General features: G+C 46.8%; 11 protein-coding genes across 13 annotated transcripts; 5 read left to right on the forward strand and 6 right to left on the reverse strand.

The window, feature by feature from the left end:
- Positions 1 to 442: 442 nt before the first annotated feature.
- Positions 443 to 1988, forward strand: LOC131293043 (uncharacterized). The gene is made up of 2 exons (XM_058321123.1): positions 443 to 1720; positions 1794 to 1988. The coding sequence occupies exons 1-2, from the start codon at positions 443 to 445 to the stop codon at positions 1986 to 1988; spliced, it is 1473 nt and encodes a 490-aa protein (XP_058177106.1).
- Positions 1989 to 3517: 1529 nt separating this feature from the next.
- LOC131293044 (mucin-12) lies at positions 3518 to 19925 on the forward strand. The gene is made up of 11 exons (XM_058321124.1): positions 3518 to 3703; positions 8198 to 8536; positions 9469 to 9692; positions 12626 to 12793; positions 13836 to 15610; positions 16321 to 17346; positions 17571 to 17702; positions 17772 to 18601; positions 18694 to 18910; positions 18992 to 19465; positions 19537 to 19925. Exons 1-11 carry the CDS (start codon positions 3518 to 3520, stop codon positions 19923 to 19925), a joined length of 5760 nt encoding a protein of 1919 aa, XP_058177107.1.
- Positions 19926 to 22435: 2510 nt separating this feature from the next.
- LOC131281456 (carotenoid isomerooxygenase) lies at positions 22436 to 25634 on the reverse strand. Of its 2 annotated transcripts, XM_058310789.1 has the most exons (5): positions 25194 to 25634; positions 24924 to 25051; positions 24651 to 24848; positions 24432 to 24578; positions 22436 to 23813 (listed from the first exon to the last, which is right to left on the reverse strand). In XM_058310789.1, exons 1-5 carry the CDS (start codon positions 25632 to 25634, stop codon positions 22436 to 22438), a joined length of 2292 nt encoding a protein of 763 aa, XP_058166772.1. The 2 variants fall into 2 exon arrangements, with proteins under 2 accessions (XP_058166772.1, XP_058166771.1); XM_058310788.1 differs by having other exon boundaries at positions 24651 to 25051.
- A 3806-nt stretch (positions 25635 to 29440) lies between these two features.
- LOC131293045 (argininosuccinate lyase) lies at positions 29441 to 30965 on the reverse strand. The gene is made up of 2 exons (XM_058321125.1): positions 29802 to 30965; positions 29441 to 29731 (listed from the first exon to the last, which is right to left on the reverse strand). Exons 1-2 carry the CDS (start codon positions 30963 to 30965, stop codon positions 29441 to 29443), a joined length of 1455 nt encoding a protein of 484 aa, XP_058177108.1.
- A 6512-nt stretch (positions 30966 to 37477) lies between these two features.
- LOC131293046 (uncharacterized) lies at positions 37478 to 39175 on the forward strand. The gene is made up of 3 exons (XM_058321126.1): positions 37478 to 37522; positions 37615 to 38886; positions 38975 to 39175. The coding sequence occupies exons 1-3, from the start codon at positions 37478 to 37480 to the stop codon at positions 39173 to 39175; spliced, it is 1518 nt and encodes a 505-aa protein (XP_058177109.1).
- A 15162-nt stretch (positions 39176 to 54337) lies between these two features.
- On the forward strand, positions 54338 to 55900 carry LOC131293047 (uncharacterized; the record flags this gene model as incomplete). Its single annotated transcript, XM_058321127.1, has 2 exons — positions 54338 to 55612; positions 55700 to 55900. Coding segments are annotated over 2 exons (1476 nt in total), but the record flags the coding sequence as incomplete, so codon positions are not given.
- Positions 55901 to 65274: 9374 nt separating this feature from the next.
- On the reverse strand, positions 65275 to 98959 carry LOC131293048 (NPC intracellular cholesterol transporter 1). Its single transcript, XM_058321128.1, has 11 exons — positions 98810 to 98959; positions 81005 to 81223; positions 77987 to 78511; positions 77696 to 77909; positions 75458 to 75598; positions 74350 to 74535; positions 72432 to 74279; positions 71482 to 72357; positions 69865 to 69947; positions 67874 to 67928; positions 65275 to 66349 (listed from the first exon to the last, which is right to left on the reverse strand). The coding sequence occupies exons 1-11, from the start codon at positions 98957 to 98959 to the stop codon at positions 65382 to 65384; spliced, it is 5265 nt and encodes a 1754-aa protein (XP_058177111.1). The 3' UTR covers positions 65275 to 65381.
- Positions 98960 to 100669: 1710 nt separating this feature from the next.
- On the reverse strand, positions 100670 to 103052 carry LOC131282963 (peptidyl-prolyl cis-trans isomerase sig-7). The gene has a single exon (XM_058312518.1). The coding sequence runs from the start codon at positions 102905 to 102907 to the stop codon at positions 100814 to 100816; it is 2094 nt and encodes a 697-aa protein (XP_058168501.1). The 5' UTR covers positions 102908 to 103052; the 3' UTR covers positions 100670 to 100813.
- A 388-nt stretch (positions 103053 to 103440) lies between these two features.
- Positions 103441 to 105293, forward strand: LOC131292424 (RB-associated KRAB zinc finger protein-like). 2 transcript variants are annotated; one of them, XM_058320824.1, is made up of 2 exons: positions 103441 to 103493; positions 103561 to 105293. In XM_058320824.1, exon 2 carries the CDS (start codon positions 103591 to 103593, stop codon positions 105184 to 105186), a length of 1596 nt encoding a protein of 531 aa, XP_058176807.1. In that variant the 5' UTR covers positions 103441 to 103493; positions 103561 to 103590; the 3' UTR covers positions 105187 to 105293. The 2 variants fall into 2 exon arrangements, with proteins under 2 accessions (XP_058176807.1, XP_058176808.1); XM_058320825.1 differs by having other exon boundaries at positions 103441 to 103487.
- A 397-nt stretch (positions 105294 to 105690) lies between these two features.
- On the reverse strand, positions 105691 to 107744 carry LOC131281208 (ras-interacting protein RIP3-like). The gene is made up of 2 exons (XM_058310472.1): positions 107486 to 107744; positions 105691 to 107411 (listed from the first exon to the last, which is right to left on the reverse strand). Exons 1-2 carry the CDS (start codon positions 107683 to 107685, stop codon positions 105887 to 105889), a joined length of 1725 nt encoding a protein of 574 aa, XP_058166455.1. The 5' UTR covers positions 107686 to 107744; the 3' UTR covers positions 105691 to 105886.
- Positions 107745 to 119681: 11937 nt separating this feature from the next.
- Positions 119682 to 120914, reverse strand: LOC131281407 (clavesin-2-like). The gene is made up of 2 exons (XM_058310736.1): positions 120315 to 120914; positions 119682 to 120215 (listed from the first exon to the last, which is right to left on the reverse strand). The coding sequence occupies exons 1-2, from the start codon at positions 120912 to 120914 to the stop codon at positions 119682 to 119684; spliced, it is 1134 nt and encodes a 377-aa protein (XP_058166719.1).
- Positions 120915 to 121896: the final 982 nt, after the last annotated feature.

The following is a 121896-nucleotide window of genomic DNA, read 5'->3' on the forward strand; positions in this document are numbered from 1 at the left end:
ATGAATTCTGGTGCGTGAAGATTTAAATTTTGTTCTTTCTCTCGATGGCTTCAGGCGTTTGGAGTTTTGGTATCTTAATTTGGTGGTCCCCTTACATTGCCCGGTACCTGTTATTCTGGTCGCGCTGTGTCTTGGACACTCTCCGCCAAAGAACGGCCCCGAGGTGAAAGTCATGTTCAGCACCTCGCTGCGCGTGCCGTTTTTCGCTTCCTGCCTCGATCTTCTCACGCCATCAGGCGCTGGGATATATGCATGATGATGATGATGATGGCCTGCGGCAATGTACCGTTCGATTTCGACTCGCTGGAGAGAGCGAACGAGATTGGAAGAGAAAACACCGGGCAGGCCAAAGACCGACTGACCTAGGGGACGTTCTGGAGCTCGGTGGACGTTCAGTCGGTAGTACTTTTCGGTGCGTGATAGTTGGGACCTTTCTTGGGGAATGTTTAGCTGTTGGAGTTGTTTTGTGGTAGCTCTGGTGTTCGCAGTGCTGGACGGACGGAACGTGGCGGCCGGTGACTTTGGGTTGGGCTACACCGTCCCAGGATTCGATGCGAACTTCCGCAGTGGTATCGGAGCGGGCGTCGTGGGACTCGTGAAGGCGAACGCCAGTCTGACCAAGTACGAGCTGAGTGCGGATCGTAGCGGTGCCACCAGGGTGTTGCACGAGGTGGCCAACAATGTTACCGCACCGCTGAACCAACTGTTGGGCCACGTGGCGGCATCTTTCGGTGCGAATGGAACCGAGTCGTTGAAAGCGTTGGCGACGGAGCTGGAATCTCTGGCGAAACCGACAGCGGCCTCTCTGGAGGTAGCTCTAGCCTCAGCGCACACCCTCGAAGGAAAGATCCGGCCAGGGTTGGTGGAAACGCTGGTAGCCAACGTGACGACGATCGCGACGGAGGTGGGAACGCTCACGCAAGACTGGTCAACATTTGCGGAGGCTCTGCTGAAAGCGGGAGCACCCGACTCCGGTATCGGTGCGTCTAACGTGGCGACACTGGTTACTCCGGAGCTGGTAGAGTCCGTGACATCGCCGGTGCGGCTCATTAACGCCGCCCTCGGGGACATTGCGAACGCTTTCAGTAGCGCAGGGAAAGAGCGCACGGCAGCGATTGGCCACGAAGCGTCCACCAATGTGAGCATTCAAAACGCCCGACAGGATCTCGAGAACCAACTCAGTATCGTCAACCGTACGCTCGCCGATGCCGCCCGCCAGATGGAGCAACAGTCCAACTCGACGGTGCGTCAAATACGCGATGGCCACAACGCTATCCTCTCCAGGCTGTCCAACGATCTGCCCAACGTCGAGCTGATACGCACATACCTGGCGGAAGTGGAAGCGCAAGGTGACAGACATAACCGACGTACCGAGGGTCTCTGGCGCGATCTGTCCGCCAACCATACCCGCACAGTGCAGACCACTGCGGAGAGCATTGCGTCGGGAGTAGTGTCCGCTACCGCTACCCTAACCGACACCGCATCCCTCAGTGACAGTGGCTACGCCGAACGTTGCCTGCAGCGGCACGTTCCGGAGTTACGTCAGGCGCCGTACGCCGTGACGCGGCTATCGATCTGCTACCAGGTGGACGGCCGAACACTGAGCTACTTCACGGCCGCCCATACCAGCTTTCTCGACCAACTGCGCAACGGTGCCGTCTACCCTGCCATCCAAGCCCAGTCGGTGTGCGGCCAGGGTGCGTCAAACTGCACCTCGACGGTAGGTTTCCGAGAAACTAAAATCCAACCATATACTGTACCCCTCACCATAACCATTTCTATGTATTTTCCAGTACCTTCAAGCCCTCACCGGTGTGGGCGGCCAGAGCCAGGTGCGCTTCGACGCGTTCGACACCTTTCTGGCGGAGGAAATGGCCACACTGAGCGTGCGCTACAATATCTGCGCCCGGGCGATCGCCGCCGACATTGAGGGGTTGATCGAGCTGACGGTGCAAAAGTTCAGTAACTGTCTTGTGAGCGGAAGATGAGCATCGTATGCAATAAAACACTAGAGAAAAGTTTTTGTGTCTAACTTTTGGTATTTCGTCATGGGGAATTTACTGAGAAGTTGGGGAAACTGTGGCGCTGCAATGTGGATAAACAACATACCATGTGGTATAAGAATATGATGTATTCCGTAATGCATACACTGTTAATTGTACTCGTAGCTTTTCCTGATCTATTTAACAACATAAATTTAACAATATGGAACATCGACAGCAAAGTGTAACAGAATTTTAATGAAACCTTTGATTAAACCAAACGAAAAATAAATTCTATTACTATAACTGTTTAAGGTTCGATGTTTAAATTTAAATCGAAATATTTTGGTTTTTGATGCTCTACAAATCTTCATAGACGTATGAATCCCTTATAGATTCAGATATTCACTCAACGATGGAAATTCATTCATTCAACGCAAAGAGTAAATCAGATCTGAATCTGGACCACCTTACTACAGTTTACCTTAACTAAGTATATAACGTTTGTTTGATGCGTACCCAAAACTGTCCCAGTCTACAAGCAGGTGGAGCGAAATTGTATCAGTTGCCTTTCTCCACCGCATGATGCCCAAAAGTAAAACAATGAATCACTTCCTGCAGGGAAAAGATGCCGATGAATGAAGTGTTGATAACGAGATGGAGGAAATGCGGTTAAGTTAATCTTAAGATAAGTTAGTTAACTTCTGTATAACAATGGAAACAATCACAGAAATGGCGGGTTTCCCCTGGGAGGTTGTGTTATTTTCTTTTCGTATTTGTGAATACAATGCACCCGAAGAAATGCCTAAATCTCTTCCTGCCATTTGAAAGCCTCCAGGGCGTCCTAGCTTTGGAGAACTGATGACAGCGGTAGCGTTGCAGGGTTTGCGACGATGGCAATGAACTTGTGCCGAGCGCCTGCCGCCACCAGCCAGCCCGTTCCATATGGGAAAGCGTGCGCGACCACCACCTTCTTCCTCGAACGATACGAAAGACATCGTTCGGGCGACCAAGCGAGGAACCCGTTTTATACCAGTGCCTTATTTTCCTTGCGAGTTCTTGCGCCTAACACTGGCGGCTCCCTTTTATGGCGATTGCCATGCTGCGGGCGATGGATTTCGATTGATCCGATGTGCTCGCTTTGGGTGCACCGGTTGGTTGTGACGGGAAAACGATGAAAATGTGCCATGTCGCATCTCTTCTTTGTCGCTCTGTGCTGGCTTTTCCCGGTGTGACACGTTTCGGCGACCGTCTGCGGCTTCCGTCGGTACACCGGGTATTTTATTTGCCGTCCGTGTACCGTTGATGAGCCCGGCCTTATTTATTGCATGACCCAAAACATACGCCACTCTGCTGGCGGAATTTCCAACAGAACATAAATTCACCGTTCTTCTTCGTTCTTTCCTTTTACAGACTGTGTTAGTCGCTGCCAGATCGGAACGGATCCTCGGGACGTCAGCGTAAATTGGAACGAAAAAGGTGCATTAAAAAAAAAGAAGCCATCCAGATCTCATCACCCCAGCCAGCCGACGGACATGGAAGTGGCTGCCCTGTCGGCCCCGGTGGGCTCGAGCGCGGGAGCGGTCGGAGTGGCGCGCGGTGGTCCGTTCCAGCGCGAGGTGCGCGAGTGGCAGCATGTCGATCCAAATACGGGCGCCCTGTTGACGGGCCGGCTCGAGGCGGACCGGTGGGTGAACGGACCGCTCAACAGCTACGGCAAGGTAGGAGGAGCAGCAAAAAGTTATTTTTTCAAAACCACAACATTGAAACATTTTCTTACTGGTGTTGAATTTAAAATAGTTCAGAAAAATTCTGTTTTAAGATGTTCTTCTGTAACACTATCGCTTGTTATTGTCATGTGTGTACTTGGCAGCATTATCATTTTTCTTCGTCAGTCACTTGAACCATGGTCCTATACACATTTAAAACATAGGCTTGTCTAGTAAATAAGTGCATTACTCTTGTTATTATCTGAACTGAGTTTAAAATCGTTACTTGTTTTATAAAAAAACAACATAAAAAGAAGAAGTATAAAAAAAACCCGGTAAAATGCACACCATCAATCAGTGCCTACTAAAACGAGCTGTCAGGAAGAAAGTACGAGTGGAAAACAACATGAGAAAAAAAATCAGCCAGCAACAAAAGACCAGACTACCAAACCGCCTGGGGAAGAAAAAAAAAGTGCTTCACGCCAATTATGGTGCAAATGTTCATTTCAACGCCACACTGCACCGGAACAATTGGCCACCATCTCGCCCTTCCTCACCCCCTTCCCTCCCGTAGGTGTAGGGTCCGTAATGCGGACGAAAGAGAAAGTCTTCCCTCCGGCAAACGGTGCAAAGCGGCCCAAAAGTGGCGGAAAATGGCAATTCAAATCGCAGTGTGGAGCAGAAACAACATGGAAGAAAAATGCTGCCAAGTTGGCAACAAGATGTTCTGCAATTTCTTTCCTGCAGGGAAGTGGGAAGGGGGCAAAAAAAAATGCACGGTGAAAATAAGACAGAAAAATATGTTGCCAATGTTTAGCGGTCAAAACCCGCGGCCTCCATTCTGGGAAGTACCCGACGGAACGGAAAAAAAACCCCGATAAACTGTACAGTGAACTCAACAATTTGCGATGAAGCACTGTGCCCGGAGGGTTGAGGGATCGGGAAGGGGAGAGTTTGTAATGAACTTGCCCTTTTTCGCCAGAACAATGGACTTGGAGTAGTTGGAGTGTGCTTCCCTCCTCCACGGCTCGGTCCGTTTTTGGCAGTTTGGAGGTTGCATCTTGATACAGATATTAGCGCTCATCCGTTGCTTGCGGGTCTCACCAGACGGCGGTGTTCCCATTTTTAGCCGCCACCCGGCCGGGTTCTATTGTGTGTGTTCCTTTTCTCCAGCCCTCCGATCGTACCGACGGCGATCGGTCGCTCATTTGCCTACAATAGAATCGCGAGTTTGTTTCGAGTGTCTGCAGGGATGCAGCGCGCTTGTCCGTGGCATGTGTCGAGGATGGGAAAATTATCGATCGAACGATAGCCCCGGTTTTTGGCTGAGGAAACGCTGAACGTGCAGCATAGGGGGGAGGGTCGATGGTAGCCCTGACCCGCGGGGACAATGGCTGCTGCGGTCGGTTCTTCCACGGGACGATTGATTCGCAGCAGACGACAACGAAACGGCCCATGGTTGAATCAGCCGTGAAGCAGTGACACCACGCGGAAGCACGCACGGCATGGGAAGTGATGACAGTGGAGGAATTTATTACGACAAGTACAGCCGGTTAAGCGTACGGCAAATGAACCATTAAGGTCGTCGCGTCGGGCAGACGCGGGCCCGAGACCAGACGCATCTCGCGACGAAAGGCTGAGGAAGAAAAGATTCTCGAAGAGAGCAGAGTGGATTGGAAAAAAAAACCTCGCAAATCAATACAATGTACATCACCACCTCGTTGGGGTGGTGAAAAGGGGGATGCGAGTTCGGGTTGCAGATCCGAGCGCTGTTTATCGAGGTTTTTTCCCAGGATGCACAGTTTAATGATGATGTCAAAAGGCAAAGTATCAACACTTGGCAATTGGTATACCTTGTATTATTTAATGTTAATTTGAATGCCCCAAGTATGGAGTAAAACTCCAAAAAAATTGACTTTGTGAAGTTATTATTATAAGAGGTCAAAATTATCTTCCATTAAGGTACAATCGGGATCATTTCTACATTAACAACACCGTTTTCAACATGGCGTGTTGAAATTACAAAACAAAAAACAAACAAGCACTCAGAACGCTTCACATTTTGTTGCATGTAAAATAGTGTAACTCAGATTCAAACTAATGCGTCTGAACGATTCTTTCAACAACATCTATGAATCTGAATTAATGAGATCTGTATTATTTTACGTGTTATATGCTGTCGAATTACTTGTGTTTAAACCTTGCATTGTGTAAAAAAAATCATATTTCATGGTTCACCCTGAAGATGAATCGAATATGTTATCTGCACCCACATTATGTTAGTATTATTAAGAATGTATTCCCTTGTGCTATTTTCAATTGAGTAACTCAAAGAATTACAAATCCCAAAATCAATTGGCGCAGGAAAGCCGCTGATAGAGTTTTGAGTAGTTCATGAGATTCATTAACTCATTCACGCTGGTGATTGGAGAATCGCTTCAAATCTATAAAGATTCATCACTCACAGAGAAAAAAAGCTTTCTTAACACAACTGTTTTCGGTAGTGTCGCTCGTCGACAAGTTTCTGGAGACGGCCGTCCTCTTTTTTGGTTTTTTTCAATATGTTTGTTTGTTATGTTTTGCATAGGATTTTGATGAGCTGTGTCGAAAAAGATGTCGTTATTTCCGAAAGACCCGAAATGTCTGTTTCATTAAACATTCTCTTACTGAAATGGGTAACTTCTCGTTACTTCTATTTGTTCACTCTAACGAATCCAAGTAAATTTTCCGGAATGTTCTACAGGGGGTTTAAAAACTTCCCTGGTATAGCTCCTCCAACCCGTCAAATTCGTTGCTTTAACAATGCCGACCAGTCTTAAGAACTACGGTTCTTCTGCATTGTACACTTAATTTGCAGGAAGGGTTCACTGATTGCTACAGGAAAAGCACACAGCCTGGGTCGGAGGAAGGGAAAACGAAACCGATCCTCCCCGGAAGCATGCACCACCGTACAGCTCATAATGAGTGGTTATGTTCAGCGCACGTCGTAACGTATTTACACGCGTGTAGTAAGCCTTTTATGGTGGTGAGTTAGTTTTGCCGTTCTTTTTTGCACCCCCCTCCCCTTCGCCCCTGTTCAGGAGCCTGTTATCCAACAACCATTGCCAGGTGCGTGTTGTTGGAGTGATGTAAATATCACATGAGGAAGTAGTCATCCTTCCATCGGCCTATCAGGTGGCTCTTTCCTGGGTGGAATGCTCTTCGGTGGTTTCGTCGAACTACGGGGGCAGTGCTAGCCAACGTGTTCCATGTTGGATGTTCTTCGGAAACAATGTTTACCATTCAACCGGCGACAATGTTGGAGATTCGAAATTAACAATGTATCAATTCTGCATCGATTTGACACACCGATTAGAGTAGCGTTCGGTCGAAGGACGACGTGGAGGGAATCTATTTAAAGCATCACCTGGCCCTACGTGATCGTGTTGCGAGAACTCGCGCCAATGTGTCCGATCGTCGGAACGTGCCCGGCGATTCCTAAGCCTATAGGCCTACGTCTAAGTCTAGCTAGACGCGCGAATTGAGTGCGGGTTTCGAAGGTGCGGCAAAAGGTGTAATTTCACACGAACGCACGCACGCACGCACGCGCCGGACCAGTAATTAATTAAACGTGGCGTGCGGCTACTGGCAATTAATGGTAAATCACCCGGGCGATCAATGGACGCTGGAGTTGGTATTTGTCAACTGTCTCCAAAGCTTCACGGGCCATTTCACTAAACGCTACTTTCCGGGACGCCGTCTCTCGGTGGACAATTTCTTCCAAAGCATATACATTACCCTCCCGGTTGGCCTCCTGCTGCCAGCCCGAAGGTGCCAATTTGATACGGTAAGGAGAGCGTGAAGAGTGTGTCCATGGATTTAATTTGCGTGATTGAGATAATACGCGCGACGCCAACGACATCTCATTTCGCTGGTGGATAATTATCCTCACTTTCTTATGATTGCTATTGAACAAAGGGTGATGGAACTGATTTCTACAGAGGAGAACAAATGTGAAGCTGTAACAAATCGTGAATAGATCGATTGGAGAAGGAGTTTCATTTTAAGAAATCGCTTAAGATTTGCACTCGTACCGCAACGCAACATTGGGAGGTCAAGCGGATTTCCGTCGATCAATTCTCGTGTCGAAGCAAACAACCCGTTGAAAAGGAAATCCTTTCCCAAACGCAGGGTGGGTTCGGTTCTGTGAGGCAATGCAGTTAACCCGTTCTCGAGTGTCGCCATCTGGATGTCAACGATGGAAGGTAGAGGAGAACGCTTTGAACGGCTTACTGGCGCTCCCAGAGCGGAGGACGATGACAGGTCCGTTTAGTTCTCGCTATTGAGATTCCGGATGACCTTCGGGCGCTACAGATATGGTCGTCGGCCGAAAACCCGGATCGTGGCGCATTTCCTTTTTTTCCACGCATGCCACCGTGGCGCTTATTCTGCACGATCGATGTGTTGTGTTCGTGTTTTTCAGCAGCATTTTACCGTCCCTTCTCTGTCTCTCCCCCCTACCCACAGATGGTCTCACAGAACATGTCCACACCGGACGGCACGCAGCACACGCAGCGGAAGCAGATGGAAATTCTGCAGGCTCGCACGTCCGCCGGCTCGCTGCAAGTGGTCCGAGCGCAGACCGTCCAAACGACCTCCTCCCGCTGGTCCTCGTCGATGCTGCACTCGGAGCACTCGAGCAGTGTTGGCGCCATCGGCAGTACTGCAATGCCTCCACACCCGATCAGCGCCTTCTCGCCGAGCAACGGCTTCTCTGGACATGGGCCTCAGCTGCAGTCCCAGTCGCCGTTCCAACGATCTCTGGCTCCGGGTTCTAGCGGCGTCGGCAGCAATAACAGGCTACTGGTAAGAGTACGTCGAGTGCTCGTTCGAGTGCGCCGTGCACTTGGTGGAAGCGTTTGTGGGTTCATTCATGCGCGCACCGGTCGACGGTCAGAGAACGGGATGGGCATCGACTTGAGTGTGGGTAAATATTTTCCCGTCATCGAGATGCCACACGAGATGGGCGTAAGGAATTCTCACATGCCTCCGCACAACCAGGAAGTTAATCTGCTTTCAGCGGAATGTAAACCTCATGAATGGATCGAGATTTTCATCTACGTTTCACTATAAACGGTTTCTTGCTTGCCCTGTTTACAAATTATTGCTTAGTTCCGTCCAACTGTAGGTTGGTGTTAACTAGTCCAACACATCCCCTGTATTTTTCCCCCATTTTTTAAAGCTCAAGCCCGCTGATAGCTTTCCGTTGTTATTTATTACTTTTGATGCCCGCCACGCCACGAAGAAGAAAAAATCCGATGCGAAAAGAAAATAACCTACAGACTCGAAGCGGCGTTGTGACATTGACATTTGTCCCAAACATGGGCCGACTTGGTGCCAAACTTGCACACTGGTCATTCTTGTGGCATCCGGTGCCGCGTGCCTAACATTTAGCACCATTTACAAACGCCTACACAGACACACAAACACACGCGCCCGCAACCATGAGGAGCGGAATGGGGCATGCAAATAATATTTTCATTGCATGGTCCAATTGCGTCCCAATTTTGCACCCATCACATGCACATCTCCCCCCGCTGCTAATGGTCCCACTCACCTTGAACACCTTTAGCTTTGGTCAAGGCGCCATTTCGGACCAACCAAAAATTCCCTCGAGCGAGCGATCACCCGTTTTGGACAGGGAATAGATCGAGATCACCGTGCGACGACGATTCCGCAAAGCATTCATAAAGCGACGTGGTTTCTCATCCGATTCTTTTTTTTTTTCTATAACGCAGAGCGCCACCGATCCGACGTCAGGAGCTGCGAAGTCCTTTGCCCGCTTTACCAGTCCAACGACGGTAACGACCAGCTGCACCACCACCACATCGCCGGGCTCCAGCTTCAGCCCGCTGCGGTACGGTTCCCGGTTACTCTCGAACGGTGCTCGCGGCTCGGAAACCCACGATGACCGGACATACCTGCACCATCCAGCGCAATCCGTTGCAGCCGAACAGGAATGGTGAGTCGGATGACGATGAAGATCAGCTCGAACGACATGTGGGATGGAAAGCGCGTTTCTCTTTTAACAACACGAGCCTCCAAAAGTTTAGTCAGTGGTTCCACACATTTCTCTCTTTCTCTCTGTGGCATGGATCTTGGTGGATGTGTTTATTGGTTTACGATCGATCCCGGAACATGTTCGATGGATCATTAGCGAATTTCGCCGATGGATTGAACCGTTTGGCAACCGGATCAGTGGAGGACTTGTAACGCTTAGAGCAGAATATACAAAAATGACTTTTGATGATTTGTTTGTAGTATTCCAAGTCTAACAATATAAATAACATCCAAATTTGCCATTAATACGCCATCAAAACTATATTCGATCCGTAATTGTAATACTTTACCCTCGTAGTATTTGGGACGATCAAAATGAATAATTGCCCTCAGGAACATAGTTGCGTTACGATTAGAGCAGCATTCTTGTCTCTCGCTAATATTTGTTCTATCTGAAATCTAGAATTATAAGCAACTCCTAGCACCATAAATCAGCTACCATACAAAAGTCAGCGTCCTCTATGACGGGTTCGACGTACATATTCTTCACCCACAGAAACAACCGTCTTGTGGCCAGGGGGGAGAAGAAAAAACCAGCTTACCGATAGGACTAGAAGCCGGTAGAAATCGCTGAAACTGTAGGCGATAGGATATGCTCTTTCCATTTCGGTGGTAATGCCAACCCGAACACCAACACCCCGGATTCACCGCGGACCCGATCCGATTCTTGCTCTCCGATCCTTCCGACAGGAATGTCCGCCGCTTTCGGGCTTTCTCGGTTTCCAGTTTGATACAGTTCGTTATGTCATCGCGGGCATACGCCTACGGAATTTCTTTCGCCTCGGTCCATAAAAATCCGCACGCTTCCAACACGATCATTGCTGCAATTAGAGTCGGCAAGCGTTTGTGGTGGGAAAGAAGTGAGGCAAATAAAAATATAAGCAGAAAGAACGTTAAAATAAAAAACACAAAAAGTGTGTGAAAGCTGGTAAAGGAGTCCATTAAAGTTCATTATTTCAGCAGCAGGGGTTGCGGAGAAGTGAAGAAGACGGGGACGGGGAGGGACTATGAAATCCCCTTCAAAGTCGTGCGTCGGCGCGATCGTTACGGCAGCGAAACGCCACGAAACACCGAAATCGAACAAACTTCGTTACACTTCATTAAAATACAATAAGCGTACTCGAGATGGAGCGGTTACGCCCGGTTGACACTTTCGGGCGGCGGCAAGATTGGCCTCCCCCCTTCTTTTTTTTGTCACCATTTCCGATTCCGGACTTGTGCCGGTGTTTGTGGGGTGCATTATGCTACCGAGTTTGGTTAATGAAGTTCAGCGTGGCGTACTGTTTTGCCTTCCGGCGGGATGGTTCCAAATGCATGCAGGCTGGAGATGGAAATCCCTAAGTTTATTGTGGTGGGGCCGCCCACGAGACCACCCCACACCGCGTGTCGCAGATATCGCACCGTGCCAGACACGGTGGCGTGCCGTCTTGAGACCGTGATGGATGTTTGAATATTCAACCACGGCCGTTTCACGAGCCTAATGCCAATTGCCAAATGGCTGATGAAATCGAAAGAAAGAGGACAGTCGGGTGGTAGTATTTTTTCTTTACCAAAGTGCACACAGATTGTTGTTCGATTGTTAATCATGTTTTTTTTAATATCAATGTTGCTACTAATGTTGAAGCACTAATTTAGCAACGTGTTAAATTAAATGGTTAGAAACTTTTATTACGAAAAGGAAGACGGATAGGAGAGGTTTGAATAGGAAAGTTTGATTGTGTTTTCCAAGATAGGTTGAGATAAAACTTTCATTTTCCTTCCAAAATGTAATGAAAGAAATATCCAGTCAGGATCTGCAAAGAGTTACCAACTCTTCGTTGCCAACCTGCTGCCGAGTAGAGCAGCTTTCTTGGTATATAACCTACCGCTCTATGATTCACCGTGATCGAACTTGCCACCAGCTTCATACGCGATCGTCAACAACCGGCGGGGCTTGCCGTGTGTGTCATTGGCACGGCGTTGGTGCGCCGGTTCGAACGTGGGTTTTTGAAGAACCGATCACGTCAGACACGCACACAACGGGGAAGGGTTTCACCCCCGGCGGTCACACGACCGAAAACGCACGTCCGAATCTTCTGTGTGGCTCATTCTGCCACCATCGATCGTAAGATCAACATGGAGTGAGGTGTTAAGGCACGTTGGATCGAACGAAGGATTTTTGTGGATCAAACGAAAGTGACCGTGATAATAGTAGTGCATCCGGTTCTAGTGAACGTCAGTTTTGAATTGACAGTCGAAAGAGCGTTAAACAGTTGAGAAAGTCTGGTTCAGGCATCCCGTTGTAGGTACGCAGGCAGAGAGTGGATGCTGGACCGGGTGCTGCGGCAGGTTGGGAAAATTTCGTTAAACAATCGTAAATCTGCTCTGCGCTCGCGTGTGTAGGCGCATTGTGCACGGACATTGTACCGCACGGTGATGATCATATCGCAAAACTGCGCGCGCGCGCGTACGTGTGTGTGTGTGTGTGGGCACTCGTCGATCGAAGTGCATTTTTCGCCTACACCCGTGCGCCCCGACACGCCTGGCGGTCGAAATGTTGTGAGGTGTTCGATCAAGGTTCGATTGGGATCGGGCCGAATCTACTCGAGTCTTGCAACTCGATGTGTTCTGTGACAAAGTCTTGCAGCCGGGTTGCGTGGGGTAAAGGACTGTCCCAAAAAGCGAGCAAGCAATAGGACGGGTTGAATTCATGTATCCGGGCCATTTGTTTTGACTACAAGCATATATCAATCATCTGTACTGCCATTTCCTGCCACTAATTACCTTCTTTTCTTCGTTTTTTCCCAATTCAAATGCACTTCCGGTTCTGTCACCATCCTCGTTCATCATGCACAGCATCATCGGCGGCAACATTCCGCTGGCCCGCGGTAAAAGCATCTCCATCGAGGACCTTTCGACCGAGCGCGACGAGACCAACTTCGATGACGACGTCGAGCCCACGCAGTGGAAGCGAGTGAGCAAAATACGGCGATCATTACAATTCCCAAGGAAAACCAGCCCGAGGTAAGAGTCGGCGACGGAGCTGCTAGGGTGCGGGGGGAGGTAGAGAGAGCTCGGGAGACCGGTCGGGTTGCTGCGGAGCCGATGATGTTAAAGGCTGTCGGTTCGCACGCGTGTCTTTGGAATTGCTCTGATTTGTGATCTGCGGGGTTTATTGAAATCCGAAGCTCCTTATACCTGCCTCTGGGTTTGAGGGACAGTTTTGTAAAAGGATTTTGTTTTCTTCTATCTTCATCGAACCGGATTTTACCAAAATCATGGAGATTGACTCACCTAGAGATGATTTACGATCCGATTTGCGCTCCGCTCCTCTTTCCTTCTCGCCTGCACTGAGCAATGTTTGTTTCGGTGGCGAATTAGTTTCCTTATTTGGCAGGCAAGATAATTACTGGCCTGTGCAGTGGAAAGTGCACACGTACACGGCGAGGGGGTTGCACTCAGCAGCGCTCAGTAGTTCAAGTGATCCCCATCCCTGCTGGAAACTAAAAATACGTTATGACGATGATTAATCTACTTGAAATTCAAATCAGCCAGAACGGAACCGGGCAGTATCGCGTTGGGGGGGTCTCGGGGCAGGACTGGAACGTGTGCCACTCGATTGACGATGTATGGCCAGAATTCGGAATTGCGTGCGTGTGAGTTTTTTGTTTGCTTACTTGCTCGCTTGCTTATAGTAAGTGAACCTGGGACACATCGTTTGTGCACATCGTTTAATGAAGCAGGTTATGCCGGGCAACAGCAGGAGCAGCAGCAGCGGTGTGTGTAGTTCGATCAAGGCCTACCGAGATGTAGAGATTGGTAGGGAATCAAAACTGCGTGGGATGATCAGTGTGTAGCTTTGGCTGTGAGTCGCTAGCGTCACCGCCAACTAAGTGAACGGTTTTGTGTGAGAAGTGTTGCAATTTTCTAGTTGAATTGAAATGCTACAAAAGTGTCTGGTGAAAATGAACAGGTCTGGTCTGGGTTTTGGGCTTCAGATTTATGCTTCATAGAACCATTCGTACTGTGTTACCGTTTTTCATTTGGTTTGTTTGTTTTATTTTAGAACAAGCACCCGCCCGATCGATCTGCCGGAAAATTCGGTCAGCGTATCGCGCATCTGCCAGGAGCTGGAAAACGGCCGCCGATTGAACACGGCCATGCGCAACAATCACATCGACTTCGTGGCCCTCGACAACATCCTCAAGAGTGTCACTGAACAGCCCGCGGCAACGGGTAGTTTGCCACCGCTGAAACCGGAATCGTCACCACCTCCGAAATCTGCATCCCCCTCGAAGACATCCTTCCTCACGGCCGAATCGCTGCGTGAAATCCGTGGTCGTTTACGGCGACTTAGCAACGAATCGCTTTACCGTGACGACATGAGCCCGGCGGAGGATACGAACCAGCGGCAACATCAGCACGACGGAGGTAGCGACGATGGGGTCACCATCACCGAGGTTGAGACACGGTTTGGGCAGCTCGAAACGAGCAGCTCATCGGATTCGGCCAACTACAGTAACAACAACAAGAGTAACTTGACGAGCCTACAGTCGAGCAAGAAGCCACCCGACTCGGAAACGGTGCTTGCGCCGGACGACTGGCATTCGCGCCGGAAGTCGTACGGGTTCGAGCGCATGAGCCAGCAACCACTCGGTGGCAGCTTCGCCATGGCCAAGATGGACTCATCTACTGATAGTGGTATTGGGCGCTCGTCGGACCTCAGCTCGAGCTGGTCGAGTGCGGCCACCAATGAAGGGGGCGGCACGTACCACCAGCGTGCTACGATCGTAACGTTGGGCGAACGGAACAAACCGACGTCGACAGTGACTACCGGTGGCAGCACAAATCCGGCGATGGTGATAAAGATCACTAACAAACCGGTGGAAAGTGCCGGTGGTGACGTGCTGGCGGTACCGCCCTCTGAGCCGGATGACGAGCCGAAGCGCCACTCGATTGCCGTCGACGAGACGAGCTACGTGCGGGATAGTCTGCGGAACATTTTCGAGCGTAAGTCGTCGGTGCACGTGAACGGTTTCAGCCAAACGTTTATCGACGATCTTGGACGCAACAAGAAGCGGGTGGAGTTCTGCAAGACCGAGGTGCACTTCACCGCCGACTCGGGCCGGGTGAACATTGTCGAGACGGACGAGAAGCCTCCACCAACCAACAACTTCCGCCGCCGGCGACGTTCCTCTGGGGGTTCGCTTGGTCCTAGCAGCCCAGCAACGACGGCTCCCTCCACTTCCATCTCCACCTCGTCGTCCTCTTCCACCTCGTCGTCCTACCTGGTGAGCTACGAGGACGAATCGGAGGGAGTGGAATCGCAGGGCACCGGAAAAGAACACGATCCTTCGGTCGTAAGCGATGCAATAATCGAGCACGAACTACCACCGCTCGTTACGACCACCATCGGTGTCAACAGACCGGCACCGGAACCAACACCGCGAAAGTTCCTCCCGGCCAACGCCATCACAGCGGCGACGACCATCTCGGACGAGAGCGATGGTCATTCGGCGGACGAAATTTCGCTCCGTGGCATCCTCAAGAACAAACCCGTCAAACCGAAGCCGTACGTGCTCGGGGAGAATCTGGACACCAGCGAAAGCCTCTGGGGCGTTAAGCTACGTCCGGTTGCGTCCTTGACGGAGAAAGCTTCGTTACCGGTGGAACCATCGGGTGCGCGTTTGACCGTCGACGTAGGCAATGGATCGTCGAACGGTGCGTCACCGGTTTCGTCCGGTAGCTACTCCACCAAGGTCAACCTGATGCAGTCTTCTACGCCGAGTGGGACGAGCACGTCGGGTGCAGGCTTGTGGAGCAGCGGCATCAATACCACAGGTATGTGTTTGCGGGAAGCGCATTAACGTGGGAAAGGAAAGCGTGCGTGCAGCTTGCGAGTGAAGTGTTTCTGTGTGGCACTTATTTACATAGCTTTTAAACCTTAACAATCGTACTTCATCTTAATAGTTGAACGCGTAACACCCGCGTCCGATTAATGTACAGTTTCGCGTTCTGTAATTTGGTTTTCTCCAAGATATTCTTGATACATGAGGTCCAAAAATCGAGTACCGTAATTTTGAGGTGGCAGTTCGCACTATTGGCAGGTGACACAAACATTTGTAATCCAAATAACGACGAAAAAGATTCATACAATCCAGTGTCTTCCAGTACATTTTTGGATTTTACTTAAAGATGATTAGATTATTTGAAAATTCGTGCGTACTTAAGCAATGAAAAATACGGTACCTTAGTTTAGCCTAGCGTTGATTGGCAAGTAAACTTGAGGGAAGAATGCATTTGTAAAATGATCACGAATTTGTTGAGCTAGTCATCTTAGCCCTATCTTCCATTTTCTTCTTTCTTCCCATTTTCCCCCCCGGCGCGCGCGTGCGTAACTATCTCACCCTTCCACACACACACACAACACACTGTACATTATCACACAAACAACAAACTTCTCTCCTAACACCCCTGCGCTGCACCAACCCACTCTCCAAACACACCACCATTAATGCACCACCGCAATCATCAACACCGCCCGAAAGTAGTGGATAAACTGGCGCACCACTTGGGCACCGATTCGAACGCATCAAAGTCGACGACGAAGATTCTGATCGATATGACGTCTGCGGGAAAGAACTCATCGGCCACCGCCACCGGCGATGAGTTGAAGTCTACCTCGCTGATCATGCGCACGATGCGATCGGCTATGCAGTTCGACGAGGCGCTGAAAAGTCTACAGGCTATTCGACGGGATTCCCTAGAAGAGGCGACCCCGACGACAGCGGTACATCAAGTCCAACAGCAGCAGCAGTACAAGCATCAGTCCTATACGAGCCCAACGGTGGATACTTCAAAGCCGCGACGGCATTCGGCGTTCCAGCTGATCGGCAGTAGTACGAGCAGTAGCATTAGCAGCAGTCAGTCGATTGCCAAGTCCAGCAGCGCTAGCAGTATCTACGCGGATTACCCCAAGCTGACGACCGTGGTCGGCAAGTACGCATCGTCGCTCGACGGAGACTCGACGGCGGACCAGAGTGGTGATACGCGCTACGGCGGAAGCACGCGGTACGGTGGACTGATGTCGACGAGCACGATTGCCTCCCGGCGCAGCCTAACCAGCGAGTCACGGTTGTCCGACTTCGAGGCTTACATCAGCAAGAACACCGCAGTCCGACGCTCGAGCACAGCGGACGACATCGGTTCCGTCGGAGGGGAGCAGCGGTTGGTTGGAAAACCGATCGCGGCACCACGACTGAAAAAGCTCGGCTCGACCGTGCTCAGTCAGCAGCTGTCCCAGCTAAGACGGCTGTACGATGCGGCCGAAGTGTACGACAGTGACAGCGATAGCGCGAAGGCAGACGAAGAGGTGAAGCGTTACCTGGGAAATGTGGGTGACGGCTCGTCGCAATCTTCATCGCCGTTCGTCGAGGAAAAGCTGGCCACCGAAGTGTCCGGTAGCTGGAGCCGCCTCAAGGCTAGGCGTAACATACAGAAGTTGAACACCAACACCACCAACATAACGGCGCCGGCGGTGGCCAAGGATGCGTCGTTTTCGGTGAACTCGTCGGCAGGTAAGCGAACGGTCACTTGACACTAACTTGGCACTTGCAAGCACTCTGCTATGCCTCCACCCTTTTTTAACCCTTTGCACCCTATTTCAAAACTAACCCCACGCCAGGATATGAGACGCTCGTACGAAACAGAAGGGCTTTTGACGAGGGGTTATTTTATTTAATGGGTATACATGTTTTTATTTGATAAATAAATTATTGATGTTTCTTTCTTCTTGTTGCAGAATTTGAAATACTGAGACCCTCGGCATTGGTCAGCCGTCAAGCGATCAAACCATCCGCAGTAATGTCGATCGAGTTAAAGAGCCCAACAGCAGCGAAGACATTGATGACCTCTTCACACACTTCTAGTCCAGGTGGGTATTCGTTGTAAGAAGAACCGATTGGAACCCTGTATGCTTAACCTTTCCCATTTACCTGCACAGATATTCCGGCTGCAACAAGAGTGATAACGACAACGAATGATGAATCGACAACGGCCCGCCAGCAGCAGCAGCAACCGAAGCCAGACTCACCTAAATTTCGAAGACACATTCCGACAACCGCCCCTGCTTCGTCAGGAGTCGCCCGAAACGAAGAGCGTGCCTCGCTCCGGCTGTCATCCGGTGCGCGGCAACTGCGGGACCATGAACTGTCGTTCTTCGGCGTGAACCCGAACAAACAACAGTCGCCCGGATCGGCGGTCCGAACCGGTAAACCGCAAACGACCATGGCAATTAGCGCCCCGACGCCGATGACGACGACCACGGCAACATCTGGCTTTCAGCGATCGGCCACCCTTACCTCGTCGTTCATTAGACGCTCCGGTACGTCCGGGAGCGATTCGACGGCGAGCACAAAGTCGCCCTCGATCTGGCAGCTGACCAACGACAAACCGGATCTACTCCGCCACAGTCAGTTGGAGCCGGAAAGCAACCGTACGGTAGCTTCCAAAGGGAGCAAGGATAATCATCTGTCCGTCAGTGTCAACAGCAGTAGTAGCAGTGTAACTACCTCCACGCTATCATCTGGCGATGGACCGCACTACGAAAATTTGGCTCACATTGCTGCTAAAGCGAAGCCCTTGCCACGAGGCACCTTTTTCGAATCGTCACCACAACAACAACAGGCAACGGTGGGTGGTAACGACAAACAGCCAACGGCAACTCAATCGCTTACGGCGACAACCACGCAACCGTACGATCGGAAGAAAGATCTGGAGCGAGACGAACGCATTCTGGAGGAATTGACTCGGGCGGCAGATGAAATATTGAATGTATGTGGAAAGCGAGAACTTATTTTGTTTGTTGCTAAATCGTTGCTACTTAAGGTTAATAGCATTAACACTCCATTTCTATACGAAAACAGGTTGTCAACAACATGTCGAACGGGGAAAGTGTCGAGAGCATTTTGAGCGAGTTGAACGAAGGTGAAAATGGTCACCGACGGCTGTCGAACGGTGGTTGCACCCTTGGTACGATCCGGGAGTGTTCGACTACTAACAAGATTATGAAATCGCGTGGGGTGCAGGTGTCGAAGAACTTTGACGACAGCCTCAAACGTCACTACCAGCGCCAAGCGGCCAGTCGAGGAGGTACCTACCTACACAAGCGCCGTGTTAAACTATTGTGCCGAACCGTTTCATCATTTTCGCGATTATTTTTAGTTTCATCAGCATCATCGAACGAAAGCATCGGTGGGCGGCGCCCGGAGGGAAGCTTTACTCGAAGCGTGTCGCTGCGTGGTCCATCGTCGAAAGACACTGCAACGGGGGCTGGTCTGGATGGTCTTTCGCGGAGTTCAATATCGAGCCGTCGCAGTCGGGCACCACAAGTCTCATCGGCAGCCGAAACGCGCCGGTTGGTGCGGATGTGCAGCAAAGAGAAGTTGCAATCGAACGCCAGCTCCTCGGAGGATCTTCCAAACAGTGCCACCGTGGAGCCACCACGGCGCCCACGTCGCACCCGCTATCACTCGAAGGACTCCAAAGACCCGGTCCAGGGACGTGATGCGGATCGTGCAAGCAACGGCAGCGGTAACGGTTTGGGAACGCGTGTCGACCGTGCCCAGGGATCATCGTCGCGGTCGCACCGGAGTGAGCGCTCGAGTGGCTCGACGAGGACCGCAAGTTCCAAGCATGGTACGCGAGTGGAAAAATTGTGCTCGCTAATAGGACCATCGACTTACGCAGTTTCTTCTCTTTCTTCGCAGGACTCAGCGCCTCCAACGGCACGGGAAGTGTATCGAGCCACCACCACGCGCTGCATTCCTCCACGTGTCCTTCGTCGCGCGCCGCTAAACTCGCGTTATCCTCTGCCAACGGACACCAGCATCATTATCAGCAGCAGCTGGCCGGGTCCATGGTGACGAACGCCAACAACACTACCACCCACAGCACAACAACGTACGTATTGCAATCGTTTACGATGGTACCTCCGCCGCGGCGCAAGCGACGCCAGCAGCTCCAGCAGCACCAAACGAAGGTGGCCAAGGTTGTGCGACGGCAATCGTCGCACATATCGCGCCACTCGCGAGATCAAAAGCGGCGCCCAGTGCGCAAACGACACCGCCGTCGGCTTGAGCAGTGCATATGCTCTTAGAACAGCCAACAACAATACCATCAAAACACAAACAAAAACCAGCTATAGCTGGTCGCTTTTGATACTAGCGCGCATCCCATCGAATGCTTCGCCGGTGCTAAAGGCTGCGGCTTTAAATTGTGATAAACGACCCACCCGTGCAAGCAAGCTTTCTCTCTGGTTTGGCCGATTGTATGTTGTTTGTTGTGTATGTTGTGTGTTATGCATAACAGCGCGGGGTCAGTCCTTCCCCATAGGTGAATTTGCCATTTTTTTCATCCCTTCGTTTACCTGTCCCACCCCCGCCGTAATAACAAACGATAACCATTGCTCCTGTTACTACTACCGATCAAATGCCATGGGTCTTACCTTGCTTGAAGGATCTGCTGTAACTGTTTCGATAATGGACGGATACTGTTTAACTGCTCCTTAAACGATTAACCTACCAAGAGTAACATACGGGACTGCAAGCTGTTTTTTTCTAGAAGAAAATGGACATTTTATATGCAAATATATGCTGATAGTAACTCAAAAACGTCTACCTCACATATGTTAACTCCAACTAAACATGTAAATAGGGATCCACCCCCGACCTTTGGATGGCCCTCCCTTGCGCTAGGCTGAAAATTATGCAGCCAAACCCATCCCCTTGGTGCAGTCTCTTGGTGGTACCAAAGGAACTTGAGAGTTTTCTATTCACCTTCACCTAACAAGTGACGTTGGACATGGTCATTGTTACAAGTCTAGTTTAGCTGGAATTCCAAATGAGCTCATGGCTTGATACAGTTTTACCCTGGCTATGGTAGCTTATGTGGTTTTAAAGCTAATAAAGCGATGGACAGCATTTTGTTCGAACTCTGCCATCTTCTCCAGAACTTGCCGCATGACGAAGATCTGTTGAGTGGTTGATCTCCTAACCGGAGCAACCTATGGAACGGAATAAGCCGAGGTACATATACTTGTTTCATTCTCTCAATCGTTTAGTGGACCTGTGAAGAGCCTTCTACCAAACATCTCAATATCATCAGAATTTGCTAGGCACAGGATTCAAAAGTAACAGATGTATTTAGGTTATATAACAGTTCCAATTAATACTATTTGTTTTAATCGCAAAGTATTCCGCTTAAGCTTATGAAACAACTGCCCTTCCGATAATGCACCGTCTACCAACGGTTGTCGAACGGAACAGATTGTCTGAGGAAACGTGTGAAAGTTCACCGTCGTTCGGTGGGCGCCTTGAACCAACATTACCATCTATCCCGTGCGGTTTCGCAGAACAGTTGATGTGGCTTATCAATGGTTTCAACGCTCGTTCGATGGACAGCTGGCGCCTTCGCCGGGACAGACTGGAACGGATGGTAACAAATTGATTTTGAACCAGACCGCTTCCACTTCCTCGAACGCTACGAGTGTCAATTGCTCGGAACGGTACGCATCATGCACCCAATGCGGACACTAGCAGAACACGCGGGTTGAGAGTGACCCTGCCGTGCGATTCGCATTGTGTTCAAAGGTTTTGCGGTCAGAAATGCACCCCATCCTCCCCGGGGCCGCAGTCCGGGACAAGTTGATAGCACGATGCGTAACGTCGTAGGGAAACCCCACGGTTAACTCCCAAGCGCAGATGGTGGAATAGAATTTCTGTTCTAGAACCACACTATCATGACCGCGGTTATCAGGGCTTCTTCGTTTTTATTTTGCTGAAAACGCGTTTGTTTCATCGTTCGATCGTCTCGAACGATTCGATCGCGATCGTCTCGAACGATTCGATCGCGATCGTTGTCGATGCAGCGAATGCTACAATGTAGTTGCGAGCGAATAAGGAAGAGGCGGAAGACGGTCACTTCCAGACCAACTACCTTGACCTCCCTGACAACCCCGTTGTCCATGCGCACAAACGAGCCTATGCAAGTTTTCAAACAGCCGAGTAGATTAGTGTATATTTTAAATAGACATGGTTGTAGCTTTTGGTAAACATTTCATAACAGTAGCAGGTAGCACAGCGCTTATATACTCCATTTACGTGGGTATGTGTGTAGGGGTGTTAGTATAGGTGTGTATGAAGCAAACAAATCCTTCATTAATTAAGGTAATTCACGTCTAGTGACCTACCCAAAAGGTTTGAGGCTCATTGTCTGGCGGAGACATCAAGAGATCAAGAAAATACTATATAGTTGGAGCTTACAGATAATGGGAATGACGTTGGAAATTTCTATGGCAAATCTCAGTTAGCTTTGGGCTCAGTTCACAATCTTTTTTTGAGCAGCGAATGATTTCTCTTGTTGATGGATTCATTCCTACAATCTTCTGACAAGAGTCGTTCATACCTATAGGTTTTGCTTTGGAACTTATAGCGCTTCGATTCTAATTTTGGTAATCTAGAATGTCTGTTCGTAGTCCGTTGCACTTAAGGTGTAACCCACGCTTAATTGGAAAATGTTGACCGCCAACTTGGATCGTGCAACTTTGTTTTCATAGCATTGTTTAATGGTAAAATTCATATCGTGTGAAAGCTCCAAATCAGTGGTCCACTACTTCGTCGACGACTGGAACCACCCATGCAGACACTTTGGCACCGGACCGGGCGTGGTGAACTCGCAGCGTCCAAGCTCGGTAAACGTTTTCGCGTCGAGTACGAGCAACCCGACACGATTCTGCTCCTCTCGGCCCCACACCATAGCCGCCAGCACAACGCCATCGTCCTCGGACTGCGGATCTGGCGCCGGGACGAAGATCGGCTCACTCGGGTACACGTTTTCCTCGCACCAGGTGCGCCGACTCTTGTCCACCACGTCCACCTTGATCAGCGTGCCCGGATTGCTGGCGTCCACATCGGAGCTGATGGCGTAGAAGTACCGATAGGGGCGCCCCAGGTGGCACTCGTAGTAGATTCGTGGCGTTTCGCAGCCCAAATCGCACAGCAGCTCCGGTCGGCAGAAGATCGTACGGTTCGGCATGACGTACGCCGTCGCCTTGGTGCCGGCCAGCTGGACCAGATTCTGCAGCACCAGCCCATGGTCGGTGGTATGCGTCGATGGTGCCTTGCGGTGTCCCAGTGCGTCACCGTCGTCGTCGGGGCCCAGGTGTTGCCACATATCCGCCCACGAGGTGGTCGGATCATCCGAGCCGGATCGTTTGTTGCCGGAACGCTTCTGGCCATCGCCATAGTTGAGTGGAAGCACGAAACGCAACGGACGGCCACGGAACATCGTGGCGTAGTCCGGATTGTTCTGCATGTTGCGCATCGTATCGACGTACATGCAGTTCAGCATCGCCGGATCCTTGTAGCAGCAGATGTCCAGCACGACGTGCCCCTCCTGCTCGTACTGGTTGATGATGTGTAGGTAGAAGAACGCATCTGAGTGGTACGTGTGGCGCAATTCGCCTGTGTCCCGATCGAGCAGGTAGATGTACGTCTGCTGACTTTCGAACCACTTCAGGGCGGCCGCCATCGGGCGATTGCGCAGCTGGCTGACGACCATCGTCGGAACCGACACCGACAGCGGCTGCTCCACGATCACGAAGTAGTTCTCCGTGATGCCGAATGTGTGCATGTAGCCCGGATGGAACTTCCAGCGAGCCGGCACGGATGCGACGATGCGCGCGTTCTCGAACATGCCCGGTCCGTGCGGGAAGCAGATGATGGTATAAGCCGGCCCGGTCCGTGTGACCGAGCAGCCGAGATTGTACACCGTACCGTCGGACATGACGTGCGGGTGCGACGTGTGGTTCACGATGCCCACGTAATCGGACACGTTCAGCTTCGCCTCGGTGTCAAGCGTTTCCGGGTCGATCCGGTGGATGATGGGGCTCTCTGTGAACGCGAAGAACTCATCCCCGAACGGGTAGATTGAGATCATCGCATTGTCGGAATTGTTAACGCCCGGTTTGTTAAATACGGCCGCAATTCTATCAATTGAAAACAAAGTAACCGTAACATCCTCTGCTCGCAGCATCCTTTTAAGCACATTTGAAACGATAGCAACGTTTACTTAACGCTATTTGTCAAACGCCTCATGACCACCACAAACTAGCATATGTAAAATTAAAATTACCATGGCAACAATTGAAACATTTCACGTTGACATGGGCAATTGAGTGAAGAAATGATAGTTTAGAGTTCAGAAGGCGTTGAATGGAAGTTGCTATCTTTTAAAACTAGATCGGTGAAAAGAGAAGTTGCAGCGTACTTTGCAAGCAGCGAGAAATCATGGGAATATGTCTATTGGTTCCTTGATTTCGATCATACCATAGTGACTAACAGGGTCCATGTACCATGTGAGGCACAACTGGAGCAGCAAGTAGCTTCGCACTGACCTCTCTTTTTACCGATCTTATTTTAAATCGTTGGCGTAGCATACATTGGAACTGTTCAATTCATTCTGTTCCAAGAAAATATCAAAACTATTATGTTTGAGAAAACCGAGCGGAGGAAGTGTTGTTCCCGTTCAACTGTTTCTAGTGAATGAATTGCACAGTACGTATTCTTTGAAAAGAACAGCTACCTCTTATCGAGTATGTTCTTACTTCTGAAAAATGGTCTGACAAGGATCTGGCACGGCACTGGTGCCAAACTCCGTCACCACGATGCGCCTTGCCGCGTTGTTCTTCTTGTACGCATCCGATTTCAGAAAACGACACTGGTACGTGATCTTTCCGTTGTCGATGTTAAACCTATTCGTGGAGAGAAATAAGATCAACACTATCAGACCACGTCCCAAGCCAAGGTGAGGGGAACACTCATACCTGTGTAGCAGCGCCGAGCTGTCGAACAGATGGTTGAACATCATGTCGCCCACCTTCAAGCTACCCGGGCCATTGCGCAGAAGGCTTCCGTTAAGCCACTCCGGTACCGTTCCCTGGACCGTGCCTTCGATCGGGTCGACGATCTCCTGCTCGCACGAACGCAGCCAAACGTTAACGTCACAGTTTGGGTACATTTCCGGCGCTTCCCAGGACTCTCCGGGAATGGTCGGACCCGTCTTTCTGGTTGAATCCTTCGTCTTTTTCTTCAGCCCCTCCAATTCGGTGTCTCCTTCGGGCTCCTCATCTACCGGTTCCTCTTCCTCTTCCAGCTCCAGATCTTCCGAGTCGGAAACGCTCGATACCTCGGACACGCTCGACTCGGTGACGACCTCTTGCTCGAGCTGTCGGAAGGACCAGAGCGTAACATTGTTAGTCCTTTTAGAAGGAGAATCGGATTAACGGAATGAGAGTGTAGGACACAACGTCACAAGGGAGAAGGGCGCACAAAACACATTGGACAAACATTGGATGTTGGATGGCTACCTGTGAGAACACTATCTGCTGGTTTTTCTCGTTCATCGAGTAGATCACGTTGCTAGCGGTCGGAACCGGGTTCCAGGTGAACACGGGCGTCGCGCGTCCACTGAGCACAAACTTGGTCGCCTCGGTTGGCAGGTTCGGCAGGGACCACTTGCGCATTCGCTCGCCACCGTTCGCTCCATCCACCGTAAGATACCCGTCGGCCGTGCCACTACCACCGTCACCGTCATCTGCACCACCATCATCCTCTTCCGGCGGGACGGGAGTCGTCGCTAAGCTGCACGTTCGCGTCGAACAACCGGACGGTGGTGCGGAGTGGGGCGTAAAGCGGCCACTGATCTGCAAGAAGCCAACGTTCAGCAGCTTCGCCGGATCGAATGGACTCGGGCAGGGCGAGTCGGCAAAGTTGGTTTCCTCGCAGAAGTCCTCCACCGTGACGTCCATCGTTTTTGGGGTCTCGAACCGTCCGATTCACAATCTCTACTTGCTGTGGCCTGTCGGTGAACGGTTTTATACACCCAGCCTCTAGTACAATGTTCGAGCTGTTATCATTGGCAAACCTATTGGGACTGATGAAGGAACCCACGCACCGTGAACCCTTGGGAGTAAGGCAAAGCACGAACACCACTCTCCCGTCCAGAACACGGTCTGCTTTGAACATGCGCCCTTCCATCGGGAACAACTTGTATGGCTTCTTTTACGGGGGTTCTTGCAAGAACAACAACAACAACAACAACGTACCTTCTGCCGTTCTTCGGTGTGTCGTGGCCAACTTTCGGCGGTGGTTAATTTAACCAAGAACGAACGCAATCTCGCTACCCGATTGCGTCACACGTCTGCCACGGAAGCCGCTACGGTGAAAGTAATCCACTCAACACCGTCGAGCAATTCCCTGGCGAGTACGACATTTAGGGTCCTCTTTCCCCGACCATCGGGATCGTACACTACTTGCGACGTGGTGGCAAACACGTACCAAACTGAAACCGACCGCTGTGTGGGATGCTACGTTTGATACTCTCCGTCATTGCTGAAGTGCCACGTGTAGAGTGAACCGAGACAAACATTATAGTGTACCGCCATATCACCGCTAAACCGGGAGGATTGAGGCAATTTGTTCTCCCCTGAGCCAACGGTCCTGTAGAACAAAAAAAAAAATGAGCCCCAATCACGGGCAAATCGCCGACTCGTTGACTTTCATTCGAGCTAGAGCGGATTCTAAGTTCAGGTCAATGGTACCCGTGTGGATGAAACCAAGGGCGAGCAACTAACTCCCTGTTGGTGTGTTGTTCATATGTTGTTGTTGTTGTTTTTTTACACTCCCAACGCTGCACTTGACATTGTACGTGCTGCCCTTCTCGATGCAGATGAATCAACTATTTTTTTAACACCCCGGCTTACAGTTGGAAGCCATTTGCCGGATTTGGAGCAACAGCGTCCGGTTGATGATGATGTAACGATAATGTACCCTCAAAAATGTACGCCTTTGAAAAACACGAGAAACGTAGATGTTTCCATTTGGACCAGGTTGATGTCTGAAAGTTCAAAAACATACAGAGTGCTGTGTTGACCTTCTACCTATTTGATAACGCCAAAAAATGTCATATTGTACATGTCTTCGTAAACACAATCAATGTGGACATGGGTGTTAAATAGTAATAAATATACCATTAAAACTAGAATTCTGTGACTAAGTTTTATATTTTCACGAAGCTGAACGAATTTTACATTAAATGATTTAATCAGAATCATTTTATAAAAGATTCATGAATCTACTACGATTCATCAAGATCAGTTAATCAAAAAAGCTTCATGATTCGTAGCAGCGTCCTTGAATCAATTTGAATTAATCTCCCATTGTGAATTCATATGAATGTATTTAGGGGAAAGTATATTACAGCACAAACCTAGTTAAAACTAAGCGATTAAAAAAATCATAAAGTTTGCAAAAGATGTTTCTTTCATGTCCAAAGTTTTTTCGGCATATCTTTTGAAATGTCTGACGATGTCGTTGTAGCCTTTTACTCACCAACCTGCAAATGCATCAGTGTACTTGGATCGTAACGATCCAGTGCCTACTGTGAAGCACTTAATCGTAAAACTTACACGCTTGCAACACCAAACAGTCAAAGCAGACAATTCGTAGCTTTCAGGTTTGGCGATTCAATGTGCAGTGCTTTGCAGTAGGCTCGCATCGTTTGACGATCCAAGTACGCTGGTGGATATCCCGGCTGGTGAGTAAAAGACTGTACCGAAGGTTGTTTAAATAGCTACAACTCTCGATAGCAACAGCGTTTGTTCTTTGTTTGGAACAGTGTAATGACCATCTTCGGTTATGCTTTCCCCAAAAGCTTCCTTTCCTGGGAGGATTAAGAATCAAACTTACACCAACAAGCGCTCATGTACCGTGTTCTAATCGATCTCCCACTTGCTATTGACGCTTAAAACTCACTACTAACTTCTAACAGAAACTAATCTGAACTTTGGCAGCTTTAGTTGGGTAAGCATATTAACCCTACGTCACCACGACGCGATTGACGCCAACAGCAGCGCCAAGCAAAAAGTCCAAGGTATATTCTACGTAGTAGCGGCTCATGCATCCACCCTTTTTTCGTTATCTCCACCAGCGCAGATGACTTTCACTAGATTATCAGCGCCAGTACAGTACGCTCCATCTGTGAGGTTTCGACTATGCTGATGTGTCCAATTTCCGTTTGCGCAATACCGTGTGTCCTTAAGTGCGCATTTATTGTTATCAGGGTTTAGCGTCGAGTCGAGTCGTCGCAATCGGTCGATCTTACCAGGGTGCAGTAAGGTTTGCCACGTGATCGTAGTTCGGGGCAATTCAGATCAGTGCAAAGGTTTTAGTAAAGAAATCGTTACGTACAGCTGGCGCTGCAGTGATAAGGGATCAGCAGCGATGCACTGATCCCACCGATAAGAGTGCACCAGGAAACGTGTAGTTTAAACCGGTACGGAGCGGTTGCTCGATTGTCTAAATGCATTAATCGATTCTAATGATCCGTAGATTATCATAACAGTTATGGGTGTCCGCTTTACCTTCTCGTTATAAATGCTCACCAGTGCGGCATGAGTCACCTTCAGATTCTAAAGTATTTATTTACCTCCCTTTTTCTATTTGTAGATCATCGAGAAAACACCATCGTTAAATAGCTGGTTTACTATAAGCGTGGTAGTCCGAATGCCGCCGAAATATATCGAAAGCCTGGATCGGTGAATTTCCAGCAGCCCAACGATATCGCCATCGAACTTCGGGAGGGTTTCGTCGTCATCAACATTTCGTGGAGGGAAATAGTCACCAACTCCACTCGGGACACGCAACTCGGGTGTCATTGACGCACAAACAAATGCTCAGACAAGAAACAAACAAAAAACAGTCCAATATTCTAGAATCTGCACATGCCTCAAAAATAAGTTGCGTGGTTGGATGGAACCTAAAGATGGAGATGAACCAAGGCATGATCCCCCACCCCGTCGGATGCGTGACCGGTATCAGCAGACGGTCCCAATAGATTAGCGAAAAGCACGAACGAACAAACGATCGACGAACGAAAGGAAAGGAAAAGCGAACAGAACCGAGGCGCAAGGATGAGCGGAGCGCAGCCGGTTGAATGGAGCGATAACAAAACAGTTGTAAGGCAACGACAGTTGGACTAGAGATTGAGTCAAAATAACACATTAAAAGGGAAAGTACACAACGAAACCAGAAACGTGAAAGTTGAAAAGTGAGAAAAAAGAAACATTCGAACAAGAGTAATGTTTTGCGATTTATAATATGTATTTCATACGAACTTGCAGAAAGACACAGCTGCTGTGATTAAAAAAAAATAAGAGAAAGGAAAAACAAACAATCTAGCCACCGCCACTAACAAACGCACGCATAGTGATAGTATTCTTTCTTTGCAAAGCACAGGTTAAGATACACAGCTGGGTGCTGTGCGTAATCACTAAGTTAATCCGCTTCACCGTCGCAGTGAGCTTTGCGGTCAGCGCTCGCAGCCTACTGGATTTATAAAATCGGTAGCGCTCTATAGGTTCGTCGCGTCAAAACTGTCTAATAAGTGTAAGCACACTGCGACACACAACACATTCACTCAAACGTTCACACACACACACACATACACACACTCATACACATACACAAACACAAAAAGTATGCAATAAATGTCTCTAAACTAGTTGTAACATAATAAAATCACTTGAAATTTGAAACCCGTGTCGGGTCGGGTGGATCATTCTTGCATGATCAGCTTGCTTTGACCGTCGAGGAAGTCCCGCAGCACACGAATCTGCTCCTGCACCGAAATGCGGGACGTACCGCCGATGACGGTGTACTGCTCGACGCTGTTCTCGTAGTTCCAGATGCGGCTAATCGTCTCGTCGAAGTGCGGGCTAATTTCCTGCAGGTCCTCCAGTGTGAGCTTGTTGATCGGAATCTTGACCTTCTCCGAGTGGGCGACCACCTCGCCGGAGATGTGATGCGCCTCTCGGAATGGGATGCCACGGCGCACCAGGTAGTAGGCCTGCGGAAAGGAAGAAACCATTGGGGTTGAAACACGGATCGGAGGTGGAAAGGGGTTTTACGGTGCTTACCATATCGGTGGCAAGCATTTCGTATCCGAGCGAACCGAGACAGCGGTCCTCGTCGACGCGTATCGTTTTGATTATGCCACCCATCAACTCCAGGCACATCTGTAGCTGATCGTATACACTGAACATGCCGCTTTTGTCACACTGCAGATCCTTGTTGTAGGTGGACGGGAGCCCCTTGAGAGTCATCAGGATCGCACAGTGCTGACCGAACACGGGCCCGGTGATGCCGCGGATGAGCTCCAGACTGTCCGGGTTGCGCTTCTGCGGCATCAGGCTGCTGCCGGTCGTGTACTCCTCCGACAGCTCGACGAAGTTGTACTCCTTGGTCGAGTACAGGATCAGGTCTTCGGCCAGCCGGCTCATGTGGACGGCGACGAGCGTGCAGAGGAAGTTAAACTCGGCCACAAAGTCCCGATCGCTCACCACGTTCATGCTGTTGTACGATACGCCGTCGAACCCGAGATCGACCGCCAGTTTCTGGCGGTTGATGTTGAACGGGTTGCCGGCCAGCGCACCGCTACCGAGCGGCAGCACGTTGATACGCTTGCCAAACTCGGCGAACCGATCGTAATCCTCCTTGAAGTAGAACGCGTAGCTGAGCAGCCAGTGGCTGAAGCGTACCGGTTGCGCACGCTGCATATGCGTGTAGCCCGGCATCAGCACGTCGATGTTGCGCTCGGACACACCGCTGATACCCTGCACGAGATCGAGCAGCAGCTGCTGCAGGCTACGGATCGCATCCCGCATCCATAGCTTCATGTCCACCACGACCTGCTCGTTGCGGCTGCGGCCCGTGTGCAGCTTGCCCGCAATCTGCGGCCCAATGATCTCGAACAGCCGCCGCTCGTTGACCGTATGCACGTCCTCGTCCCGCGGTAGCAGCTTGATCGTACCGTTGATCCAGTCCATCCGGATCTCCTCCAACCCGTACACGATCACTTTGAACTCGCTCGCCGTCAACAGGCCGGCCTCCTCGAGACTCTTGGCGTACGCAATGCTCCCGTCGATGTCCTCCGCGAACAGACGCTTGTCGACGGTCAGCGAGTTGTTCACCTTCGACAGGACGTGATCGGTGGATTTCGAGTAGCGGCCACCCCAAAGCTTGAACGGCACCTGCACCTGCTCACCGCCGGAGTTAGGACGATTGCTACGATGGTTGCTCATTTTTCTTCCACTGATCGCACTTCTGCAGACGGACTTCACTCTACGATTCACTTACTCGCTCGATCGGGAGTCCCCAACAACCGCTTGCAGGGCACTAGGAACTTTGGGATTCTAAAACGTTGATGAGCTCGCGAACGGACTTAAATACGTCCCCGCGCAATGTTCCACTCTCACTCGCACTCCTAGTCGGACCCGGTCACTATCTCTGTTGCGCCTATAGCGTGCCGAGCCAGCTTCCAGTAATCGTTGGATCACCCCCAAGGGAACCAGAGGTTATCAGTTCACCTCATCCTCACCAAGTGCCTCATCTGCGAGGGGCTCCTTCCCGTGAACAAGTGGGCTGTTTTCGGGAGCACAGCCAGCTGACGGGGGAATTTTTATATTTACTTACTTTTTTTCCACGTCACTGTAAATTTGACTCTGTTTTTGAATCGCGTGTTCGCCACAGAGAACAACGTTTTAGGATTTCTACATGTAAAATATATTTTGGCGCGTGTTGCATACTCCGGTGCACTCCTACTGGGTGAGTTCTTTGCCCTGGTCTATGGGGCATAAAAAAAACGGGTAGGTGAACAGTTCCCGTTGTTTGCCTTTCCGCCTCGTCGTATCAGGAAGTGGTGCGTTTATCAGCAGCGGCAGCAGCTTCTTCTACCCGCGTCTCATGTTTAGGTTAAGTCGCAAAAGTCGCCGGTGTCTTGTTTCACCGTCTGAAAAGAAGCACCATCGATAACGAACCTCTCAGAAGATGGTACACTAGCTACAGAATGTTGTACAAAATATGAGATGGATTTTATTTTTTCTTACTTTCATTTGCAAAGCGATAAGCTTCAATTCAGCGACTGCATATGCAACACTGGTGAACGAGGGAGCGCTGTTTAATCGCTGAGTGTTGCGTAATATGGAGCGCTCAAGACATGCCTAGGAGCCCGTCTCGTCTTCATGGGTAGAGCTTCTTCTGGCCAGTATTAGTCGCTTTTTAGAGTTTAGATTACAGACCATTCTTATGCTGCTTATTGTTCCTGTGATTTTAACTTTACAATCACTCACTGTAACCTCGTTGAAGTATCTGGTTCCATGCTAATTTCCGATATGCACTGGTGCAAGCTAAGTTCATGAGGTAAAAACTGCTATGATGGGTTAAAACTGAAATATTTATTGAAAAATAGAACTCTGGCGTATGAGACCGCGTTGCTTGGATCCATTCCCTTATTGTGTTTAGTATTCCAACTCTGTGGCCATGGAAACCGGCGGATGAGTTTTGGACCAATCACAATAGATGCTGTAGTGCAAACTGCTAAGGTGTTTAACAAACCAAGAATCTTCTGTTTAAACAGTTGGTTCGACACAAAGTTACTGCCATGTTGACGGGATTGAACGCAGATCTTCCGCTATTTTTCAAAGACGAAAATCGTCATAACTGAAAAACAACACGTAACACACGTGATGTGGAACATCGCAAAGACTAGTAGTTATAAGTAGCCAGCGTAGCCCGTAAAATGTATAATAACTCTAGACCTTGACCTTGAAGGTCAAACTGTTGCAGCGTTGCCTAGAATGCCAAGCCTGTTGTTTATCTTTACTTCCGAAGTCACACCAGCTGGTTTGCTTTGCCTTGGTTAGTGCTTTTGGAAGATCGTTCCCAAACTATTATCGCTTGTTGATCAACTTTACGTTATATTTCATATATACAAAACTGATTTGTTTCAAAATCAGAGTGTTGAGGGGGGGAAATTTCACGAATTTTTTGTGCACACTGATTGTCCTATCCTAGTTGCTCGGATGTTGGTTTGTAGTTGTTATGGCGACAGCGGAAGATTCACTAGGATTCGTCAGATCGAAATGTATTGCCTGTTCCGCACTACTTAGTGCCTAATGTGTGCACAGATGAAACGGTACGGTCTCGCCATCCAGTCAGACCGACGACACACGGTTGGCGTGGCAAGTCTGGCGGAATAACCTTCGGGAAAATAACCATGAACCATACGCGCAAAGTTTTCGTTGTACCCCACCGACTTGCTAGGCTTCAAATATAAATAGAACCATCGGTATCAACAGCCAAGCAAAAGTAGGCACATTCTGCACCATGAAGGTGTTCTGTTTCTCTCTCACGGTCCTCGGTCTGGTACAGGTATGTTAGTTTTCGACCGCAGTGCGACTCTGTTATTACCGAAAGACGATTCCTTTTTCACCCATCCAGACCATTTTGGCCCTCCCGCGACCAGACTTCGGTATCAACGGTGATGTCCCGAGCTCGGACAAAACGGCAACGGCGGCGGACGGGTTAAAAGCTGAGTTTATTTTAACCGGACAAAAGGACATCACACTTACAGCCGGCTACAACATGCTGGGAATAATGAGAACTAAGCTGATCGCCATCGGAGATGCCATTGAAACGAAAGGCACGGCTCTGGCGACCCAGGTCAAGACGCTGTCGTTGGACGATGTCGGTCCATACACACCAGCCTTTGGGTTGGTCGAAACCAAGCTTACCGAGCTAGAGACGCTATTCAGAACTGGACTTGCCGCAGATATTGAGGCCATTAAGACGGAAATAGACAATGATGCAATTAAGATTCAGTTCCATGATGCTTTTGCTGATGTGTTAACAACGATCGGGACGCTCAGAACCGCACTGGGAACACTGAAAACGGATGTGGGTAAGGCGCAAAGAGCCGCCGGAACGTCGCCCACTGTCTCGACAGCCATTATCAAGAAGAACATCGCTGCCAAATCGGTGACCGATGTCACCACTGTCCTTCGTACGCTCCGTGCGAACGTTCAGCTGGTTACCTTCGTCGTCAATAGTGCGCTGGAGAACGTTGACTTGGCCGACGAGTTCGTCGTGGATATAGTAGCGGCGAGTCAACACACAGCTTCTGAGTTCTACACCGCCGTCAGTGCCTACCAGCACCTTCTGGACGGGCAGAGCTCGAAAATAACGGGAATTATCTCTGATGATGTAGGAGATGATGTGGACACACGCCTCGGCGCTATCCTGCCCGACCTGCAAGCGAACGGCGATTATGCGAATTCTGGCCTCGCTGCCACGCTCGCCACTCTGAACACCAAATTGACAACCGGCACAGCGGTGCCACGTGCCGACATCGTTACCTCGTTTGACAACTACAAGGGCGCCGTACCAACTGTGATTGACGATCTGAATGCCGAACTGGGCAGCAAGCTGTGTACTACAGTCGAGAAAGTTGTGCTGGCGCTCGTATCCAACGCACCATACTCCGACTTTTGCTTCAGCAAGTTCTCGGCACGGGCGTACTCGCTGCTACCCATCACCCTCGACAACTACCAGTTGTGCTTTGAGCAGGAGCTTAACCGGCTATTCACGCTAGTTACAATTGTTGAGCGTATCGTCGCACAGATTGTGTTCAATGTGGAAGAGCTTGAACCCAACTTGGATGTGTGCCTTACTGCTGTAGGTGGTGAAAACGTGTGCTTTTTGGGGGTGAGTTAATGGTTTCGTCTGTAGCCCTTGTGTGGCCATTCCGGGTGTATAATTTTTCTTCATTTCCCTTCGTTTCAGATCGAACCGTACTATGGAGCGCTCGCTTCCCAGATTGAAGAACACTTCTCGACTCTTGCGGACCTCGTGGATGCAGAAACCTTGGCCAGTGCGAGCAGGCTCGGCGCGTGCATCATCACCACAATCTATCCTATCGTGGTCGATAGCCTGGAAATTAACGACCTTCTGGACACCTGTATGCTGGAAGGTCCTCGTACTACGTAAAACTATGGTATCATTTATGAACTTTTGGTTCGCAATCCGCCGAATGAGAAAAGACGTGACCATCGATTGGAGTTTTGCCTTTAGCTGCACTATCGGAGAGGAATATTTTTGTTTGTCGACAATATAGTTGCCCATTTCGAAATGCAGGATACCCCATTCAAACAGCACACAAAAAACTAGTCGCATTTTGAAAGCTAAAACCATCAGCCGTAGCATCCGAAAGAAACATTTGGGAAAAAAAACTTGGCATGATGGATGAACCGCGAAACTCTATGAACTGTTCATACTAATGTTAAGTCTTTATCAAGTAACGTTGAGCAGTTCCACACAAGCCAAGAACTGAAAAACATCTTAAAAGATGTTGATTGATTGCGGATAAACAAGCAGCTGCTCACGAATTGCTTTCCAAAGCACGTAACATTATCACGTTCATTGTTGCGAAACAAATATTCGCACAGTACTGTACCATTAGATAATAAATTTTAATAAGCCAAAACCTTATTTCACAAAAACCACATAAACCGCTTTTTTCGGAATGGATTGGTTAAACAAACGTCACACTGCTGACCTATATTGTTGACCTACAACTACAAATATTAATGCTATCTTTCCTTTTTTGTTTTTAGTATCTATTCCAACCAACATCGGTCCGATAAATCCACAACCATCATAGCAAAATGTCAATTGACTACATACCGGGAAAGAGAAAGGAATTATTTAGCATTTTCGTGGCGAATAGACGCATAGAATATGCAACACTCTGAACAACGAAAGTGTAAGTGTATTAAATTCGTCAATGTTTGGTGGTTGGAAAATTGATAAAAGGTACAATCCTGCTGAAACGGCAAAACGCTGACAGAATGAATACCTCCAAAGACTACGTTTTTTTCGGAAGAGGTACGGTAAACTCTGAATTGGATTGTCTGCGTTCGTTCCAGGTTACTTAGATCCTGCTTCTACTGCAGGGGGATCATTTAGCAGCTCGGATGGGAGGAAAATCAAGCACCGCAACAGCTACTTGCTGACTGTGATATTACTTCCCAGATCCGGCACTGTTGGCCAATGTTTGCATCGGATACAACATTTGATCTCCTTACTTCCAGGAATGTCTTTGAATAAATTACCATCTCATCAGTACACGATTTTTATTTTCAGCGAATTACCCCGATCTGCCCACCCCCGATGGCTACGACTTCGCCACGTGTTTTGACGGGGGGTTGCTATCACGGCGTCCATCTAGGCAGCTGATGAAGAAAATGTAACTCATCTGCTGAGGAGAGATAGGCGTGTAGAGATTTGTGCGGGTCGACACACCTAATGGGACAATTCCAATCGGCCAAAGTGGAGGAAACATCTGGTTAAAACCGCTACGGATCGGTTAAGCACGTTGCCGATGTGAAGTGTTCGAATTGGTTAAGATTACTCAATACGCACGATTCGTAGGAAACAATTCCTTGAATCATTTGACTGTAGGAAGCATTTGTGTTTCCGTTGGTATAGTGCACGTGACTTAAATTTTGTGATGCTGTGTTTCTTTCTGTACTTGTATATAGTTTGAGTTTATACTTGTAGTACTCGTTTGTGTACTAATGCACAATGTATCAACAGCTTGTGTTTCGTAATTATCGATCCATTCGCTCTCTTAAAAGCCGCCCGAACTGATAGAGTTAACTATGCTTGTGACGCTTCTCGCAGTGCAAAAAACATCCATTTCAACAAAAGTTCCATTCTAGATTCAGCGTAAAGCGGTAGGGCAAATTGGACCACGCAACAGCGGAAGGATCAAAACAAGTACCTGAGATCTTGTTGCGGCTTCATATTTACACACGTGTTTGGGCGTCGATGGCGGGGCTGAGGAGTGTCGCGGCAAATTGCATATAGCCACGCCGATACGCAAACGATCGTACGTACGTATACATTCTTCCATCGAACGATCGAACGATGGTTAGAATGTTCATGATTGCTCTAATTCAACCCCAATACTGCTGCAGACAGCCAGTTCCGGTGCATCCAGTTGGATTTTTATTTAAGTTGAAAAACATGCATTCGTTCCACCAATTTGACCCCCTAAAAATAACACTGAGGCAAACACGTTCCTTTCAGCTGCTGGTTTACAAATTTGTGAATAGTTCAAGATTACATTTCTTCACACATTGAAGCAAAAGCGATATGTTAGTCGCACAAAAAGGAGAGTCCGGAAAACAGGTTGTCAACTTGGGGGAAGGTCCTTTAGATTGGTTTACAAATTGTTCGGCTTTGCTTTGCAACACAATGGCGGTACGGAATCCCACAGACACACTGTCCCTGTGTCCCAGCGGAAACAGCCATCCAATAAGCGACGTGGTCGCGAGGAAAAAAGGGGTTGGTTGTTGGAGGGGGAGGGGAGAGGGGAGGGGGACTTCCATTCTAGTCTGCTGTTGGGGAAAAACATTTTTCAGAAACAGAACGAAGCCAAGAACAGCCTCGAAAAAACCCATGCCCACGTCGCACTGGGACGCTATTTGGACAGCTGCATTTTCGCGTATGCGTGTCCGTGATGGGCGGAGCGCGCGCCATCACCACCACCAATGCTCCCAAGAAGCCGAGTGCATTGCAAGGCGCAGTGGGACGTTAACGTGCAGGCGAATAACCTTCACGAAATGGTTGCTGCCAAACGCACACGACGATGGCCGGAGCGGCCCGGCCAGGAGGATCGTTCGGCAAATGGCACGCTACTATAAATGGAGCCATCGGAGCCAGGGGGCGACCAAAAGCAGCAGTATTCTGCAACATGAAGGCGTTCTGCTTCTCTTTGGCGTTCCTCTGCCTGGTCCAGGTAAGTCTCTTGCAACCACTCCAATCGGCAGACTTGCCGATCGCGAACGGGAATTGTACCGCACGCTTGAAGTTGATACCCTTTTTTTACAGACCATTCTGGCCCTCCCGCGACCAGACTTCGGTATCAATGGTGATGTCGCGAACTCGGACAAAACGGCAGTGGCGGCGGACGGGTTAAAAGCTGAGTTTATTTTAACCGGACTAAAGGACATCACACTTACAGCCGGCTACACCATGCTGGGAACGATGAGAACTAAGCTGATCGCCATCGGAGATGCCATTGAAACGAAAGGCACGGCTCTGGCGACCCAGCTCAAGACGCTGTCGTTGGACGATGTCGGTCCATACACACCAGCCTTTGGGTTGGTCGAAACCAAGCTTACCGAGCTAGAGACACTATTTAGAACTGGACTTGCCACATTAATATCGGAACTTAAGACTGCCATACGAGAGAATAATGCAATTAAGATTCAGTTCGATGATGCTTTTGGTGATGTGTTAGCAACGATCGGAACGTTCAGAACCGCACTGGGAACACTGAAAACGGATGTGGGTAAGGCGCAAAGAGCCGCCGGAACGTCGTCCACTGTCTCGACAACCATTATCAAGAAGAACATCGCTGCCAAATCGGTGACCGACGTAATTACTAACACACGCACGCTCCGTGCGAACGTTCAGCTGGTTAACTACATCATCAACAGTTCGCTGGAGAACCTGGATCTGGCCGACGAGTTTATTGTGGAAATAACGGGAGATGCAGAAGATCATGTCGGTTTCTATGCTACCTCAGTATCGGACTTCCAAGATTACCTAACAATTGAAGAGACCGCAACCCTCTCCGCGGAAGTCGATGACAACGAGCCGGACACAGTAAGCGTTTTGCTTGCCGAAATCGATGCAGCGTTAACAGCAGCTACTGGGTACACGTCTTCGACACTCAAATCTGAGGTGGAAGGTTTAGGTGACGCTTTGTTTAATGGTTTGGAGGCCGCAAAAACAGCGTTTGGCACGTCCTTAAGCGAGTACAGCGCAATTGTTCCCGATTACTTCGAGGATTTGAACGTTGATCTGGGCAATGCCCTTTGCCTCCCAATCGAGACGGTATCGGAGGCGCTCGCCGCCAACGCGCCCAACTCGGACTTCTGCTTCAGCAAATATTCGCCACGAGTGGTCGCACTGCTCAGTCTCACCATCAGCGCCTTTGATATGTGCTTCCAGCGCGAAGTGGACAAATTTGTAACGCTGGAAGAGGTCGTCGCTGCTATCGTCGTTCAGATCGGATACAACTTGGAAGATCTGTACGGCAATCTGGCTACGTGTCTGCTCTTGGACGATCCTGACCTAACTTCATGCTTTACCACTGTGAGCATTTGTTTCTACCATAAGCAGCGTGCGACAATCGCAAGTGGTTTGTGCTCATCCGTCTCCATGTTGTTCACTTCCGTTTCAGATTCAACCATACTATACTGCGCTCGCGACCCAGGTCACGGAGCACACCACTACCCTGTCGGACCTAGTGGACGCCGAAGCCCAAGCCAGCGAAAATCGTCTTGGTGCGTGCCTTATTTCCTCTCTGTACGTGACTATCTTCCAGGGTATGGAGATCAGCGATGACACTGGCTCTTGCATGCTCAATGGCCCCCAGGCATAAAACTAGGCTGCTACGTTCAGTTGTAGCGTACATCGTCTAGCTAGCGATGGTTCAATCAGTGAAAATATATATTTGAAAAATATCGTGCAACATAAATAAACCGAGTTACGGCGCATTATTCATCCTTGCTGCTAGGCACTGCTCAACTTTAAACATTGGTTCATCCTTTTGTTCATAAGTTCGTTCCAATGACATATTACAACGGGCAAAGTATGAAATGCCCACGCTTAAATGCGAAAATAGTGTACAATATCACAGGCAAGCCTCAACTCTGCTGTTCTAAAAATGTCTCAACCATGCTATAGAGGCTAACATTTGGTCTATTTATTGGCAGTTTCATTAAGTTGCATCACATAAAACTGGGGACTGCTGACATTTTTCCAATTCTACTGCTACATCGGCTTGGTTCACCTACCTGGTTACCTGGGTTCGTTGTTTGGTGCATTGACTGGCTTTTTAAATCCGCCACGCGCGTCAACAGATCAGCTTCGGTTGGACGTTATCGTTACCATTCCGAATCCATCTTGTTGACGACAAAGGGGATTTATATGAAATCCCCCACCTCCCCCGTCTCTGTTTTCAAGGTTAAACCGGCCGGTAGCAAGAAGTTCTGCACAGGGCAACGCGAAACCTACCATCCTAGCCCGAAGCTTTGCGTGGCTGGTGTTCGGCCAGAGAAAACAAACAGTCTGACTTCCCTGCGACGGATGTACACCAACGGCAACAACACGCCGTTTTGAACACGATGCAAAACGGTGGCCCCGAACCGAGGAGTTGTTCGAACCAAGTGCCCCAAGACACGTTGTGTTTGCACAGCTTGGAGACGGTGTGAGACGCCGTTTTCAAAATGGCATCGGAACCCCGTCACCGACACCTACGTCGGGGACACGTAGCCTGTTTACGGCAAACTGGTGACTGCTAGGATTGGCCGTAGGTACTTTGGCACACGCGTATTATTTCGCATGGCGAATGTAAGATGTTCGATTTGTATTGACTTCCACTGGATGGTCGTGGAAATGGGCATATAAAGCCATGCCGTGCGCTATGTGCTAATGGATGATATGTATTTTTATATTTTTGACCCAAACCTCAGTTCCGGACGGGCGTACGCACAAACATCGTACCAAAACTCGCTCATACCTACGACTAGGTGATGACGTATCGCAATCCTTTTCCCGGCCGATGTACGGAAAGTACACGTCGACGAGTTCGTGCAGCTTTTGCACACGTTGCTCACCTATTGCCGGCAAATACGTCGACACGGTAACAAAACGGCAATAGGCGGGTACGTCGCCGTTTCGATTGCGTTTGTTTGCACAGATTGCCCCGAGCCAGACGAGCGGTTCACGCAACGGGACGGCCACGTTCGCACCGCAATGGCGGCCAGCAAGCAACGGCATCGCAAAGCGTGTAGCCCTCGCGACAAATACTATCATCGATTTAGATATAAATTCTCACAGGATTCCACTATGCTCCATTAACAGTCCGCAAGGCGTACCAGTAACAATGAGAACGTTTGGGTTTGCCGTCGCGACGGTGCTCTGCGCCATACAGGTAAGTGTTCCGAACTCCAGCCCGATGTTGCTCGTGTGACTTAAGCCATTATTCTTTTCTATCCGACCCCTTTCCTTCTGCCAGCTCACCACTGCACTCCCACGCCCGGACTTTGGTTTAAGCATTGACGTGTTCAGTGCTGACAAAACTTCAGCTGTTGCCAGTACCGCTAGCACCGATGTGGACGCGCTATGGAGCACCGATGCTATCACTCTGACCTCCGGTTATGCGACTTTGAGTGATATCCTGACCGAAATCACGGCCATCGGCACCGACTCGTTAGCGTTAATAAAAGCAGTTTTGGACGCCATCGTCGCCCTTGCTGATGCGACCACTGACCCGACCGGTGTCTTTGAGTCTGCAACAGACGCTATCGCAGAGCTGCAGACTTACATCAATTCCGTGTCCGACGGTCTATCGATCAACTACGGTAATCTGGATGACGCTTTGTCAACGAACCAAATCGTTCTCCAGCTGGAGGATGCCTTCGGTGAGCTTGATTCCAAGTTGTCAGAGCTTGACGGCACGCTGACCGGGCTACAGCATCAAGTAGAAGCTGCAGTTACGCAGGCCGGTTTGGGCTCGGTAACGAAGGCTATCCTGCGCCAAAATGTGAACGTCTACGTTACGGGCGCACTTACCGCATCTACGCTGGAAGTGGGCGCCACCCTGCAGCTGATATTCTTCATACTCGCCCAATCCAAGGAGTTCCTCCAGTTGGCCGACGCCTACATCAATGACTCCGGTATCGCAGGCCAGGAGGCCGTGAGCTATATCGACGAGCAACTACAGGCCCTTGTGGATGAAGTAGGCCTATACCATGATGCTGCCGCTGACATCAAAACCTTAATCCAGGAAACGTTCAACGCGGATACTGATTTGGCTAGTTACGATTTTACCACCATCTCAGGTATCGGAGACGAAGCGGATCAGATGGTAATTGTCTACGGAGACGAGCTTACTTCGACCATAACATCTATTGAGGGTACCTACACCACGTATCAAAGCAATATCCCCGACGTATCTACTGGATATGATGATTTCATCATCAACCACGGTTGCAGTCATATTTACGAGCTTGTCACAGTGCTTATCGACCAAGGACCGTACGCCGAGTACTGCTACGAGAAGTATGGTGACGCGGCCATTGCACTCTTCGAAATAAACGCTCGCACGGCTGGACAGTGCGTTGATCTGGAAATTACGCGCTTGCTCACGCTGCAGGACGTGCTGATAAGCATTGCCGAGCAGATTGCGTTCAGCGCCGAGGACCTGATAGATACATTGGATACCTGCCTGGATTACCCCACGGAGTGCAACGATAGCGTAAGTATTATAAAAAAGAAAAATGGCTTCATATATTCTCCGTTCAAACAATAATTGTCCATGCTATTTCTATTTTAAAACAGGGCATTGAAGACTACCTGCATAATCTGCATAGCGAAATCGACGACTCTCATTTGACGGTGCTGACAGATCTTGTGGAGGCCGAAACCGACGCCGGACTGGCCCGCCTGGAAGCATGCTTTGTAGCAGCCAAGTACGATTTGGTTGCGGAAGTCGCCTCACTGGAGGCGGATATCACTGCGTGTGAAGATGACGGACCGAACTAAGCGACATAATGTCCAAAGCAAAAATATTGAAGCATGTCACGAAACGACCCAAGCTAAACTTATCCTACCAATTGGTTCGCATAATTATTCATTCTAGAAGAAGCGCCATAGAAATAGTAAATAAAATTATTCAACGCTGCCCGTAAACAGTCTGGTGAATGATTATTTTTTTATGAGAAAGTGGATCAATATAATGAAACAAGCGAGCATAAGAAAGAGCCGAACAAAATTGTCCTATAAGAAAGTTAGTTTTGCGGTATAGCAACGAGCGCCAGGGTCCCTGGTGGCGTGGAGTTGAGCTCAGGCCAATCTCGAGCAACTTTACACGAGAGAACTCTTGCCAACATATTTGCATTTCACGGCTCTGTTTCGGCACTAAACGCTAGAATGATCATACATTATTCTACGCTAACTACAGTCAGCCACAACATTTAGCATACAACCAAACGAGCACTGGATTTTCATCCAAAACGCGCGCAAACATTGCCCTAATTTATTTTTTAAAATTTAGTTTGATAGCAAATTTATCAGACAACACAAATATATTATTTTTTTAAATTTAGTTTGATAGCAAATTTATCAGACAACACAAATATATACAGACAAGATAAATATCTTTTTACATAACTAGTCTGTATTTTTAATGGTAACATAATAAGTGGAAAGAGGTCCTTTTTTATCAACGCAAAATTACAGATCTTCTTCTTCTTCTTGGAGTAACGACCATGGTGGTTAAGGGCTTAACGAGACTTTTTTTCCCCTTTTGTACGTTGATAGTCAGTCCTCTCATACAGAGGAGGTGGTGAGCACTTGCGCTCATAGGCCGATTTTCTAACCGGCGCTACCGCTCGGCTGTCGTGGACCTCCGGCGTACAGATCTATTATTATTATTATTATTATTATGTGGCACGATATCCCCTTGTGGGATCAGGCCTCTCTCAAAAGAGAGTTTCAGTGACCGAAAGACAGTACAGTTGGACCCCGCAGTACGCTATACTCGAGATACGCGAATTCGCAATACGCGATTTTTTACAACTGACAGCTCATAGCGTTGCTTGAGTTCTGATTAGTCAAATTTACTTTGTTTTGGTAAAATGAAGTTTTTAATATGCACTTTTTAACAGAGATATAATGATACAATAGAAGAAATGAAAACACTTATTAGTGATTTGGATAGAAGATTTGTTAAAAAAGTGGTTCCCTCTCAGTGTCAACTCTTCAATATGAGGCATCAAACGATATGGCAGAGGAAATCCGCAATACGCGAAAATTCGATATACGCTATTGCGTTCGGTCCCAAACATTCGCGTACTGCCGGGACCAACTGTATATTATAGATCGGTAGACGGACGGCTGTCCGTAATACCGGAGGGTGCCAGACTCAAGATTCGATCCCACACCTGTGGTGTCGATTCCACTAAATGTGCCATGGGATTGAGGTCCATTGATCTAGGGAAGTGTTTTGAGTGACTTAAGCACATTTTACGATGCCAGTACCACACGACGTGTTTGTAGGTTAGGTTTGTATCGTTGTCCTACTGGAGACAGTAGTCACAAAGTAAGATAATTTTTTAACGACAGGTTATTGGTCATGTTTAAAATTGTTCAAATAACCCATTTTGACCATAATGGTTTTGTTAAACTATATACTTTAAGTTCTTCCAGCTGGCATTGAACATTAAGCACAACGCTCCCTTCAGCGTGTTTGATGGTGAAGGCCAAATGCTAAATCTCTGGCATCGAATCAGATTGCTACCACGTCATCTGCCTATTTTATGACTCGAATAGATCGGCTAATCGACGAACAAGACATTTTATATGAACTCTTTTGACGTCACAGTAAGCTTCATTTCCAAATCACAGTTCCATCATCATGTACACCTTTTGAAAGACAGGCTTTTTTGAAGTAATTCAACCCAGCAAAGTGTTCCTGTGAGCGATTCCCCAGTTGATGTTAGCACTGGCGTACCTTCTAAGAGTGTCAAGTAATTTCTAGACCTGCTTTGGAATTCTCTATAAGGATTCATTCTTAGTCTTCTAGTCTTCTCGTTCGTCGATTGTTATAAAAATCAATTTCTTCCTCTGGTGGTAACGTTTTTAAGTGTCCCTTTATTTTTCACTTTTAGGGGTCCGCGACAGCCGAGCGGTAGGGCCGGTTAGAAAATCGGCCTATGAGCGCCGTGGCTCACCACCTCGACGGCGTGGGTTCGAATCCCACCCGGTCCCAGACTGGACCCCCTCCCCTGTACGAGAGGACTGACTATCCACGTACACATAGGGTCAAAAGTCTCGTAAGCCCTTAACGGGGGCAGGCCAACAAGGTCGTTACGCCAAGAAGAAGTTATTTTTCGCTTGTCCACCTCTGTCAGTATTGTAGATCGTGACCATTTGACCGCTAGTTGTAGTCCCCGTAAGAACTTTGTGTGCAAAACATATCTATATCCATGGTACAAGTGGCAATAGCCGTTCAGATCCCATTTGGGTAAAAAAAACTTGCCAAAGTGCTAAATTCCTAGGCTCTGTTCAGGCTCATAGATGGTCAAACTACTAAAGAAACTTTGCTTGAAACATACTAAAGTTCCCGAAGTAAAGTTACGCTTAGTAAAGACGAAGGTGTATGGTCGATTTTGCGTTGCTAAAACCTGCCTGTTTTCAGAAATTATCTCTTCTTCTTCCACTCCATATCTATAAAAATGAATGTTTGTATGTTCGTGATGGTAAAACTCAAAATCGGCTGGACAAATCTTGATGACGTCTTCGTATGATTTGTTCCTTTTTACCTTTCCTTCCGTTTTTAAGGAAGGTTTAGGAAAAAAGAGAATTTGACACTTCCCAAGGAAAGGCCGGTAAAATTCGGTAAAAATATATAAAAAAATAAAATTTACCTTTTCTAACGTAAACGCTTGGACTTATCTCAACAATGTCTTCTGATGATTTGTTTCTTTTGGTCCAATAAAAACAATGCAAGTTAGAAAAATCCTTAGAAAAAGCCAGAAACCCAGAAAACTCGATAAATGCTTTTTTCCATAAAAAACATTGAAACTTATTAAAATAAGTGTTTGTTTGTTTTAAACCAAACCTGAGCCAATCTTGACGATGTAATCAGATTATTTGTTCGTTTTTATTAATAGAAAGTTTAAAGAAAAGACAACTTTAATATTCTTTAAGGAAAAGCCGGAAAATGAAAAGATTTGTAAAGATTGCATTTTTCATACAATCAAATCAAATATACGATGTATAACTAAACTAAGAAACCGCTTGGACGATCTTAACGAAGTTTTGGGATGATTTTTTTCCTTGCAAACCGATTAAATTTGTGACAAGTCATGAGTCCGAATTCCCAGATCATCGAATAATTTCATCTCGGTTAATCAACCAGCGATCACCTAGATCACGTATATTTGGTTCTGATAGGCGTTGAATGAATTTTGTTGAGTGGCAGAATAGAGCTTTGTTGCTAAACAAATATGAATGATGAGTAAGTTCAGGGAAATCTATCAAACAAGTTTGCAGTACGTCGCCTGAAGGGATATGACGTTTTTTGGCATTGAAGGAGATGAGATAAGTATCAAACGAACCGATACGTTGTTGTGCATTCCACAGTTTTTGTTTTTTATTTCAATGTTTAGTTTATCTGAAGAATGGTTAAAGAATTCACCAAGAACTTTTGAGTCAGGAGTACAGCAAGCAAAAAAAAAAACACATGAAACGAGATTCCAACTTGCAGCAGCGATTCTAATCCGAGATTATTGCTTGATTCGGAGTAACTTCGCATATAAATTAAATGCATCGGAGAAATGAGTATGCAAAAGCAAAGGTGCCCGGTACATGGACACAGAGGGGTGTTTTCATTTTGCGCGAACACAGTTACAAATACAGTGTGAAAGTGTCTATACTCAATATAAAGATTATTTCGATGAAGCCATAAAAAGTCCCGTTGATTGTGAGATACGTATAAAAATGACATCGCCGAAGATATTTCACATCACCTTTGAAAGGGAAATTTTGAACAAAAAAATTAATGTTCTAATGAAGCATTGGTGTTGATTGAAATTGTGAGTTTTTTATGAGTAGCATTCTATTGACTGAAATTCAAATGCCAGCACCAATCGTCGAATTAAAAATGTTCTACAGTATGTCCCATAAAAAAATGCGAAAATTTTCAATGCTTATTTTTGGATAACTTGAAACATAATTTATACCGTGACACATGACGTGTGTGTAATCATCTGGTAGTATACTATGAGAAGATGTAATCAAAGGAGTGATTTTCGAGTAATAAAGTTGAGAAAAATGCACGTTAATACATTGTGATTAGTTTACTGCTCGCCCAAAAGCCCGTAAAACAAATTGTATCGATCGCGGGATGCCACCTGGCTACTGTTTACCGTATCCAACGATCACTCCTTGATGGACCACATCCCATGAAGTCAGGGTCAGCCGTCATCGTATTCTCTGGTGAAAAAATATTCATCGACCATCCCGTGTCTAACACACGTACAGACAGATTTATATCGCCTAAGAAGATTGAGGATGTTCCAGAGAACCTGAAAATGAAGTTTACAGCCAAACATTTGGCCGGAGTCATAGATTTTGAGACCGTTTCGCCCAATAGCTTTAAAATGCCTTCTGCATTTATCAAAGCTGAATTAAATTTTAATACCAAGGTTAATATGAACATTTTGTAGGACCACGTTCTGCCATGGATAAAAGCCATCTTTGGAGCACAAAAACACGTCATTTTCCAATAGAATGGAGCCCCGTGACGTACCTCAAAAAGGACTCAACCGTGGCTGAAGAAAAACATGACGTTTTTGGCAATTACATTAGACCTCCCACCAGCCGGGCTTGAACCCTTTGGATTAAACAACATGGGCACATGTTCAGGTTATGGGCTGTGAACGTTTTAGCACCACCGTTGGATTGCTGACAGCTTCAAGCTCAATGAATCCAGCTGGACCATTGCGCTCATATCAATTGATTAATCGTATTGACAATGAAAACGAAGCCGTGAATCGTTCACTGGAATTTTAAAACATTCTTTGGATTTGTCTGATTTGCGCGACTTAAAGATGGATTTGTTATTGTTATGTGTCGACATCTTCATGAACCGAATCTATGGGGCTTCCCTTGAGTTTCAATAATTTGTTACTCCAATATTAGCGTATTGTTAATATGGGACGAGGCGAAGTTCGTTGGATCAGCTTGTTTTATATAAACAAAAACAGGAAGAAGTAGTAAACATGCAGTTTGTACTTTTCATTTGAACAATAAACAAGCTACAAAAGTAAATTTATAACAGAAAAAGTTATGTAGTTATGAGTTGTATGCTCAATTTTGCGGCCGATTATATGTAGCGCAAACCACATCTGTTAAAAGAAAAATATGCAAAGCCAGCATAGGTAACGGTTCAGGGACTGTGGCCAAAATAATGACAAACAGGAATGGCTTTAGGTGCAATTCTCTCCGGCGAGGATCTTCAGTGTTGACGTTCTGTTTGAACAGATTGTAGCTCTGTCTCACGGAGCGTGACATCGTTCGCAAACGGTAACCTAAAAAGCAATGCATCCACTTCGCGTGTTCGTATCGCAAGGCCTCCCGAAGGAACGCTAGCTTGCACCGAGAGCAATATAAACGTCCATGGAATTCTGCAAAGCTCCATAAACAGTCCGCAAGGCGTACCAGTAGCAATGAGAACGTTTGGGTTTGCCGTCGCGACGGTGCTCTGCGCCATACAGGTAAGTGTTCCGAACTCCAGCGCGATGTTGCTCGTGTGACTTAAGCCATTATTCCGACCCCTTTCCTTCTGCCAGCTCACCACTGCACTCCCACGCCCGGACTTTGGTTTAAGCATTGACGTGTTCAGTGCTGATAAAACTTCAGCTGCTGCCAGTACCGCTAGCAGCGATGTGGACACGCTATGGAGCACCGATGCTATCACTCTGACCTCCGATTATACGACTTTGAGTGATATCCTGGACGAAATCACGGCCATCGGCACCGACTCGTTAGCGTTAATAAAAGCAGTTTTGGACGCCATCGTCGCCCTTGCTGATGCGACCACTGACCCAACCGATGTCTTTGGGTCTGCATTAGACGCTATTGGAGAGCTGAACGATTACATCACTTCCACGACCACGGGTCTATCGATCAACTACGGCAATCTAGACAACGCCTTGGACACCAACCAAATCGTTCTCCAGCTGGAGGATGCCTTCGGTGAACTGAACGACAAGTTGAATGACCTTAGCGATGCGGTAGGAACCCTACAGGACGAAGTGAATGATGCAGTTGCGCAGGCCGGTTTGGGCACGGTAACGAAGGCTATCCTGCGCCAAAATGTGAACGTCTACAATACGGCCGCAGTTACCGTAGCTACGCTGGAAGTGGGCGCCACCCTGCAGCTGATATTCTTCATACTCGGGCAATCCAAGGAGTTCCTCCAGTTGGCCGACGCCTATATCAATGACGCCGCTAGCGCGGCTGGTGATGCCCTGGTTTATATCGACGATCAACTACAGGCACTTGTGGATGAAGTAGGCCTATACCATGATGCTGCCGCTGACATCAAAACCTTAATCCAGGAAACGTTCGACGCGGATACTGCTTTGGCTAGTTACGATTTTACTACCATCTCAGGTATCGGAGACGAAGCGGATCAGATGGTATCTGTCTACGGAGACTATCTTACTTCGGCCATAACATCTATTGAGGGTACCTACACCACGTATCAAACCAATATCCCCGACGTATCTACTGGATATGATGCGTTCTACGGCACTGAAGCAGCCGATCACATATACAATGTCGTCACAGTGCTTATCGACCAAGGACCGTACGCCGAGTACTGCTACGAGAAGTATGGTGACGCGGCCATTGCACTCTTCGAAATAAACGCTCGCACGGCTGGACAGTGCGTTGATCTGGAAATTACGCGCTTGCTCACGCTGCAGGACGTGCTGATAAGCATTGCCGAGCAGATTGCGTTCAGCGCCGAGGACCTGATAGATACATTGGATACCTGCCTGGATTACGCCACGGAGTGCAACGATAGCGTAAGTATTAGAGAAAAGAAAAATGGCTTCAAATATCCTCCGTTCAAACAATAATTGTCCATGCTATTTCTATTTTAAAACAGGGCATTGAAGACTACCTGCATAATCTGCATAGCGAAATCGACGACTCTCATTTGACGGTGCTGACAGATCTTGTGGAGGCCGAAACCGACGCCGGACTGGCCCGCCTGGAAGCATGCTTTGTAGCAGCCAAGTACGATATGCTTGCACGAATTGCCGATATGAATACGGATATCAGTGCATGTGAAGATGACGGACCGAACTAAGCGACATAATGTCCAATGCTAAAATATTGAAGCATGTCGAGAAACGACCCAAGCTAAACTTAGACTACTTGTTGGATTGCATAATTATTCATTCTAGAAGAAGCGCCATAAAATATTAAATAAAATGATTTAATGCTGCCCGTAAACAGTCTGGCGAGTGTTTTCCGCTTTATGAAAATATGAGAAAATGGTTCAATATGGTAATAGAACTAGTTGAGTCACAGGCAAACACAGCTGTGTAATAACAAAGTTAAATAATGCTTGTTATGTGTCTGATGCATGGACTACAGGTGGTGTATATTGAAAAGAACGCGCTACTTGAACTTCGGAGGATATTATTAAAAGTTTGACAGAAAACCACCCGAAAAGAATACCAAAAACCTAAAGAAAAAAAATTTAGTTTAATATATTTTGATTAAATCCACGAACAACCCACGGAACAAGAATAAGAAAAATTGCATTCAGAAAATCCTTCGATTTGAACGAGACAAAAGATGGGTTAAAATGATGATGAAGCGAGTTTAAAGATAAAACACAAGGTAGAGTGCTTGATTGTATGGTGAGGTGAAACATTTTCGCTCCACGGTTGATCCTGCAGAAGTGCCGAGAGCACCAGATCCCGACGTACTACCTTTTCATCGACTTCAAGGCGGCCTTCCACCCCGTAGATAGGAAGGAGATATGGAATACCATGCGACAGTACAGCTTCCCTGAGAAGTTGGTATGGCTGCTAGAGGCCACAATTCGCGAACATGCTGTCGGATCCGTTCGAATCTCACCGGGATCTGGGGCAAAGTTATGTGCTTTCCTGCCTTCTATTCAACATCACTCTTGACGGTGTCTTGAGAAGCGCGGTCTTAGACAACTGTGGCACGATTTTCGCGGATGACAGCGACATTACTTTACTGAGAAGACCGGTCGTTCTGTCTGGCCATGATTCATGAACTCTGCTTATGGCGGACTCCAACGCCATTGCTCCCGTCCATCTTTGGTGGCGTATATAAGCAGGGCGCGTGGAGAAGGAGAATGAACCACGAGCTAGTAGAGCTGTATATCCCGATGGTGAGCCGGATATCCCGACGGTGCCGAAGGCTCTCAGGATCCGTTGGTTAGCGCGTCCCATGTCCCACCAGCGGCACGCACGGCACAGTGGCATCCGATGCACCCGGGGATGGAGAGCTGAAGCCATGGACCGAGATGCCTGGCGAACGATTGATGTACAGGCCATCTCAGCACGACGTGCTCAACTATGAGCGTGCCAACTATGAGTTATGCAACTGCATAACTTACTATACGATGTCCTACATGACAGTTTACAGTGTTTAGGTCTTTCTACCTAAAAGCATATTGGAAATCTTACTCGTAAATAATGACCTTAACCAGTTTAAATGATAGATAGAGCTGTTGGAATTCAGTCATTTTTTTCAAAAGTATAATCAAATCACTATGTTTATAATACATCGTAATTATATACAACGACTCACTTGGAAGTCACGCCAGATAGCAATGGAACCCGACACCAATTGGGCCGCAACTGTCCTAGGCTGTCAAATTAAAAACTTCATCAACACTACCTGACCGTGTCGCATCTTTAAGATTGCACACTTTCTGACGAGACAAACATAGTTCTTGATACTCATCTATTGAGAACGAGTCAATTTTTCATTTCCCGAAGAGGGAAAACAAAGTACACCCCTATTGTCGCCGTACGGGTGGGATGAGGAATGAAGCTGTTTCCCAAATTCAAAGACATTCTAAGCTAGATGTAGTGCAAGGGAAGTGATTTGGAAACGGCCAGCACCTGGCATGCGACAAATGGTGCGCATTGGGTAACAGAACGCTGCGCCCGGCATATCGACACACTTTTCTGTTAGCTTTTCTATAATGTAATGTTTTCCACCGTTGCACCGAGAGCTGTTGATATAGTTGGGCTGGTGATGCAGTGCACCGCAGTGATGCAAGTAAGGCTTGGGGTAAGATTTCGTGTATATAAACGCGTCCGTTGCCCGGTTCGACGGTGATAGTGTTTCGGTGGATACGTCTGATCGAAAGTAAGCTGCACAGAGATCGCACGGAATAGAACGATGGGAGGACCAGGCCACCAACTAACGGCAGTCGTTGCTAGCGTCGCGCTGCTTTTCCAGCTGCAGGTACTCGGTGGTGTCAATTCCCTGGCAAAATTAATAAGATCAGACTGACGTTTCCAACATCAGCTCACCATAGTAACGTGTGCTCGGTTACTATAGTTATCCGATATTGGAACGCCAGTCTCATCGTTAAATGCTGTAGAGATTGTAACGCAGCGCTCTTTGATGCCTGAATGTTAACGTTCCATTTCCACCACAAACCAGGCCAGCTGGGCTATGCCAAATCCGGACTTTGGCATCAACGCCAACCTGAACGTCCGGAGTGATGTAGTGAGCGAGGCGTCGCGTTTGAACAACGCCTTCACGGAAATCAACAGCGTTACGGTAGAGCTCACGAGTGGCTACACGTTGCTGGACACTGTGCAGAGTACGATTGTCGACATTGGAACCATGGTCCAGGACGCTGGTACAACACTGGCTCAGCAATTGCATTCTCTTGCAACAACCAACGGACCGAACAATATCGCCACCGCCTTTGGTTCCGTTGATGCTGCCATCGACAGTCTGAAGGTTTTAATGGACACGGGGCTCAACTCTCAGCTGGATTTGCTACTCGGCCTTACCGGCCCGTTCATCAAGGGGAGATTTCTGGATGCATTTGAATCCATGCGAAAGGGCCTGCTCCAGCTATCGGAAAAGCTGCGGACACTGCAGGATAGCGTGACGGCAGCAAAGGCGGCATACAGCGGAATGGGCCAAATCCCGTCAAGCATCGTCCGCTCGAAGGTGTCGGCCAGGGTGCAGAACGCCGCTTTAGCCGCGATTGTGGATGTCCGCGCGAGAATCGGCGCTATCCGATATATGGTGCAAAGCACACTGTTTGATTTAGAGCAGGCCGACGAATTCTTGATAGATGTCACCAGTGAGGCGATCGGTGAAGTCGAAGAGATGCTCGAATATACGCTTCAAGAGTTTGCCGAGGTCACTAGCGACCTGCAGGGTGACGTTCTCTCGTACGTCCTGAATTCGGTTCAATGCGTTCTATTCCCACAGCTACCCGTGATAGACAGTTTGGTAGATCAGATTTCGTCGGTTTCCTCGTACGCGACAAGTTTGGAGCCTTCGCTGCAATCGCTGCTAGAACGATTTACGGAGTCCTCCCTGGCAGATGATGTGTCTCAGTACGAGAACTTCTACAATGAGTACATTTCAGACGCACTCGCTCTGCAGAATGACCTCGAGGAGTTCTTACAGGACGAAACTTGCGCTGCGATCCAAGAAACCATCAGGGTGCTCGTTTCCGGCGGACCATACAACAGATACTGTTTCTACAAGTACAGCGACCGGGTGTATAACCTGTACGAGTTGCACATTCTCGCAGCCAGCAAGTGCTACGAGGTCGAATACAACCGCCTCCGGACGCTGGAAGATTTGCTGGTGGATTGGATCGATCTTATACTGTACGATGTAGAAGATCTCGCCTACCGGCTGGCAGTATGCGTCGATCTACCGAGCAACCAAGACTTCTGTCTGACTACGGTAAGCACTTGCGTGGTCGTCGTAATTTTCTTTTACTAACTAAACCCTTTTTAATTGTTGCTCTAGTACGGCTATCTCCTCAACCAGCTCGGTGAAGGATTACTGGCAAAGGTTGTCCTCTGGCTAGGCCTCGTCGAGACAGAGCTGGATGCCAACTACACTCGGTTAGCGGCATGCGTAAAGTCCGCCAGATACACGACAGTGCACTCCGTCAAGGCGATTTTGTTCCATCTGGATCGGTGCGTCGAATGCGGACCACGACCGGACGAATCCTCCAATTCCAGCGAATCAAACGAAACGAGCGAAGCGATGCTCATGTCGACGTAATGTCAGTGGCTTTGCGCCTTTCTTTATCTTCCCTCCTAGCATAGCCCCCAATTTTTCTAAGCCAAATCCTTCATTGAAATAAATAAACAAGTTTTTAGCAAAAGTAATTTCCCGAACGTATTAGTAACTTTGTCTCTTTTCTCCCCAGACCATCTGTACGTAATCACCATTCGACTAAATACTTTCTTCGAGGTCACAGTGTTATGCCGATAGTGGTCGTCTCTATGGTCGCTAGTCCATCCGAAATTTTACAAAACCTCAAAACCAGACAGCCACCTACCGGCCCAATCTACCACAAATAAACGAAAGTAGAGACAAACAGGTACGCCTCCATGTCGCAAACGAACGCCGAAGCAGGTTGTCAGTATCGGTTGTTTTCAAGAGCCGCGCTAGAGGATTTGAGGACAAACATGCCACCGTCTGACGCAAACGGCCTCGGGCCACGGTTTGTTTGCACAGCCGCAAAAGAGGCGACGCCGACGTGTACGGAAAATCTGTGCACGCTCGTATAGGGACGAGAACAACGCGGCTCGAGTCGAACGGTTGATCGACCCACATCAGTACCGTTGACGGTCTTCCAGAGAATTAATGATGAAATTTGTTTACGGTTGGCTTGTGCTGGGCCTGCTGTACCGGGTGAGTAGTGGCTCCTGTGTGCCAGTTCCATGATACGAACTGACCATGTTTTGACTATGTCGCTTTTGTGCTACAGGGTGCGCTTGGAGACCCTCGGCCAGACTTCGGCATCGATGGAAGCGTGGCGGGTGCAGTGAAGGTGCTTACTGTTGCCAGCGATGCCGCGGTCGAGTTTGACGCGATCGACGAAAAGACTATTTCGCTGGAGTCGCACTACACTCGCCTGTACAATCTGCAGACTGCACTTACGACGATCGCCACCAACATTGCTACCACGGGCCAGGAGTTAACCGACAAGCTGGAAACGCTTGCCCCAAGCACCGGTCCTCTGCCGGACGTTTTTACCGACGCGACGAGCGCGCTCACCAGCCTGCGCACATTACTGGAAACGGGGCTGAGTGACCAAACCGATGACATTCAAACGATGGTTGGCGACTACATCACCGATATGCTTACCGATGCCAGCGACGAGCTGCTCGACGCACTATCGCGGCTCGAAACGCAGCTCGGGCTAATGCAGACAGGTATCGAAGCTGCGACCACGGCCTACGGCGCACCGGACGTACCGGCCAGCTTCATCCGGCGGTATGTCTCACCGAAGGTGATCTACGAGCTGCAGCGCGCCATACACGACCTCAAATCCGACCTGCCCCTGGTGACGTACATCATTGGGCTGACGCTGGGACATCTGGAGAACGCCGACATTTACCTAGCGACCGTTATGGAGCAGGCGAATAGTGCAGTAATCGAAGTAATCCGACAGTACGACGGCTTTAAGCAGGAGCTCCTGGACAACACGTACCTAGTGTCGGACGGCATCGCTACTCCGTTCCGGCTTACCTACACTGCTCAAGTCGACGGGCTGAGATTTGCCATGACCGAACTGGAGCAGCTGGGCTCTTACTCGGATTTCCTCGAGCCAGTGCTGACCGCGTACACAAATGCACTCGAAGAGGCCAATCGGAACACCATTGCCTTCGCCGCCGAGGACACGTTAAACAGCTATCTTGTTCGGGTCGTCACACTTGATGACTATCTGGACCGGTTCTACGATGAAAAGCTGTGCACGCCTGTGCAAGCCATTATGCAGGTGTTGATCGCCTCTGGACCGTGGGCCGACTACTGCTTCAGCAAGTACTCGCCCCGCCTACCCGAGCTGGTGTCGATCAACGCGAACCGATTCCAGCTATGCTACGAGCTCGAGGCAGTTCGACTGGAGAAACTGTACGAGATCGTCGATCGGCTGGTCCAACAGATCCTGTACGACGTGGAGAATCTCGCCGAAGACATCCTGACCTGCCTCTACCGTTGGGAGAATGGCTCAGATTGTATTGCCCTGGTAGGTCGTGGTGTTTTCCAACACTCAGCTAAGTTTCTCAGTCTGCATGTTTTAATTCATCACACGCTTTTCCACCTCCCTTCTCAGATCGGTCCGTACTACCTTGAGCTCGCCCAAGTGATAGTGAATAAGCAGGAGGACCTATCCGCCATCCTCGAGCACGAAACGGACGCTAGCTACAACCGCATGGCGGCCTGCGTTAACGGCGGCAAGTGTGGACTCCTCGCGTCCGCAGAAGATCTCGTGGCGGATATACAAGCTTGCGAGCTCGATGGACCCAACGCCTAACGCGGTGTACGGGCTGCCCTGTGCACTGGGTTTTACAAAAAAGATGGGTAGTAAATATTGGAAACTCTGTTTTTGTTTGGGAACCAATTAAAAGCAGATAATAAAAAAGTTAAGATTTTGGGTTAAAAGATATTTTCCTCTCAAACGTCCTTCGTACGAAGAAACATAAGCCTGTTGAAGTTGGCTCCATATGCTGGGAGAAACGATACGAGTCGCGAAAAATATCACACTTCGATAAGTATTCAGCTGAAATTCTAAGTCACTTCACGTGCTCCCTTGCTCGTATGTTGAGGTTAGGTGCACGTCCATAAGCAGTGGAGCAAGTAGAAAATTGTGGACAGCTTCTGTTCAGTACAGATTGCAAATTGGATTTAAAAATAAAGTTGTGTACCGATGTTGACGAACCTACAGCACTACAATGTATAGTTTCAAAAAAAAAGAGCAGATCTTATTATACCTTCGTAACATTTCATCGAATTCGCAATCTCATTCCATGGCTTTTTTCAAGGTTACTTCAAGGTGAAACATCCAGCAAGTTTCTCGACATTCACGACGAGCGCAGTGCCCTCTTGCGAACGGTACGACGGTGGCACAAGTTTGTACAGCTGCATACCGAGCTGGCCAAATTTGGTGAGACGGAATACTACTTCTCCCGCCCGTTTCGTTTGTTGTTCTTGCCTTAGAAACGTCGCGCTTCTTTTTTGTTGCTGTGTCCGATACCGTCGCGGTGCGGTGCGGTGCTATCAGCAAAACATTTGCACAGGAAGGAAGTAACCGTCTTTCCCGGTTCAGAAGTGCACGGCGTCCAGCCGGACAGTGATAAACGAACGGAGTAGCGCTCAGTTGCGCGGTTGCTATAATCGATTGGTGCAAAGCAATGGGAGGATCGAGACATTTCTGGACCGCCGCTTGTTGGCTGGTCAGCGCAGTGCTGCTGCTCTGTTGCCTGGTAACGACGAACGATCACGTGGCGTTAGAGTATGGACAATGATGATGATGAAGATAATTTGTTTTCTCTCCTCCGTTTTGTCTCGCGAACCTTTTCGACGATGTGACGTTTTGATAGGGAGGCGGAGAAGCATTACCGTTTCCGGATTTCGGCATTCCTGGACCGGTGTCCAATAGTGCCAAGGTGCAGACGATCGCTAACAACATTCAGGCGGACTTCTCCAACGTGGACGAGTACGGTATCGACGTGGAATCTAACTTCCAGGATCTAGCCACTATTCGGGACATCCTATACTCGATCAGCCAGGATGTGGCGACGGCCGGCGAAGCCATTGGGACAGCCTTTGCCACCCTCGCCACCAACACCGGTCCCTCCATTGATACGGTGTTCAATGCGGCTACCAACGCCATCACCAGCATGGAGACACTGCTGTCGCAAGGTTTTAGCGACGAGTTCACCACCCTCGAGGACATCATCGGTACGTACGTTACGACCGAGTTCAGGGACAGCTTCGGAGAAATGGGTACCGCGCTGGCTAATCTGCGGCTAGCGCTCGGCCGGCTGAAGCCGGGAATCGAGCAGGCAAAGGCGGCGAGCAAGAACTCAGCCACCATTCCGGCGGCGCTCATCAATAAATATGTTACGCCAAAGATGATGCAGGACGTGCAGGATACACTGTATCGGACCCGTTCGAACATACAGGTGATCACGTACACCGTGACGAACACGCTCGACAAGCTCGAGGTGGCGGACGCTTTCATCATCGACATTACGGACAAAGTGATGACGGATATCACCGAGGTAGAGACCGAGTTCGATAATTACTCAACGGCGACCCTCACCATGGCTGGAGAAAGCTCGGACGGGATTGCCGCGGCACTGCAGGCAGGATACGAAACCGAAACGGATGCGATTGCACTCATCCAGGACGAGCTGGACGCTAGCACCGATTTTACCGACAACTTCGCACCGGAACTGACCAAAGTCGACGACATTCTCGGCACGCAGGCGCTCGCTTCCTTGACACTCGACATCACCGACGGTGTCGCCGCCTACCTGGATCTCGTGGGTGCCGTTGACGACGACGTGACGGAGTTCTTCAGCGAGGAAGGCTGCCTGCCCTTGCTTGCGGTGGTGCACGTGCTGATCGACAATGGTTACTACGCGACGTTCTGTTTCGAGAAGTACTCCTCATTGGCGTACAACATGTTCGCGAACTTCGTGGACATGGTGGGCGACTGCTACGCAAACGAGAACGTAAAATTCGATTACCTCTACGAGGCCACTGAGCCGCTGGTACAGCTCATCCTGTTCGACGTGGAGGATCTGTCCGAAGCGCTCACCACCTGCATCTCATTCCCGGACAATACGCACTGCTTCTCGATGGTAACCTTTAGCTGCATTCGGTTCTTACGTCGTCGGTCATTGGTATCCAACTTTATGTCTCTTTAACCTGTTTGTTTCTCCTTCCACGCTCAGATCGCTCCCCTCTACGACACGCTGTTGGGATTGACCACGGCCAAGCGCGACTACCTCAAGGAGCTGTTCACGCACGAAACGGATTCCAGCGTGCAGCGTTTCTCAGCCTGCTACCACGCACAAAAGTTCGCAATTCGGCAGGTAATGAATGAACTCCAGGCGAACGTCGACGCTTGCGAAACGGATGGGTCAATGGCGTAGTAAAGCTCCCCTGCACCCACCGTTTACCGACTAGTGAAGTAAATGTATTGCTTAAAACTGTTTTGTATGTGTGTGTGTTTTTGTTTTTCGTTGGTTTGACCAAATAAATTCTATTAAATTACATTATAAATCACTTAAAAATAAATCGGTTCAAATATCGGCCAATAACTGATCGAATATTTGAATTTTCATTCATTTTACTGGTCTGGACCATGCTCCAACGTTGCCTTGCTCATCCGTAGAAGTAATCCATACTAGCCGGCTTCGTTTGAACCTGCCGACACTGAATGACTTATTGAATACGAAAATCCAATTAAAACTGCTCATGGTTGCTATGAAAATAGTTCTATCTCATAATTGGTTGCCTAAGATTGATCTCCTGATTGGCTTTACCCAGTGTTGGTCCTCCCATTGGGGACAGCATAAGCTCTTCGTCTTTTTGGCGTAACAACAAGCTTTTTTGGTCATGCCTGCCCATGAAAAGCTTACTAGACCTTTTCCCTTTTGTACGTTGATAGTCAGTCCTCTCATACAGAGGAGGAGGGTCCGGTTTCGGTTGGGATTCGAACCCACGCCGGCGAGGTGGTGGGCCTCGGCGCTCATGGGCCGATTTTCTAACTGGCGCTACCACTGTATTTGTTGTACCCACCCTCATCTTGGGTTATTATTGAACTGTATATGCCATTCGTAGTAATATAAAGCAATTGCATATACAAACAGCTTAAAGAAGAACAATGTGAAAATTTCAAATACGGAAACATTTCTAACCTTACTTAGAGAATCTTTTGATTAAGCTGTTAAGTACATTTTACAAACTAACAATTGTAGATAAAAATATTTTTTCGAGAATGAAGAATTAAAAAAACATAAATACTTCCATTTAACCACCTACTATAATAACATAGGATATCGTTTCGTCATGATCAAATACTACTGTATGCGAAAAGTTTCTAGAAGAATTTTAAAAATATTGCAAACCTTTCATACAAATAAACCTATCATAATAATTCCCTACGGGAGAGTTGCGATAATTGTTACAACGTTTCAGACAAAAAAAAAACGAACGACTTGAACAGCTCCACGCGATACTTTGTACAGCTGCAAGTGCCAGCCTTGCTACTAGCTGAACAAATCAACCAAGTTGAATAACAACACGTTGTCTCTACGACAGAGGATAAAGAACAACAAGGGGGGGAAAAATCTAAAAATTCGTGCGCACCGTTGCAGATTTCCGACGCAGCATGAAGACACGCCGTGAAGTATTCCTACTCAGTTGGTTCGCTTGCGTAGAACCCCCATAACGCACCGTCTGTACCAGCAACGGGCACAGCCTGGAAGACAAACAAACGCGCGGGTCATAGGTCAAAAACTCACCGTACCAGTTCGTGAGTGTTTGTGAGTGAATGTGTGCATACTCCTCCTGGGGCACGATGAAGATGAACTGGGGATGCAATGTCCTGCCGCTGCTGGCACTGGTGGTTTTTCTGGGAACGACCCTGCAGGTGAGGATGAAACACGACACGTCATCAAATCGCTCCAATTGCGTTCGGCTGTTACGTCACGCTAACTACGATATACTCACACCGGTTTTTTTTTATTTGGCTTCATTATTTAGCATGCCAGGGCCGAGCCACGGCCAGATTTTGCCATCAAGGCCACTCTTACCGGAACCCCGAAAGTGATCACCCTGTCCACCACACTGATTAGCACGTTTGACAGAGTTGACAATACGGACCTGCCGCTCACGTCCGGCTACAACTTGCTAAATAATATGAAGACTGCCCTTATGCAAATCGGCTCCAAAATTACCACCAAGGGTACGGCAATTGCGACCGCCCTCGGCACCCTTGCAGCGGACAAATCAAACGTGAATGTGACTCCGCTCTTTCAGGCCGTCAGCACGGCCATCAGCCAGCTGAGCCAGCTCGTCCAGAGCGGCTTAACTGCGGAGATGGCCGTCCTGAAGCAGCTGAACAGCAACAGCAACATCGCGGCAGGCCTCAATAACGGTTATCTAACAACCGTGGAAAGGCTGAACACGCTCTCCGGCGCACTGGATCGCCTCAAGGCGGGCGTTATCGCGGCACGCGACGCACCAGGCAACACACCCACCGCCATATCGGCCGCCAATCTGCGCAAGTACATCACAATCAATATGGTGCCGGACGTGCAGGATGCGCTGATCAAGCTGAACTCGGACGTTCCCATTTTCAAGTATGTCATCGAGTCGGGTCAACAGATGCTCGTCGTGGCGGATGCGTTCATCAGCGACATCAAGGACGAAGCGAGAGAGAACGTTGGCTTTGTACAGGATGATCTTCAACAACTGCAGAACAAGGCCACCGACATTGGTGACAACATTTCTACCGGATTTGACGACCTTATCACGCCCGTGTACAATGCACAGCTGACGGCACTCAGTGCTGTGCAGAGTACGATAGAGAGCATCTCCACCTATGCGGACGATCTGCAACCAGCGCTTTCAAGCCTGGATCTGCTACTGAACGCGGACTCCTTAAGCACCTTGACCACCAACCTTGAGGGCGAGTTCACTGCCTACAATGCGGCCCTTGACAGCTCGATCGCTAGTGACAGTGCGATCGAAAGTTTCTTTGTCGCTGAAGCTTGCGGAGTGGTTAAAGCCCTTGTCAACTCGCTCGTTGCCGCCGGTGATTACGCTGAGTACTGTTTCGTCAAATACTCGAGCAGAGCGTTTAGCCAGTTCGGGATTGCATACTACCTCCTGTCACAATGTTTCCAGATCGAGCAGATACGGTTGGAGCGGCTGCAAGACTTGACGGCAACGATCACCCAAATGATCATCTACGACATCGAGGATCTAGGTGAAGCGATCGCCTCTTGTGCGCCGCTCAACGACGGTGCACCGTGTCTGACTTTGGTACGGGCGAGTAGTTTTAACTAAATTGTAGTACATACATTTCATTACTTATCGTTTTGATCTCCTTCTAAGCTAACTGTCCTGCTTGCATAACCATTGTAGTAACTACTAGTTTTCTAGCCTTGATATTTTTCATAGTGAACCAAGCTGATGTAAGCTACGGTGTGAATAATCGTTCATTTTCCAGCTAAAAAAATCATGTTTCGATTGCAATAGAATTGTCGATATAATAATTATCTCAGCTCACAGAATGCGTTTTCATGCTACCTTCTCTTTTTCCAACTTCAGATCGGACCGCACTACGAAGTTCTAGCCACCACCATCGATGACAAACTAACCTATCTGCTTAACTACGTCGATAAAGAACTAAAGCTTAGCCTGCAGCGCGTATTTGCGTGTGTAACTGTATCCAAGTACTCGATGGTTGTCGCCCTGCAGCCCATTCCTGTGAATCTAGCTACGTGCGACCGCAACGGATACGCCCAATAGACTGGGCTGAATAAAATTCAGCCTGCTTTGCGTGAAGTAAACCTACGAAAAAAGAAAATGGCATAATAAGTACACAAATAAATGATTACAGTCAACGGATACCAATGAATGGATTCTACATTTTCGGTACGAAAGAAATCCAAATATCTTACGTATTTATGCAACTTTTGTTCGCAACGTGGGACTGTACATCCGTTATTATTTCTTTCATCGTAAACTACCAGGCGTCTCCATGGCAACTCTACTAACCACTCTCATCACTAGGCGGGGCACTTTTTTAAACTGTATTTTTATTCTCAGTAATTCATTTCTTTCTTCTATATAGTTTACATTTTCTTTTATCACCCACCCAAGCTTTAGAATGTCTAGGATTTTATAAATTTATTTCCTTCTTCCCCTTTTTCTCCTACTGGCAAACAATCCGTAATTTGAACGAAACAGCAGCTTCACTATCGCGAGAGAATATGGAACATTTGGATTTGGTTTGAAGGTGGTTACAACTTGTTTTCAATATGAATAAAACAAAAACCATGCACGTTTAGTGTTGCGTATTACCGATTGTTTGTGGTTTCAGATATTATCGCATGTAAAATATAACCTTCACTGGCTCCACAAAATTGAATAAAATCATCATCGCGAATAGAAGCGACAATCGTGAATAAAAAAAACGAAAATTACAATTTACCAATAATATATCCTAATCCCAGTGATGGTTACTGCTTCGATCAAGCGAACCGAGAAACGGATCGCACATTACACAGAGCGCAACTGTGACAAAGGATAATCTGTTGTCACATTTGTTCCCTATCTTTCCGTTGGTTCGTTGCCCTACAATTCACCAAATTTGGTCTAACTATTTTACATTTCCCGATCGATCCACTTACGAACGTTCTTTCTCTCCTCACCCGCTTGATCAACTCTATACATTATATACTATCTCTTGGCATATAGCCCTTCTCACGTTCAAACTTTGCTTCCACCGAAGCTTTGACATTCATACAAGCCGATACACTCAACGAATACCGTGTGCCGACTGTGTTGGAAATTTTGTTTGAAATGAAAATGTAAACCTAAAGACTAATTCTAAACAGAGCGACAATATAAGTATTAGTTTGAGACGTACATAACGTTTTTCGTCTACAACGCTACTGCTTCTGAGGATCTGGTACTGAAACGAAGTAAGCAATAGGCAAATTATTGTTAGCGTTTGATTTGATTTATAAACATTGCTTTTGCATTCTTTCCTCTACCGGAATAACATAAACGTTTACCTACACACAGGCTTTTCTCACAGTGGTATACGCGTTTACGTTTGTTTTACCTTCCACTATTACTATAAAGGATGGATGGTGCACTTATACAACAAATAGGAAGAAGCACTGTTGCAAACATACGCACACGAAACACAAACTCGAAGTTTGTGGTTTGCGTTCGTTGTTTGTATGGAAATGTTATGCGGCGCGCTCCTTCCATCTTTTGAATACTTTTCAGTAAATAGGAAAAACAAATTGGAATCACAAGTAGCTGGTAAGAGAAGCTCCCGCGAGAACCGGATGATGTCTGCCTGTACTACGCGTGCACACCTGTAATGGACCTACGAGTTTTTCTATAGTTTTCCAACGATATAAAAATAAGCCATACGACCATACGAAGAGCAAGGCACTGGGAGGCCAAGAAGCCTCGTGCAACGCTGTTTCAAGTCCCAAAGATATGACAGGGAAGGATTGGTAGCATGCGTCCTGCCAATGGTCCATTTGTCCCAAAGAACGCACGCGAACCCTGAAATTCTATCTAATCGTAATCGAACTTTGACTACTGCAAAGGCGGCATATATGACGTAAGCTTATTTTTTTTTTTAAATAATAACTCCATAGAAGACATAATGAACAAACGAATCACAGTCACATTCGTTCGATACGACGATCTCTTCCAGCCGTAACAAATATCAACAATTACCCTCACACCTCAGAAATAGAACTTTTAAACAAAACACACTGTTTAGCGGATTTTTGCAGCAGAGCTTACTGTTAGGGAGCCGCATACACTTTCACTGTTTTCTTTTTCCATTTCGCATTTCCATCACATCATGTAACGCATCCTGATTTTTACACCATGTGCATTTATAATCTATCTGTCCAGTTTATGGGCAGTTGTAGACATCAAATTTTATGCATAATTTTCTTAACCCCTAAGAATCGCCTGTGTTGCATTCTACCCTTTATATACTGTGTCTAGGCGAAGTGCGTACATTGGAACGGGCAGAAATAGGAAACACACAACCCCACCCCCAGCAGGAACTGGCATTCAACCGTGGATTATTATGCTCATATTCGTTACTCGAACCTGATTTTGCCCCCCGTTTTTGCTTCGCATAACACAACTATCCTTTCTTTACTCTCTCGCATACAAATACATACATACATATCCATCCATGTTTGATTCGATAAGAACCATTTCCTATTACAAAACTCTGTTTTCATTCTATAACAACCAACAAATAAGCAATCACAACGAACCCTTTCCAACTAGTTTCGCACACCCTGCCATATTTTTCATATTTTGCTTGCAAAAACTTCCATCATTATCACTTTCTTGTCCCATTTCTTTACATTTTTTTTGTTGTGATAGTAGCAAAACCGCACGAACATATGACCATGACTTTCTTCCACGACTTTACTTGCTTTGTTTTTACAATCCCTATACCAAATTTCCTACTGTCAGCTGAGATTTCCAGCATCGTAGCGTGCCACGATAAAATGTATGTTAATTTCAATATGTCTATCCATCCGGAGACAAATGTATACCAAGCCACACACGCACACACAAGACAAGAGCTGGAGTTTACGCAAGTTATTTGATTTTCCTTCCAAGTATCTCTTCCGTTTTCTACTACCTGTACATTGCCGCAGGATAAAGCTTACCCTGTGCGTTCCGTGTTCCATGCGAAAGATTCCTATCACTAAAGGAAAGGCCCATGAGTCGATTTCTCGAAATTTCGATGTCTCTTCTAATGATTAGGTTTGTATTCCCCTTTCAATTGTTGCTTTGCATCACAACGACGCCAATCTCATAGAGTCGGCAGTAGTCAGGAACGGAAAACCGGTCCACTAGTGGTAGCTCTTAGAAAGAATTGTGTTGAATCACTCGCTAGCTCTAGCCTTTTTATTTTGCTGTGCAATTTTGATGGAAATGTAAGACCCTACATTTGATCTTCGTAAACGATAGGTCGCGTATGAGCCACTGTGTGTGTGTGTGTGTGTGTGGGTGTATATTTTACGGTCTCCGAACATCTAAACTTCTTCTCCGATCAACGGACCATCATGACTAAAAATATAAATATGCATATATAGGTATGTATATATATATAACGATCTGTTGTTCATCCACTCCCGATCACCATGCTCCCCTGTACTCTCCTCGGCAATGATTTGTCTGCACGCGCAAAAAGCAATGTTTCAAGCTCTTCATTGCTTCCACCTGTTGGTTTCTTCCCGCTCGCGATTGGAAGCCGAAGCCGTACTCCATGACGTCGAATGCAAGGTACTTCGAATGCTATTATCGTCCGCCCCGTGGTCTCTCTCCCCGTCATCGGCGGTGATATAACTGGGACTCCATCGATTCGACGATGTGGTTTCCTTATCTTCTTTCTTCTCCTCCACACCCTCCTCCTCGTCGTCCAAGTCTTCGGAATCTTCCGCTACTACTAGCGGGGCCTTCGGGTGCTCGATCTCCGTCTGCGCGTCCTTCGATCTGCTCTTGCGCAATCGATTCCGGCTGGCTGCAGATGCTTTGGATGTTTTCGATGCCTTCGACGATAGAGACGACGAGGAATTGGAGGAAGTTGGCGAGAGCTTCGGTGCGCTGGCGCCACCGGAGGCTGCAGGCAGCTCAACGTTTGACTGATGGTGGTGTACCGGTTCCACGATCGTGCTCCCTCCTTTCGGCTGGCTTTCCCTCTTTATAGGTCCGTGCGGGGCGCCCTGCTTGCTGGAGGATGCTTGTTGCAGAAGAGGCTCGGTAAGCCCCTCGGTATCCTGACTTGTAGGAACGGCGTGTCGGACGTGGATGTCGAGGATTGTCCGATGTTGTTGGTGGTTGTGGTGCTTCGGGGGCGACTGATGGCCTCGGTGGCGTGCTGCGGCGATTCCACTAATCCTTCTTGCTGCGTGTTCGGTTTTTTCCTGCTCCTGCTGAACCTTAGTGTAATGCGATTGGTGTGGTCGCTGCTGGTGGTTATCGTCGCCGTCGTCGTGCTGGATGATGTCGTCGTGGTCGTATTCATAGTCGGCGGATTGTCGTTTTTGTCGGCCCTCGTCGTAGTACGCTGCAGACTGCTCCGGATTCTGCTCCTCATCGATCTCAGCAGGATTGGGGTGGTGTTGGGTATTGGCGACGTTGTCGCTGGAACGTCTTCTTCGGCGATGCATCACGCCTGCGTTACGACGACGATGCGTCCAAAAAGGGCAAGTAAACAAAACACAAGAAATCAGTGATCCGAAAACGGTTCCACAAAACCACGCGTACGGATAGGGGGAGAAGGAAGATAGCGAAGAAAATACATCACGAATAGCAGAACTGTACATGACATAACTATGAGAAGCACTCTACGATGATACGGTAACATATTCCGACTAATAAATAAAGCCAACATAAATAAACAGTTAGCGGAAACACAATACGTACTATAACTAAACTAAACAAAAAATGCAAATTCAACAACCTCGAAACATAAATTAATCAAATAGATATCGTGAGCTATCAAGCGATTTAGTTTGATCAAAATATTCACAATCTTAAAGAATTCAAAATGTATATAGGCCTTTATACAGAAGACTTTGCAAAATACACCTTACATCCAAAGCAACTATGAATGTGATTGCCCTTCACATATTCCCTGCCGTGCCCTGGTATGCCATTTATATACCACGACCGTGAAAAATGCTACATACTCCCAGCGGAAAGGTTAATGGCGCAAAAGAAAACGTTGTTAAAAGCTTTAAGCTAAAATCGTACCAACTATCCCTCAGCCACGACCGGGATAACGCTGTTATGTGGATGTACACAATGTGTGGAATGTGACTTAGTATTCAAAGTTGTGAATATAGGGTTATAGGCGCACGTGCGCAAGTGTTCATTGCTTGACACTCCTTGGGCAGGTGGTTTCTGTCTAGTTGTGTATATTGCCGCTACGAAACCCTAGAAAGCAGCATACATCTATTGATAGAGCGCTATGCACTAGGAGTACCACAGTTGATGCCGACCGGGATCGGCAAAATACGCACCTTTCCTCAACATGATTAAGAACAATGTCTAAAAAGGCACTGGCGACCATTGTCGGGCGTCGATTGTCGGAAAATTTTCCGCGTTGCGCACCCCATGGTTGGTAAACATATCCGAAGGTGGACTAGAACCTCCAATAATGCCACTTTTGCGCAAAATAATATTAAAATATCAAAACGAAAAAAGGCTCCACCAAACATTATCAACCACTGTGTAGATTGAACAAAAAAATTACTAATTCAAAAAAATACGATCAATTTCAACACATAAACATTGAAAGCTCATTTGGAATGTCTGTTTCATGGTATAAGCCATAAGAGACTGGTGCAACAGATGTGAAAATGATAGTGCAAAACGATCGAAGTACCACATGGGGAAAACAATAAACGGTAAAGGCCAAACCAAAGGAACACGACGTTTGCAAACATACTAAAACATATGAGCTGCACATTTATCGATGAGCATTTGGCAAGATACGGTGAACAGTATCCTTCCAATACAATATCTGTACCATAGCATATAGAGAGAAAGGCACGCACAGAAAGAAGATTGATCAAATGAGTTCTATATTCTTGGTTGACAAACAAAAACAATAACGAAAAGAAAGACTCTAGGAAAATCAAAGAAACTGAAACGAATGTAGAAAAGCACAATCATCGACGGAATACTTAGTAACCGTGTATATCGGCCTCGATCCGTTCAAACATAAATATTCTTTCATCCCGGTGCAGCTGCAGCGACAACATTTCGTACGCAACAAACGGACGAGTACAACACACGGGCGTATCAGGATCGAGAAGGGCAGAAGTACAATAGCAAGATGAACGGGGTGAGAAACGCCGTCAAGAAAAACACGGATATGGAAAAAGAAAAAAGGGAAACGAAACAACAATGGTACGATTAGAATTTTTGCTGCTACTTTGCCTTAGCTCCCCTTCCCCCCCGCAATCGATTGATGATGATATGCGTTCAATTGCTAGTGCGCTCTAAGTTGATTCACAGAACAGAAAGTAAAGTTAAACAATAAACGGATAAAAGGAAGGAACAGCACATCGGGTCAAACAATCAACATCCTTCGATGGATAGATTCTTTAGGAAAAATAAAACAACATCCCTTTCACACGCACAACGATTGACATTTGCTACCATGGGTTAGCAAAAAGCTTTCTTCATGTTTGCAAAATGGATAAAAGACGGAAGAACGGATGTAAATCCTGTTGAATAGGATCGATTCGTGTGGATTTCATGCATACACAATTAAAGATGAAAGTTGTTAACCAAACCTAATTGTGTACACCTGCATGATAGAAAGAATGCCAAATTTGCTATGAACGTGGACAGTTCTCACGGCTCATGTTTAGAAAATTTTAAATTCATATTCGGAGAATGATAGAAGCGGTTTGACAACTTACTAAAAAAAATGACGATGCTGTAAAAGAGTGGGTGTCAAAGGGATGCACTATTTTCTATTAATAATTCTCTTGTAAAATGTTGAAATCTAATTAGCAATGGACGAATACAACATTGGTGGTTACTATTCATCTCCAATGGACGATGATGACACACAACATACGAACGAAAAATACCAAAGAAGTGCTTGTGGAACCAGTGAAAGTTAAATAGACTTTCGTAAGTATCGGCGTGTACTGTGGAGTGCCTCAAACAGTCTAGTTAAACAGGCTACAACAGATTGTAAACAAACCAAACGTGGCCCTCCTCCAGACGGTGTACTCGGTCGAAGTGTATCTAACAAATTCATACCGACACCAAGATACACTAAATTGGTAGGTTGCGTAATAAATGATACATACTTTAAAATGAGGGATGCTAGTGGAGTTGCAGTAAACACCAAGCGAAGCCAGGTCAAATGGAGTTGAATGATGGGCGCAAATTTTACATGTTTTTCGATTCCATCCCACCAGTGGTTGTGGGTAGAAAACAAGGATCGTGATTGCCCACGATGGTGGCCACGTCATTCATCGGTAGAGTGACATTGAAGCAATATTCCGTGTTCGAATAGTACGTGCTTTCGTTCGGCTGCCTGACGGACGAACGGAAGCAACAGAACTTCGAGGGTGGATGCCGGTGGTCCCGCCCAAGCTTCCACCGATGATCGACGCAACTACCGCAATCGTTGGCTCCAGTCAACCCCCTGCGCTCTGCAGCATCTGGTGCCCTCATTTGTTCCGGCTGAAACCGGGTTGTTTCCGCCGGAGAAGGGTGGTTCGGTGGAGTGGAAACGTGCTTAAAACTGCTGGATTTACTCCAAACAGCGTGATTAGAACAGCGGCAACAGCCACCTGCTGCGCCGCTACTGCAAGACCGAGTTTGGCAGGGATAGGATCGTTTCTTAGAACTACTAGAACACAAAACCATGCGAAAGCAGTGCATAAGGGGTGCTAATGATGAGAAGGATGATGGTGGGACGGTGCGTGATGATGATGATGACGACGATGGTTGTGATAATGGGGATGATGATGTCGGTGGTGGTGACACTACGCTAGTACAACAACAACAACCACTAAAACAGCCTCCGAGACCACCAGGATCATCAAGGCAACGGTGGCCATCGGCAGGACGAGCGCTATTATTAGTGTGCGGCTGAGAATGGTGGTGATGACGATGATGCTGGTGGTGATGCACAACACTGGGGTTGGGTTTGCTTACGGTTGTCGACAGGGACGTTTCCTGGGTTTCCTGCATCGCTTGCCGTCGGTGATTGGCGAGTTTTACTTTGTTGATAGGCGCGCCTACAATTCGGTTGCCCGGAGGGGGGATTTTGATTTTTGTTTTCGACGGGTTCAAAAACACACATACACGTCAGCGCATTCGATTCCGCATCGAACGAATTTTGCATTATGCATCAACAATTGATTACGATTGTCCATCGATTTTTGGTTTTTGTTTTTTTTTTTTCGTTTTGCCGTATTCGTGCAGATGAACCAAACCAAACCGGTGACATTTAAACACCCGAATGCGTAATGCATGGACGTCATGGACACACATACAGACGGGAAGGGAACCCGGGGAGTTGTACGCGCGATATGTTTTGGTGGTAATCCAATTCGAATTTATTTCGGCATTGGACAGGTTTTTTGTATGGTTCATGGGAAGAGAAGAAAAACGGAGAAAAGAATACGTTACAGGATTAATAAATTTTGGTCTCAGAACGAGCTTTTTCAGATATGCGAGTATGTACATATATGTATCGCTAGAGGTAGCGAGATGGGAGTATTTGAAAGAACCTTGCTTTTTTTTCATAAACATTTTGGTTGGTCAAAATGTTTTCTGGTTGTGCGACTTCGAAGAGATTAATACGAACGAATAGTACATACATTAAAGAAACATGCACTACTACCCTACTGAGCGATGCTTCGATGGTTATTACCAAGGTGTTAGAAACTATGTTTAACTAACGTCGCGATGGTGGAGAGAGGAAATTCGGACGGGCGCACTCGCGGGATCTACGTAAACTATTCTAGGAAACATTCATTTTTAGATGAAAACATTGCTGCTAATGATATGATGACTGGGATGTTCTAGACACTATGTAGAAGAATCTTCAATGATTCTAGGTAATGGGGAACATGATTGAACAATTTTGTTTAACGAAATCAAAACTAAAAATATGAAGCCAAAAACCACCTTGCGATTGATGCAATTGGTATGAAGACAAATAATATGGTCTGGAGAAAAACAAAACTAAATATATTCGTGCGGAGGCAAAGACAAACAAAATACACAACTCATTCGCTATTCAGGGTACGAAAGAATTATGTCATGAAATGAAACGAGCTGAGTAGTTTCCTTCTCCAGCGAACCAACTCATCACGCACAGCGCACACTCAAACAAAAGCGTAAGCGCGGATGATCTTATATGATCAACTGTTTAAAATATGAAATTACTTCATACTAACAGCTACTTAGAAGAAAACAAACGCGATAAAGCCGCTCATTCAACGATAGCAACGAAACGATTCCTATAGCTCATTTTTCCTTCAAAGATGATCATAAACAACGGGGTCACTCGTCTGCACAAAAGGAAGACAATTATATAACTCACAATCCGCCGAATGCGAACGATTGCAAAAGCCGATAAGGTAGCGTAGATAGAAAGGAAATTAGTTGCGACGCACAGAGAACAGAGTAAACATAAAGCTCGAATTCGCACACCACCTTGTGTGTCTGTATCAGTGTAGAGGATCTCCCTCTCGGGTCGCCGAGGAGAAGGCAAGGAAAATCTTGGCTTGCATGACGTTGAACCGGGTGGCAAATGACACTTACCGATATAGCTGAGTAGAACCGGCAAAAACACGAGCCCGTGGGCGGCCCCGTACAGCACAATGCCCAAGTACATTCGGAAGTAGAACACCTGGAAGATTTGGCTGTGCGCGAACCCAAGCACCAGGATGCCACCGAACTTGGTGAGCGTAATGCCGGAGAACACGGAGCTACCCATCTTGGTGAGTGCGTCGGCGGCGCGCTTCTCGCGCGTTTCCTCCACCGACATGGCGAAACTGTGCACGAGATGAGAGCAAAACTCGACACTGATACCGACCGCCATTACCAGGTTCACGAGCGAGACGGCATTGAGCGAGATGCTCCAGTGGTACATGAGGCCACCGATGTTGATCACGATCATGGTGATGGTGATGACCACCACCAGTGACGAGTGGATGTCGAAGCCCATCAGTAGGAACGTGACGATGAAGATGGCCAGCACCGAAATGCCCATACTCTTGAGCGTGTCTGGCCACATCGTGAGGTATTGCTCGTAGAACACGTAAAACACTGAGTACGGGAACACCTCGATCTGCTGGATTTCCGCTTCGCTTCGGCCCTGCAGCCGCAGGTTCGCATGGATGGTGCTAGTGATGTTGGCGGAAATCTTTCGCGCCGACCGGAGCGCCTCGTAGTAGTCGGAGGACGATTTTAGGATAGTGTGAAAGGCCATGAAGTAGGATGCGCCAACGTCGTTGTAAAGAGCGGAGGCAGGATCTGGTTGGTACTTAACGCCCGTGCCATACGCAGCATGACCCGCCTTGGCACACGCTACATCCGGATTGTCCTCGAGGAAGAAGGACACGTATTGGCGGAAGCTACTCTCCACCGGACGTTTTTCCGGCGTCAGTGAAATATCGCACGCTCCACAGGCACTTTCTGTAAGCAAAAAAAAAAACAGTAAGTGGGATGTATTTAAAATTGAAAATTTACTGCTTATGCCCAATACTTACTTTCATGCGGACAGAAACTTCCGTTGGCCCACTGTTTGCAGCATCCCGACGAACCGGACCAATCGATGTAGTCGTCCAACCACGATTGGGCCGGCCGGGCGAGGTACGTGGACTGAGGCTGCTTGCTAGCGATGTACAACTGTGTCGAAAGGCTGTCCACGTTGCAGTACTGCCCGCCACAGATCAAATTCTGATCCTGTAGCATCGAGTAGTTTAGACCGTTCTTTACCACGAAGTAAACCGGAGGTCCAATGCTCAGATACTTCTGAAGGTGGCGGAAGAATTGCAGCACAAAGCTGTCACCCGGCATCGACAGCTCCTGGTCAAGACCGATGTCGATGTGTGGCGCAACGGCGATACTCGAGCAGAGCCACCCGAAGAACACGATCATCACGGCGACGCGCACCGGCTTCCGCATCACGAACGGTACGTAGATGCTTTTGAAGAACTTAAACAGCAGTCCCTCGCTGATGCTGGTCGGCATGTCCTTCTTGGAGCCGCGCAGGAAGCAGAGAATGTCCAGCCGATTGTCCGCCTGGCGGATCGTGTCGAGCGCCAGCAGACTTACAAAGCACGTAATCTGCAGGAAAAAGTCGATCAGCAGAGCCATTCCTGCGTACAGAGCGAAGGCACGTACGGCCGGCATATCGGACAGGCCTCCGAGGAAGAAGCAGCAGCTTTCGCTCACCGACGTGAGCAGAATCGATGGTCCGACACGACCCAAAATGCGCCCGATGTGTTCCGCGTGTGTCTCCGTCGGTTTCTTGGTGTCGCGCTGATGCGTCTGCACCAGGATGAAGATGTTGTCCACACCGACCGCAAGCACGAGGAACGGAATCACCTCCACGATGATCAGCGTTGCCGGTACGCCAATGTAGCCAAATATGCCCACCGAGGCAACTACCGAGGCCAGCACAATGGCCACACCACCCAGCCCGAGGGTTACCTTCGAGTCGATTAGCGCTCTGCTCCACTGGTTGACGTGACCGAGCGAAATGGCGATATATGCGAACATAATGATGTATGACACCAGGATGGTCGACACGTCGGACTGGGATTCGCGGGCCAGCTCGTCTTCGATCGAGCGCTCGGAGGTGAACGCGATGCTCATGTTTGCCCGCGTCCAGTTGCGCATAAAGTTCACGTACTCCGTTTCCCAGGCGAGAGCTGGTTGCAGCTTTTCCTTGTCGTGGTAGTTGCGCACCAGGAACGTTAGGATGACGGCGCTCGCCTGCGCATAGTTTGGCTTCTCGTCCGGCGTCTCCGGCTGCGGGATCCCACCGAGTGCGATCGCTGGATCGATCGGGCCACCGTACGGTGCCAGACAGTCCGGGTTGTAGTAGTTTCCGAAGCACTGGATCAATTTATCGAGATAGTTCACCACGTAGCCCTGGCCGTCCTCTTCCTCGTCGTTGAAGTTATCCATATCGTCCCCGAAGTAGCCCCACAGCGACTGAACCACACAGTCTTTCGTCACGACTGGCCGTTCGCTCGAGCTAAGCGGTGCAATACAGATATCCTTCAGCCCGACCGTATCGTTGCTTCCATCGTTGAGCGGAGCGGAAATCTTCTTGATCTGTTCCTGGAGATCGAACACGTCCAACAGAAACTGTCGATTGAACACGGGACCGAACTGTACCACACCGTTCGACGTGTTGTGCGATACGTTGCTTAGGTTTTGCGCCGCGATGATGATCTGCTCGATACGGTAGAACGGTTCGAAGGTGGAGTCGAAGTACTCACGCTCGACCCGAGACCTGGAGTACGGCGAGGCCCACAGTTCCACCGGGTTCGTGGTGACACGCAGGAAGTGAATGCCCATACCCATGGTAACGATAAACACAAGCCCTGCAACAACAAAAAGAAACATTCCGAGTTTAGTAAAATTTAAAACAGTCAGCAACGGTGTGTTACGTACCTCCGAGCAGCACAAGCCAAGGATATTTGGCGCATGTTGTTCCCCATGCGGTAAAGAAGTGCTCCAGTGCGGTCTCCGTCTTCGCTCCAAGGCGCTCGAAGTAACCCGACTCATCATCGTCATCGTCACCAGCGGCAATATCCGACGGATGGGGGCGCAGTTCTTGCTCGCCGTCCCATGTAGCACCTGTAGCTCCCGCAAAACACAAAAAAAAAACAAAAACATAATCTATCAGCGACAGCACTAGAGACACTTTAAAGCAAAGCTCACGTTTAACAGGACGCATAACATTTATGTATGAGTATTTATATATAATTACGATACACATGCACATTGTTTTACGGATAAGGAAAGACGGAAAAGATGTTTCAGAGAGTTGCGGAGAGGAGTGCTAGGAGAAGAACAACACAGGTTTCAACGAGACATAGTTGGTATGCGTGAGACTTGGGTTTTGATTTTGAGTCAGATCTTCACGTAAGAGATCGTTGCTAGCCTAAAAACCGTGTGTGTGTACAACATATGTCGATATATGTCACGTGGAAATTGTTCCTGTTATGGGCCACTTCATGTCATAGTGAGAATATTCTTGCTGGGTTTGTTACATCGACGGCGAGACAGCAACATAAAGCTTCAAAGGACATGAGTGTTGTCGGGACTAAAGCTTGAGAAAGTCCTTACGGGCGAACATAGATTGGTGCCAGTTCGGTGTTAATGTGTTGAAAAGCGGATGAATAACATAAAATTTGCACGTAATTTGTACTGAATAATTAAACCAACCTAAAACCATTGATGCAATGAAGCTACCAACCAATGGGATTAATTATACACCAATGAGTAAAAGTAATGGAGTTTCATGAATTTATAAGCAGCACAATGAGGATGTTTAATGTCAAACTGTGAATGGCTAGGTATAGTGCTTTTCGTGTGAAAGTTGATGGTCTTCGTTGGGTTATGATGATTTCAAACTATACACACAAGCGTATGATTTCCCAATACAGTATGTCTAGTATCGTAACGTACAAATATATGATGCCGATTGATGATGAGATGCGTAAACGAAAAACAACGTGAATAAAAACGTATCCAAACAAACCAGAAAGAAACCTACTCGAGCGCTTCGACTGTAGGGGTGAGTCTTCCCGATCCGTGCCCAGATCGCCACTGTTAGAGGAGAGTCCACCGGCCAGTCTGCGGCCAACGGAGGACCGCAGGTCCGAGGGTAACGTGTCATCACCGTTTACCAATAGTTCTACAGATGATGTTTGCAGTAGTAATTGCAGTAGTAGTAGTAGTAGTAGTAATAGTTGTAGTCCCCACACAGGAAACAGCGAGTGGCACGCGTGTTGGCACATCGATCATAAAGAGCGGGCGTGGGTTGATATTTTCGTAGATCATGTCGTTTGTTGTGGGAGTGGTGGGTGTTCGATGGAAATTTTTCGGTTTTGAAAATGGTTTTTGGCGCAAAAGAGGTGTTGACGTTTGTTGAATGCATGAGCGGCGGATGTTGCGTTTGTTCGATTCGGTTTTGGTTTGAATATTTTTGTTCGTTTTGTTTTCAAGTTTTCAGTACCGCAAATTCATGTTTTGGTAAAACCGAAGAAAAAGAGAGAAAAAAGAGAACGAAAAAAGAACAATGGTGGGATCAGTTTACAGTTATCGAATCCAGCGCGCAAGCGATTTTGTGGGTATATTAATATGATAAAGATTTTCTTTTTTCTCCTTTGATGTGAGCTGGACGTGTCCAGAAATAGTGTGATAGCGTGTGTTCCTGTGGTGATTTGTACCGGGCATTTTCATATTAGAACCTTTTCCCTGCAATTCACCTTAGCTTACAATCCGTGTCGGTAGATTAGTGACATTGGCGAGAATAGGTTAGAATCGCATGATTGAAAATATTCTTCTTTTACTTCAAGAATGAATATAAATCGATTTAATCAAAGTTGAAAAATTACACTAAAGTATAAGATACAACGTCCCGAAACGCAAAACCGTGTGCCAGACCCAACTGAATCATTTCAACCCGATCGTAGCAATGATAAAAATAATCCAGTTATTTGTTTTCCAGCGGACCTTCTGTTTGTATACACACAACTACTGTTCCCTGAATGGACGACGATTGCACGAACTTCTTCGCTCGCCAGTGGTTCAATCTAATCGTTATCTACATTTCGGTCGCTTATTGCCATCATTATTTTCAACGGTTTGAAAAACAAAATAATCATTACTCGCCGGTATGGGGTAGCAGCGTCTTTTTAGCGCAATACGACAAAACTTCTTCAATGGGTGCGCAGCACGCAACGCCTGTGAACTGAACAGTGTCCAAACCAGTACCTCCTCCTATCGTGCAGTAGAGCATATCCGGCACAGGGATGGTCACAATGGTTTTATCATTATTAACTTTAGTTTTGCATACATCGAATATTTAATTGCATTAATTGCCCTAAATTGTTTAAGCGGACTATTACATTTTTGTCTCTTTGTGGACGCACACATATAATTAATGCTGCCTACGTACCGTTCGTTCTTCGCAAAAGCAGAAGAAAAGTAACATTAAGTTAGACGAGATTAAATTCATCGCATTACATTTGATTACGCAAAACCAGACAGGACATGTAGTGGGAAGCCCGTGCTGGTTCAGTCCAGAATTTAAGTCGCCAGAGGCACGTGCTCGAGGTCAACCAATGTCACCTCGCTCGGAAACGGATAATAATCAACCGCAAATCTATGCCGAATATTCAATCCTTTCATTGCCACCCACAGACGGGATGGGATGCATCATTCATGAACTGGGTAAGAACGTACTAGACTGACCTCAGCGAACTAAAATCAATTTATGGAAATAAAAAAAAATCGAGTGAACGCTAGCGCGTTTGGTGGGGTTTAATCTTTTGGGGTTTCTTTTTATCCTGAGCAACGTTGAGGTTACGATTGAGAAAGGATTTCTCGCCACGGTTCTATGTTGTACATTCCATTTTTGATGCATTGAGACTGGTATAAGTAATAGATTGATTCTTCACTTATTGACATATTCATATCCTGCAGCGTAATACACCGGAAAAGCCTTTGGCATTTGTGTATAGCGGTAAAATTTGTAAAAAAAAAACTATTTTTTCAATTTTTGTACACTTTACTATCATGTGAAGCAATTCAATCCTCATGCCGTCATGCTTTCCCAATATAATATGATGTAAAAGAACATTGAAAGTTTAAAATTAAAAAAAAAATCTTCCACATAATTTTGGAATTAAAACAGCACAATCTCATGGGACGCTATCGCTGCTAAGGTTGGCATAAACAGCGCCAGACTAGAAGTAAAAAAAAGCACACACAGCTGACGTATACTTACTTGCTCCAATGACGGTTGCGGCAGCACCAGTGCTCGAGTGGCAGAAGCAGGCACCGATCAGGAACAATCCGCTGCAGACGACAAACACGACGAACATCACCACCGCGTATCCGTCCATGTTGTAGATGATGAACGGCTGTGGTGGACTAGGCGGTGGCGGAGGCTTCGGACAAGACGCCTCGCAGTCGACACAAGAACAGGCCGGAGTGTTGGGCTACGGTGCAAAAAAGAAGTATTACAAACGAACCCAACCGAAGTTGTTGTCTGTCTACTCTGGTCTCGACCACTTACATCCAGCTTTTCATGGCACGGCACGATCCGTGGGTTCCAGGGTAGGTACCCGTCGATGGTTTCGTTGGGCGAACTATGCGCCACGTAGTCGATCTGGAACGGTACGTACAGGTTGTTCTCCGCGTCGCCCATGAAGTGGAACCACTTGGACGGGCTGCAGCGGGATGCGCCCCAGTCGCCGCACATCAGATCGAGTGCGAGCTGGCCGGTGGACGGCACGGACACCTGGTTACACGACTCGAACGTCCCGTTCAGGTACTGCTGCGTAATGTGGATGTCGATTTTCGTGATGAACTCCTTGGCGGGCTGGGCCGTCGTCGTGCCGGCCGTTGCCAACGGCGCTTCGTCCTTCGTGTCCTCCCCATCCGTCGCTTCGACCTCTTCCGTCGAAACCACCTTTATGAAGCTGGATTGCTGCGGGCTGCAGGTAAAGTCGCACATATGCCGCACCAGATTGGACATGCACGACGGACACCGGGCGAGGAAGTTTGATGCCAAGGCAACATTTTTGTTCAGCACTTCAACCTGCCGCAATGCAGCGATGAGTAAAAATTAAAATTTTAGTAAAAAATAGATTAAAAGAAGACTAAATGGAATGATGAAATATTAACTTATCAACAAATAAAAGGAATTTGTGCATTATGCGACTTTGTTTCTACCAGCAAGTTCTCTTGACTATTAATGGTGAGTTAAAGGTGAGTTCTAAATTTGTATCGAGGAATTTTTAGTTCAACCGTAGCCGATTCTAATTTTTCTGATCTTGTCTATTTTTTTATCATACACATCAGGGACCATGTGTTTTACGCATCGAAGGATTGGATTTCCGTTTGACCAAATGTTTAGCTAAGTTGAAAGGTATACGATTTGGTTCATGACTATCTTTATATGCCTCCATGATCAGATCCTTAAAATAGGGGATGCTTAAAAATATAGACGGAGAGGCTAGCGATTGTTTGTGAAAATATTTCCCAAAACCAGAACCAAACTAAAAGTGGTACAGCAACATTATGATTGCTTAAGCCCTAAACCTTCCCTGAATTGCTGGCGTATCTAGGAGAAAAAGTGACCCTTCATTTGGCAAACAAGATTAGCCTCAGTTTAACGTTGCTCCAATCCAATCTGACCATGACGAGCAATCGTGGAATGGAAATGCAGCTAAGGTTGATCTTCTTCATTTTCCAATTCGTAAAAACACGTTTCGGTTCTTGGGAAGCAAAGAAAAAAAAATCGACACTGCCAACTGATGGTCAGCGGATGCTTTAAGCGATCTGGCAACCAACAAGCTGTAGTCACTATCCGCGGATGGGAGATATCCATTCATTTTTCTACCCAAGAGCTCATCCATCAAGCCAAACCCCGTAAACACACCAGTATTGCAGAAGCACGAACCGTGCAAGAAAAGTAATGCATGCTTTCTAAAATAGTCTATTGGCAAAAACATGAGCCAGTACGAGGAAGCAGCAAAACAACACACACATACAGATGCAAACATACATCGCGGTAGGTGGTCTGGTGGTGCTGAGAGCTAATGGTGTAGAACACGTCGGGAATACGCCGACATCTTGTTCCCTGAAAAACAGCGCCGAAAGTCTCGGCCGCTCTGTTTACCTTTGGGTCAGGAAATTCAAGTTCTCCTTTGAAGTCTGTCTCGCGGGTCGCAAAACACGATCGCAATTCGTAAGACAATGCCCACCCAAGGTAAGCCACTGCAAACACCGGGTGGGACCGGTTCGAAGATTCAGTGGGTTACTTGGCCGCGAATACAAGCTATCGAGCGGATCAGCATAACTTGCAGCCTTCGCGAATGTCACTGCCCTCTCCGAGAGTATTGCCGTGAGGGCTATTGGTGGTGGTATCGGGTGCATCGTCCTACGTTGACCTTAGCAGCCTAATGCCAGAGCAGTAGCGGTATCATCGTCAGTCCGTCAACCCCCCCTCCGGGTGACATCGCGACCGAACGCCTAAGACTAAGGCAAACACACCCGTGCGTTCTATCGCTGCACCTGTCTCTGGCAACAAACAATCATTGGCACTTTACTATTGCACCAACCGTGCAGATACCGCGCACTCTACCGCGTGCAACGGTAGTACCATTGATTCCGCTTTGCTCGGCCAGGCAAAAGTCGAATCTGCGCAGGAACGCGGGGAATGCGCACAATTCTGACGCCTCTCTCGCTTCTTCTTTAAAGCGCCAGTTTGTCAATTGCGTAGGGCGGAACAGGCCATACTTAATGTATGGCTACGCATCACAGACTTCGCCTCACGGTCCCGATGCGTGACACGCGGAAGCAGCTGGACGCGGCGGATAGAGGATTTTCGCCACTGTCAAGGTCAACCGGGCCGCGCTCTTCATTCCACCGTTCGTGTCCCCCATTGCCCCATGCTTTGGGAAGGAAACGCTACACACCGCCGTCAATACTATTTCCTTGCATGAGATCACAAGTCGACTACAACACGGTAGATTTCTTCAGCTTCAGCGACATTCTTCGGCTAGTATCCGACAGGTTTTCCTTCACAATTTTAGCAAAGAATTTTAATCTCCCATGCTGATAGGGTGAGGAGCGGAAGTGTACGACTTTAAGTGAGGAGCAAAAGTATAGGATTATTGCTAGTGATGTATCAAATAGCTCTTTTCAGTGAGTAGAGCATTTTGGAGATTTCAACCAGACTAAACTATCATCACGCGATTTGAACCGTGCATAATGAGTTATTAACCGCCGCATAGAATCCCAAAAGATTGAGTATGTCAAAGAGTCACTACTCACCACATCTTTGAATCAGTAACAAAGAATCGAATCCTATGGAGTCATTCTGGATTCGAATCCCTGTAGCGGATTTACAACCTCTCCTGCTCACTACCCAGCCCCAATTATTGCGTCGCAAAAAAAAAGTCGTCACGCAAATTCCGAAGGGTGATGTTATCCACCCTTTAAAATCCTGTATGATCTAGGCGTGTCCATTTGTCCCTTATCAAATAAACACTACAAACCGGATCCACCGGCGGAGTTGGCCACTCACCTGCGCCGCATCACAGCACGTGTTCACGTTGCCTGCGTCATCCTCGACCAGCAGATGGCCGCACCAGACCTTCAGCAGTTCCTTCGTCTTGCCGTCGACCACCTTCGCCGTCCCGTTGTACGCACAGTACTTGGCCCGGTTCAGGGTGTCCACGTTGCAGATGCCGTACCATACACACTGGCCACCGTCATCGCTACTGCCGGCGGACTGACTCTGCACCTGAGATGAGACACGAAGTGAAAGAAGAATTAAGGATAGAGAAATTGATAGAATGTACATTACGAACGGTGACATATTTATTTATAGCATTCAAGGTGAAGGCAAACTACACAAAAACGGAGAAAAAGACACAGGCGATGATGTGGCGCAAGATTAATGATCCGCGCAACAACCACCACAGATGCACAACGCCAACATGCACCGCAAATCATCGTACAGTCAGAATTAAATAATGGCCAAATTACGATGTGCTTGCATCGCGCGTCACATTCCGCCCGAGTTTTCCTAGTTTTGGTTCCGCTGCAGCAAGGCTTAGGCAGTTATATTTTCGCACCCTATTTTCAATGTCACCTATCTTGTGCCAAAATGGTCAAAAATTGTCAACACGGACCCGAACGACTGTACTTGTGGCGCACAGTGACATTTATTCCTCGGTGGTTACACCCGTACAGGCAGGAGGAGGAGGAGGCACATTTTCCCAGCCGGATGTGATAAGCAGAACGTTTCAATGCATACAAATAAACACCGACGAATTGAAAATAATCGATCACTGGCCGCCAGTCGATCGGAACGCGTACATTTCCATTTCACGACTGGAAAAGCAAGCAACAACATTAAACTTAAGAGCTATTTAAACATGGATGACTACTTGGATGGTTCGTCCGTAAATAATTTAGCGTCATGGAAACGTTTGAAGGTCTGCTTGGTTCTATCTCTGGATCGGTTGCATCAAGTTCAAGTGTGGCTAATATCGCTGTTCAGTTTGTAGAATGGAAAATTCCTCCACGGCAGCAAACTGGATACTCGACGAGGAACATGTACCGTACAGCTCAACTCCCCCACTCCCCGTTTCCCGGCGCGATATTTTATTCAACTAACCGACGTTCCATCAACGAGAAGAATATTTCTCCCATAACGCTACCTTTACGCAAACATCATATATAACAGACGGGGGGCAGGCAGGCAAGGCAGGTCTCGTTGGGTTCACGCTCGTCTGATGAATGATTAGCATCAAAGTCAATTAACCCCTACGACTACCCTGGCCGTCTGCTCTCACCACGGCCGTCTGGAACCATGAAATCACGGACCCTCACTGTACTGTTAGATAATTTACGCACCACTACCTTCTCGATGGAAGCTGGTAACAAATTGAATTTTCTACGGTTGGATACTATTTCCCATCGTGATGTTATTTCCTGGGTAATATCATTTCTCGTCTACCTGCAGCAATCTTACCACATGCAGATAGAAAAGGCCACCTGGAGCGTTTAAAAAGCGAGTACTTCTCAGTGCGACGTTCGATGTCGTAGTGCGGAGATGCAGAAGTCCCCTAATTCAATCAAACAATTTCACACGTCACATCGTGGCACCCGCTTGCCAGTGAACTGCGGGTTCAAAAAGACCGACCCGCGCAGTGCTCCTTCCCACCGAAATTCTTTCCCTTCGCCTTCGGTGGTCGACCGTTTTGGCAGGAGGTAAAACGATGGCAGTTCTCAGACAGCGACGTCACATGGAGGACGGACAATCGGTGGAATATGAGGGCACATACTTGAGATCATTTCCGAGGCAATTTCAAGTGAGCCTCTCTCCTGCACCGACCGAGCTCCACGATCGCTTTCCTTTCGTGTGACGCATCATCGGCGACGTTATCAGATCAGACCATGGCTAATTCAATCAACGACAGTCGGAAGTCAATGGGGCATTTTGATGAATAAGAAGTACATGGAACGGTTCTCTCGCAGTGCTGGGAAAACATCGCAAGGATCATGCCACCGCTGCTAGTGATGGGCGTAATGAGTGAGAGCGAGTGAGTGAGAGCGAGTGAGTGAGAGTAGATACTTAGTGAGTGAAGCAGTGATAGATTAAACTCAACACAGGCAGTTTTTATAGCACTTTTGAGTTTTAAGCAATGCAATGCAAATGAATTAGGAATTGCAACACAAATTTGAGTCCTAAGCAAAAAACAAATTCGAAAAGTGAGTAAAAGAGTTAACAGTATTCCAAAGAGGAATTCGTATCCCAAAACAATGAATGAGTATATAAACTAGAGTTCATAAATTTTATATCTTCTGTTTTACTTCTTCATTTCCTTTTTTAGGATTCGCATCCCGGATTTAGCCTTCAAGTATCTGGGACGACTAGTAGTAGCTCTTTTGCTCACTCTGGGGATGTGAATGATAATTTAGTATTCGAATATCTGAGTCAAAACATATTTTGCATGTTATAAATCACCAAAGAGTAACCCAAAGATTAGAATCAACGTGATGATTCTTCAGTTCGATACATATAAATGGTTAGCTAAAAGAGGATCAATCTTCAGACATCACCATCAAAAGAGATCAATCGATCAATAACGGCGTAGTATTTAAGCATCCATTAAGCCGGCGATTCGGAGTTGTGTCCCATGTGTGAGACGTCACACACCGTGCGCTCTGGGGCTTGTCACTTATTCTTAACGGAACTGTCTCGGGTTACCTTCCATCTTCTCTGCTCGAACAAAACAAAGCCACTCCACCACACCCTCGTCAGGTAGTAGTGAACGATACGGCACGTTTTTAATGGCGCTTTCGCGACGATGATAATCATGATGGTCCACAGGCTGCTCGTGTGCCGCTCGTGTTTTCCATTGTCCGACGCTGTCCGTTAAACGCGTCTGTTCGATCGTCCTAAGAATCCTATTTTTAATCCGCCCAAAAACAGTGTGCGATGTAAAAATACTACGATCCGTTGTCTCCCAGAGTTCGCGTTAGCAATGGTTGTTTGTTTTTTAATCTTTCGTTTGCCGTTTTACGACAGCGCCCAAACGTGTTGTTGCCCAACCGGTCGTGCGCTTCCTTTTGCCAGATGTGAAATGCTGCGTGTTACGATCGTTACAAATTTTGCCACAACGTCCGCGAGTACGACACGGGGAAGTAATGAATAAAAAGTTCACCCAGTTTATAGATTCTCGTTTCCTGGGGAACTTGGTTACACATTTAACCCTCCCAGTAAAACCGATTGAGACAGACAATTTATTGGCAAGGCATTATAAGCCCCTCAAGTGACTGGCTTATTTACTGGAAAGCAATCGCATTCTACTTGCGCTGACTCACTGCGAAATAGCCTGTTCAATGGATTGTAATGTTCATTCTGATCAACTTAGGTTTCCCAAGCTGGTCACGTGGGACGCATTGACTATGAGCGTGAAGCTTCCCAGTTTTATTGTTCATCGGAGATCACGATTCACGGAAGCTCATAACCAACGGTGTGAAAATAAAAGATATACGAACAAAATGAGTTAGGCTTTTGCGTTCAGAACGATCGGTGAATTTGTTTCCCATAGGTTTCCAAACGTTTGCTACTAGCTCGCTGATTGAACATTATTTTTAAAGAGGTCGTAAATGTAAACAGCACTTCTTATTTTCTCTACACAAATTCTACGTCACAGACTTATTTTGTCACGAACTGGCGTTCACCATATCTTGTCCTGTGCCTCATGTCTTAAATCATCGAGATGTCGTTTGTTTGCTACCTTTCGCACCAAGCTCGGACCGGTTTCCAGTGGTCATAGGGCGTAAAAGGCATACTTCAATTAGGCACCACTCACCACCTCACCTTCGGCCGCTCTCTTCCTGAAGTGAAGCTGACTACGACTCGAGCGGAGTCGAGTTACAAGGTTTATTCATTGCTTTTCCGAACGTAAAATAATCACTGTGACAAGTTTACCTTCTCCATCGATGGCCGAGGTCACTACAATAACCACTTGAAATGGCGTGTTTCCAATGCAAATAATCGATACGCTGAAAAATCCCTCGGAGGAACTGAACCCTCTACTGATGTGTAACTTTCTCGGAAATGAAAACACACGATATTCTTGGAGACGCACTAAAGCCTGCATAAGCGAAACGAGTAACTCGAGAGGAATGCAAAGATCGAGAACGTTCGACGAAGGAGGGCTTCAGGTAACATTGCGCAACGTGTTTTGCGCAGGCCGCGGAAGATATTTTGATCTTTCAACAGCGTAAGCGCCTGTCCAGCTAGTTCCTAGTTCCTAGTGTTGTAGTGGTTAGCCTTGAGGTCGTGATGCATCGGTGTGATCACGGTGCATGCGAAAAATGCAACGATAACTGCTAGTAGTTCGACTAAACATAGAGAGCTCCTCTCCAAAACACTTACGGTAGAATGTGTTAACACAACTTAAGTAGTAGATAAGATGAAACGAAGTAAAAAGAATAAATGAAAACAAACAACTTACTACACCGAAGGCATACCGAAGCTTAGAAGAAAGTGTATTTAGAGCATAACTTCAAACGGCAGCCGTTGGTGATGATTCCAAACCGTTCCAAGACCAGTTAAGCGCTAGCGCAAACGCCGCTATATTTACGTTAAGTTAGGTGATGCGTTACAGAGTTGTATTTTATTTACCACCGAGCTTCAATTTCCAAACGCGCACATTAACCCACTTCGAAGGCAGTGCAGCAAAACAACAATTAGGCTGGTATTTTCGGAAAGCTGTTTAAAGCACCATTAGCTGGAGAATTTGGACCAGTGGTTATCTGTTTTCATCGATTGTGCCTGGGGATAAAACCGCACTAAATTATGCACACTCACACAAACCCCCACACAAACACTAAGATCGATCATTACACCGTCGACGATGCGTGAACTAACGCGCCTCGAATTAGTGCCATCGAATGTTCCAAAGTTCGAGAAACTTCCTCCAGTAACCTTGAGGAAACGAATCAACGGAAATGAGCGAAAAAAAAAACTTTACGATTGATTAATTTGCGAGCCGAATCGAATATTGTTTTCAAAACAACAACCTATGCGATAGTAATATAAATTTGCGTTTAATAAAAAAAAGTTTATATAAAACCTTCAAACATATAAATAACGGGTACGAAATTGTTCTTAGTGAAAGTTCACCAATCGATTTAAATTCAATGCCAAATTCTGAAAACAATTAATTTGAAATGTAAAGACCATTCGAAAAACAACATCTACCCTGTTGTTTCTTTCTGTGCCATCCATCAACTTCAGCGCCTTCGAAACCGACACCATTGGCCATGTAAAATTGATGCGCTGAAAAATGCATAACAGAGAGAAGCCACCGCGATTCTGCAGCCTGGTCAGACGTGGTCCAAAGGAAACAGCACTCCATCGCGATCTGCTTGCACGATCGATGACAACCCGTGCACCAGTGAAATGCATGCCACCGATGGCCACGATTAGCATATGCGTGTCCAGTCGCCATCCGAAGGACATTGCTTATACATGCACCCTGTGTGAAATGCATCTAGAATGAATTGCTCATTTCCCACCCGGTGCCTTTGCGATGGAGGAAAAAATGGACGCCAATACCATTTCCACAAGGGGGCCCACCACCACCACACGGTGGAAACTACATTATTTCCACGCATTCAAATGACCCGTGACCCACCGCCCACGGCCTGCAGCGTGCAGTCTGGCTCCGGAGGAACTAGACGGCACGAACTAGGTTAATGCTTAATTTACATAAATTGTAAACGATGCCTCGCGGCAAACAGGGCGCGAAGAACAAAACAAAAAAAACAAAACTGCGCCTCTCGCGGGAAAAATCCGGGTCATCTACCCAGGATAAAGGATAGCAATTGTGCTGGAGAAAATAGTGCCAACGGACGATGATTCCGGGTGGAAAATGGGTAAGTAAAAATAATTAAATTACTCAAAGCTCTACCCTTGAACTCGCCACATCTCACGTACTGGCACCGGTCCAGAGGGGCTAAACGCGGTCGGAAGTCGACGTATGAAAACGTAGAAGGACGGGACGCTGTAAACGCTTCCGGAAGGTCGACGTCAGGGTGTGTAGGAAAATTTAGTTTAGACTTTTTGTCCCGATCGTACGCTGGATAAATGTAGGTCGAGGACGCTCAGACGAACGACGCTGGATGAGTCCCTCGAAGGAACGATCACAAATCGTTTCGTTCGTGAAAGAAAAGTGCACAAATCTGATGCAAACTGCAGGGACAATGAACTTAGGTTACGTAAGTCGAAAAATCATTGACGTCAGGCAGCTTCGGGAAAATTGGATCAAGGATAAAGACATGAACTAGGACATTCCATATCCCTGAACTACCAAATCTTAACATTTGTCATGCAAAATTTTGTTTAAAAAATTCAGTAGAATATTGAATTTCAGGTAAAGATATTATATGCACGCGTTGTATCTTTTATGACCTGCACATAGAAAAGGAGACTGTTACTAGGCATAGGTTCATCCCCGTTTAACGCGATAATTGAATTTTCCACGTGATCCTCAAAATTCTCCCTCACTCGCCGTGCCTCCCAAGTGGCCTTACGGAGAGGTCTCCAACCGTTACGGACAACATCAACCTTGAGGGTGCTGCCCATGACACACGAACGTGACCGAAAGTTGACGAGCATAAACAACGTCGAAACGACCCGACAGCAAATCCTACTACAACGGACGGGGACCAGAAATCAATTGTGCATAGGCAACAACCAGTTTATGGTCGTGGAAAATAACGGCACGCCATGCTGTGCACCGACGATACTCCTTCCGATGACCTTCCACACGCAGACAGGTTTTGCGGAAGAAAGCGTCCATGAACATCCCGTTTGGACCACTCCATCACTTTGACCCGACGCCTGAAGGACACCCGCTGCCATTGAAAAGTTCAACAGGACACACGCACACACACACACGCTGGCTCTTTTGGGGGACACGTTCTATTATTCAGCAAGCCTAACGAGCCTAACGTCGAGAGTTCTTCGGGCGCAACCTTTTTTCCTGAGCAGAGTTTTCTTCGGCCAGAGTTGAAAAGTGGGCACGAAACTGGTAGCACAAATTGGCGTCACGTAATCATCAGCCTCCAAAAACCAAAAACAAAAACAAAAAAACTGGCCTATGAGAACAAACCTAACCGCCGTTGCCAGAATTGCTGCAGGTGGAGAACACGAACGGCCACAACGCAACAGCCTATCATAATGATGATGATGATGACGGTCATGGTGACGATGGAGAAGGTCCAAACGCTTATCGATTGACGTTGGGAAGGTGGTTCGACCATGAAAATAGTTCAACTGTTTCCACCAAGCATATGCAAATAAGCTGCTGCTTGTTTTGCACTGTTGCATAGCAAACATAATTCTTCACATATATTTTACTCTGTGCTGATAAGACTCGACACATTGATGGTTGTGCAAGAACCATAATATTAAACGATTTCATTTAAACGAATCAAATCCTCATTATACAACTCGAACCACAACACCCCCTTCCGCCACGTTTATTTTTGTTATTTAGATTTGTTAATTATAGGACGGCGTCTCTTGAATCATTTTTTCGCGTCTTATCAGCAAAGTTTCAGTACCGGCAAACCATTGACTCATCGGCATTTTTTCTGTTTACATATTTCAGTTCGTTGTACCCCATCGGTTGATTTGAAACCGCACAACAATCACGCGACCACTCGATGGCAGCCTCTTGATAAGGGAACGGAAACGGTTGCGTTAATCTGCGCCTTTTCATCTCGAATGATTTTGCATGTCTGGCTTAACATCAAAATTAATGCAAAAAAAAACACACCGAAGTAAACGCATTCCATTCCATACAATTCCATTCCAGACATACAATGAACATAATCTTAATTTATGGAACCAAAGGTCTTAAGGGCCAATCGAGCCGTTTCGGAGGGAACACACAAGGGAAAAGTAAAATCTTAAAATTCCAATACACTTGTTCCTTTAAAAAAAAAAAAAAAGAACACTGATCATGAGGTGATGGAACTGGTTCTACCACTTTTCATTTCGAACGACCACGGCGTAATTTGGATGCTTTTTAAACGCCATAATCGGGACGAGATGTTTCGAATGCCTGCAATCGCCTTTGGACATCTTGAGCATCACAAAACGAACGGGGAAAAAAACGAACGAAGTTGATAAACGACCAAAAACCGGAGTTGATGCTCCCGGCTCGTACTCTCAAGGTTACATTTTTAGGCACGCGATCACGTCACAAACCATCCTGCGCACACTTGTAAAACCGGTTAGAGATCGCACTTCTAGTATCGACACTTTTGAGGTGTGTGTTTTTATCCACCACATGGGGTGATGCGATAAGAAATGATACTAAAAGTATTACGCACCGAAAGAAGGTTCGGCGGTTTTTCCAATGATTATAAAATGTCAATTGCATTACAACATGGAGCTTGAGCGCCAACAAAGTGGAATGGTATTTGCTTCGAAGAAACATCGCCGTTTCTGATATGGCACGTTGCATGTTCTTTATACGGTTTATTGATAAGAGCAATGCACATTCTGATACGCTGTTTACAGGACAGCATTTATGCATGAAGTTTGTACTTAAGCTCTCAGAAGGAATGGCTGTCGTGCATGCACGATATTCTCTGGCTGATTGGACATTACTTCTTATCTTCTACACGTGAGCGCGCAAGATTGTCCTCCCTGTAAGGCACAGACCAGGGCCGGCTTGAAAGAACCACCAATGTCAGTGTGTCTTTCAGCATTTCCGACACGGTGGTTTTATGTGATTGTCCACAATTTGAGTCACATTGCCACTAGCTAGTATGTAAATAATGGTATGAGATCCTGCGCGAACATTTAATGACTTCATGGTAGTTAAAATTTCGCAAGGAACCGTCCCCAAACGAGGTCATTCTGGACAACGTAATGAATTCCCCTTCTTAAAAGGAGATGGTTTCAGTGATAATACAATCATTTAACAACTTTTAGACGCCGTTCTTTCAAACGGCGCTGGATGTTAAACAGGCACGTATAAAAAGGGTCAAGCAAACGATGACTCCGGCCAAATTACACCGGTATATCTTAAAGATGACGATGGGCAATGCAATCAACACATACGTAGGTCATGGCGCAACGATAGCGTGACCGGGCACATGGAGGTGTCGGGATTACTTTTATTGACGTTATGACGTTGGACAAACCTGTTCCTACCACCCTAGCGTACGTCAGAAGTACGACAGGGATGGTTTTAAAATTGCAAATATTTATAACTTCCTGTCGTCTAACGATGACGTTCTCTTTAAACAGTGTTGGCGACATTTGTTTCTTTGTTTTCACATTCAATTAGTAAGCTCAAGCGTTTCTTCCAACTTCTCAGAATAGTATTTGATTTTTTGGTAACATCTCTATCAAAAAAGATCCAACGACAGACAGCCCGGTTGGTAAATTAAGTCCTCAAGTGATGCAGAAAAAAAGGAACTCAAGGCTTTTGTTGGTACTTCTCAAAAGAAAACAAATCTTTCTCTTCCGATGGCTGGCAGTTGTTCAAATCCCTTTCGGATTAATCACGAACAGGTTCCTGCCCACTTTAATTCCAATTTGGATGGTGGATGATTAAAGGCATTTTCTAGGTATGATGCTCATTGTCGATGCGTCATGTAGATATTTTCTTCCACTCTTTCCTACTACTTTGTTGTTTTGCCGAGTTACCCAATTGTGAAAGAAATCGACGCTTCAAATGTCCGTCAACAGAAAGTCGATGACGATAATCAACAATTCATCTCCATTAGGTGGAGTACACGAACGGGTTTAACTCATCAACGTTAGTTAATCGTCTATTGTATTCCAACCGGAAATATATCAAGACGGTATCACTCGACGACGTTTGACCATTTTGCAACCCGCCCTCACAGAACATAGCTTGGTTTATGGCATTCATAAGTAGTCTAGAGCAAAAGTAGCGAAAGTATGTGAGGTTTCAGGTATCTCACCGGAAACCTTCAAAGTATACGTTAGTATGGCATTTCCTTTGTCCCCAGGAAGCCGGACCACTGAAGGTTGCGCGAAATAACAAATCAAATAACAAATAAGTGCATGTAGGACAAGCATGAACCGTTCCACAAGCCAGGTTGGTTGACTGGCAGGTGTCATATAAGCACATTTTTGCACAATATTACCAATGGCCAACGTCGAGCCTAACCGACAGTATGTCAAAGGGGAGTGAGTCATTCGGAGCAACCACAAATCGACTTCACAAGCTGCCCCGTGTCTCATGTAGCCTTGGCTTGTTCCAGTCGCTACACCAAGACGAAGCGAAGGAAATATGATTCTCCAGTGGATACGCGAAACAAACTCCCCCCACAAAAACCAATGACGTCATCGATGGATATGCCTATCAAACTTCAGACAGGTCTGGCAGGTGGACCGTGTATGTGTGTGCCATGTTTCCGAACCTGCACACACCCCCCTTGCTAAAAAATGGATGGCGAATAGAGCCTGGGCTGTTCTGGAAGGGACTGAACCTAACGTTGTGAAATCGATAAAGGACGAACGGTACGGACTGCTGGCTGCTCGGAATTAAGACGCATTTTCCTCACACCCAAAGCAGCAGCAGCAGCATTCAGCGACAACGTGATTGGATGAGGTTTTGGCACGTTGGAGCATCGGTGGAGCGGACCGTTACGTGCGTTACGGGAAACGTAGCGTATGGAGGTTCGCCGAAATGCACCCAGCCTTATAGTGCGCAGACTCCTGTACGGACAACGTGCCAGGAAAACATAAAAGACTGGTAGCGAATTTTGGCTGTGCAAGGACTGCACGAAGGAAAAGCCCGATTTGTTAGATGTGTGAGTGGGCCGGGATTTTTCCCTCCGGCGAACAGAAAAACAGATCCCACCAGTCACACCACCTTATCTCGGCCTACTGACTCACACTACTACTTTGATAGTGCACTTTGCACTCTGCAACAGCTGATGTAGTGGCGGTTTTTGCTTTCGAAACTCAAAACAAGCGAATCTGAAATGGTTATAAAAAGATCCAGTTTTTAAAGAGTTGTGCTTAAAAAACGTGATATGCTCAAAAAGCGGTTGCACACGTAGGTTTTCTGTGCCTCCCCGAAAGTTCGAGGCTAGTCACATGTATTTGGAATGGAGCTCCACGTGAGTTTCCCATCGTTCGGAATTCACCATAGGCTTCACATTCATTTGACAAACTGCCCTTTAACTAACATAGATCTTAAACAAACAAGACAGCAACAAGTAAAGCATTACTTTTTCGTATTCACCAATTGACGACTAAATGAATCGTGATGAATCTAGCAAGATAAAATAATCGATTCAAATAAAAGATGTACAAGACACATGTTTACTCAATACGTATTATTAAATAATCATTATTACCCTATATAATTAAACCATAAAGAAATGCAAGTGCAAGATGCAACGCACGAAAGTAATACAAAAAATTCTGTTCATCAACACGGGAGGATATGACTGAGATTATAGTGAACAAGGCGTGAGTTGGCGACACATTCAGAACAAAGACGCCAATCTCACACCAAAGGAGACCATTCGGTGGACCTGCTTATCAGCAAGTCGGCTTAGTCACAGCGCAAACCGAACATACGAACACACTTTGCTCGTCGTGTTCCAGGAAGCGCGACTCAAAGGCAAACACTTGACGTGGTTGTACGAGAAAAACATACGGTTTCCTCGATTGGAGGTTCGGAGGAATGAATACTGTGCCTCCTTCGTGCTCTGCTGCTTGAAGATACTTCGAGTATTACGGCGTAGAACTCCACCTCCTCCCGATCGATCCAATGTCCAGTCCAAGGCTCGAAGGGGGGGAGATGGACTTTCTCCTAGGTTTGATTGTGGTCGATTTCATTTAGGACTTGGTGGGGCAAAAGTTTGGAAGAAAGTAATCCATCCAATCCGTGGAGCAGACTTTGGCCGCCACTAAGAAAGCGTAAACAAACGGAATCTTACCCACTTGCGCTGCACAGGGCAACGCGAAAAATGGTGCAAAGAAAAACATCGAACGCGAAAATGTGCGAACCCAACGGAAAGCGAACCGCTGGACTTTAATTCTGGACGTGAAATTTTCACCAAGTTTCACGGGGCTCGAACGCACTTACACATTTGGCGGACACTGCACGCCATGGAACAGTCTCGAGCAGGACTGTGAAAAAGACGACGATGGACTAACATTCCACCGATGCACTAATGAGTTCACCATGACTACACATTGGTCGCCAATCGACGACAGCTTCGTCATCCGGTTATTGTTTGAAGTTTGTTTACAAACAGGTGTACCAAGGCCGCCCCACACGTCATGCCGCTTCTGCAAAGCGCCTGACTAAACCGCTTAGCCATCGACACCCGATATGGGTGACTCAACAAGGCGATCAAAACCCGATCTGATGGACTACAACCGTTGACCCCAAAAAATCATAACGAAAACATCCTCAATACCGCCGTTGGGCAAACCACGTAAGGCGATGTGAGCGGATGGCTGCTGGAGTAAGAAGGTCAGTGTGTTGTCCAATCGAATACCGAATACCGGAGGGTCGGAACGTGCAGGGTCGTAACCAGCAGGTACTGAAAATCGTCCATCACTCGTCACGGTTCGTGTCACGGACTTCTGGTGTCCTCCGGTACCTGGATTGCGGCAGTGGAAGCGATGTGGTCAGAATAAATGATTGGAACAGTATTTAACACATTCCACGAGATTGTCATTGCTGGAAGGGAATCGTAATCTTTTATCTCTTGAAATTCATCAATAAAAATTGGACAAACATTTCTGGTCATTAAAATACATTTGCAATGAGAGCTGGCAACCTGTGCGGCTCAAGAAAAATAAAATGGGAAATTTAGTGCTCTTTAATCATTTTAAAATGTTGTCCATTTCAAACTGAAACTCTCACTTCGGTGATACGTTGGTAGATCAGGCCACCAAACCAAAGGCATGGCAACTTCACATCACAAATTAGATTAAAGAGATTGAGGCGGATAACACACGGAGAAGCCTAAAGAATTTAGCAACGAATTTCGCACGTCCGTCTTGGCGCTGTTGGTGTTTTTTTTAGTCTTTTTTACCGAACCACACCAAAAATCGATTGATAGCTTAGTATTGCGCGCTTTAGTGTCTTTGTAGACAAATGCAACAGCACACCCAATACTCACGTGTTTCGTACGGCACGCAACGAAGGACATTCGACGTATACGACATGTGACCATGTCTAGCGCTGTCAGTTGCAGATTCCGCCGAGTTGCAAAATCAGCTTAGGCCACCGAACGAACAACTCGACCCTCATACGGGGAGCTTTGGAGAAAACATTACATAAAAAAACATACTTTCGTAATGGTGCGTCTAACGCTGGCGTATGCACACATAACCTTGGTGCAACGTTTTGCGCCACACGTCCACCGACCGACCACATTCGGTGTGTTTGCTAGTAAAACTGTCGGCCATTTTGGCACGGGCAAAAAGGTTGCTTCTTTTCCTAGCCCCACAAATGTCGATCAATTTCGTCTTCCTAAAGGCCAAGTGTGCATGGTGCGATACATTACACGTCATGTTAAAAATAACTCAACTCCTGGAAAGCATATTCGATTGCTTTCCGAAGAGATAACAGACCGGCTATGAGTAAGCTACCTGTAGCGTAAATCCCAAAATAAATATTAAGAACCCAACGCTTTGCTTTATCTTTCGTTTTCGGCTATTGGGAAAAGGCAACCTTCAAAAAGAAACCCCCTTCTTATCATCGTATGTTATACGATGGAAACTACCAACTCCCTTCGCTGAGGTGTCCGTTTCGCTCGTAACGGTTAAATGTTCATCAAATCTTGTAGCAAAGCCCTTCGGAAAACTGGTGGTCAGCTTAACACTGTTGCTGCAAACAAAGTGTTGCAAACAAACAAAATTATTATCAACCGTCCGACTAATCGGGCGTGCTCGCCGTCGGGGAACTAGTAAAATCCAGATAAGCCGTTGCCACTAATTGGCCCTCTTAAGTGTCAATTTTCCTTGGTCGACGGACTGTACTAGTTAGCGTAAAAGTGCGATCATGCCACCACTTGCGTCATTCGCATGTGCAAAAAATGTTATACACGCGCTGTTTGGTTATTTTAGTATGTTTCCGTAGGACATACCTTACAAGACGAACACATTTTACTTCAAACAGCCTTATTCAATGATTTAAAGAACAAATTCGCGCCCAGCAAGATGTTCTTATGGACAGACTTATACACGAAAAGAAGTCAAAGTTAGGGACGAAATTAAATACGCAATTAAACGAAGTAAAATATTTCGGAGGAGAGAAAACCAAATACCCGACGGGATAACAACCAATGTTGATTGCAAAAATCCTTTAACTACCATTATGTGACCGGAGTGGAACAAAATTATATGTAATTTTGGAACCATTTTTTTTTTGCATTTACTGCAACCTAATTTGCATTGTTCGACCGAAGCGGCAGGGCATTGGGCCTAATTGAATTAGCAGGCGTTCGCTAGTTCTTTGACTTTAGCTCTCACGAAACCGAAAGAAGGATACACAGACAGACAGTCGAGCAAATTGAGCCAATTTTCGTTAAAAGGCAAGTCACATCGGGCACCTTCCTGTCGGGCATTCTTCTTCTTAGGTCCTTGATTGATGAGTTTTGTAAGAACATGTTACGTGGTCCTTCGCCCTTCAGGAACTAACAACAAAATAAAATGGATCGGCGACAGAATGTCGGTCGCGAGCGATACAGCTCGAACGTATGAATTTTTCGACAGTCCATTTGTTTTCTCGTACTTTTGCAGGCTAGAATCCAATATTAAAATAGTATCTTTCAATATGCCCTTCTACATGCCAAAAAGAACGGTAAATAAAGTATTACCCTAGGATATAATTTAATTACCTAAACTAAAAAAAAACATGGTCAACCGATGCAAAATGTTTCACAAAAGGATCACCACGCGTTAAAGAAGTATCATAAAAAAATCCATATAAACAACCTGATAAGGAAAAAAGATAAACACAAGATCAATATTATTTTTATAGTTTTACGTCTTCGTAGGTAACTCAATACAGTCTGTTCAAACGAAGCCACAATCACCCCACAAAGGAATTGGAGAGATCGAAAATGCGTTTGCAAACTAGTCTCTTTCTACCTCCTTGACATTGGGGGTATTCGTCACACAAGGACGAAGCAATGCATGTCAACTGTATCATAAATGATTTGCATCAGCGTCCAATTGCGACAATCGATATCGTCATCGCCATTTTTATTGCTTGGGGAACATGTGACCGTTTGTTAATCACCGTGATAATCAATACGGGAGCCGCCATCAAGCAAAAAAAACTACACCTACCGGTATCATCCTCACCCTATATGTAATGGAATTGACGCCAGTCTTCGTTCGACCCAAGCTTGGTTGTTGGTTTAAAAAAGAGGGATAATACGGGGAAGCATTCTACCCATGACCCAGATAACATCCCCGTCCGACATATCATTGGTTCCCGTTGCCGACGAGGACCTATTAATCACCCACCAGGAACCACCCGGACTTGCTGAAGACCCATATTCCTACTCCGCATCCTGGTACACCGTGGGGCAATCTGTCCGGCGAGGGACCTTGTGCTAAATAGTAACCGCGTTTTTGGCAGCTCAAAATAATCACTACGAACGTGGGCTCTAAATGTCCAATCTTCCGATCGCATACTATATCGATGACTAAAACATAAATCTCGTTATAGCACCAGGTGCGACACCAGCAATCCGACATCAAGATGACGTACGAGGAAGAAAAAACAAGGAGGCAAAAAGATGCGAACTCACCGCTAGATTAATAATGGCCATGGCAATGGTGTCGCACATGGCTATTGTTACTGATAAGAATCCACCCTCCTAGTGATACATTGATTGTTGATGCGGGGCGATAGGATTGTGTCGAGGGCTTTCAGGAGAACGACACACCGTCAGACGCGTGATTACCGGATGTCCTTCTCGTACAACAAATACCCCGAAATAGAGCTCTGATCGACCCTCCGCATGAGTTACAATTTCAAAATATATGATTTGTTCACCGTAGCTGTTTCTTATCAAACCGTCGTGTGCGATCTATCAATGAAATCAATTCAAGTGAGTAACGTCACAAAATCACAAGTGAACGTCGTAATCAATGTTGAAATTGAAAGAAATCTCTCACTAGATAAAGATCGCACAAAAACTGCCTAGCATATACATATGAAAAAGAGTTTTCTAAAATCAAAGAAAACATTAAATGTAATGTTTGAAAGCGGCAATCGATTCATTCGTGAATTCGTAGCACCTTTAGCTGTGGTTCTACTGTGTCGAAGAATGTATTGAACCTTTTATTAAAGTTTCAAACATGTAGCTTGATTTCAAGCACGTTATGTTGAGCATTCACCGAATGCGAAAGGCCTGCATTTGTCGATTTGGAATTACTTATCACTTTAAATGTTTGCGAAACTGATTATTTGAAAAAAACGGGAACATTTCAGAATGAGGTGAAAATTGACCCATCCACCATTGGCAATAGAGTGCGCCATTTGTCCAACAAAACGGTTTTAGACTGTCCAACGAATTCCGAGGCAACAGCGCAAAGACGTTCTCACCTACAAAAGTCCTTCAAATGTGAAATATTGTTACCTATAGCTGAACAATTTACATGTATCATCTTCACAATCGTGTGGGTATTACAATTAGCATGCTGCATCTTACTCTTTCCTTCTGCTTTGGGCTGGGTGTTGATCCTTTTATCAAACGGCACTACCGATTGGAAAGTAGACTTTTTAAAACGAAACATCAAAATACCCCACGCAAAACCGGAGATGTAGCATGTGTGAAATGTTTTAACCGTTTCACGAGGCGCCATGAACGGTACATCGCTGCTATCATTTAATACTTCTTTTCCAGGCAATGACGTCCATCGATCTATCGAGAAAATTTTTGCGCTTCGGAATGTTTTCGGCTAGCGCGCTACAGAGAGCTTGTCCGGCAGGGGTTTTCCTGCATCGTTGTTTTTTTTTTGCACTGAAACAGCCATACCAACATTACCCCACCAAGGTGAAGTAGCAATCAGTACAAAGAGCGCGAGCCCCTTCGGGGCCAGTCTACTTTCCTCTCGCTGGTGCTAAAGCTGTGTGAGTAGGCATTCCATGGGAGGCCACATTACTTTACTTTTTTTTTAATGGCACACGGCATTTTCCTCTGGCAGGTCCCCAGTCTGGTGGACGGTGTTGTGAAGCTGTTGTGAAATATGCAGCGACGCGTAAAATCGTTGTGGCAAAGCGCGACCTCTAACCATCAACGGGCCCGGTCCACACTGATGCATTGCAATATTTGTATGCAATGTTTAGCACTTGTGGGGTAAAAGGAAGGAGAGTAAAATAAGCGGGGTGGTACCCCATGAATCACTCCCTCCCGCGGAGGTGCATTAGAGCGATAGATGGTGATAGAATGAAACCGATGCGCGCGCCATAAATCGTGACGTCAAACGAGTAGTTTTTTTTTGTAGTATGTAATTCTCCTTCCATCTTCATGTTCGACCGCGAGCAAATGTGCAGCAGCCGAAGAATGATGAATCTGGAAACCGCTGTTTACAAACAACTAACACCAAGACAAAAGGGGGTGCGCTGCCAACTGGTGGGCTCGATTATTGTCACTAGGTGTGTTACTTTACCTGTAAATAAAGAAATTGAAGCACAAATTAGGACACTTGTATTTGGGTTTCAATTGCATCGATTAACCAATGTCAAAGTAACACTTGGATGAGAGAATGATAAGGACCTTACTTGGGGAGGACACAGACAAAGGAAAAACGGCTACTCACCTGATCGATAAGCAAGCTGGCAAGTAGGAATGGAACCACGAGCCACAACGCGACGTGTCCCCTGCGTGATGTTTTTCTATTCGAGCTCGGCAATACTCCAGCAGCTGCGACCGGCGGGCAAGCTTGACTACTGCCACGGAACATTTTCATTGCTTGCGCACGGTTGCATCTACCGCGTGCGGAAATCGTAAACCTGGCTCCGGTGATAATCTTTATTTTCACAGATTTTCTTTAAATCGGTGTCACACCTCACGCCCGTTTATGCTTTAGTTTATTTCCTTTGATGCAAAATTTTCGATCGACAAGAAATCGAAAATCTCCTCTTTCTTCACTTTTAACTGTTGCCGTTGGTAACAGCACACCTTCACTGTTTTGCACTGCACGGCGAGGTGAGCATCGGACAAATAACACAGTAGAAAATACACCACCTTCTTTATGCACTTTCTTCTAGCAACACGAACGTGTAAAATGCATGGACTAACTGCTAACTAAACCTGCTATTAGAAAGCTACACTAACTAAACGGTGGCAGTTTTAGGTTTGCCTTTTCTTTTTATCGTGCCGTCCTCCACGACACCGACATTGATTTCTCAATCGATAATAACACCTCACGCAAACGTTACGCGGGGTATGCCACAGCTGCTCTGGCGATATGATTGGATCGGGGGGAAAAATAAATATGTTTGCATCGAAACACTGAAGGGGTCTGAAATCTTATCTAGCGAACGACGTGCACGGTACACACTGCCTTTTTTTCTGCACACTTCCCAACGAGGTGGAGTTTTCTTTTGTTGTTGGGACAAGAAAAAATTACCACTGCTCCGCCATTTGCAGAAACCTTAGGAAGACGGCACACGCCACACCTTCGCGCAAATGGTTAGGTTACGCGATGGATAAGCTGCTATTTCTTAACGGTAGCAGCAATGCCAGGCACTACGCCCCTTTGACCACAAACGAATGCGTGCAAAAATAGTGATTTTGTTAACTTTTTAGCTCGAATACCGTACGAACACTTTAGAATACCCCCAAGCGAACCTTCTAGTTCGCAATGCAAAATCGAACTGAAGTGAAAGATCAGAAAACTAGTGTTGGCAGAATCAGGATTCCGAAGATTCGAAGATTCGATCCCTAGGCGGATTCCAAAGATTCGAATCCCATCTGACGGATTCTGAAGATTTGATTTGTTTGGCATTCGTATCATATTTGATTTGTATCAGTTGTGATTTGATGGTATGAATCCCATGGTATGAATCCCATGGGATTATTTGGTATGAATCCCATGGGATTAGAATAAATGATTTCCAGACCGGCATTGATTTGTTTCGACCGTCTCGCGACTGTTTGCTGGATTGGGATTCGGATTTGGGGATTCGATGTACCCACCACTAGAACGAAGCAGTAGCACCACTAAAACAAGCATCAAAAACCTTGGTCACAGCTTGAAATAATGACCGAAATTGCTAATTTGTTAATAACTTTTTAGCGCCTTGGTCAATTTCAGCAACAGACCCCTCAAATGAAAAGTCTTTTGAAGGCAAAAAACTTGATACAACCCTTTGGGTTTCACGAACTTCTTAGATTTTAAGAAAAATTGTTTTATGGGAAGCAAAGTGCCTATATTGAGACCTTATTTTCACTGGGCGATAGTGTTCTTTGAATCATTCAAAAACTGAAAGCAATAGGCAAATTTGTTCCTGAGAAGTTAATATTCTCGTTAACTGCTCTTCTTAGACATGTTTATCATCGTTTTAACTAAAAAAAACCAGGGCCCTTTCAACGAAACAACAAACATACTCAATCGGCTGAATTACACAAACCACAGTTGCTATGCCCGTTCAAAAACACATTTCATGAAGTGAATTTCCTTTATTGGTTAATTCACATAATTTGCACGCGATTCTGCTGCTTCACTCGTATTCAATCCCAAACCAATCATTTGTTATTCAATTAAACGCGCCTCCACTTCCAGCTGATGGACAGCTTAATTGCCCTTTTCCCTTCTGTGTTAATGCTTCTTTTTCTTTTTCTTGCTCTTGGATTTCTTCTTTCGCTGCCTTCCCTCGTCCGAGGATATCGATCCCTTGCGTTTCCTTGATTTGTTACTGCTTTTCGACTTCTTTTTAGAGGACTTCTTCTTTCGTTTCCGGCTTTCTCTCTCGCCCGACGAATTGGAGCTTCCGGATGAATCCGTGCCGTCCGAAGAGCCGGACGACGACGTAGACGGACTACGTTTCTTCTTTTTTCGTCTAGATTCGTCGGATGAATCCTTGCTGGACGAACGACGTTTAGCTGCCGGCTTTAAGTTCCGTTCCGGCTCTCGACTGGATTTAGCTGCGGGTGATTTCATCGATTCATGTTTCTGACTTCCCTTTACCGATCGCTGTTCGATGACGCCTCCGCGATCCTCAGAGTAGTTCCGGCGCCTCGAAGGCCCATCCCGTGAACTCGATCGTTGCTTACGGTACCGGGCGGGGCTTTGACGACGATCTCTGGAACGTGACCTGCTTCTAGAGCGTCTGGGGCGTCGATCTCTAGACCGTGACCTAGAACGCCTGCGTGGCGGTGGATCGGGTCGTTTCGCACCACCACCACCCGAGCGTCCACCGCGTGCTGCTTGCTTATCTTTGGGAGTGTTCCGTTGAATGAACGTGACAGGATAGGGACGATTTTTGTAGTCGACCTTCCCTTGATTAATGCGAATGTCCCTTCCATTGCGCTGCTCCAGATAGGCAGAGTTTCGATTGGTCAAGCTAGGCTTCCGGGCACGCTGGTTTTCCACTGGGTTACGTCTGGGTGAGCCTTTCTGGCGTCCTCTTTCACGATCTCTATCACGATTCTGCAACGGAGACCTACTGCGTTGCCTTCGCGATGCATTAGATCGTTTCGCTGAACGCGACCGGGATCGAGATCGAGATCGAGATCGTGAGCCCGACTTCGAACGTGAACGGGAATCCGACCGAGAACGGCGCTTTGCCGATGGCGACCGAGAACGTACTCGTTCTTTCCGTGGAGAGACTTTCCCCGCCTTGGGACCGCCGTTCTTGTTCGATTGCTTTTTTCTATCATAGTCCCGAAATGATCGCTTATCGGCACCGTCCTCAAATTCGATGCCGCGACCCTTGCCGCGCCACTTCACCTTCGACACTGACTGCGAAAAGTCCACGTGAATACGCCGGTCATCGATGAGCACGTTGTCCATCTTGAAGTAAGCGTCCTCGCATGACTTCTGGTTCTCGAACTCGATAAAAGCGTACTGCAGCGAGTCACCCGTCACCTTATCGCGGATCACCTCACAACCCTTGATCTTGCCAAACCTACTGAAGATAATCTGCAAATCATCGTCGGTCGTGACCGGGTTCAGCTTGCACACGAACAGTACGTTCTCCGGTGGAGCAATGTCCGCGTCCGGAATGTCGCCAACAATCTCCAGGATGGTTGCGCGCGCTTTTGCCTCCCGGTCTGCAATCATTTCTGCAATTTCCTGCTCCGTCTTTCCATCCAGATCGTCGATGTCTTCGTCTGCGGCGATACGCCCACCCTGCAACCGCTCGGCGGACGGCGATGGCGAACGACTAGGCTCACGGAATCCTCTCGGATCCTCGAAAGGATCGTCCAGCACGACCGTGTGCGTAATGCGTACGTCCTTGTACGGTCGATGGCGGTCATCGCAAATCACTTCGTTCAGCTTACGGAGCACTTCGTGACCTTCGGTTACCTCACCAATGACCGTGTGTCTGCCATCCAGCGAGGTAAGATCGGCACCGAGGGTAAAGAAGAATTGCGACCCAATTAGATGCTCGCCAGCGTTTACCATCGAAAGCAGACCGGGCTCGGAATGTTTTATCTTCGGCACGGCTTCGCCTTCGAAGTACCGCTTGTGTGCACCTTCCAGTATGCCCCACACGGACATGCCACCGTCACCGGCACCGGTCGGATCACCGGTTTGAGCGATGAAATCCTGCTGAATCGTGTGGAACAGATTGAAGTTGTAGTACTTCATTTTGCATAGCTTGACGAAGTTTAGCGAAGCCATCGGACGTTCCTTGAGAAACAGATCGACCGTAATGTCGCCAAGAGTGGTTTCGATGACGACCGACATTTTGCAGCCGGGGTGGAAAACACGTCGATTCCAAGCGCAATATTGATTAAAACTCCACGCCGACACGACCACACGGCAGCTCCTCACAGTCCAAACGTAGGAAAAGTAAAACACCGATATTACAGCTTTTTTACTGTAACATTTGTTTACACTCGTTTCTATTGATTATTGAAAAGGCGCATTTCAACATCTTTTACAAAATGCCTGACAATTGATAGGAAAAAAAGAAACTCAATCGGATGTCACTTTGACAGCGATGCGCGTCTTTTTCTGACAGCATAGCAAACAGAGACTAGGCTTTTACCAAACTCTTTTCCAAAAAACTATATTTTTCACTTACTCACAATTAAAAGTACTAAGCCCATTATTTAAATCAATTTAATGTTAAATTTACACTTTTGTGTCACATAGACACAATATGGAATAGTTATTTTGCAATGGATTGAAGATAGAGACTGGGAACGTCTACTTACCTTTGGCATGTAAACAAAAGCAACTAAAAACAAATGTATTTTCCACACATCCCAATCAGAAATCAATTTGATTCATTCATTGTGAGCGAAACAACGTTGCAGAACCTGTAATTGTAAACAAAAATGTTTCTTTATTGGTTCACTTGAAATCGGTTCTAAATTAATTGATTTTTGTTGCAGAATTATGTATTAAACTCAGCTAAACCGAAGATGGAGACAACGTCAGAGCTTCCTTCGTACTACTATCTTCAACCATCTAAAAACATCGATGGGGAAGACGAAGAGGAGCTATTCGATTCAAATGGCATCCACATCACTTCCGAATATTTGAACGATGTTGTTGCCAAATCGATGTCCGATCGGTACACCGTTGTAGACGATTCCCCGGATGGTTGCTCGTACAAGTGCAACGAATGCAATCAAATGCTTCATAACACTGGCCACCTAGTTGGTCACATCGTGGTGCACACAGGAGAAACCCCGTACGTGTGCAGCCTATGTCAGCGCTCGTTTGTGAACTCCACCCGGCTTAAGCTGCACCTTCGGGTGCACTGTATTCAAAAGCCCCAGCCCGACCTCACTGTGACGAGGATTACAAAGAGTCCCCAAACGGCGACGGTTCCGACGAGCATCAGCACCACCGAAGGCGCAGAAGCTGACCAGGGCGGGGTATCCGAAAGTGAGCGAACGTTTCGGTGCATCGAATGTGACAAGGTTTTCCCCAAAGACGAACTATATAGGCATATGAAGCAGCATTTGTTGGAGAAGAACATTTTTGCCCAAAAACCAAACACCTCCGACCCGGCGGGCAACGAGAGATTCGATCAAAGTTTGTCCCTCGAACAACAGCAGGAAGAATGCAGCGGTTCTATTAAGGTATCATCCGAAGTGGAATTGGTTCCAATTAGAAAGCCAGACGCAATCGCTAGCAAGAAAAAAATTGTCCAAAACCCAATCCTTTGTGGATTATTGATGAGGGAAAGCAATGAACCTCCACCGTTAAATGTGCCTACGGTGGAATTAGATTCACCGGGCGAAGAAGAGGAAGATGATTGCGGCAAGGATCCAGGACTGGTGGAAGATATTAATCAACTCGCGGAAATGGTGCCATCCCCGGAAGAAGTAGGTCTAGATAGTGGAGGAGCTGGTGGATTCATCATCAGTTCGGTCGCGACCGTTGATCAACAGTTTTTGGAAAGCCTGGCCCAAATGGAACTCCAAGCTCGCACCCCGGAACTAGAAGAGCTTCCGATGGACGACATGTTGCTGGAAAACTGCGGGCCGAACGACTCGAGCGGTCCGAAAAATACCGGCTCTGCCACGGTGTGTGGACTCTGTGGAAAATCGTTTCACGAACCGTTCGGTCTCCGTCAGCATATGCGCATAATGCACGCCGAAACGAAGCCCTTCAAATGCCCGGAATGCAAGAAAACCTTTGCCCAAGAGAGAAGCATGTACATTCATCTACGGGTGCACATTAGCCAGCGGCCATTCATTTGCATCGTGTGCTATAAAACGTTCACACGCTCCACAGCCCTTAACGGGCACATGTCATGCCACGCGCACGATACGATCAAATGTCTCGAATGTGGGGAACTGGTGACGAACATTAGCAACTACGCGAAGCACGTTGAAACCAGGCATCCCAACTTTCCGAACTTCCTTGATCAAATCCGAACGGATCGGCCCGAACACGAGCGGTCCAAAATTTTGCGACGGATTTTAATGAGCAACATGGCGTCCAACTCTGGCAATGAGCAACCGGTCGAAACATTGCTAAAAGTGGAACCAACTGCCGTAGATTGAATCGCACAAAGTTTTCCAACTAAATGATATTCAAAGAAACACAAACCAAGAATAAATTAAACCACATGAAACCAAGTTTGTAGAAAAAGAAAGATTACTTCCCATTGCTTTTTATTATGATTTAACTACACCACAGTGTATTTTTTTTCTTGTTCCATCGAAAAGAAATTCACAACGTCAGACTGCATCCACATTTCCAAATTATTCAATGTACGGCGTCAAAAGGGATGCGTCGGTAACGATGATTGATGTTTGTATATATTTTTGCTCTAAATTCTTCCAATTGAATTTCACATTTTTGATGGTTTAAAAAATATATATGTATGTATATCTTCCGAAAATAAAAAAAATAAAATATATACTCCGATGAGCCCCACCCGATATAATTTTAACCTCTTCAACGGTCCGGGGTCTGACGGAAATTGCCACGTGAGATTAACATGTCTAGTGGTGCTTAAAGGAGTGACGGTTCAAAGTATGTCCACTGAAAAAGGGTTTTAACTAAACAAAGTAGTTTCTCCCTCTGTTTATCGTTCTGGAAGCAGTAGGCGTTAACTGCGCATATAAATTACATCTCGATCATAATAGTCCTTACACGTAAGACAAACATGGGACAATTCAAACACTACCCCTTGCTATTCTAATCAACAGCGTTTCCAAGCCAACAAATTAACGGTACTAACTACCTCTTTTCGCGCTATTACTGCAGTTGTTGGTGCGGTTGCTGTTGCTGTAATTGGTGCTGAATTTGTTGATGCTGCATTTGCTGCTGCTGCTGCTGCTGCTGCTGCTGCTGCTGCTGCTGCTGCTGCTGCTGTTGTTGTTGTTGTTGTTGTTGTTGCTGCTGCTGCTGCTGTTGTTGCTGCTGTTGCTGTTGTTGCTGGTGAATTACTGGATCGATTTGCTTCAGATAGCTGGGATCGATTGCGGCGATCGAATTGATAACGAAACCGCCGGCCGCACCACCGCCAGCCGTCCCACCGGAGATAACGTTCCCGCTGGCATCCTTAAGGCTAATATGTATTGGGGCGAGTGTTGTTTGCTGGGGCTGTGCATGATGAACCTGCTGCAGATGCTGGTGCTGAGGGGCGATCGCCGTAATTATTCCGTGGGGCGAACCCGTGTTGGACGTACCAGCCTGAGGACTGGAATGAAGCGGAATGATTTCGATCTGATTCTGCACGGGTGGCAGGATCTGCTGCGCCTGGTGCAAATGGTGCTGATTTGTCGTGATGGGGGTAGCCGTGATGGGCCAGGCAATTTGTGTGTTCTGTGTGATCGGTGTTAAGGTTGCCGCCGTGGTTTGCTGATACGGATTGACGGCCGCCAGTTGCGCACTGTCGATTGCGTGCACCGGAATAAGCATTCCGTTTTGCATCACATACATGGTGGTCATGGCACCGTTTGCCGCGTTCGGAATAAACTGTGCTGTTGGGGTGCAGTGCTGTATCTGTTGGTGCTGCTGCTGCTGCTGTTGCTGTTGTTGTTGTTGTTGTTGTTGCTGCTGGTGCTGATGCTGAATCTGTTGTGGATGCTGTTGCTGTTGCCATTGCTGCGGGCTTTGAAGGATCTGATGCCACGATCCGTGCTGTACCTGCGGCTGAGGGGCGTTCGTAATAACGAACTGGGGCGTCTTTCCCGCAACCTGATGTTTGTTCTGATAGTGCACACGAATTTCGTCCAGGTCGGCGAACGCCATACTACAGAAGCTACACTCAAACGGTGTGGTGTGCGAGTTTTCGTGCATCTCTAGCTGCAGTTCGTTTCCAAATATTGCTCCACACACGCAGCACTGCATATCGTCGTAAACACGCTCGTCTTCCGGCTGCTCGAAGCTGATCAAACCCTGCTGCAGTTCAATTTCTTCCTCCACATCGTCTTCTTCATCGATTTCCTTCAGCACGGAAGCCATTTCCATTGGCTCAGACGTACTATCGCCCGTACCTGCCGCCTCGACAGACTCTTGCGACTCTTCACCGCTCGATGGAGGGCCACGTACTTCGACCGGAGTATGAACGCGCTTTCGTTTTGGTTTAAGGCTGACAAGCTGCGTCATCACCGTTCCCCCGTTGCGAATTGCATCGTCCATTTTGCGTAACTCACGCATCCGAATCTTTACACAATGGTAACGCTCGTAGTGCATCTGCAACGATTTGTAGCTCGGAACGCGGAACGAATCGCATCCGAGTTGGCACTTGACCACGGTCGCTATTGTGTGCTTTGCCCTAGAAACGAAAAATACTGCTTTGAGTATCGCAAACTATCAAACGAACCAACATGAAGACAGGTACAGACTTACTTGATGTGTATCTGAAGTTTGTTCGGATCGAAAAAGTACTTGCCACAGTCCCGACACGTATGCTCGTCTTCGAAGTGCAACCGAATGTGTCCCAGCAGTTGCATCGTTTTGTTGAACGTTAGTCCGCACGTTCGGCACTTGAAGCCAAGCCGCAGCTGCTGCTTCGAACCGTCCGTGATGACCAGGAAGTGCTTCACCATCTTCACGATTTGGAAGTCGCGAAAGTTTGGAAAATCTTCCGCATTCGAGGGTCGCGTCTCGTTCTTGGGATTGTACGGAACGGCACAGTCACTGACCGCCGTTGTGGCCATGTTGTTGGTGTTGTTGCACGACCAGCAGGATTCACAGTTTCCGCTCACGTAGTGCGTGTACGTAATCTGCCAACTCTTATTGGTGTCGGTCCCCAAACCCGTCGATACCGATGTTCAGCCTTTATTCACACCCCAATCCTCTCACCTTTGATGTGGCGGGGGTGGCGTACCTTGGGATGGACGTAAAATTAAAACAAGTAACCGAGTTTTTGCTGGGTAAACTTATTATTTTAGAATTTGTTTCTACACATCTAAGTTTGCTGTTTATTCTGCATTTGACGTTTTTTAGTTGTAAACAAAGTCGGATTAACGTCATGCGCAAGGTGTATATATAATACTTGAAAACGATGAACACCTTGAAACGGTAAGTTTTAAATGATTTTGTAAAAAACGTTGTGGACTGATGTGGTCAGTTTAGACTTTTGGAATTATTCTTGAACGGCAAGCGAAAAACATCATCATTTTTGTAGATCAGTTTCTTCATTATAGTGGATTACCAACTAGTTAACTTTTAAACAAACAACGTGTTCTTTACGCAGGTTCACGAAAATATCCTATCTCACGAAATTGCACCGATTGGTCAGGTAGAAAATCGGATGCCAACGTACCTCTAACACCACAACCATTTAAGGAAGCAAAACGGAAAGAACATTTCGTTTACAAAAGATGTTGGAGACAAATCCCTCAGATTCCATACCGAAGAACGCTTGAAGGAAAAATATGCAAAACCCGTTTCTCCAGTGCTGTGCTTGCTTGGCGCATATGCTGTCGACACTAACAGCCATCGGTAGTCGCTGACTATTTTTCATGATTTCGCACGCGCCTGTTACCGAACAGGTTCATTTTACAACCCAAACGTCCTGACTTCATGGCCATCTCCCGATCTCAGTCAATAGCTACAAGCTAAGCACGGCGAATCGGATGCGATGAGTAAGAAACAGGTTCGGATCGTAAATTTGGTTGCTCTGGCTGCACTACACAACTCCATTCGATGCTGATGCGTTTGAAATCTTCGGCCATGATGCCGTTGTCCGTACTTGAGAGTTGCCCCGTGTTGTTCAGCCAAAAGCAGTTACCAGTTTGTGACAAAAAAGGAAACCCGCCTAAAGGAGCATGGTGAAGGTCACTGAAAGGAACAATGCAGAAGATTTTTAGTATCTCCACTTGGATTCTTATGTGTTTTAATATAAATTAAGGTACATAAGTTGGTTAGATAAGTTTTAAAAAAACTGTTGTATAGTTTAAATTGACCCTTTTTTTTACATTCAAACTACCTAAATATTACAGGGATTCAAATGCGCACGCGTCACAAATATGTGCGATTCCAGAGGTCTATGCCCAAAAAATAGTGCTGTTTTCAAAATACACATCCCACCGTCTTGGTGAGTGAAACCTATAATTATTTCCTGTGTTCATATCCATCATTTTGCCGTGACGAGTTATGTGATGACATTCTCCCAGACCCGGCACAACTTCCTCCACAATCTGGACCAAACGATGCGCCAGGTACGCACTCTTTTGATGCACCGATGATATTTTCATATCCAATCAAAACGATCATGGTCCAACGGGGTCTTCCCCGTTGCCGATTTTTTTACATTTTTTTTTCGCAAATTTTATGCGACGATCGTCAACAGTTTTTACCACGAGTAATCGGTCAGTTGCTTTCTTGCCTCTTGGCCCAACGTTGCATTGTGCCGAATATCAACCCCAAAAAGGAAAAACCAGCAACGAATTCTCCGATGGCCTTCCAATACGCGGGTTTCGGCGGGGACTTCGTTTTTTATGCAATAAATTATAACTGCCGCCGATGGATGCGGGCGATTGATTATTATGCACAAGAAATGAATGGTTGGATCGGTCGATCCAAGCACATTGACTCTTCGGACCCTATATAAAAGTACACCTATTTATGCATAATTACGAAGATCGTATGTTCAATTGTCCTTTTCTCTTTCGCACAGTTTAAGTGATGAAACAAAAACCAAACAGCCACATTATGTACATACATTGTTGCTGAGTCTTGAGGCCAGGTTCCGCAATCGAAGAATTTTGGTTTCGTTTTAATGTGATATTTGTACTGAAAACTGGAGTAGAGAGTTTTTTTCCCAATCACGATCCTCGGTGGTTTAAAAATATTTCTGTTATATCTGCGTTTAATTTTCAAGTCAAACGTAAAAACTACAATCTGCTCTATTGCTTAAAACATTATGGTCAAATTAGTTTATTTGAGGGAACGATCGATTGAGGGGGACGTTTAAAGAGAACAAAATGCAAATTATTGTTTATTTTTTCAAACAAAAAGACGAGTTGATACGAGTAATGTTGACATGATCAGCTTCCTATAACATTCCTTACCGCATGGGTCTCCCTAAATAATGGTAAATGAAAACAAAATACCTTTCGCCTCGGTGCAAACCAACCGCTGATCGGTCGTTTAGAGGATGAATTAACTTATCGGCCGATCGGTGCACACCTTCCGAAACGTTAGGTTTTTGTGTTTTACTTCTCCGGAGACTGTGAAATAAAACCCGAAGAAAACTCGTTTCTAACAAAAAGAAATGGGTAAAGCAACTCTTCGCTACGCCACGGTCTGTGAGTAACTTCCGTCATGCGTGGCCTCTGGCTCGGACACAAGAAAGAAAGCACCCCCCAAGAAACAACGCTCCCAACGCAGGGCTGCGCGAGAACAAACAATAATAATGCCCCAGCACTCCAGCCATCCATCCATCCATCGACCATAAAGTTCCATAAGTTTGTTCCGGCTCGGTGCGTCGCGAGCCGGTTCCCGGGGAGGTTGGCGTCGTTCAAACGCGCTCCGGCCGGAACTCTGCCGGAGTCGGTCGGCTTTAGCGGCCATTGGGAATGCTACTCACGTAGTCACATTTGTGTCTAGCAGGCACACGCCCCGGGCACAGGCTCGCCAGGGGTATTTTGGATGTTGTCTTCTTCGACCGCCTTCAGGCGTATCGTAAACGTGGTCCGGTACACCACCAAGTTCCAGACCGGAAGCACCAATAACCTCCTCGCTTATGGTACTGCTTAAAGGGTGAGTAGAGTAGCAAGAGAGAAGCTTCTCCCCCTACCGCCAGATAGCGTTACTGAACCTCCGTTTCGTTTCTTCTTGCAGACCTGCCGTTCCCCTTTTCGGAAGTTATTATCAATTCCGCTTGGAAGTTATTCAATCCGGCAAGGGTGGACGAAGAGCAGGAATCGCTAATGACCAGCAAACAGAGTAGGTAAGAATGGTACGGGAACGGCAAGAACCGCCACATGCTGGCCAAGAAGAAGGATTGTTGCACGCTACGGGAGCGCTTCGGGTGCTGTATCCGTTACGCTCCGCTGGATTCTGCCCAGCTGTCGGATCGCCGAGTGGCCGCTTTTCTCTGGGGTGTCGAGGGTAGCTCCACACGCCGATCCGTTAGCGGTGCGATATGGGCTTTTCCGCTGTCCACCCTCCGCCTAGCCACGATTGCCAATCGGTCGGCGTTGCGTACGATGAACCTTCGGTCCATTGCGTAGATCAGGGGTAGGCACACATGTGTCGAAAAACACCAGATCGTAGTAACCGTGGGTCAGATACCATAAACGATGTTTGAATTTTTATTAGGCGGGAGTCTTTTATTTTTTCGCGTCGGAAAATATCATTCAAACGTGATATAAGAAAGAAGTTTCTTTTTTAATCTTTGCAATTAAAATTTACTCATTTATACAATTCTGTTACAATATATTGTAGTCGAAAATAATTACGTTTAGAATTCATACATAATCTTTTCTTTGATTTTTTCTCATCTAAATAATATTTATCTATAATTGTTCTTTGTGAAATGTTAGATTTTCTTGTCGCACCGAATCAAATGTTTTCAGGACGAGACTTTGTTAACCCGTGGGGTAGATGATCATCCAACGTATCCCTTGGATGATCGAGTTTTGTTGGGTAGAATGGAACAGTTCGCTCGAGCTGTCAGAGTTCTAATAGACGAGCTACTATTTGATGGTAGTAATTTTATCGGATTTTACACAAAATAGAAATGAAGAACTTATATAGCTAAAACATTATAACAATTGAAGAAACCAAACGTAACAAAGTTCTGAACCGCAGCTAAAGAAATAAAGATGGAATAATTTGTTTCAACATTTTATTTAAAAAAATAGTCTAAAGTCTTTTGTCTAAAGTAAATCTAAAACGCATTTTTTAAACATTCCCGATGTCATTATCATTTTAATAGACTATTGTATGAGATTCCTTCAAGTCCCAACATTTGTACCTACTTCAAGCATATCGACGATTTTCGAACGGAAGCGATCCGAATGAGTCGCTTTCGTCGTGCATGCAGATGGGTGCTTCCGACGAGCTTCTCGGGGTGACCGGATGCGATCGCCGCTGCCGTGACGGCGTGCTGCACGGCTCTTGGTGTTGATGACCTGTTGTGGAACCCTAGTGACCGTGAACCACGACCCACCCGTAGTATGCTTCGGAGGACGGATTAGAATTTGATGTCATACCTTTCGTTCTATGCTGTTGCAGCATTTTCCACCACCACCACTATTCGCCATTTCCTGCACACACTTTCAGTCCAGCAATTGTGCCATACGTGGAGCTTCCGGCGAATGCTAGCGGAATACAGACGATGTTGGTGTCGCCGCTACTCCACATTAAAACAGACTTAATTGAATTAATATGCTAACGGCGACGGGGAAGTCTCACCTTTGTGTGCTGTCAGTTTCATCGATCGATTCTGGCGCAAAAGATGATCACAGAAAAAGGGCGTCTTTTTCAAGGGAAGTAAACTATGCTAATCTCGGCTAGAAAATAAGATGTCGAACAATAAATTTACCCTCCATTGCTCTGTTTGTTAGAGTATTTTTTGAAGAACCTGTTGTTTATTTCATTTTACACTCCAAGCTTGTACGGAACACAATTTTCCTCGTCCAAAGTAGGTGAGCACGTTTGTGTCCATTACTTCCGTTAGCAACAGACATTCAATCTCGGGCTTCTTCCCGAGCAACAGCATCATCCAGCCACCGATGATTATGTACGCGGTCAACAGTTTGTCAACAGCACCATCTCTCATCCGGCACATTTTTGGGCCCCACGAGAGGGCACTGGGACGGGAACTGTGTGTGACGTTCGTTTTTTTTTCCTAGTGTTAATTAGCATCAATTAACGTGTGGTTCTCGTTTATACATAAAAAAAAAATCTTTCCTGTCATTCCCAACTCACGATTCTAGGCTCATCTGGATTCATTCTCGCTAGAACTGGACGGGTTTTGGGAGGAAAACAATTTCCGCATCGTGGCGGATTCGTATTTAAAACGAAACTACTTTTTTTTCTGTTCCAGAGGATATTTTTTGTTGTTGGCTGCTTTCGACATGCGAAATTGTTTTAGCTTTGACTTTTAGTAGTGAATTGGAAAATGAATTCTATACAGTCTAAACAACAAGAACAAACATTTGTTTGATCCTATATTTTTAAATTTTGATGTTTGTCGCTGCCACATAAATTGTGAAGTTTTTGAATATAAGACACATTGTACTAACCTATTTTTCTATATAGCTTACTTAAAGTTCATCCCTTTGATTTATATCAAACAGATGACAAAAGTGACATACAATCAGATGGCATATTACCTCATTGGCTGATGAACGAACATTTTGAACAAAAGTATCGTTTTCAGAATCGAAAACAAATTACAATTTCTTTGCGTCCTTTATAGTTAAAACTTCACTTATTTTGAAGCATTTCTATGTGCCCGTAAACTGCCACCATACTGCATCGTATCTGTGTGAAAACACGCGCTTTGTTCGCGTTTACCACAAGGAACACTATTTGTAATGTAATAATAACTTTGCCTACCTCCCTTATTACATACGTGTATGCGCCCAAGAGGAAGGAAAAGGGGCCGTCATTTCACACGAGGAAACTTCCAGCCGTATGACGCATGACGTACTTACCATGGTCGATACCGTCTCGTGCTCACATCATAGGCCACTCGTCATTAAGAAGGCGAAAACGAAAAACGCAACATAAAACCACCCCTCTAGCGGATGGTTATATGTGGGCTCCTGATGTGGTCAGGAAAATATAGTCACAAACTTCCCTACGATGCCACACTCACATGTTGGCGGCGTGCAGCATTATTACGTAGTGTTCGTTTGCAGTACGCTTCAGTTCAGCACATAAACGCTCCATCCACAACGACGATATACCGGCCTATACTGCTGTGTTAAAGTTTCGTTTTTGTTTTGCTTTTTACGGTCCTCTGTTTTATTTTTTACTTCATCTTTTTTAAATTCCTATATCGAGCAGTTGGTTACCGCTTTGCGAAAAGGTTGCTGCTAACTGTAAGCCTGCGACGTGATCCGACGACCGAACGCGAGTAGGCGATCTTCCGCGAGTCCCATTTTGGCGCTTTTTCGACATCGCGTCACCGACAACCGCAAGCAGTGGCAGCAGATGGTCCATGAAATGCGATTCGCATCGGGTAAGGGGATGAACGAAGTGAAAGAAACACATAACAGGCCGAAAATTATCGCCAAAAAGGAAAACCGGCAACCGGGGGTAGCGAAACAAACAGCATGATAAAGACACTAGAACTTCTAGCAAAACCCCAACCGGTGGAACACACACACAGGCACACACTGGCGAAAAGGTCGACCCGAGTGGGAAAAGGAAACCCCCCACGGGGAGCGGAAACGGCGACACGGGAACGGAAAACAGGTCAGCACGGTACTTTTTGGGGCGAGCCTGGCGATCGCGCTCGTTTTCTCGTTCAGCGCGATCGGAGACGCTTTCGTTGCTGATTTCTGTAAGAACTTGTCCGTACACGGCATCGAAACCCACCCCGAGTCGCAAACGAGTACCCCATTGGCCAATGGGGCAGAGCGTTTGGGACGGTTCCGAAGTGAAAGGACAGAATGCGTTCAGTCTGGAACCGGATAACCGAGCGTCGCTAAACTGCCGGCCGGTCCAGCTTCGACGAGTCGGACGATCTCCCCTTCATGGCTTCAGTTCATCATCGCGTCCTCGATCGTCATTGAAAAGCGCACCGCATGGGGTTAGTGGTAGGTGGGAAAGGAGATTTTGCACGAGACCCTTACCTTGGGCTTTAGTGAACCGTTTTTATCTCCATTTTGAACCAATCTCGCTCGCACGAATGGAGCGCGCTTTTATTTCAAGGTTCGTCGCTTATTACCCAACGGAGTCTTTCGTATTTAAATCTGAAATTCGGTCTATCCGTAGGGGTAGGGAAAACGTTGGTTTTAACCATATTTGCGCTTAATTTGCGTGGCAAACATAATTAACAAGGTTATGCCATCGATTGGGTGATCGCAAAGGGATATTGTTTAACACTAGAACGGTCCAACGGTCAATTTGTCGGTTTTTACAATTTCATTTCCAAATATCCATCGAAAACGGGCGAATGCTTCATCAAATTAAAAGGCAATTTTCGTTACGTGATTGTTTTGTAAACCTTATAACTTTATTATAGTGCTGTTTTAGTGGTAATGGAGAAACTATTTTAATAAACTACCGCTGCAATATTTAAGAAATCATGTGACACATATTCTCGAAATGTTTCTGACTAAAGATAACATTACTTACCGATTACTAATCACTTTGATTAGTTGGATTTCTTCTGTTTTCCGTCGCATCTTCGACCTTCGTCCAGTTTGACACCACTGCCCGAGTTCAACGCCAACACTCCTTATTAGTTGCTCGTGCAATGGATCGTTTTCTCGCAATAAGTCATACGAGGTTCATATACCCCAGCGCAATTCCCAAACACCGTTGCAAACATCCCCGGAGCGGGTTTTACTGAATTTTTAATGTCCAGTCGTAACAGAATTGCAAACAATTTTTCCGTTCCGTTTCACCGATCCGTCGAAGTTCGACGAACGGGTTTGCCTGGCTGAAGAAGAAATTGTAAATTGTGATTACCCACCTTTACGGTGCTTTTACCGGCTCCTTCAGGACGGCTGGCGTTTCTCTCGGCTGACCTCGGAGGGCTGGCGTTTCAATGTTGCTTGCTCGATGGAGACGAAGAAACCGAAACCTTTGCCTTAGTTCGTAAATGATGATTCATGCCGTAAGTGAACGAACAAAACAAAAACAGATGCATCTCTAAATGCACCGCCCGCGCAACCGTCATTGAATGTCGCAAATGACTCTTAAGATTCTGCTGATTTCGCTCCGTAAAACCTACCATCGTGGTGAATCATCGCCATCACTCGATCATCGTCCCGTTCGTCGGGTTGAACGGCCTCTTCTTCCTGCGTGTCGATGGATGTTTCATCTTGTTTTTTTTTTTTGAATCAAACGAAGCTTTCGGAATCACGCATCACTCCGCATCATGAATAAAACACTTCACAAAATAATTTTACGGTGTACACTTTTGTCGTCACACGGAACAGAAGAAGGGTATTTCGGAGCACGGGTGGTTTCGTTAATGTATGCTTCAGCTTTGTTATTGTTTTTTTTTTGCTTTATCATTCTATTTTTATTTTATTTGTTCGTGAATTATTATTTTACAAATGCAGTTTTTCAAACGATTTCGCTCTTGCACGCGTACATCCCACGTGCTGAGGCGTACCAAATTTATACAAAACGCTAAGCTACGCCAATACCCTAACCTAGGACAATATGTGTCGTATAAATACCAAAAGCGGCTTACCCTCTTCTGCGCATCCCCTTTGCGAAGGAAAGCCAATATCGAATTGGATACAAAGACCCGGACCTTCACCGAAGAAGGTGCGTTTAAGTTAATTTTGCGGTAATATGTAACAAAACATGCTTCTAACGACTACAGTATCATGGGATTTGTTGTTTTCTACCTTTGCAACTGTCCCAAAGCTTTCGACCGGACGGACCACTTAATATCATCACGTGTAGCGAAACCATGCACACCATCTTCTTATCACTCTATGGTTGGAAATCTATTCTCTCGCAGCGTTTTTCTTAATTTAGTTAAATGTATGCAAGCGAAACCTTCGTAGTTAAGGCCACCGGCTCGTTGTTTTTTTTTAGTTTTAAACTTTAATTATTTGTCTGCTTGTGCCTCTTTCGTTGCAGGATGACACCCTCCGAAAGGACGTCCGGTTCTTGTTTCAGGATAAATAAACCAACATCGTCCGGGGACCTCGCTGATTTTTTTTCATCGCGCCATTCTTACCCCTCGATTTTGCTCTGATTTGCTCGTTCTTAGTCTTTTTAAAGGTTTTCTTTGTGCGTTTGTTCCTAATTAAATTCTTGTCTGCTTTTTTTTCCTTTGAGCTGTTATTACAGATAGTGACATGGTGTGTTGTTTAGTAAAAGAATTCGAGAAAAAGTACCTAGTTTTGATATTTGCTCAGGTGATTGTAAGGACTTACAGATAAATGCAACCGGCCGAAAAAAATATATATTGAAAGAACACAACAAATAAATGATTCCCAACTTTCCACGATCGTGAGTAAACTTCCCTAAATAGTATTGCCACGATAAATTGGACAACTATCGTGAAATCATGTTTGTTACTTCAATCCAAATTGTTTAAATGGTTAACTACATCTCGTTCACTCTCATACCTTTCCTCTGTGTGTGTTTATCATGGCTGTATACATTCTTGATTAACGTTTATAAATTGCAGAGGTGCAAAAAACGTGTCACATGAACGAAAACGTGGGTAGTGCCCGGTCGTGGAGTTCGTTCCTGTCCGTTAGTTGAAGACGAGCTGGCAAGGCGAATGGCAATTATTGCCGTACCGGGGATGCAATTAAGTGCAACCTCGTTGAAGATCGCCTTTGAGAGCGAGCTTCAAGATAGAGAGTGTGTGAGTAAAATAAATTTAAAAAACACACAGGCACAAGGAACATTTACCAGCATTCGAACGGGACATTTTATATCACAACAGTGTAAAATGTATATGCTTTAAGGTACCGGTTTGTTTGAATTTGATGCCCAAGGCGTGGACTAGTGAGTTGGACAGAGACACTCCAAGGTGAAGCGAAGAGATACACAACGGAAATGACCAACGTTGAATTATTAAAAAAGTTGGTCGTCTTTAGCAAATTATAAAGCATCAAATAATTACAAGTAGTCCATAAGACGATTTTTCATTAAACCAACAATCAGTGAAAACCTTATACAGCAAAGGTTCTGTACTAAGAAAGTGAACTAAAAACTGAGAAATATTTAACAACAACTGAGAAAACAAAGTTAACTGCACTTCGAAATCTCACTTTCTCGGTGATTCATGTTACGTTTGGGGAGCCAGAGCTTTTCAAGTGCACTTGCGGCGAGCGAAAGAAAACATGCATAACTAACCTTATTATTAAGCGGGTCTATTAACTCTCCGCCAGGGTCGCCATTTCACAACCAGGTGGCGACTTTCCATGGCCTACTACTACAACTACTGCTTCGACTACGAGCGGGAACAAAGTAAAGGGTACCCGTTGGAGACCGTCATGACGGACTAGAGCCTGTGTCCGACCGGCCTTTCTCTCCGCCAAGTGTACACCCGGGCCCATATAGGGGCTCAATAACGTGCGTATCGCACTGCTGACCGCATTTTGTCGTCGTCGTTTTGGTCGCGACTGAAAGAAATGGCTAGGCACCCCCCCCCCTTTGCGAACTGCATGGATGCGTGTGGGGACATGAAATGCAAAAGCGGAAATTACCCTTGCACGCAAGATCCACCACCGCCTTGGGCTCTCTCTTCCTTTCGCTGGTTCATTTTTTTTCCATCGGGGCCGGTTGGTCGGTGGTTCGGTTTTGGTTCGATTTCCTTGTGCAGCGGAAAGAAGGACACAGGTTGAACCACGCGTCAATACTGGGTGGCGGTGGTGGGTCCGTGCCAAGTGCTTCACTGAAGGCCACCTCCTCCCGTAGATGGCCGGAAGATCAGGGGAGGGTGTTGTGTGTTTCTGTGTGTGCTCCATGTCGACAGATTTAGCGCACATGGTTGCATGTTATGTTGGGCGTCGATTGACTATGTCCGGCCTCGGCCGAAACCTTGACCATCGGCGACCGGAATGACGGATTTATTCGTGCCCCGACCGGGCAGGTACGGCGCCATATCAAGTTTCCCCTCGTCGAAGCTACGGGGCTTCAACGACGCAGCAAAGAAGCAAGGTACGAAGGGCTGATAAACGATATGTTCGCAAAACGAGCACGCACATGCATACAATGAAACTTCAATAGCGGTGATTTGTAGGAATATCACGTGAGTTTTGGGGTTTAGGAAAGGTAGTTTTTAACACGACGTTCCAAGAAAGCCAGCGTTGAAGAAAACAGTAATGCGAGTAGTTTACAAAAGGGAACCACACGTATGTAGAGAGTCGTGAAAGAGATGCCTTATACCATAAATTATTCGAGCCGACATGTTGGTATGAAATAAACTAATATAACCATTTCAGTTCTGTTCTATCTTAAAAGATAACACTTGATCTCAAGAAGATAAAATGTAATAAGGATTTTCAAGAAAAGGCTGAGAAATATCCAAACTCCCAACACTCAAAGTAATGGCTGAGCTTTGACATATTGTACTTTTTTGTGTGGTATACTAGTGGACATTTACGATCGATTTCTCGTTGGGAACCAATTACTTAGTTGATCTATCGTGTGCCTTTTGGGTGAAAATTAAGCAAAAAACATGTTTTACATGTACCTCGCGGTCCGGAGTTACACGTATTGCAAGGCAGATACCGATTTCTCCTGCCTCGTGCGACCCATCGTCGACTTAGAGAAGATACCACGAGCGTGACTGTACCTGGCATGAGATCATCAAAGCGCAATGCCGGCTATCGCCCGCCTTCGCCACCGAAACGATCCAGTCTTTAGCGGGCGCTACTAGGGCGCCCCGGCTGCTGCAGCTTCTGCCGGGCGGCACACCTCCCGACCGTCGTCACAAATCACACACCGACCCGGCGTTGCCCGTCGTAACGCCCAGCAGCGTATTGGTGGCGGGATCGTTCGCTTTGGCCGTCAGGACGCCGATCTTGACGGCGGCCGCCTTGGTCGCCGCCTTCAGGAACTCGGCCCCGTTCGCCGACGAGAGCGAGGACGGTGGCGAGGGCGAGGGTGACTGAGCGGGCGACAGATCGCCCATCCGGCACGGTGCGAACTGTGCCGGCGTTTTGGTGTAGATTTGCGTTTGGCTGAGACAGTAGGACGGTGCCGGCTTGGTGACGGTTTGGCTCGACTCGAGCAGCTCGTGGTACCAGTTGAGCGGGTTGAATGTCGGCCCCTCGCCGCCCAGCTCCGTCGGTAGGATGTCCCGTGCGACACAGTCGTGCAGCGTTGACAGGTTGCTGCCGTGCAGTTTTATTCGAGCGCGCGTTTTCTCCTTTAGGAATGGCCGAATGACGGCGAGCGCCGCCTCCACGTACCACGGTTGACCGATGAAGTGGATCGCCTTGAACCGGACCGGGAAGCAGTCCTGGTGTAGGGGAAGAAAAACGCGATCAAGGGCGGTTAGTGATCAGCAATGCATAGGATACTCAAACGCATCGTATAACACGATATAAATCAACCATACCTGAAGTCCCTCGATCATCAGCTTCAGTACCTTCGGGTTGAGGTTGGACGACTGGCGGAAGGTGAAGTTGGTCCAGTCGACGATGGCGATGAAACCGTTCGCCTGGTTCTGTTTGTCCTCCAGCAGCTTCTCGATCGTCAGCAGCATCGCCCGGTACACGGTGACTAGCGAGTAGGAGGCGTAGTCCCAGTTGGCCGTGAAGAACACCAGCACCTTTCGTCCGCGCCGGTCACGGTTCGGTAGCACGCCCGGAAATCCGTCCCGCAGCGCGATCTGTATCGTTTCGTCCAGCACCGAGAGGCGCTGCAGGAGCGCCGCATTCCGCTGCCGGTACGCGTGATAGTTGATGACCAGCTGGAACGCCTCGTTGACGTTGAACTTCCGCGCGTACAGAAAGCGAAACAGGAACTCGTCGTCCTGGAAGCAGGATTTATCCTTCAACGCGTAGTCCCGGCTCGCCCCGATCAGCTCCTTCAGGGCGATCAGGGCGCGGCTTCGGTCGGTCGGTTCGTTCCGGTTGAAGCCGAGCTTGAGCTCGGAAATGGTCAGATTGTGCCGGTACCGATTGTTGGACCACTCGAAGTCACAAATATCGGACATTTTGATGTGTGCGAGGATAGATGCACTTCGGAACTGGAGCCACTGCGTACTTTCTGCTCCAATTAACAAGAAGCTTTGCCTCGCGGCTTAAGTGTAAGTACCTCGAAGGAACCGGACTGATACCTCCGCGTTATCCAGCTGTTTTTCGGTGGCGGGGATTTACTTTTCGCGCGCTCTGTCAGAACCGGATTAACACCTTCGCTTTGCTTCGCAGCCGACCTTGGAGCTGGTGGTTTGTTTATCTGATTACACTCCTCGCTCTTTTCCCGGCATCGGCTCCAGTCATGGCGCCGGACCTTCGATCTACGGCGCGTCTCGCCGGTTGATATTCGAACACTTCCACTAATTTCTAGACATACCCATCGTTACCCTCTACGGGGTTATGTCCAGTTTCTGTAAGGGTAGAGAATTGAGACAAGAAAATTAGTTCACCGTATTAAAATGTAAACGATTAGTTCTGTTTTTTCTAGCACTAACTAACAAACAAAAGTTGAACCATCCTAGTACAACAAATATTTGTTAAAATGTATTACAAATTTAGGCTTTAAAAGAACCTAAAATGTTACCAAAATAAATTGAAAATAAAAACTGTAAAGTTATATTAGCTTTCTAATTGGAATTACTATATAAGCGATATTTGCTACCGGCTAGGAAATAATAAAAAGAAGAAACAAAGACCCACTCCCGGTGACTTGTGGAGTGCAATTTATCACAGCCTTTGCCACACATTCGATCGAATTGCGCCAGCACACTCATCAAATTCTTTGTTGCGGTTAAAACCGGTAAATATAGATATAGAAGATAACTATATTGTCTAAATATCAGTACGCTAAATGGACAAGATAAGAGCGGGGTTTCCCTCTGTTGTTTTATCTTTGTTTTTAGTAACGGGTTTGGTTCCGCTTGAAAAGAAAACGTTTCGTTTTCTTCGCTGATAAAAGAGAGAACCGAACAAAGCACAAAAAAAGATTTGATTTGCTGA

The sequence above is a fragment of the Anopheles ziemanni genome, chromosome 2 (genome assembly GCF_943734765.1).
Source record: "Anopheles ziemanni chromosome 2, idAnoZiCoDA_A2_x.2, whole genome shotgun sequence".
NCBI classification, from domain to species: domain Eukaryota; kingdom Metazoa; phylum Arthropoda; class Insecta; order Diptera; family Culicidae; genus Anopheles; species Anopheles ziemanni.

Coding starts and splice junctions, on each gene's coding strand:
- LOC131293046 (XM_058321126.1), top strand. CDS start 37,478: ATGAAGGCGTTCTGCTTCTCTTTGGCGTTCCTCTGCCTGGTCCAG. Junction 37,523..37,614: donor CGTTCCTCTGCCTGGTCCAG/GTAAGTCTCTTG, acceptor CTTTTTTTACAG/ACCATTCTGGCCCTCCCGCG. Junction 38,887..38,974: donor TAACTTCATGCTTTACCACT/GTGAGCATTTGT, acceptor CTTCCGTTTCAG/ATTCAACCATACTATACTGC.
- LOC131281208 (XM_058310472.1), bottom strand. CDS start 107,685: ATGGTGAAGCACTTCCTGGTCATCACGGACGGTTCGAAGCAGCAGCTG. Junction 107,412..107,485: donor AAACTTCAGATACACATCAA/GTAAGTCTGTAC, acceptor TTTCGTTTCTAG/GGCAAAGCACACAATAGCGA.
- LOC131292424 (XM_058320824.1), top strand. CDS start 103,591: ATGGAGACAACGTCAGAGCTTCCTTCGTACTACTATCTTCAACCATCT.
- LOC131293043 (XM_058321123.1), top strand. CDS start 443: ATGTTTAGCTGTTGGAGTTGTTTTGTGGTAGCTCTGGTGTTCGCAGTG. Junction 1,721..1,793: donor CGTCAAACTGCACCTCGACG/GTAGGTTTCCGA, acceptor TGTATTTTCCAG/TACCTTCAAGCCCTCACCGG.
- LOC131282963 (XM_058312518.1), bottom strand. CDS start 102,907: ATGTCGGTCGTCATCGAAACCACTCTTGGCGACATTACGGTCGATCTG.
- LOC131281456 (XM_058310788.1), bottom strand. CDS start 25,634: ATGGACGTCACGGTGGAGGACTTCTGCGAGGAAACCAACTTTGCCGAC. Junction 24,579..24,650: donor AGCTCGGCGCTGCTACACAG/GTATGAGTGTTC, acceptor CTCCACGAATAG/GTTTAACATCGACAACGGAA. Junction 23,814..24,431: donor TGTCAGACCATTTTTCAGAA/GTAAGAACATAC, acceptor TTCAATTGATAG/AATTGCGGCCGTATTTAACA.
- LOC131293048 (XM_058321128.1), bottom strand. CDS start 98,959: ATGAAAATGTTCCGTGGCAGTAGTCAAGCTTGCCCGCCGGTCGCAGCT. Junction 74,536..75,457: donor CCTACAGTCGAAGCGCTCGA/GTAGGTTTCTTT, acceptor CGGGAGCTACAG/GTGCTACATGGGACGGCGAG. Junction 74,280..74,349: donor TTGGCTTGTGCTGCTCGGAG/GTACGTAACACA, acceptor TTGTTGTTGCAG/GGCTTGTGTTTATCGTTACC.
- LOC131293045 (XM_058321125.1), bottom strand. CDS start 30,965: ATGAGCAACCATCGTAGCAATCGTCCTAACTCCGGCGGTGAGCAGGTG. Junction 29,732..29,801: donor AAATGCTTGCCACCGATATG/GTAAGCACCGTA, acceptor TCCTTTCCGCAG/GCCTACTACCTGGTGCGCCG.
- LOC131293044 (XM_058321124.1), top strand. CDS start 3,518: ATGGAAGTGGCTGCCCTGTCGGCCCCGGTGGGCTCGAGCGCGGGAGCG. Junction 8,537..9,468: donor GCAGCAATAACAGGCTACTG/GTAAGAGTACGT, acceptor TCTATAACGCAG/AGCGCCACCGATCCGACGTC. Junction 17,347..17,570: donor TTCGGTGAACTCGTCGGCAG/GTAAGCGAACGG, acceptor TTCTTGTTGCAG/AATTTGAAATACTGAGACCC.
- LOC131281407 (XM_058310736.1), bottom strand. CDS start 120,914: ATGTCCGATATTTGTGACTTCGAGTGGTCCAACAATCGGTACCGGCAC. Junction 120,216..120,314: donor TGATGATCGAGGGACTTCAG/GTATGGTTGATT, acceptor CCCCTACACCAG/GACTGCTTCCCGGTCCGGTT.